Here is a 126,002-nt window from a genome sequence, read left to right as displayed (position 1 = left end):
ATATCTGCGAAGTAAACATATTAAAATCTCATAACTTGAATAAATCATTGGCGCTACAACCTCTTTAGGTTTGGTCCTCAGATTTCTGAATCTTATACATGATAATTTTTCAATCTAATCGGCAAGTAGGTGATCAGACTCCTGTGCCTGATACACGCCGTCGACTTTTTGGGTCTAAGGCAAGCCGGTTTCCTCGCGATGTTTTCCTTCACCGTTCGAGCTAATGTTAAATGCGCATTAAACATAATTAAAGCATAGGTACAGAAGATCGAACTTAACAAACAGTCTGTTATAGTATCAAAGTAGTCTCTTTTACCGATTCCTTGTTCAATTGAAGTGTAGATGAATATTGATAAAATGTATAGCAAAAGCGTCTTTTGTTTGCCAAGGGCAAACATCGCCCGACGCCACCCTATCATACAATAATCACATGAGTGCTAACCCAACACTAATGAAATGGTAGGATACTTATTAGAAGTACTTGGTATTTAAATGTAATATTGTCTTTTACAACACGTGACCAGGACTAAAGCGCTACTTATAAATAAAAAAACGTGTCTTTGTCGACATCATGTCATTGCAGGGCAGGAGGCTCACCTAATGTGATAATATAAAAAAATATAAAAAATATGTTTATTATGGAATATAAGATACAGGTATCACTTATTCCACGTCATTAAATTTTAATAGGTAGAGAAAAAGCCGGCGTAAAAAACCCTCGGCGTTAAAATAGCAAATAAAACTTATTTAAAACAAATATCGCAAATTAATTAGAAGCAGTCTGTCTAGCACTAGTCCTAGGCCCTTCTATCAACTAGATAATCGTTGACTTTATAGTAAGCCTTTTTACACAGCTTTTCCTTAATACATTTCTTAAATTTGTTAAAAGGCAGAGATGAAAGAGCCTCTGGGATTTTATTAAAGAAGAGTATCCCTTTTCCCAAAAAAGAATTACTAACTTTAGATAGTCTAGTACGGGGAAATGGCAGCCTGCGTTTTTACCGTCGCGTATAGACACATTTCCAGAGGGCTCGTAAGCGCGGCCCATTAAGAATTGGTACGCTCTTGAAGTACAGAAATCGAATTGATTCGGAAATACTTCAGTGGGCAGCTGGTTCCACATAGAATAGTGCGGCAAAATCTTAAAAAACGCTCAGTTGTGGAACAACGAACGAGGTGAATATTTATGAAAATATTGCGGTCGATTTTCTGCGAAAAAATTGTTTAGTGCTAGAACAAAATCTCGACTGATACTTACACTATTCTTAAACAAAAGAAAACCATTTTTATTATATATATGTATATGTACACACATACTTATGTAATAAAGTAGACATATTTTATGTCTGCCCCATTTGCTTACAGGACTTCATACATATAAATGTACAGTTGGTGCATTATTTTAATTTGCGGCCGGCATCTATTAAAAAATACATTTCCCGTTCGCCGCGTGCGTAGTGTTCCCGGTGGAGCGGAACGCACCCCGTGCCAGGAACCGAATCCCGAATCACCCCTATCCCCTATACATTTTAAACGTATAATGAACTTGCGTTACATACAGTTATATTTCTAAAAACCGTATTTACAATATTCCATAGTAAATCATAATATAGATGAAATGAAAAATGTCGAAATAAATGTCGTTGATCCCTTCGAAAATGGGACAGGCTTTAGTATGGGATGCTACTTGTGTGGACAAGTTCCCCGTCTCACCTCCTTCGGACAAGCAAAAAAGCTGGGGCGGCCGCAGAGCAGGCAGAAAATAATAAACGGCGCAAATATAAGAGTCTTTCCTCCAACTACGATTTTGTTCCCTTTGGAGTAGAGACTCTTGGGCCATGAGGTTCAAGTGCATAGGCGCTAATTAAAGATTTAAGTTGGCGCCTAGTAGATAGTACCGGTGACCCCAGAGCTGGTACTTTCCTGGCTCAACGAACAAGTAATTCAGTGAGGAAATGCTGCCAGCGTTAAAGGTACACTGCCACAGGGACCAAACCTTTTAAATTGGTTTTGATTTTCTTTTTAATTATTTTTATGCTAAGAAAATTGTACAAACTGTATACTTGATTGTTAATTTGAAATATGTTTAATCATAATATAGTGGTACCTCGATATACCTACGAGTGCCCAAATATAAGAGCATTTTGAGATACAGGCAACTGAGTGAACGACATTTTGATTTGTGATAAGAGCAAGATTTGAGATACGAGGAATCACTGTTAGTGTAAAGGCCGATTTAAATTATCTTAGTGTTTAGGAGAGTGCTTTAGTACAACTTGAAAGGCAAGTTCTTTAGCGTAGCGTTTACTAAAGCAAGTAGCGTTTACATGTTTCAACTGAAGTACTATCCTAAAGCACTCTCCTAAACACTAAGATAATGTAAATCGGCCTTAATGTGTAGTGCACACTACACACTACACTAACAGTTTCTCCCTCTTCAGACTAGACCACAGTCTGTGTGCTTGTTTTCCTCGTTTTAGAAGCTTTTTCGATAAATTGAGTTGGCGTTTTTTTTACATTTACAACATTGTCACATTTATTTCTGTAACAATGGGTCGAAATCATTTTAAACTTAACAACACAACTGAGGTGGTGCTTTGGGTGCTGAAACGCATTTCAATTAAGTTCCCCATAGAAAAATTGCTTTGATATACGAACAATTCGATATAAGTAGGGTTATGGAATGAATTCAACTTGTAAGTTGAATTAAAAATGTACCACTAATTACAATTGTATAAAAAGGAAATTAAAACAAATTTAAAAAGTTTGGTCCCTGTAGCAGCTCTGGAGTCATCGGTACTATTAACAGGTGCCAACTTAAATCTTTTATTAGCGCCTATGCACTGCCTATGTTTATAAAAACTGTTCAATGTCATGTGTGTGGAGGAAGGGTGTGAAGATCTCCCTTCAAGAACATCCTCGACCAGTATAACCATCACCCGAGAAGTTCCATATATGTTATGACGTCATGGTGGCGTGTGCTCACATATTGTAGGTGTCGCTACGTGTACTGCCGATGAACACGCAAACTGTCATAAGTGCGTTGCCGGTCTTTTAAGATTTTGTACGCTTGTGAGCTATTAATACAAGACTCTTCGGTCACTGTTAGGTGACCTTTGTATTGGCTTAGACCTGCATTACATACTGTACACCACGAAAACACAAAATTATTTAAAATCTATGAAACTCCGGAACGATGTTCCTATAGACATACCTACAGTATATAGATAGGGCTTACGTTCGTGTATCTGAATGGAACCAAACACAACGTTCAGGGTTGGTGACCTTAAGAGCTGAATATATAAAGCCAATCCATTAATCAACTCCAAATCGCTGGAGCTTCATTTAAGCCACGGTTTTCTATAACCTCTATCGCAGTGTTTCCCAACGTGAAGCCCACGCCCCACGGGGGGTAATTTGATTGTTAAGCTATTCGAAAATTTAATAGGAATTTGAATTTCAGTTTTTCATTGTTTTGAACATTTACTTACTGTGTTTCGTTAATAATTTCCTATTGTCTTCCTACAACCTAGCTTTTAGGTTTCTTAAGTGAACAATTTTTTTTTAAATATTAATTAGTTATGTTACATATGCATAAAATTTTTAGAAAGCCTAAGGTTAAGCATGACACAAAAATGGTTGGGAAACACTGCTCTAGAGGTTAGTGGACGACCTCTAAATGACGTCATCAATGACGTCATATTTTCAGTTTCTACCCCAATTATATATAGTGTCTAGAACTTATCGTGTTTAGAGTAATAGAAATGACTCAACAGTCTTGATCAAACCGTTTAAAATACGACTTTGGATGTTTGACAACAACAAAATCAACAACACATCAGACAATATGACAATGTTTTAAATCAATTTTCCTTTAGTTTTTATAATTTATCAATGGATTTTTTTTCTCTTGGTTGTTATTTGCTTTTTGTTCCAGTTGCAGTGTGCCGAACGTCGGGGCAGGATTTAGGGGAGGGCAACCAGGGCCTCAGCCCCGAGGCCTCCACAAAAGAACAACGCTCATGTAAACAACTTTTCTTTTGATATATTTGTTAAATAATAAAATAATTAATCAACTTGGTTTCACAATAAATTATTGATTGAAAAACGCGACTGAAAAAAATAGTTCATTTTTTTAATAATTTGGTGCAAGGGGGCCTCCACTCCTTAGTTGCCTCGAGGCCTCCAGACCTCTAAATCAGGCCCTGCTGAGTGTTGACAAAGTTATGTCAAACTTACGTTCTACGCCCTTGATTTGAGAACTGGCAGTAAAATGTATGTAATGTAAAATTAGAAGCATTAAATATATATATATATATTGACGTTCATAAGTGTACTTTTTTTTTTAGGACAATTTACACCAATTGATTAGTCCCATGCTAAGCTGGTGAAGCTTGTGTTATGGGTACTAGGCAACAGATATACATACATATTATAGATAGATAGACATATAAATACATATTTAAACATCCAAGACCTAAGTACAACACCAACTGCTCATCACATAGATGTTTGTCTCAGCCGGGGATCGAACCCGGTAGGTACCCATGGATTCGCAGTCAGGGGTACTAACCACTAGTCCAATGAGCCGTCATTAATAATCATTGCGTTACCTATATGAATAAATGATTTTGACTTGACTTGACGTGATTAAGAGTGGAGAGGGTGATATTCAGAAAATAGACAGCGTAAACTTTGACTCTCGTATGTCAAAATCCAATACATTTCTGTCGTAAGAGTGTCAGACTAAGCACTAAGTCTCGACTCTAAACTTACCCTTGGATTTAGTAAGTGTCCTTAGTAGAGATAATTTTAGTAGATATGTTTTTCCAGAGCAGCAGAGGAAACCTGGAAAGAGTTGGGTCTCACACACCCTATATCTGTGGTGCGGGGGCCGCTTAAAACTACTTTCACTCCCGATATCATTAAAGGGCGATGTGTAAGGGCTAGTGAAGCCTAAAATTGTAAGCTCTTAAAATAGTTGGTAAGTAATCATTATAGGGTGGTGCATATGTTGCACGCACCTGCCGCATGGTCAATTATATTTTATTAGCGTAGGAGGGTTAGCTCAGATGGTCATGCACTTTGCTCTTTTATTGGGGATGATAACAAAAACATGAAAAAGATCTTGCTATACGAAAAATATCGTAACATCGATGTTAACTCACGGCCGCGCGAGAAATGAAATTACGAAACAAATTATGTTTTCTATGAACGCATCTAAATTAGATTTATTAAAATTTTGAAAGCGTTTTCATTCACTGCGCACGGGATTTTCTCACTTCCTTACTACTTTTTATCAACAAAGAAATAGATTAAAAGGTTCTTTATCAAAATTACTTTTCATTCAGTTAATAAAAAATATCGGAATATGTAATAATGTTTTTCTGTTTCTTTATAAATTTCGAACCATTTCACTATATTTATTTCTTTGTCGATTATTAATGCAAATAAAAAGCAAATTTTACCTTATACTAGAGTAGGAAAAAGGGCGGGCTGGCTTGTACAAATGCTAAATATTATTGTCCCACTAAATTATAGAAGTTTCTAGAGAATATATATGTAAAAATGGCGGTTAGGTTAGGTCTAAAATAGTTTGCAAATAAAACACAGTTGAATATAAAATGTATAATTTCAGTATAAAAGTATGCATAACAAATGCAAAAGTTTAAACATTATAAACATCAGTATACCTACACATTATTATGTTAGGTTCGTCTCCTTAATATTTCTTTTTTTGTCTTTTTTTTCAGTTATTCTTTCAAATGTGTGAGGAACCAATCAGCACCGTTGATGAGATTATCCATTTCCGAATTTAAGCTGCTCAAAGAATGATTATCTTCGTACATATATACTCTGAAATATAACTTATGATGTAGCTTTAACCATTCATCATATAGTTAAGTTTGCCTAGTGGCTTGCGGCTTCGCTGTTACCGTGTAAAGGAAGACATGGGGAAACTGGCTTAAGATCTTATTGAAGGAGTCGGTGAGGCACTGAAGGCTGATCACCTACTTGCCTATTATCTTCGTTACCTATACGTTTTCCATATGTTTAGTAATTTTAAAATATGTGTTTCAAAACTTTTACCCTAAGTCGAATTGGTTCGGAAATAAAATATTTAATATAATGTTGTAACTAACATAATAATAACCATTTTTATGATTGTCTGTTTAAATAAATAATTATTTATTTATTTATTTACACTTTGTTGCTTAATGATATAAAAATTTAACAAAATTACAAGTAAAGGCAAGGCAACTGGCGGCCTTATCGCTTTCGAGCGATCTCTTCCAGGCAACCACTGTGAGAAAAGAAAAAAAAAGAAAATGTATTAAATTACATGAGGTAGGCAAAAAGTGCAAAAATACATGTATTACATATACTTGTAAAGAAAAAGAAACAAAACAGGAACAAAAAAAAAACAAACAAACTAAACTAATAAAGGATACATTAAAAAAAACAAATAAATTATCATTATAACTTAAAATTTTTTTTTCTAAAAGACCAGAAAGAGAAAGAGATTTTTACCTCGTATTAACCCCATTAGCCTTCAACCTTTTAGCATAGTCCAGTCCTTGGTAACACGGTACCCGTTTATCATTTGAACCCAGCATCAAAGCGGTGGGTGCTTTCACCTTGTGGGCGTGGACTATTGGTGAACATCTGCGCATCGCTAGAATCTCTTTGTCCAGCACTTCACCGGACTCGTGGTAATTTAAACCAGCTTCTACGTAACACCTGCAATGTCGTTATTGAGAGTTTGTTTGTCTATTTCAGTTACTGTCAGAGCAACACTGCTCTGCCTGATGGCTTAAGCGTGCGACTTTCCTCCCTGAGGTCGTAGATTCGATCCCCGGCTGTGCACCAATGGACTTTCTATGAGCACATCTAACATTCACTCGAACAGTGAAGGAAAACATTGTGAGGAAATCGGCTTGCCTGAGACCCAAAAAATCGACGGCGTGCGTCAGGCACAGGCGGCTGATCACCTACTTGCCCATTACATTGACAAATGATCATGAAACAGATACAAAAATCTGGGGCCAAGACCTAAAAGGTTGTAGTGCCACTGATTTATTTATTTATAAAACTGTCCAAGGACAATCTATGTGTCAGGCACAAAAGGCTGACCAAATAGCCAAAAGAGCAACAAGCAAATGTGTCTGCTTCATACCGCATTAAAAAATTTCTTTCAATATTTATTAGTAGACTAGAATAGGTTGAAATATATTTTTCATACTATTTTAGTTCGCAAAGAAGCGCAAATTAACATGCATTATAATAACATACTTAGTTACAAGGCCAAAAACATAAAATTATGAAAATAAGCGTGAAAATTTTATTGACGATAATGGAAATACATATAATCTTTTTTAATCTACCTCCAAAATAATTGTTAACAAGCACAAAAACACTATATTGTGAAAATAAGCATTTAACAAGGAAAAAAAAGGATATATTAAAAAAAATGAAAAGGAAAATTTTGACTACCCTCAAAATATAAAATCTAATATACATTAAATACATAAATAATAGTGCAGGATAATTAATACAACACACAAATAAAACTACGCACCGTTATAGAATGTTATTTTGTATCAAAATTTGAACCTACCCGCAGAACTTTTACAGACCCAATACTTTCACCAAATTACTAACATCCAAAACTCACCCATCTGGGTTATCCGCATAACTGACTTTCGTAGCCAAATCTATAAGTGGATTTCTCAATACCATAGCTCTAAACATATCTGGATATTGTCCAGCCAAATGCGCACACAAAAATCCCCCGTAACTACCGCCATATAGAATAAATTTCTCAAATTTTCCTTTCAAAATATTTAAGGCTAACATCGTGTCTTGTACATCATAAACCCCAACATTGCCCATGAGGGAAATGACGTTGTCATCTCCTGAACCAGTTGAGCCGCGGTAATTCAAACGAAGGGTTGCGAGTCCTATAGACAAAATCTCCTTTTATTTAAGTAGTAATAGACACTAATTTTTTACAGTTATTATCTTGGGCTGAAAATTTCTTAGGATATCCAAAATTATTTTGTGCTTTCGTCGGTAACAGCCTCTTTGGGTCGTCCACTCACCACTGCCCGCATCTTCCACGGTGGTCATTTCGCCTGGTTCAGACTAAGCAAACCACTTATCAACGGTTGATTTTCTTAGTGCAGAGTCGGAATAAGGATTATCAAGCCAAGTCTTGGCTTAAATAGGTTTTTTTATTAAAAAGGAAATTTCTTTTTATCCGTTTTTTATATAAACAAAAGTTCCTTCTCACAAACGTACGACGATTGTCAAATTTATACACGTGTCTTGAAGGTTAGGACTAACTAAAAATAATATTAATTTAAAACTAGCAGCCCCATTTTTGTGTCAACCTTTCAGCCCACGTATTATGGTAGGGGAGCCCACGATGCTAAATGGGGATTTACTCGAGCGTCGTAGAGACCTATTGGGATGCAAAGCTTAGATAAAAAGAAGAAAAAAATGTTATATGATAAATTTCTTTTCATCGGTGGGGGAAGCGGCTATAGATAGTTAAATATGTAAAAAAAAACTGTTGCATGGACATCCTCGAGCGCGTCAGATATTGATAGCATCTATGCCCTACGTATTTTTAATAATGTACGTATGTTAATCTGATCGTTTGCATGATGCGGGTGGTTGTATTTAAGGGTTGAAAATTAAAAAAAAAATTTTTTTATCGAGCGCGTCAGATTTTCTAAGGGAGTGTTAAGTGCACCAAAAAAAAGCTCTCATTCACTAATCTGACGATTTCGATGGGACGCAAACCCACAGCCATTTTCTTAATTTGCAAAAAAAAATCGCAATTTTGAAATACTCAAGCGCGTCAGATTAAGATATATGTGGTTCATCTTTATGTTCTAAACGTACTGTCTCATAATCTGACGATTATCTAGAGGGATTCGCCTGATCTGCCAAAAAAAAAAATAGAAAAACGGTTCACCTAAAGGGCCATCCCTGCAACTTCCCGCTAATTCCATTCCTGGGCGCTTAAAATTGATATTTTGAGCTCGCTGAGTTCAAAGAAATAACATTTCTATGCATTTGAGCTCTCCCAGCTCGAAAGTCTGATAGAAGTTTCATAGAACACTATTTTTGGAATTTTCAAACCGCAATAACTTTTGAATGGATCAAGCAATTTTCACGCGGTTGGCGGCATTCGACGCAGTTTTATCATCCTCATAAATAATTTTGCAATTTTAATTGATCGAACCACAAATTTCGGAGTAATCCCGAAAAAACACTTTTTCGGGTTTCTTTCGTGTACGATATCTCTCGAACGAATCAACCGCTTTTGACCAGCTTGGTGGCGATCGACGTGGTTTTTCAAGCTCAAAGGCGGATTAGTTTTTGAAGTTGATCGATAAAGAAACCACTTAAAAAAAAAATATTTCTTATTTTTTTAAGATTTTTCAAAATTTCTCAAAATCTATCGGTCCGAATCGGTTCAAATTCACAGGAAATGTAATTTTGAGGGAAATATTTAGAACGCCGTTTAGTAGATTCCGATCGGTTTAAGGAAATGTAGGCATCACGCAGCTGCACGCATTTAACTTTATCGACGAATTTTTGTTATTTCGGCTTGCGGAAATCGTCAGATTATATATTTTTCATTATTCTTGAATTATTTCCTTCAAAATAAAAAAAAAATTAGCTACGCTCGAGAATGTCGAGATGACGTTTTTTTTTTACAACTTTGTTGCCCTCCCCTTTTTTTCCGTCACTCTCAAATTGTCAGATTAGTGGAATATACACTTTTTAGGATGTAATTAACTCACCCTACCTTAATCTGACGCGCTCGGGAATTTCTGATGGTCAATTTTTTTTTACTAAACTGATCCTGTCTCCTTCACGTGCGGCTTTATATATGAGCCTCATATTTTGTGGAGGTACTTAACCGGGTACAAGGTATCCCCCTATATATTAATCTGCCGCGCTTTAGTAAATCCCGAAATCCCCTCTTGGGCTCCCCTACCATTATATTGTGAAACAAATTCTTGTTTTAACGACTAAAGAGAAATATCCATTTTACAGTTATAAGACTCGCCCCGACAAACTTGTAAATAAATATTGGGTTTTTTATAGAATAACTGGCAAAAGGGCATGCACACCTGATGTTAAGGTATCCCGCCGGGACACTCAATGCCGGGAAGCGCGCGAGTGCGTTGCCGACATTTTTATTTGGTACACTCTTTTCTTGAAATACCCCAATTTGACGATTTTGATAGAACTGTATATACCACCTCTCAACTAAGCAGAAACGTTTTAATAATATGAATTCAATTCGATTGAAACAGCAGAGTTTGGACCTACTAATTTATCATATTAGTGTGATAGAAATAATTGGTAAACTCAATATTGAGAGTAGTTAAGGATTTTTATTTTGTTTATAGCCAAACTAGTAAAGCAAAGTATATACTAAAGCGAAGCGAAAAATTATGAAGATTGATAAACAGACAAACAAATATACAAATACTAATTTAATAAAAACCAAACTTAAAAGCTATTAAAATATTTGATGTTCCATAAAGCCAAATGAGAAGACAGAAGACATTTTGTTGCAGAAAGCAAACCAAAAAGAAATCGCAAATAAAGTTACAATCACATAAACATATAGGACGAAATACGAAGGACCAAAAATTACGTTACAAGCTTTCGGACAAACGCCATAAAGGGAGAATATATCAATGTTGCAAGAGAATCAAGTTTCTCACTCACCAATCAGGTATATCCGTGACTCCTGCCATAGAGGAGCAATCAATGACAGGGTTTCTGGCAACCACAGCCTTATATACGCCCGGGTACTGTCCGCTGAGATGTGCTACCAGAAATCCACCATGCGACCCGCCATACAAACACAGTCGCTTCTCATCTATTGCGAACTGCTTCACCTGCATTATAAACCTTCCACATTGGTCCGAAATCAGTAATTACGGTAAATTATTTTGGAGGCGTAATAGGACAGAGTCACGATAGGAAGAAGTGGAAGCAGATGGAGGAGGCCTATGCTAAAAGGCAGAAATACGCGGCATAACCCTAGTAGGAAATCTTTATGTTGGAATATATATATGTATGTGTAAATACATCTTTTGTGATAGTGATATATTTTTCCGATATATAACGGGTTAGTCGCTGTCAAAATCCCACACCTACACGCTTTTACAAGTCGCTTGCCCCGGGGAACAAAGTCAACTGGTAAAAAAAACAAGAAAATCTACTATCTATCTACAAGAAACATAAAAGAAAGTAATGCTATTATTACTAAGATACTAAGTAAATTACATATACAAATATATATGTATATTATATATATCAAATGAACGCAATTTTTTTACTATTTATCGATGATTTAAATATTGTTGTTTGGTATATAGTTAATAGTTAAAAAATAGTTATCTTATTAGACTGAAGAGCAAAAGCGTTTTACGATTGTTACACTGTTTAAATATAATTACGGATGACACAGTAACCGCACATTACGACGGTAATTTTAAGGAATGTCTAGAACGTAATAATTACCACTCTTTATTTGTTTTCCTCTTTTTCAAGTAACATTGTGCACAAAATATTTTCCGTAGAATTTATAACAAAAAGCAATGTATGGCAAAAATTCTGAAAATAATTAAAGTTCAATCAAGAAAGTCAAAAATGAGAAAACATTAAAGAGTCGTAATAGTGTTTTACGACTTTGTTCCACGGGGCAAGCGAAGCGAATATTTTTAATGAGGTTTTTGGTGAATGAATGTTAAAAGTATTTTACCGCCTGATCAGTAGCATATTTGCAGTCAATAACATCGGCGGTCCCGATACGTTTTGGTAGAAAGTTGACGGAAGCGTCTCCCGCACCAATTGAACCGCGATAATTTACTTGGAGGCTCGAGAAGCCTGCGAAGCAATATGTCAAAACATCGAATTTAAAAAGTATAGTGCTTTTCATGAAAGAAGTCCCGCGGTGATTTTTGGAACTAAATTTGACAGGTCGGCAATGTTGTCATTAGTCGATGTTATCAAGTTCGTTTGTTGTGGTAGATTTTTGTGAATTTTTAACTAGCTTAGTGCATTTTGAAGATTGATTACAATGCCAAAAGTTGTAAAAAGTTCGGTTCAAGAAATTATATTAAAGGTGAAAGAGTTCTGTGAAGCGGAACATAAGAATCAAGGTGTTTTAATACCAATAAACAATATTCGGAAGAGAGTTGCCGCCATAACTGGTACTTTTTAGAGTTGCCATTTAATAATTTTTTGCTGTATTGATGGGACTTTTATGATATAAATTCGTTTTTGCGACAAAATTTAACAAATACATAACGTGATGAAACTAGGTAACTGAAATTAAAACATATATTACATATTACATTAACATTATAAACGTAAAGTTATTATTATTTTTAATTGCTCATAATTTAATTGCAGGTGTGACAGAGAAAACTGTAACAAGAATTATAAACGAAGGAGGTAACAACAGCGGCGTGTACTTCGAAAAAAAATTGTAACCCAACAATTATGCAATAAAACTCTGAATAAAAAATTGTATTGCTTTTCTTTACCCTATTTTCTCATATTTTCCCTGTAAGTAGGTAGAACACCGCTAATATAAGTAAATAAAAATATACTTTTTACATAACAGAAATATTGTTTCATCGAAGTATGCGGAAAATAATATTATTTGATAAATTACATCTGCTAAATGTAAATAAAATAGGTAATTTTTTTTAATTCATAAATGGCAACATTACGGCATGCGATTGCAGCGCCGCGTCTGGGGGACTTCTTTCATGAAAAGGACTATAGATACATATCTGATGATTCCTAACATTTATATCCTTTAATATGACGGACAATTTTTTTTAATATTTTTTGTGTAAAAATACATATTAAAATCGGACGTTTCATAAGATTTATAACTTTAACTGTCAAGACAAAAATATTTATTAAATGAATACGTAAATTAAATTTTAATAATTAAATATTTTTTGCGTAAAAACACACAATGGATATTTCTCTTTGGTATATATATTGTTTTAAATATAAAAATTGTGTGATTGAGCGAGCGAGTCTCATTTCTGACGTCGTAGGTTCAAACCACGGCTGTACACCATCACGAGGAAACCGGCCTTAGACCGAAATCCAGTGTCAGGCACAGAAGGGTGACCAGTGACCACATACTTGCCTATTAAAAAGAAATGATCATGAAACAGATACAGAAATCTGAGGCCTAAGAGGTTGCAGCGCCACTGGTTTTTTTTATTATACCTTATTATAAATGGTGTATTTTACAATTAATTCAATTTGATTCGGACATTACATTTTGTATACTATCTTTCAAACCTCTAAGTGATAAGGGGTGTATTTTTAGACATTTTTTATTTTTGATACAGCATACAAAAATACATACAGCCAATAATTTTCACCCTTCTACGATCCATCCCTATTTTTTTAATATGATAGATAATTACGTTTATTGAACTAAAAATGTTTCCTAGAAATAATATATATGACAATGTTTGCCGTGTCAGCTAGTATGTTATAAAAAAAAGTTACCTAGTAAGTGGAAAAAGGCAGTTTCCAAAGAATATGCGTTGACGAAGGCTGAATGAGGTCCACCGTGAGGCCAAACCACCAGAGGGCGCTTCTCGCTGCTGCTTACCAATATACAGTTGAAGGATTCTGTACAAACAAACATACATATCAATAATTTATATATTACTATTCAACCTACACAATGTGGACAAAGCGCCCAGATATTTAGAAACATTGTTTTTGTCAAACTTCGGTCGGGCTTCTATTGTTTTTGGTATGACCATAGACAAAACATTTATCTATGGATCCCAGATAGAAATGTAGTAATTTTTATATCAATAAATTTAAATATTTAGAATTAATAACTAAATTAGAGTTTGACAAAAACAATGGTTCTTGTCAAACTTCAGAAAAAAAAATGTTGAGTAATACTGCCGCCCATGGACACTCACATTGCCATAAAGCTCGCAAGTACGTTGCCGGCATTTCAAGGATTGGTACGCTCTTTTCTTGAAGGACCCTAAGTCTATCATTTGTCGTACACGAAGCCCAAAATTAACCTCAAGCGTATTTAAATACAAACATAACCGTAAGGCGTAAGTTCCCTTCAAAATAAAGCGTAAGAATTCCTAAAAGGCCGGCAACGCACTGGCGAGCTCTCTAGCATTAAGAGTGTCCATGGGCGGTCGTATCACTAAACATCAGGTGAGCCTCCTGCCCGTTTGCCCTTTGTTCTATAAAAAGTGCTTTTGACATACAGGACTTTTCTATTAAAAAATTAAGAATACACTTACTGACGTCATCCTCGCAATTCGGATGCTCCAAGTTCATATACTCAACTTGAGCATCGCTTAGCTCAGGAACAGGGTTTGGTGCACTCACGCGAACCCACTGTATTGACATTTCCGAGCCGCGTTCCGGAATTTTTGCGATGTACAACTAAGAGTCGAGACATAACAATTATTTTGTATTTCTTTATATTATGTATTAATTAAAATACTTATAACCATTATAAAAAAATCAGTGACGCTACAACCTATTTAGGTCAGTTCAGATTAGCTACTAGGGAAGTAGGTGATCAGCCGGATGTGCCTGACACACACCGTCAACTTGTGGGTCTAAGGCAAGTTGGTTTCCTCACGATGTTTTCCTTCACCGTTCGAGCGAATGTTAAATGCGCACATAAAAAGAAAGTCCATTGGTGCACAGTCGGGGATCGAACCTACAACCTCAGAGTCGCACGCGTCGGCCACTGGACTAACCAAGATATATATGTCACAGCCAACTAGCTTAATAAGCCGCTCAATTAACAGCCTAGCCTTTTAACTAAACAGCGGCCTGAAAGATATTCCGCCATGACTTGGATCGATGACGTTTCATTACTTGCCCGTTGACTGTTAATATCAATTTAGTTCCACTTTCTGCCATTCTCAAACTAGAAACGAAACTCTTCAGTGTCAATATGGCGTCGAAAAACCACAACTTTGATAATCCAAAAAATAAAGAAAACCAAAGAAGTATAACTTCTTACGCGCGTACATAAGTACACGCACCCTTTTTTTTATGTCAGATGTTTCACCTTTTTTATTTCTGCCGCATGGTCACTCTATAGTACGAATATCCAGCTACTCTATTAAATGTAACAAACACTACGGCTTAATATCTTTCAGGCCGCTAGTTAAACGGCGCCGTTTAGTTAATAGGCTAGGCTGTAAATTTAACGGCTTATTAAGCTGGTATAAGCATTGTTATTAAGAGTTGGGTGCGACATATACTCGAATGTTTTCAACTTAAAGCATTTAATTAAATAAATTTCCTTTTTATAGCTATTTCACATTTAAAATGTATTTGCATATATATTAAAAATGATATAATTAGTATAATCTCACCTGTCCCGGAGTTTTGACATTGGAGTAGGACGCCAAGACCTTGTCATCCACCACGCACAGTACTGACGTAGAACCAGCAGGAACCAGAGAGATATTCGTTATAATCTTGCTTTCTGGAATATTATAAGCTAAATTATTCACTGTAAAATAAGTGTTCCCCTGTTTATTTATGTAATTTTTTAACTTCTTTAGGCGCACCAGGTTAAATTTTTACGGATGAAACGCGTCACGAAGATGTGTTTTTGTCAAAGAAAAGGGAGAGAGCGATTGAGAGATTGAGAAGGGCGAATAGCCTTATACCAAATTCTATTTTTAAAATTAAAATTTCGTAAAGTACATTAAAAATGCCACGTGTTTTTATTATAGAAGAAATAAAACAAATTTATAATTTCTATTAATTTTCGAAACTTAATATTTTTATGACAAATAAATTAATGAAATTCCTAACATATCTTCCATTTTCCCTCCCTCTAAGTCTCGGAAATTTTTAGATTTGTATAAATATGAACAAGAGTTAAAAATAAGTTTGCCAAAGAAGTTTCACTTCTGACTACTTTGTACGCACACACTTTTTTTTATATAGAAGAAATACGTGGTAGATGACACAAGCTCCATCATCAGAGTGGCTCAGTACCAGATTTTACAGGTTCCAAATAATTTTCAAATCTTCAGAAAGCTAAAAACCATTTCGGTCACAGACACGAACACACACACACACGTCAAACTTTTGATTTATGTGTCGTTTCAACTTACCTAAATCCAATACGTAGCTATTAACCTCATTAATACTTGGAGTACTGAAAATCAATCGTCCCCTGCTCCAGCATTTTAGGGGTAAACTTAGGCCATACATGCCGTGAAATGTCCCGTTTTTAATATACATTTTGTCCTCTACTATATCCAATAGTATTTCCTCTTTGCTTTCATTAATCTGTTCTGCAACTATACTATCCAGCTGAAAAAGTTAAGATAATCTATTATCATTAAATATCTTATCTCTTCAGACAACCTGAGCAGGTAATAGACTATGTATGGTGGCACCACTCATTTATTTTGATAAGACCTGACAGCTTACTTAATTATAACACAGAATAATTTTTAAATAAAAACTTAAAGGCGTTCAGCCTTAGCAGAGAGAGTGTGGGTGTATATGTATTGGTATACGTGTGTTTGTATGGATATGTGTAGGTGTGAATGTATTGGTATGCGTGTGTTTGTATAGATGTGTGTGTTTGTATGTGTGTGGGTATGTATTGGGGTGTGTGTGTTTGTATGTATGTGTGTGTGAGTTTGTATGCATGTGTGTGTAGATGTGTATGTATTGGTATGTGTGAGTTTGTATGTATGTGCTCGTGGGTACGGATGTGTGTGTATTTTTGTGTGTGTGTGTAAATGCCTAACCTACTACCATTTAAACTATTTGGCATTGAAACAAACTATCATTAAACAACCATTTAATCAATAATTTATCGAATAAAAACTTTTTCCTACCATCATTTTGACACATGTCAAAATTTAATTCTCTTTTCGGTTCCCGTAAAGCTTTTACATACATCAGCGACTTGTGAACTAAATTAATTAACAAGAAGACTTTTTAATGAAAATAATTATTATAAATAGTTTATGAATCTATTGTATTGTTTAAAAAAAGAACCCAAAAGAGCTGTGCCCGTACTCTGTGACTTCCAATACCCATCCAGACTAATGATCCTAATCCTTGGATTTGATTTGCTCCAGTTCAAACAATTTGTATGACTCAAATCTTGGCGATAAAGAGAGTGGCGGAACGTTTCTCGCCAGTTCTTGCCCGCTCTACGCTTTTGACTTGCGAACTGGTAATAAATGTAAATTTAGAATCAATTTAACATCTTTTTGAAGACTTACGTCATTCTTCCTCAGCCTGACGATCTGATGGCAGGCATGATGCGGCCCCCCGAGTGTTCGCTGGAGCCACACGACGTCCCCCTCTGGAGACAGTCTGGGGGACCTGACGGCGCCTTCAGGTCTACTTAACCTACCTGGAAGTAATTTATTAACGGCTTAGAAGCAATATATAAAATTGTCTCTTTAATATAAAATATCTCATATTTATCCGATAAAAGTACTTTTATTTGTTATTAATAAATAAAAAATCGTCTTTTTCAGAAACACACTTAGTCAAAACTCAAAAGGTACTGGTCAATATTATTCACCGTAAACGAATAGAGACATAATATTTATATATATATATATATATGTCACCGTAAAATTGTAAACACCGTTAGATTGTAATCTATCTCGCGAGATTATAAACTGTCGAAAGATTGTGAACCTCAACGAACTGCTTACAATTTAACGTATTTTTATTCGGTAGGTTGTTCTTTTATATTCACAGAGAAACGCAGTTGCGCCTTATTTATTCCCAGTACTCGTATAAGCGATTGATACCATTATATATATATATATATATATATATATATTATATATATAAGACAAAATATATTCCTAAATATTTGCTGCATTCTATTTTGAACAAAATAAAGATCCCATTTGTTTGACAATTACAATCAAATTAACCCAAAAAGACGTAGGTCATATGGAAATATAAGCATTATTTCTTACGTGATAAAGATCAAAATTGTGTCACTATTAATAGACACTTATACAGAAGCTGTTTCTTAGTGAGTCTTCGGTGAAAAACCATTATTTAAAGATGATTAAATGTTTAAATTGAAAGTAGAGCGAGGAATTACGTTACTCGAGTTTAAAATAACATATCACTACACAAGGACTACAGAATGCGCAGATACAACAGAACGCGTTTCGCGCTTTTTATGTTTTTTTTTTTAATTTTTCTTCGCGGTTTTATTGACAGCCAGTAACATTTTCATTCGTAATCGATCTCTTTGGTGATTGAAAAATTGTGTTATAGTGCTTTTCATGAAAGAAGTCCCGCGGTGATTTTTGGAACTAAATTTGACAGGTCGGCAATGTTGTCATTCGTCGATGTTATCAAGTTCGTTTGTTGTGGTAGATTTTTGTGAATTTTTAACTAGCTTAGTGCATTTTAAAGATTGATTACAATGCCAAAAGTTGTAAAAAGTTCGGCTCGAGAAATGATATTAAAGGTGAAAGAGTTCTGTGAAGCGGAACATAAGAATCAAGGTGTTTTAATACCACTAAACAATGTTCGGAAGAGAGTTGCCGCCATAACAGGTACTTTTTAGAGTTGCCATTTAATAATTTTTTGCTGTATTGATGGGACTTTTATGATATAAATTCGTTTTTGCGACAAAATTGAATAAATACATAACGTGATGAAACTAGGTAACTGAAATTAAAACATATATTACATAAGCAGTATAAACTTAAAGTTACTATTATTTTTAATTGTTCATAATTTAATTGCAGGTGTGTCAGAGAAAACTGTAACAAGATTTACAAACGAAGGTATAACAGCGGCGTGTACTTCGAAAAAATTTACAACCCAACAATTATGCAATAAAACTCTGAATAAAAAATTGTATTGCTTTTCTTTACCCTATTTTCTCATCTTTTCCCTGTAAGTAGGTAGAACACCGCTAATATAAGTAAATACAAATATACTTTTTACATAACAGAAATATTGTTTCATCGAAGTATGCAGAAAATAATATTATTTGATAAATTACATCTGCTAAATGTAAATAAAATAGGTAAATTTTTTACTCATAAATGGCAACATTACGTCATGCGATTGCAGCGCCGCGTCTGGGGGACTTCTTTCATGAAAAGGACTATACTTTACTTACGTTCCAAATTCAATTCTCTTTTAATCAACGTAATAAAAAGCAATTGTAGTCTCTGTAAACAAGAAGAGAGTGGAAGGAGGATTTCAAATTAGGTCCTAGTGACATGATTGTTTAAAAAAGAGCTAAGAATTAGTTTCGAGGGTTTACTTTTTTTTTTAAATTTCCACGCGGTTTTATTGACAGCCAGTATCGTGTTCATTCCTAATTGATCTTTTTGGTGATTGAAAAATTTCAACTTCAATAAACTCAATCAACATAATAGTGGTCCCTGTTAACAGGAAGAGAATGGAGCAAGGGATTCAAATTGCGTCACTGGTTAAAAAGAGCTGTGAATGCTTCGGGAGTTTTACTTTTTTATTTGGCGTGCAGATTTTTGTCAGCCAGTAACATATTCAGTCGTGATCGATCTCTATGGTTCAACCTTCACATAGATATTGAAAATAAATTCTATTAACAATTTAATTGAAATTAAAAACTTATTTTAGTATTTGTACAGAGGCCCTATTTTTAAATAGATTAAAACATAGATTAAGTACTTACGATAGACACCATCAAGGCTCAAGTAGAATATATGGCTGAGTCTGTTCGTACAAAATATGAGTCCAAGTCGACTTGGGTCAAAGACCTGCCAGACCACACCTACGATTGCACGACCATCGGGTGTGAATTGTACCTGAAATTTTTCAGAAGTCAGGATATGGTCACCACACATAGGTGTAGTTCTCTATATTGTGTATAATATATTTTAAACACGACTTTAAGTGTCTGATGGTATATCCTTGATTATTTAGATATATATTCTAAATAGTTCGCTGGAAATCCAGAACCATTAGAACGTAAGTAATTCCCACGGACAAATCTTTGTTTTTAATTTATTTTTTATTATTTATTACTTAAGATGTCATGTGGAACATGGTGTAATGGTTGCAGCTCCTAACAAACATTTTGTAAAACAAAAAACGTGGCGATTAAAGAGTGGCGGAGAGTTTATTGCCAGTTCTTCTCTTCCGTTGTACACCCTTGATTTGAGAACTGGTAGTAAATGTAAAATTAAAAGATTTCATATACATGTATGTATATTGTATATTATTTTTTGACGTTCATAAGTGTACATTGTGTTACCTATATGAATAAATGATTTTGAATTTCATTTGATTATAAGCTTTAACTCACAAAAGCATTCAAGTTTATTAGTCTAAAGCTATAATTTATTAAATACACTAAAATAATTTATGTATTATTATTAGATCCCAATTTATGTACGTCTGTATATATATTAAAGAAGAAATACGTGGATCTTTAAATTACTGAATCGATTAGTCTTTGACAGTTTCCGAGGAATTCGTGGACGAACATACACATACGGAATTTAGCGTAGCCTTACTTGATTAACTTTTATTAGTTGGTAAAAAATACCTGTCCAGGGCACATGTCTTCCGGTATTCCATCGAGCAGAGTGAGAGATTCCGTATCGAGGTCACATTTGACCACCACTGACCGTTTCTTACCAACTAGCTGTTCACCCCAATCTGGCTTGTAAATATATTCTTCACCCTATAATTAAAAAATATTCAATTAAACGTTTTAACATTTGTTCTATAGTATTTATTTACATTTAAAGTATTAAAAAAACAATTACACTGTACAAAGGGCTGCCTTATTAATTAAGCGATCTCTTCCATTCTTAATTTTCAACAAATTTTTATCAATGCTACAGGCAGTGGCGGATTAACGCATTTGCCGCCAGTAGGCTATTCTAATTTTGCCGCCCCTTCTGACCTCTGCATCGATACCTTACACGGACAAAAAACGTTGGACGAAAATATTTGAATCAAAAGACTAAAAAATTAATTCTTTGTTTATAAAAAAATCATATCTTATGAAATATTAAGAACTGATTACAGTCATTCTATACCTGTCCAGTAAATTTTCTTAACTAATAACATATTTTATTCTAAAGCATGAAATCAATAAATACTAACATACAGCAGCATACGAATCTCAAGTAAGCAAGATGATATTTAAACGCAACAAAATGACATTTGTTGTGGTAAGTAAAGTGAAGTGGCTGTTTTAACAAAAAAAATTGGGACAAATTTGCCGCCCCCATCAAATCCGCCGCCCTAGGCTCAAGCCTACTCAGCCTGCTGGTAAATCCGCCACTGGCTACAGGTGAATATTTATATATACGTTGATTAAAAGTGAATTGAATTTGGAACGTAAACGAAGTTACTAAATTTTTCAATCACCAAAGAGATCGACTACGAATGAAATTGTTACTGGATGTCAATAAAACCGCGCTGAAATTAAAAAAAAAAAAGTAAAGACCCTCAAAACACATTCTTAATACTTTTTAGGGGGGCCTCATAGCCTAGCGGTCTTATTAAGTGGCAGCTAGGTGAGGGGTACCGGGTTCGATTCCCGGTTCGAGGGCAAGTTTTAATTTAATTTAAATTTGTTCTCGGCCTTTGGGAGGGTTGTGCGGTACCGGGCGAGTGCCTAAACCGTACATGGAGGACACGGTCGAATTTCTAAAGACAAGCACGAATTATAAAAAATCCTATACTTGACGCTGGCTAATGCACAAATTGTGCCAGAGCCATAAAAAAAAAGAAAAAAAAAAACACTTTTTTAAACACCAGTGACGTAATTTAAATCCCTCGCTCCACTCTCTTCCTATTAACAGAGACTACAATTGATTTATATTACGTTGATTAAAAGAGAATTAAATTTGGAACGGATTACGGAAATTAAGTTGCTACGCCACATGTTTCAATACTAGTCTAGTCTACAAGTTGAAAATGGTACAAAATAGAGATACTGCTCTTAAAATTATGTGCGATAGCTCATTGGATCCGGAATGACGTCTAGAAAAATGTGCCAAAAGCGTGTATTAGCACATAAAAAATTGCAAAAGTGATAAACAATTAAAGATGAAAAAAATGGCATTTCGTTTTTTGCCAATATTTAATAAACTATTAATATTTAAGAAATATCAAAAAAAGATTCTGAAAGAGGCGGAAATTTCCAATAAAAAACTTTCAGCTTCCGGAACTCTATCTCCATTATTTATAATTTTAATTTAACGCTGAAAATAGGTCTGCGTGTGACATATTTAGGATTCGCGCGTGGCGCCAAAAGCGACTACGGCACATTAATTAATTTATTTAAAATATTGAATATTTTTTTTTAAATTTGAAAAAAATATGGTGTGTTCTGAATACTATAATTAATTTATTCCTTCGGAATTTTACTTAAAATTAAATTTTCAACAAGTTAAACAATTGTTAACTAACGAAATTTTCTCGAACTACCGTCTTAATTGTAATTTTAAAAAAATGTTTAAATAATGGTCGTAAAAAAATTTCGCTTCGTAGAGCCTTTTTTACATACATACTTAACAAGATCGTGCCATAAAAGTTAATAAAATATTTATACTTTGTTTATAACATTTTTTTTACTTTAAACAACATTACTTGGATTTTTTAGTTTTTTTTTTAAGTAAAAACATTGTTATAAACGGATCTAATGAGCTATCGCACATAATTTTAAGAGCAGTATCTCTATTTTGTACCATTTTCAACTTGTCGACTAGACTATACATAATATATATTTCCCTTGATCATCGCATTATGTTTAGGCATGGATGGAACAATTTCAATCATTCTTTTATTATTTTGTATTAACTAGTATATTAATAGCTCACAGGTGTAATTCTCTTATCACCACCACCATTCGCTTCTTTATCGGCTGGTTTCCTCTTAATATAGGGTTCGGATTTCTTTGGTTTCTGCTCAGCAATGTATATCAAACTCTTTTCATCCGGAGACCAGTCCAGACTACCAAATTCAGCTGGAAATTAAAATTTATAAGTAAATGGTAAACTTGTCCACAATATGCAAGTAAATTGAAATCATTACAATCAAGATTTCAAGATCACTTAAGGTTTTATGATAGAAATTTATACTGATATTCAGATTTGCGAATATTGCATTTTATAATTTGATTCATAAGAAATTGTGAAAACAATGTATTCCTTCAAGTCCAATGAGAAAAATATACACATAGACAGAAATTCCATTGCTTTACAGGATCAAACTTAACACTTCAGGAATGAGAGTCGCACACTGAAATTACTAGGCTAACATAGCAGTATAATATAATATATATAAAATAATAAATTGCCTCTGATAGAAAATAAATAATAAATAGTATAAAAAATCCTGATTCTGAGACTAAAGCATGTTAAATCAAAATCGAATGATAATCTGTTCTCATAAACTAATATACGTACATTGATCATAATTATTTTAAATCATACACTTACCATCAGCATAAACATTCCCATGTATATCCAATGCTGTTAAATCTATGGAATGTGCAAGGCAGTTTTTAGACCACACTTCCAAGAAGCATTTATTATCTTTACCATTTTTTTCTTCCCTTATTATGGCTTTATATGTCTCTTTTGGTGATACAGCCGAGAGCAATCTAAAAAAATATATGCATAATTTTTGTGTAATGGAAATGATAAATAAGATAATTGATGTTTGGTTTTACAATGATAAATTATATATTTTAATGAAGATATTCAAGCAAATCTATGTAAAAACACCCAAATATCGAAAATGGTTATTTGGTTTATAAAAGTATTGCACAATTAAGTAATACTTCTTAACAGAATTATTCATGGAGAACATTTTAACTGCTATATAAAAGCTGTAATTTCAAACATATTTCAAAAATCTTAAATTATACGATAATTTAAACAATTCTGGCAATACATACCTAGATTTTGTTACAATCGAAATCCAGTAATTTTAAAAGTTTTAGAGAGTATCACATAGTATATAATAAACACATTGAATACAACTTATGTAATTATTAGTATTATGATAACAAATTTTATTTATTTCATTCTAATATTTTTTAAACACATAGGAAATTTATCTATAATGGTCAACCACGTCAAGTGATATGTATGTGGTACTTGGTATGTGATACTTAATTGTATATGTTTTTAATTAATAAAATATGATTTAAAACACTTGAAGCACTTCTTTATTCATAACTAATTAAAGAAGTAGCAGAGAGTTTAATGTTTATATTTCTCATCCATCCATCCACTTTATTTAGGAACTGGCAGTAATTGTAAATATAATTGTGTTTTATTCATGAGTGTAAAATTTTGTTACCATAAATTATATTTCAATTTGAAACCAATTATTTTAATTGAGTTTAAATCGAAAAGTTTTAAAAAGTTGAAAAGTTGTTTAAATTTAAGTCCTCATGAATGTCTCCATATTAAATATATATGGTATTGGTGTAATTTTACATTCAATTAAGAAACAAACATGAACGTCATAGAAAAGATGTTTAAAAACCAAAACCACTTACTCATTACTGATGTTTATGCCAAAGTCACTTTCAGCAACCACCTTCAAGTCTTCATCAAGGATATAATTAACAGCAAACTGGCTATTTTTCCCTTTGTCAATGTTTCTAACTGACCATTTTGATGACACTTTGGTACCAGAGTTATTTAGTCGTGCTCCAAGTATGGATGGGATTTTTGACAAGGTTTTATAAACCTGTACAATTCTTTCAATCTGGTGAAGTTAAAATATAAATTTCAATTTTTGTGAGACAACAAATCGCTCAAATTACATGCATTGGCAGCATAAAATACTAGATTTTGATGAATTCATTTAGTTTGTCTTCAAATAAACTGTAATTACCCTCTGCCTGAGCCTTACATAATGTAAAATAATGAGCCTTTTTAAAGGAACAAAACTTTACTTAGTACATACCTGCCCAGTCATTGCAAATGCCTCACACTGTACCGTACACTATGCATGTATCTAATTAATGGTCATTTAAGTCACGAGTCTATATAAATAGACTACTTGTATATATTTTTATTGTATATATAACAAAACCCACGAATTACTGATAACTTATCAAAGTGGAATATGGTAGAGGTTTCTGTTTACTTTTATAATATTTATTTAAGATATGAACACAGAACAGACTATCATTTACGAAGATGTAAACAAAAATAGAACAAGAAAGTAGAAACAGAGTTGATTGCAAAGTTTCAAAATTACACAAGTCTGAAGTCTGAACTCTGAAGTCAATGTTCTATGTTAAAGCATGTGCTACACGGTATGAAACGGCGGTTTGAAACGAAATAAAAGCGAGTTGCGCTTTTCGGCTACACGGTTTAAAACCAACAGTGTCCAAAATAACGTTGCGCTGATAAGACGTCTCCGTAGGGGTGACATTCTGCATAAAAAATCGATTTTTTATTAATCGATTATTTTAAATATAAAAATCGCGTAAAAAAATCGATTTTTTTTTTCACATCTCTATCCCAAAGACATGGCAATTCTCTGTATAATTCGAGCAATTCGGTAATAACTTCACGTTCATTTGCTTCTTGTGCCATTGTGCAGAACGTCGTCGTCGTCGCGTGTGTCTACGTTCGCCGCCGCAGCACGACTGCCGAACGCGTGGTTTTAAACAAGCGGCTAGACTGTTTCAAACCAACGGTTTTGGTCGCGGTTTGCAACGCAAAGCGTGCTGCCAAGGTCATATCAAGGTTAAACGAAATTTGGCATAAAACAACTATCCACACGGTTTGAAACCAAAGTTTCAAACCGCCGTTTCATACCGTGTAGCACATGCTTAATGTACCTTACGCTATATACTCATATCTTCTTATTGGTCACAGGACACAGTCAACTGTCAAAAGTTAAGCAGTCAGTCAACACTCAACGATAGAATATGCCATATGGAGGCTGGAGCCGTCAGCCGGGTGTGAAAATATGTGAATTGATGGCGGCGAAATTCTATTTTACTTGTTAACCTTCTTTTTAACTTTTTAACTCGGTACTTAATTTTTAGAAAAATATATAAATTGTTATTAAATGAGAAACAAAGATATTAATTATGGACACATCCAAGAGCAATGAAATAAACAATGGTTTGCTGAATCGACAGGATAAAAAGGTAAGTTTGTAAGTTTGTTTGTAAGTTTATTGCATGTACGGCTATATTTTATCTTAAGAACGACTACAATGTTATGTTAATCTAGATTATTATTCTCATGTAAGAGACATTTTTTGTCTTTTTGAGAAAATAAAGTTTTTAAACCTAAAAGGTAATGCGTAAGTAATAAACTAATAAGGAAAGAAAGAAATTGATTTTTATGTATTTTCAATATAACTTTCAATTTTCAGGAGCTACGTGTCCTTTTAAAAAATGAAGAAATATATAGCTGTCGAATCTGTACAAGAGGATATTTGAAAAGTGTTGACTATAAAAAGCATATATTGTTACATGTACGTATTTAGAATACAATTACGTTAACGAACTATAAGATATCTTTATATTATGGAAATAAAGACTTAGTTTTATATAACTGGTACTGATCTTTTCAGGTAACGAGTGCCTTTGTTAAATTAAGAAAGCAAAAAATATATAGATGCAAATTATGTCCAGCTGGCTTTCTTAAAAGTGATGAAAAAAATTTACACTTACTTGATCATGCTAAGGAAACTTTTATGTAAGGGGCTACTGATTTTGATATAAACTACACCTATTTCTATATGAACTTCCTACCCTTACAAACATGTTGAGGAAATTAAAAAAAATTCCCATAAACTATCAAATTCTAATTAGTTGTTAGGACATGTAGTGTTTAATTCCAGAAATAGAATAAAATTAGACAAGTGGCAAGTTTTATAAAGTCAGATTTCTAATCTGGTATAACACATACAATTCATAAAATAGAGTATATTTTTTATTCATTTTCTGGCGTTTGCCACTTAATAAATATGTATACTTAAATACCCTCAATAATAAATATTAAATGACTTCAGCTTGACATAGATTTATGGGATACCATATATATATCTAATTATTCTTTGGGAATAAATTTCATATTAAACGCTAAATGTATGTTTGTTACCACTTGAGCCATCACCTTCATTTACCACTTTGAATTGTTGGGCTAGTCAGTAGTGTACTCATCAACTGATCTAACAAGTAATATTTTTTATATTATTAATTTCAGGAAAAACCGTAAAGAAAAGGAAATTGCAGATAAACATTACTATAACAAAAATATAGTTAGAAAACATGAATGTCCGGATTGTTCTAGAAAATTTACCTCTATTAATGTACTGGAAGAACATTCAAAGCTGCATCAGCCATTTCCATATGTATGCTTCTGTGGAATTGCATATCTCAGAGAAGTTGATTTTAAGGGCCACCAAAAGCTTATCCATGGTAATAACAATAACCAGTTAATAACAAAAACTGTTAAGGAAGAACCAGCCAAAAAGATGCCAAAAGTAAAAACAAAATCAATAAAACATATTGCTAAGAAAATCAAGATAAAAATTAAACATGATACAAATGAAAATGTGGAGTGTTCAGTTTGCTGTAAAATTGTTAAAAAACATTATCTACCTCGTCATATGGATATACATTTAGATAATAAGGCATTTAAATGTAATATTTGCAATAAAAGTTTTAAGCAAAACTGCGGCTTGTACAACCACATGTCCGTACATAAACCGAGACATCAACTTCCCTGCCAGTATTGTGGTAAAGTGTTTAAATACAAATGCAATTTGATTAACCATTTAAACACGCACACTGGTGTAAAACCTCATGTGTGTAAGTTTTGTAATAAACCATTTGCTGATCGATCTGCTTTAGTGAGACATGAACGAATTCACAAAAAAGAATATAAATATTTTTGTGATAAATGTGACAAAAAATTTACAGATATAAGTGGTCTGATTGGGCATAGAGTACAACATAGTGGAAAACAATATGTTTGTGAGATATGTAATAAGTCATTTCACACCAAATATAATTTAATGAAACATTTAACAATTCATATTGATGTAAAGAAATTTGAATGTGACTATTGTAATAGTAAGTTTACATTAAAAGCATATCTTTTTATACATATAAAAACGTGTAAGGCGAGAAAAGCACAATCAAAGGATTAATTGTTTTGAGCATACTTAGGAAACCAACACTGCTGTGTGATTTGTCATGTTGCAAAATCTGACCAGCTATTTGAACAGAAAATTGTATCTGTAAGGGTGCGTCCACATGTGAGCCGTATGCGAGCTGCGCGCTTGCAGTCACTGCAGTGGTTTGGTGCTCCTCTTTAGCGCAACTCATGCAAGGCTCGTATAAGCCGTGCGCGCACTCAATTCTCGCGCTTATAGTTACGTTTACTGGCGTGAGCGGAATAAAGATGCGAGCCGCCCGCGGGCTGATCGCGTACGGCGCGTACTGCGCGCGAGCGGCGCACGAACAAACATAGTAACACAACAACAAGAATAGTAACAAATGGATAAATAAGTCAGACTTTGCTTACAAATATTTTCACCAAGATTTATGGTTTCTTCATTCCTTTGTTTAAAAATGTATTGACTGATTAAAATATTTTAATTATATAGTATTTTATTTTTAACTCACTGTTCACGTTAAGTTATTAAACGATCTTCAACTCTGACGTCGTGCATTCTTGTTTCGGTTCTCGTTGGTCCAGTGCAGGAAAACCAAAAAAAATATCTACGGCTGTGAATTTAAATGAAATTATATTTCGCATATTTTGTCTAGCTGTTTATTATTACATAAATGATTACATTACCTAGGGTTTTTTGAAATTATACTTCTTTAGGCGCGTTATGAAAAATTGATGAGAGTGAAATTTTACGATGCGCGCGCACCGTGACACAAAATTAACAGAATGAAGTTGTCCACGAAAGATGCTACGACATTGGACATAATTTAAAAACAACATTCGAATAATAATAGAATTTATGTTACACTTAATGTAAGAGAATAATAATAAATATTTATTTATTTATTTTTCAAATGTTAATTGAACTTTTTTGACTAAAATTACTCCTTTTCCAGTCTAGTTATTTAATTGTAATTAATTATTTGCATGCAATCAAAAACTATTTTTAATAATGCCAAAGAAGTATAACTTCTTACGCGCGTACATAAGTACACGCACCTTTTTTTGAGATTACCCACAATGTACCTACACAAAATCATTTTCATCAATAATTCTCGCAATGCAAGTAAAAATATCGTGTTATTTTTTAAAAATACCTGTTGCAATGCAACCTGCATTCATATAAGTATGTATCCATCCGATGATCATGTTACACCTTCCCTCGCTGGGTCCCACTGCGCGCCGTAAGGTTATATTTTGTACGGCACGCACTCTGGCGGTTGCACTTCTTCGTTCCGATACCGGCAAACTTCTTGAGCGTTAAAAAAAGGCAGCGGGGGAAAGTTTGCGCATCGTACACATACGAGCAAAAAAAGTGTCTAACTATTTTATGTAACTATAGAATACTTTTTACGTAGATAACTTTTAAAAATAGTTAGTTAAAATTTTTGTAGATTGTTAGTGTATATTAGATGTTATTGTGACTTAAATATAATTTTTAATACCTTCTAAAATATGATAACAAGAAATGAAAACCGGTCAAGTGGGATTCAAGCCATACCAGGAAAAAAATGAAAGAATATATTTATTAATAATACATAGCAGCCTACTGCCTATATATTATGTCCCACAGTGTACTAAGGAGGCAAAAGAACGTGGACGCAGCGCGTCACGTCAACTGATTTACGGTTTACCAATCTCGCGATCGACACGTCACTCTACCAGTGATACCTAAAAATCGCTTCTGCGCAGACAAGGACATTTGTTCAAGATGTTTGCCGGTATCTGTATAGCCGGTGCCGCGTACCGGTGCCGGTTAGGGCGCACATACAGTTTATGTAGCGCGATCTTGGTCATACTCAAAAATGTAATGTCCTTTTTGAATGTATGTTTCTATCGGCGGCTATATTTTAAATAGCACATTTAAAAAACCCACAGCGCCATCTACTAAGACCAGTAGTAAAAAGTTTTACTAGAGATAATTTATCGACCAAAAAGTGTCGAAACCTGGCAGTTTCCAATTCTCAAGCGTAACATATGATATTTAAAAAAATACATAAATTTAGATATGTCTTTAGAATAATAAACGGTAAAGTGAAAGTCATAGTAACAAATACCTATTGGTTGTATATTATATGAGATGATAAATATTTTTAGTAATAACCAGAAATTCCACAGGAAATCAATTGAGGCGTCCGTTACTTGCGTCGCGTCACCGCGCCGGTCAATACGGCGCGCGCGGGCCGTGCGCCCCGCGCGTCATCCCCTCATTTCCACCCATCAGTCAGATTATCTACCCCGTCTAGAACACCCTTGCTAAAAGATATATTAAAATACTGCACATTAAATTACCTAAAAAGCGTTGATATATCTAAAAACGCGGCAAAACTTCTATTTTGCAAATTATTTTCCGTTGTGAATAATTACGTTTGAAAATGAATGAAATTGATTTAATTAAAGAGGTAGAGAAACGTCCGATTTTGTACGACAAATCAGTGAGTGGTTTTAATAAAACAAAGTTGAGGGATGACGCCTGGAAGGAGGTTCAGGAAGCGTTGAACGTGTCAGGTAAATTGGTATTAATCAGCGCAATGATGTTAGGCGCAATGCGATAAGTACGGAATTCGAATCGTGGAACATTGTTTTGGATAAGGAAATATAATATATGTATATACTTCAGGACAGTATAGTTTGTACCATACTGTTGTTGAAATATAACGTAATATATGTTAATGAAATTAACTGTTTGTGTGTAAAATTAAGTGTGTTTATAAGTTTAGTTATAGGATACAATAATTAATATCGTTCAGTAGTATCCATCCTAAGCTGTACATAAAAATATATAAAACAAAAATAATCAAAAGTTTCTATGGGTCCTAACTTCTGGCAGCATATCCTCACTCTATTGTGATACATACTTATATACGTTGAGTGAGGAAAGCGTGAGCACTGGGGTCGCCGGTAAAAAACTAAAATGTTTAGTTTTTCTTTTAGTCTTTTAAAAATAGTTATTATCGGTAGGTACAATACAACACTATTTTATAAATTACTAATACAGATATATATCTGTATTAGTAATTTCTTTATATACCTACGAACCCTGACAAATTAGAAGGCTTCTGTTTTATACAACTTCACCAACTATGTAAGTAAGATTAATTAATCGAATCTACCAAGGCCAATTCCATTAGCAAATGTTAGGAACATTCACAACGTTTCTTTCTTATATTATGGATAAAAATAAGAATCGTTATTGGCAAGGAATCAATGAAAATCAGTGCTATAACTTTTATTATTTTGCAATCCGTATGACAAAGTGACAAAGTGCCTTATAGAATGTAAACGCAATCGGCAAAGAAAACACCCGCCATTTTTCATGCTCAGAATCAGAGACAATTAAGCGCGAAATAAGGATTTGACATGACAGATGGGGTAGATATTTCGTACCACAGATTGAGGTTAAATTCAAAATTAAACCGTTATATCTATATATATAAAAGAAAGTCGTGTTTGTTACAACACTTATAACTCGAGAACGGCTGGACCGATTGCCATGGTTTTTGATTTGTTGGATTTGTTTCCGTCCCGAATAGCAGAATAAGATATCGGATAAGTTATCGAATAACAATAAATAAATTAATTAATTTTACGAATGCAAAAACCATATGGTGCCATCTGTTGATCAAACTACGCATCATTTTACGTCGAATTCGTGTCAGTTCAAGAAATTCCGATCTTGAGGTGAATGAGGAGATACATAACCATGCTTTGATCCTGATCAAAAGATGTTGGATATCAGAAAGTGCTTAACATGCAGTATCGCCATATTGACGCTAGAGAGAAGATGCCTAATGTGTAAAACTGCCATTCTTTTTTCGCAATGGCAAGCAATAAAACATTTCTGTATTTGCAAAAAAGTTGTATTAATGTAATACTTAACATTAATGAAATCCTAAAATAAGTTAAATTAAAGTAACAACGATATTATAAGGTTGTAGGGCGGAACGAAGTTAGCCAGGTCAGCTAGTAATAATATAAAAATGAAACCCGTTTTCCGTTGTCACGACATCACATGAAAACGGCTCGACCGATTTGTCTGATTTTTTTTTGTTGTGTTTGTAATTGTCAGGAGAAGGTTCTTATAAAAGAAAAATAGAAAAAAATTGCGCGGAAAATTAGAAAATTCAAGAATACTTAACCACCATACAATTCGAACTTTTTGGTGTAACCTTATGGCGTTTGACATAACACAACATTGACAGAATGCGTGCTGCAAATATCGTCAGAGGATGTAAGAAAAATGAATATCGTTCAAAATAAATGCTTCGATCGGATATTATATTATATTGATAATATAATAATATGCGAGCCAGAAAAACAAACAAAGAATGTTGTATAACATAAAGCATTAGAATAATAAACACTTTGTTTCTGAAATATTTTTTAATTCATTATACCAATTTCAAATCAATATTCATAGTTAAGACAGGACAACGTCTGTCGGGTCCGCTAGTATAATAATAATGATATAAAATAATAGATATTATGATAAATATATATAAATAATAGATTATATACTCATTAAATTGAAAACAGAGTTGCAGGGAGTTTCTAACCCTTGGAAATTTAAAGTTATTTCATAAAATTTGTTGTATTTAGATTTTTAGTTGTATGTCCTTAACAGAAGCCGAATGTAAAAAGCGATGGCGTTCATTGCGGGATTCCTTCATAAAACTGCAGCGGACTCACGGTGGCCGCACGCGTTGGCCATACCACAATGCCATGAGGTTCCTATTACCGCATGTAGAACCGAAATCGGAATCTTCGTAAGTTCTTCCTATATTTATTATTAAGTTTTAAAGAAGGCAAATTATTTGAAAGAAAGTTGATTCAAAAGAATGAATAAAATTAGCATTTCTTTTTCGGAATGATTCCAAAAATTACTTAACCGATTTGTATTATATTTCCGTATTCGACTTACGGTCCTTCAAGAAAAGAGCGTACCAACTCTTAAAAGCCGCGAACTCGCGTGCCCTCTGTCATTAAGAGTGTCCATGGCGGTATCACTTAATATCACATGAGCCTACTGCCCGTTTGTCCCATGTTCTATTAAAAATGTCCTTGTTTGATTATATGGAATTAGTAAATGATTATTGAACATCTGTTATTTTGCCGTTATACCTACTTCGATTAAACCAGCTTTATGTATAAATTTCACAAATTGATTCACCGTTATTTACAGAACAAAACGAGAAACCTCTGACTCGGAACCAGAAGAAGAAGTCCGTCACCGTCCAGGTCAATCTCTTCCTGATCTCTTTTTAGAACCGCGACTAGAGGATGAAGACGACTTTCAGCCGAAGAAACCTCGACTGAACTCCTCTGATGATGAGCTTCAGAGAACAGACCCGGATGAGCTATTCCTATTAAGTTGCGCGTCGACCCTCAAAAGACTTAATGCCAAGCAAAATGCTGTAGCTAGACTTAAAATACAACAGGTATTTTTATGTTATTTTTATATTGACTGTAAGATTCCGAATCGTGACTGTGACTTCCGCGTGTAATGCAATTCGAAAAGTCAAGAGGGACGTTTCCCTACGCCATGACAGACAATGCAACTTGTCGATAAAACAGAACAAGCGCCAACTAGCGGCCCAGACTGTTTTACCGACGTTTGAATATCTGTTATATTCAGGGTGTCGGTTTTTTGTGACGGTGTGCGCGCGCATCGTAAAACTCTCATTTTCCCCTAACGCGCCAAAAGAAGTAGGTATAACTTCATAAATAAAAATATGTTTATTTAACAACGCAAATGTGTCAAAAATACCTGTGTCAGGATTCGCAGTTCTTCCATACCAGACTTAATAGTTAATACGTTCGGCTTTGACAATTAAAAATAAATAAACTTAGACCCAGGTTTGCATACGCGGCGCTTCCTTTAGTATGGGTCTATTCTACGTGATTAATATGGTACTCATTAAGTTAACCACATATTAATATTTGATCTAATTGTATTGCATATACATTATACATACTACGCACCGTTCTAATTGGCCTCGAGTTTGTACTATAGATGCGCGACCGTTGAGCCGCGGTGATTGCGCTTGTCACTTAAGCCGGCGGAGGGAGACGCGCGGGTGAAATCATAATCTTTGCTAGTACTACACGCTTAAAGTGTCGGTTTTTTGATATCACTCTTAGTACCTAGTGGTTTATATATCTTGAATATGCATAAAAATCTTAGCCATTTTTATTTATCTATATTTTTACAAATTAATTGTATAATTTTTACTTGCCACAAAAATTATACAATTAATGCATTTAATATTATTAAGATGTGGTGTAAATATGGCAATATTTCAAATTCAAATAGTTAATTGATATGGCAACGTCTAATGAGAAATGCCATCCTATGCCCCAATAATCTCAAATCGTGTTAACGATCTACTAATAGACATTACTAACCTTTACTTTATTTTATGTTTATTTAAACAAAACCTAAATATAACAATCAAAAATAGAGTATTAACAATTTTCTTATCCTACATAGTAACAATAAATTTAAAAAGTTTGATCCCTTTAACGCTGGCAGCATTATTGCGATACTTATTCGTTGATCGAGGAAAGCACCAGCTCTAGGGTCACTGGTACTATCTACCTGCCAACTTAAATCTTTAATAAGCGCCTGTGCACTTGAACCCCACGGCTCAAGAGTCTCTACTCCAAAGGGAACAAAATCGAAGTTAGAAAGAAGACATTTGAGCCGTTTATTATTATTTAATTGGTATTGTGCTAGTAAAGTAGAAACATGACTCCATATTGCAATCGCCAAGGAAGCATTTAAAATACTAAACACACAGATTATATAAACAAATTTTGCCCCTTGACTTCTTTCAAGATTTAATTTTCAATTGTTTTTTATAGACATACAAATATCCATAGAAAGCACTGTTTTGCTTCTCTTGTCTTTGTCTTCATAGATAGTATTCTTCCAACTTTATGTCCTAAAACCCCTAGATGGTTAGTCTCCACCGCGTTCGGTCTTGAGCCTCGCCAGCCAGCCTTGTAATTATATAAAAACTTTTTGTTTTTAAAAATAAATAATTTTTTTAACTCTTTCGTTTATAAGAAATTTAAAATCTGTGGTGTAGCTCTTCGGGCACCAGGGTGAATTTAGTGGGTTTTGATACCTATACTTTTAGTTTGTAACATTAAGTATAGAACCAAGCAACCCAAAACCACCTATATTGTATAAAACTGTTTTTTTTTTTTCACCGACAGGTACTATATGAAGCTGAATTCGGCACTCAAATGGAGCTTCCATACGTTACTCCGGCCAGCGATTGTGATTATGAAAACGTCGACGGTTCAGTTGAATAAAATTTACACCATTTTAACCTTAAATTACTTTAAGATATCATTTTTGTCGGATCGAATTCGATTCCGTTAATCTAGTCTCGTGTTCTGTGATGTTTCACTACGATTGATGTAAAATGATGGATTTTAATAATAGGTTTACAAAATATGTTTGTTTTAACCACTCTCCAATTTATGTAAAGCATATCGAGTATGGCCTTTGCGGTTTACTGTAAGTTAAGAAAATAAAATAATACAAAAGAAGTCCATTTGTGTGTCTGGGCCTCAGATTTCTGTTTCATGATCATTTATAAATCTATGGTGACCTTCCTGGGCTCGATACACGCCGTCGACTTTTAGATCTAAGGCATGCCTATTTCCTCACGATGTTTTCCTTCACCGTTCGAGCGACTAAATGCGCACATAGACCGAAAGTCCATTGGTGCCGGTGATCGAACCTACGACCTCAAGGAGGCCACCAAGCCAACACTGCTCTCAATTCAATAAAATTAACATAATTTTGGTATTTTTTGCGTAAATTGGTTTGCACCAACGTTTCTTTTTATATCGCATAAAATGTTCTTCCATTCAGAGCCAAATTTTAGCGCGAACACATCTGTCAAGCCGATGACAGATCTGTTTTCGTCGATCTGCATCTGTATCTAGCTATTATCTGTAGATAGGTCTAATCAAAGACAATTTACTTTAATTGTCTGTTATAATAAATGATAAACTGAGTTTTCTAAAAATAAGAAACGAGTTGTTAAAACGCAAACATTTTGCATACGGTATTTGAGTGACTGTAATTAATTATTCGATTATAACCATACAACCTGTTTTCAATAATTTAATATGTATAAAAAATTAAGTGTTCCTTTGAACTTTGAAACTAAAATTAAGCGTGAACGACAAACTGTTTATTTTAGCATTAAATATACAATTGTATTTTAATTATTATAATAATAATACCAAGTCATCGCCCTTAAATTAATTAAATCGACATTTATAATTTATATTGTTTTATTTAGTAGGTACTTACCTGCAGTTCTGAGAAATAATAATTAAATCTAATTAAATTGACGTACTTTTTATCCATAAATAGGTTTTCATTTGCCTACATTACCAATTCGACATAGGGCCCTTCAAGAAAAGAGCGTACCAATTCTTAATAGGCCGGTAACGCACTCCCGAGCCATCACTTAACATCAGGTGAACCCCTTGCTCCCTGTTCTAAAAAAAAACATGTCAAAATGGATTAAAGACAAATTTTTTAATCATACATGTATAATTATACTCTATGGATTAATTTTCTTCTGTCACTTGTACAATTTTGTATGAATATATAAATTATTATTTTTAGGCAATGAGACCAACGGCGGTAGTAAACTACGCATTGAGGACACGCGAAGCTGATCCATTTTATGATAGTCTCAATGGCTTCAGGCGTAAGATGCTGCAGCCATTGTTCCGTCACCAATAACAATTGCAAAAAATAAATATATTACATTTTTCATTATAATTTGGATTTCTAAATCACCGTCGCGTTCGGTCTTAAGCCTCGTATTTCACCTCGCTGCAAGTCCCTCCGGCTCTCTTTGCGTCATCTGCAACTCGTACGCCAGGTTTGCTTGAGACAGCCACGCGTCTGCTTTCCTTGCGGGTTCCAATACAAGCACCTGCTGGGAGATATAATTGGAATCTCTTCGGAGTGTATTGCCTAACCATTTCCACTTTCGTCGCTTGATCTTCTGACTAAGGGGGTTTCTCGGCAGCGGTCCCAAATTTGCTCCAGAATACGGCGAAGACAGCGGTTGAGGAAGACTTGTAACCGGTGCTAGATTAATCTATTTTGTATGTCGTGTGTTCTCTGTCTGTGTGTGTTTCGTTAGAGGGCCTTTAAAAATAAATATTAAATACATGTCGATAATTCCATTACTTCCTAGGTTTGACGCCAGATGTTGAACACGGCAGTGTTGTTGAAGACCCAGTTTAAAATTTGCATAAAAAATTCCTTATTATACAACATTTGACCCATCCATCAAACGATTTCTCTAAAATCCAAACATTTGCATACAAAAGTTGTTGCAAAAGGCCAAATAACTGCCCTTTCGAAGTTCAACGTTTAACTTTCTCTACACGTACCCTATTTGACCTTAACAATAGGTAAAAATTTGATAGAAATCGTAATTAATGGGAACGTATTTTTGTCTGGGTTTTCGAACATTTTTAAACACCAACCTAAACTTTTACCCGTCAAAGGAACACAGGATGTTGCGTACATTGTATAGTTGGATACACATTTACCATAAATATAAATATGTCCTTAAAACTAATAATTTTCTATAGTACCGGTGACCAGGTATCGCAATATACCGAGGAAATGCTGCCAGCATTAAAAGGTACATTGCCACAGGGACCAAACATTTAAAATTTGTTTTTTATAAAAAATAAAATTGTGAAACTTAGCTTTTACCTTTGCAAGCATTTGCAAAGTGATACAATAACAAGGTTTAAATATGCAATTTAATAAAAACAAAAGAGGTCAATTGCCTTAATTGATATCGAGTATCAATTAATTAGCAATTAATAAATAGCTATTCTATCGTAAATTCTGAGTTGCATTTATTAGCTCTGCGATTTCGTTCGTAAGGTGAAATGTAATAAAACATATCCGTGATGTAATATTTTATTATTATTAATTAAATGCACTCTTTGAGCAAATAAAATAATAATTATTATGTATTCAGAAGTATAAAATAGTGGATAGCGGACATCTTTGTAAATTATTAGAGGATGTTTTCTGAAAGTCTCAATAAAATACTTTTATTTAATATTAAATGTATCAAGGAATCAAAGCATTTTTATTAAATAAATAAATAATAAGAAATCGTTTATGAATGAAAGTGGTAGATTTAGATAAATTAATTATAAAAATTCGCACAATCAGCCATATAAAAGCAAATGTCATATTAATTTTCATGATATCATATAATCAGTTGAGTAATTTATTAAGTACTTAAGTATTATACTTAATGGTCTAAAAATTCGCCTACGCTATAAAGGCTCCTCACATTTAAAAATTTAATCACCATCCCCTTGAAAGAATTACATGTGGAAAGTGATTAAATAGTTTGATAGCCATGGCGAATACATCGTGGTGCAACATGCAGGCACCCACAGCCGTGTTGGATCCCTCGCTATACAAGCAAGATTCTTAAAAGGTTAAGAACAATATTGGATGTTTTTTTACAGTCATAACTGCTTCAAGGATATATAAACTTGGTACTGTCAAACAGCTTACAATAGGTCCAACGCTCATAATAGCCCTAATACATTTTTTCTGCGTAATAAAAACTTTATTTAAATCTACCGAAATTCCCTATAAAACGATGCCATAGCGCAGAACTGAGGTAACATAGCCGTGATAAGCAATAATAATTGCTGCGTGGTTTGAAGCGACTTTGCGAGTTCGGCTCAAAGAAAACACAAATTTAAATGCAATTATATATTATGTCTAGTAAACAGATAGTACCTACTATACCAAAGCGTTCTCATATTACTGAATTTACTCGACGAAATTCAGTAATATGAAAAACAAACCTATTCTATTATTTTCATATGAATAATTTATTTATTTATTTATAAGTTATCTAATAATAATTTGTTTAAGTAAGTTTGCCGTCAACTTCAAGCGTTAATTGCGCATATAGAGAGAAATTCGTGCAAATCCAAACGCACGACCTAGGTTCGAGTGCCTCTTAGACCAAAACTGCTGTATATTTTTGAATATGACTAAAGGGGCATCGTGATCTAATTGTGACACAATTGTAATGTTTTTTGGCACGATAAGGAGATTTTGGCTGATTTACGTCGTGTATTTTTCGTTAAAAAACAAAGGACGAGCATCATCGTATCAAATAGACCACCTACGCAATATAGATAGACCAAAGAGGAAGTGGATACATCCGTACAGTGTGGGTGGAGGTTGACAAGAGATAGGATGAAGTAAGATATCGTAATCGATGAAGTAAATCGCGTTAGTCGCGTTCTTTATAACGGAATGCCGAATTGATGTTGCATCTTCCTCCATTCCCCCTGTCTTCCATTCATTTCCTATATATGTTATAGGTGTGTAATTAGGTAGAAATAAAGGCTTTGAGTATAAGTCACTTTTATATGTTATTAACCAATGTTCGAACCCCGATAAGCTCTCTCTTGGTCTCTAGCTTGTGTCACCAATTTTTTTATACTTTCGAAAATAAACTAAATTTATAATCAATTTCTGTAGGAATCAAACAAGTTTTATTAAAACATTATATATTATTTTAAAACACATTTTAGATATCTACATGCAACGTTACAGTAAATATCACATTGATCTTATTAACAATATTTGAATCGACCTCAACTTATACAATAGGTATTAACAATTTATAATTACTGGCAAATACCCATATAAAACTATGTACTTATAAAACTTGACGTACATAAGGTAATGTTGTACCCCGCCGATCGTGCAAGGTAATATCTCTGCCGTATCTCTGAAGTAACTCTAGAACAACTCCATTTGTCCATCCAAAGCCATCCTGGACTTCATACTCGCCCCCTCCACCTTGGTGTCCAGGTTGCACAGCACTATACTTCTCAAACATTTTTTTCCATGTACTATAGCCTAAATAATTCGAACGCATCCATATAACAGCCTGTTCATGGGCAAGTTTCTGCGCTTCCTCATTGCCGCTGGCTTCGAGACCACCTATCAAAATGCTCTGTAAAGGAGGCCATGCATTTGGATAATCCCACTGCTCTCCCGAGTGTAAGATCGATGCTGGTACTCCGCCGGGGAAATCCAAAGCCCCCGACGCAAGCAAGTACCTAACTAGTCGCCCAGCGTACCGTGGTGCATCGTATTCCTCTACAGCACCAGCCCAAAGTGGAGCAGTGCAACTTGGGTAAAAGTGTCGCCTGGGTGCCTTAGCCTGGGCGTCATAATCATACCAGACACCGTCTGCATCATCCCACATAACATTCTCTATCGCATTTCTCCAGTATTTAGCTAGGCTCCACCATTTCTTAGCTTCTCTTCTATCCTTTAGTTTATTCCGGAAGTCACCCACTAGTTCGAGTGCTCCAGCAAAAATAGCGTTTAAATCTACCGGGAGAATTCGAGAAGCGTGCACATCAGTTAATTTGCCGATGACATCTTGACCGGCAGTCACAAACCACCGCGTTGAGAAGTCCCACCCACTTTCGGCAGCACTTTTCATTTCGGCATAAAATTCTTCTTTTTTAATCGCATCTTCTAGAGTTTGGGCAGTGGTGTAATCTTCAAAGTATGATTCCGGGCGTGGTCCTTTACCAGATCGATCGGCAAAATAGCGGAGCAGTACGTAATGCTTGCCTTTTACTTCTACTGTCACTTTCTTTTTATCTAACCAATACTGAAGTTCTTTTTCGACAGTCGGCAGGTGTTTTTCTAACCAAGCTAAATCATCGGTATACGTGTAATAAATAGCTACCATTGCAGCTAACATCGGAGGCTGACTTCTTCCTAAATAATAAACTCGACTTCCATTTGGTATATATCCGAACTTTTCTACTAAATACAATAAATTTTCTATCATACCCTTAGCAGTCTGTGTCATATTGCAAATGAGAAGTCCGCGTACAATCCAGAATGAATCCCAATAATAAAGCTCTTTAAAACGACCACCGGGAACAATAAACCCATTAGGAACATAAAGGAAGCTGTATTGACTGGAATGCGTGTTGACATCAGGGTTCACTTTTCGACCTAGCTTGTCCCAAAATCCTATAACATTCTTTGCGAATTCCCGAAGCTTCGGATCAGTAATCTGTTTTAATACAGGTGGATCCGGGTCGAAGTCAGGCGGCCGCCACTGTTCGAGTTCATTTCCTTCTAAGAAATGTTGTTCCAAGAAACCGGCTAATTGATCCCGCGATGGATTGTTGGCACTTTTTTGCATCAACTTTGCAAAATCTGCAAGCGTTTCATTCTCAGTGTGAACGAGCTTAAGATCAACGAAAGTTTTCGAATCGGGAAATATCCTTGCTAGTTGCACTCTGTGTAGTAGTTCACCAGTGCAATAGATTGAGGAATTGCAGGAAGGAACAACTGTCAACGCCTGAGCACACGCCCCCAAAATCCCTAGAACCGGGTAAAGCGGCGCATAGCGACGCAAATTCTGTAGCATTATCAGTCTGGCTTATTCAGGGCGAGTACGGAAATCGCTGATAAACATACCCTGAGCGCGAGCGTGTAGTATGAGCCAGTGCAGCGGACCGTGTGTGTATATGTCCGGCCCGCGACTGACGCTAGCTTCTGTAATGCCATCGTGTGTTCCTCAATGCGTTCCGGGGCGACGTCCCATCTCAGCTGATTTAACTTTCACTGCCGACGACCGAGGCAAGGCAACGAAAAGTAGATCACTGTGAGAAAACTTGCGTCACGATAAAACGCGTGCCTCCACTGCGTGTCTCTGATACACTGACACAATAAGCAATGACATTATGAACATGTCATGAACGAGAAGTAAACAAGCCAATAAACTCGTGAATAAACAATTACGTTGAACACATGCGTCAATACGTCATTGTAAATCAGCTGATGTCCTTTCCATTGAATCAGATAGTTACCTGTGCATATTTAACGTAGAAAATATAATGCAGTTTCAAACAAAATCGTCTAAAACAAAATGATTTTATTAATTTCCTTCAAATCAATTTCATAAATACTTGACCTTGGCATAGTTATGCCGTTGATAACATGCAGAGAATAGACGCAATACGCTAAGATTGTAAAATATTATTACATACTAGCGGCCCGTCCCGGCTTCGCACGGCCACGCAAACAATTTTTGTAGATATTGATATGTTCTTTAATGTTGTGGATTTTTTTTGTTCTATTATCAATAGTTTTCGCAGCGCATGCAACGGAATATATTTTATAGGCATTTTTATTGAGGTACACCTAGACTAACATTATTGTAGTGTTAGTCCTTACTATCCCTATCCATATTTTTTTCTTGCAATTAAAATAGCCCATCATTATCAGTGATAATGTAGCATTCAAATAGTGAAAGAATTTTTAAAATCGGTCCAGTAGTTTTTGAGCCACTTCGTTACAAACATACTTACATACAAATCTTTCCTCTTTATATTAGTATAGATTATAAATATATTTGTTTCCATGCTATTGGAATACGGAAATCACGCTTTTTTGTTTAAACCACCTCTGGTCTCTTTACGATGTTCTACTAAGGTTTTCCTGCACCCAGCAAGACTTTATTATGCACATAGAAAGAAAAGTGCATGGATGCAAAGCCGGAATGCAAAACCACGAACACTTTAATAATAGCATTCCGGAACTGCCCACTTATTAAGTCATTTAATCGGCATTACAAATGATATGCTTATTAGTAATTCTACCAAAAGTCTTGTGTCGACTTTTTATTATAATATAATAATATTGTTTTCGTTTTATAATTCCCACCTAGCGTACACATATGTGGAAGCAGCGGCTCATGTCGGTTTCGGTTTAAGAATAACTTTATTTCTCATAAGAATTGCGTACAAAATTCACTTACTGAGAAACACATATTTAAAACTAAGATTAAAAATTAGAAATTAGAGCGCACAGATGTAGGTACATATATAAAATAACAAAACAGAACAGCACCAAAAATGTGGGTAGACATAATAAACTTGATCAGTCAACCAAGCATGTTTCAAAAGAACATACAAATTTATTAAAGGACGGCAACGTACTCGCGAGCCTACTGTCGATGTGAGTGTCCATGGCCATCACATAACTTTGTAGCCCTTGTTATATAACCTAAAATAAAATATGTTTATTATGGAATATAAGATACTAGACATCCCTACTCATCGGCAAAGAAGACAGAGGGTGTAGGCCGAGAGAAAAAGCCGGCGTAAAAAACTCAAGCTATAAATATATTTACGTTGCATTTTTTTATAGCTTAGGGGGACAGACAGATGGAGACATTAGAAGCATTTAATGTATATTTCTTTTTTTGACGTTCATAAGTTTTGTTACCTACATGAATCAATGATTTTTGACTTTTGACTTTGACTTGACAACCAATTCGACTTAGGGTCCTTCAAGAAAAGAGCGTACCAATTCTTGAAAGGCCGGCAAGGCATTTGCGAGCCTTCTGGCAATGTGAGTGTCCATGGGCGGCGGTATCACTTAACATCAGGTGAGCCTCCTGCCCGTTTGCCTCCTATTACATAGAAAAAAGACAAACGAGCCTACGGGACGCCCAAAAAGGGCAGTCATCGCAACCCATGGACACCCATTTGAGTGCGTTGCCGGCCTTTAAATTTTTCATTTAGATACAGGTCGTTCAAAATATCACATTAGAAACGAATTAGGAAAACACCAAATCATTTGTTTAGTCGTTTAGTTAAGAAAAGAAAATGTTGTTTTTCTATTTAGTTAAGCGACAATGTTTAGTCATACATTTAACACTCAGAAGAAAGTCAGTCTTGTCATATTACCACTAGGCACTAGCAATCTGTCTCCGTCTCACCGTTAGATATTTTTTAATACCTTAGATAATCCTATTTTTCTTAGAAATAAAGTTAGCTAGGTAATAGGAATTTTTGAAATCAACCCAGAAGCTTTTGTGTTTATTCGTTACAAACACAAATATTTCCACGATATACAGTTTAATATAGATGGCAAACGTATTTTTAATAAGGCGCTATTAAATAACATTGAAATATGTCAAAGGACTATGGAGTGTGCTATTCTTCAGCTGACAAAACAAAGTATGAAACAGTGTAATTCGAAATCTTACAAAAATAAGTGACGTCGTTACACACGCAAAAATGTTAGTGGAAATGGGCCGGTCACAATGGCCATACTTATGATGACAGATGGGTCAAAAAAACCCTTACTTGGAATGGCACAGTGGGAATAAAGAGGCTAGACTAGAAACGTGGGCAGAGGATATAAAAGAGATAGCGGGGATAGATTGGAAAATAGTATCGAAGGAGTCATCGCGGAGTGAAGGCATAAAATTAATATAATCCTTATTATATATAGTACTTAAATTATTATTTATTTGATATAAGAAACTATTGCTAATGTGTTGTTTTGAGTATACTAGATCGTTACAAATAGTGGCCGAGATATTCTTGTTATTTCATCTCGTCTACGCTCATGATTTAAGAAATTCCCGTTACTGTATTTTTTTTATAAATTGTCTTTGCACAAAGACATCATTTAGCATTGCGTTCCAGCCTAAAGCCAGAATTACATTACGTAATTAGTAGCATGAAATTAATTTCGTGACATTAGTTTTGCCAACAGTTTCACGTGTAATTTAATATTTTCGTAATGCATGTGTGAGCGAGTTTCGTGCCCTGCGCGATTTTTGGTGGAAATTAATTTCATGCAACTAATTTCATAATGTAATTCCGGCTTTAGTAATTTAACACTTACCTTATTTATTAAAAATAATATTTAACATAAGAAAGTGTCCATTAAAACTTACAGTCTCTATTAAGGGAACACAAGGTTCTCGTGAACTATTATTTTCACTTACCATTGTTTAGCACTTAAGACTAACGTGCACTTACACTAACTCGAATATATATATAAATAAAGAATTAATTTTGAACAAAATAAAACTCATAATAAAGACACAGCCTTTAATCCTTAAATTTCCTTAACATTAAGCCACAAAGTTCTACTATTAACGGTCCGTATTCTTTACGCCCGATTAATAAATTTTAGTTAGATATAGGAAACGTTCAAAAATATTCTTCACTTATAAAAATTTATCATCCCCTAAGCCAGTGTTTCCCAACGTGGGGCCCACGCCCCACAAGGGGGCAATTTGATTATCAAGGGTTATGCGAAAATTTATTGAAATTATTAGGATTTTAAATTTCAGGTTTTTGTCATGTTTTGAAAATTTACTTACTGTGTTTCGTTAACAATTTCCTAGTGATTTCTTCCTAAAACCTTTTATTTAAATTTGAAGTAAACAATTCAACTTTTTAATAATAAAAATTGTGTTTGGGGCATATGAATCTTAGAAAGGCATGGTACAAAAAAGGTTGGAACACACTGCTCTAACCAGAACTCAACCAAAATAGCCCGAAAATACTACTTAAATACTGAGCAAAAATAATGAAGAAATTTATTTTAAACACGGGCCGTTCTAAGGATAGACAATTTAACTAACAGATATATTATACGAAAGAAAATTGCTTAAAAAATCTATTTTAAACGATTTTAACCAACATAAGGAGAAAAATTTCGCATCTTTTGTGTTCGCAAATTACATTTTCATCAAGCGCCGGGTTTTTTAATATAAGGCATAGTTATTCGTCGTCATACGTTTAAAAAGTTTGTAGAGGTACCTATAAAATAATAATATATTTTCTTTGTTCTATTATATGGTCTAAATAAAAAAGCATACTTATTATTCTTCGTCATCTGTTTAAAATCTTCACTTATACTAAAAATGGTTATTTATTACATTTTAACTTAAAAATATTATAAATGTTATGTCATATAATTAGTGTTATTTTTATTACGTCAACATTTTTAAATAAATTAAAACATATTTAATGGCACAAGATTGTAAAGTATTTTAACAAAAAAATATATATTTATAAACAACTACGTAAATTAATATTCAAGTCAAAATTGCAGTTACTTTTTATACCTATTATAAAAATTATTTGTTCATCTATTTTTACCTAATCCGGTATTGCTATGTCAAAGAAACAAAAATACTAAAACGGTAACTCCGCCTATTGATTTCTCGTAAAACTAAATATACTCGTAAAAAGCTGGTACTAGGTTTATTTACAATTTAAATGCCACCATAATTACTTCCTCACTACCTGAACTATCTGACTTAGAAGAGTCCTCACTCGAAGCATCCAAAACACCAACTGCACGAGACCCTAATAGATCACTCGCATCTTTTCTCATGTCATACAAAGACATTCTTTGTCCATACTTCGCCAAAAATTCCAAAATTACACCGTTGGACCACCCAAAGCCAGTTTGTACTGTATATTCCCCACCTCCGCCAATTCTTCCCGGGACTTCCACGTCATACTTCTCAAACATCTGCTTGTTGTCTGAGAATCCTTTGTAACATGACCGTACCCAAGATTGAGCCACGCGAAACGCCAAGTCTTTCGCCTCTGGCAACTCCAATGCTTCAATAGCATTCACGGCCAGACTTATAAGTGGTGGCCAAGCGTTGGGGAAGTCCCATTGTTCCCCACTCTTCACCAATGATGTGGGAATACCGCCAGGATAATCCAGGCCGTGTGATTCTTTCAAGTACTTTAAGATACGTGGTGCATTCTTTACAACAAACTTCTTGTCAGTAATACCCATCCACAAAGGAGCGATGTTGATAGGGTAGAAATACTTCCGGAATTTCTTATTAACCAAGTCCCAATCATGCCAGCAGCCGTCCTCTTGGTCCCATAATACTTTTTCAATATTGTTAGTCCATTGTCTGGCGAGACGCGACCAATACCACGATCTACTATAGTTGTGTAGCAAGGATTGGAAATATGCCATATTTTTAAGCGCTTTTGCAAATATAGAATTTAGATCCACAGGAATAAGCTCTGTAGCGTGGATATCTGTCAAGTTGCCTTTGTCAGTTCCATTTTTGATGAACCAACGGGTCGAGAAGTCCCATCCACTCTCTGCTGCGCTCTTTATATCAATATAGAATTGAGTTTTTCGTTGGTCGTTGTCGAAAATTTGCGCGCTTGTGTAGTCCTCTTGGTATGACTCTGGTCGCGGTCCTTCGCTTGCAGCATAGTATCGAAGTAACGTGTACGCTTTATCACCAATATCAAATGTGTAGACTTGGGTGTCAAGCCAGTAGTGAAGTTCGGCTTCTAAAGATTTGATATTCTTTTCAAGAAACTCAGTATCGTTAGTCGCTTGAACATACAGAGAGACCATTGATGTCAAAAGCGGGGGCTGACTTCTTTGCTCATAGTAGCATCTACTACCGTTAGGTATATGACCGAGTTTGTTTACTAATTCAATTAGATTCTCGAGGACTCCTTTAACAGTTTCCTTCATTCCGCTGACGAGGAGTCCTTCAATGATCCAGTAAGTGTCCCAGTAGTAGAGCTCCGTAAACCGTCCACCGGGAATAACAAATCCGTGGGTGACGGGTATAAAACTGTATTGATCTGGGTTTTCTATGACCGTTTGCTTAACTTTCCTTCCAAGGGTTGGCCAAATGTCGTGAATATCTTTTGCGAATTGGCGCAATTCTCCATCACGGATGGAGGACAAAAATTGTGGGTTCGAGTTAAAGTCTGGAGGGGTCCATAATTCCAGTTCGCTACTTTCGTCAAAGTACTTATCGACGAATTGCCTTATTTGCTTTTCAGTGGGATTTTCATTAGTCTGATCGAGAAGTTCTTGGAAGGCGGAAAGAGTGGTATCTTCATCATAAAGCAGATGGCGGTCAACGAAGGTTTTGGAATCGGGAAAAATTCGACTCATTTGGACATGATGAAGAAGCTTGCTGTTGCAGAAAACACGTTTATTACAGGATGGAGGTAGGTCTTCGGCTGTAGCTAAGGTGGCTGCCAGGAGCAATGTAGTTATCAACATCTGAAAAATTACAAAAAAAAATTTTATTGGTTGGTGAACTCATGATCAAAAAAGGACAGAAACAAGTTTTTAAAATCAGAGGAAAAAGACGCCAAAACCTTTATGTTATTAATAAGTGTACGAACAGCTTTTTAAATGTCAGATAGGATTAGGAGGTATCCAAAATAACTTGCTTTAGACAATCTTTACCCTTATTGCCCAAATTTTAGTGCCCATAATTTATGTGAAGTATGTATACTGGCATACAAGAAGTTGCCTTGGTAACAAACTAGTTATAAGAAAAAAAATGAAATTGATTAAAAAAATGTCTAACTGAAAAGTATTGTATTTCTTTAATCATAATAAAGCCTCAAATCTTGATATATCTCTTTTATCGACTAATTAAAACTATACATTTTAACCAAAATAAATTAAGAGTTTTCGTAAAATAATTCTTTATATTAAATTCGTGATGATATTTATGGTTTAAGTTATAAATTCGATATAATATTATCTATATATATATCGATATATATATATATATAAGTGTAGTAAAGTAGATAAATTGTTGTGAATAAACAACAAAATACTTGAGAAACGGTCACCACATCTTATAATAACTGGAACTAATCAGCTTTTCAATGCTCCTATCAAAATCTTTGCTCATTTGTATAACAATTGAACGTAATTCGTCATGGTGTAATTAACTCTGACGTCAGCAGCACATCCTACAATGTAGATTACATATAATATTTATTTATTTATACTTTAACACCTCATTCAAAAACATACACATAACAAAAATAAAAAAAAGCAGGTTACAAAAGTTATAAGGCAACGGGCGGCCTTATCGTTAACAAGCGATTTCTTCCAGGCAACCCTAAAGTGGAACAATGAAAAAGAAACACCTACAGAGGGTAGAGTACAGATGGCGCCACATGGTGTTTGCATTCGTAAAATTAATATATTTATTTATTAGTATTCGATAACTTATCCGATATTTTATTACTTATTCTGCTATTCGGAGCCGAGAAGAATCCACCAAAAAGAGATAACTAACATTGATCCAGCCGATCTTGAGTTATAACTTTTATAAGTGGTGTAACTAACACGACTTTGTTTTATATATTTATAGAAGATAATATAGTGGCCAGAGCTAATACGTTTGAAGCGACATGAAATTAACATCTCACAGAGCTTATCATTTCGAATTGTTAATAAATCGTATAACAATGAATCAGAACACTGTAAAAAGTTGTCTTTAAAGCTTAATCGACGGAATAATTTTGCCATTAAATAAATTGGATCCTACAGAAAGACTTATTATGTTTCGAAGATAAATACTCATAATTAGTTAAAGTGCTAAAAATATCTGTATTTATGGAAATCTTTATATTAATTCATTCAAATTCTTAATAAAATAAAGTCCGGGTTCCACTACACAATAGCGGAAACGTTACAGGTAAACACTTATATAAAATACTAATGTCTTTGCCACTAAATAGTATTTCTGAGGAAGGTTTTGAACGTTCGTGTTGAATTATTTTCATAACAGTCAAGTGACTGATTAGCCTCTTAGGCACATGCCATCAACTTTTTCATCAACGGTCTAATGCACGGTTTCCTTTCGATGTGTTCCTTCCTCGCGAGTGTTAAATGCACACTTAGAATGATTGGTGCATAGGTGTGTGTCGAACGTGACTCTGGATTAAAACTTAATACCTGCAGCTGTGTTACATCATCGGATGTCGAGGCAGAATACGAAATTCCACCCGTATCGCCTCGACGTCCGTTGTTCCACAACTGAGCAGTTTTTGCCGCGCACCACTACTATGTGGAACCAGCTACTCATTAAAGTATTTCCAAACCAATTCGACTTAGGGACCTTCAAGAAAAGAGCGTACTAATTTTTAAACGGCAGCGCACTCGCGAGCCTTCTGGCATTGAGAGTGTCCATGGGCGCCGGTATCAACATGGTGGATGGTGCAAACGCACCATCAGGGGAGCCTCCTGCCCGTTTGCACCATGTTCTATAAAAAAAGGCACACGCTCCAGCCGGCTTTTGGGGAAGGTATAGATGTATAAACATAGTTTAATGTGAATTCAATGAAATACAACTAATATGTTGCCTAAACACAAAAAATTAAAACTTATTGATGCAAAGATATTCTTAACTAACATTTATTCATTTTATCAAGCCATTTTCCTGAAGGAGTAGGCAAAGACCACGGATCTCCATTTGTTACAGTCACATACTCGCTTCATCCAGTTTCGTGACACATCATCATCGATTATGTGTACTTTTGACTTGTCCCTACTCTAGTACCTCCTGGATTTCGTCCAGGTACCTAGGCCTACCCAACCCGATCTACGGTTGCCTTGTTTATCTTACTTGTTAAATTATATTACATATAAACCTGTATTACAACACCTTGACCTGTACAAAAACATTGCAAAAAGTTTAGATGGCTTCAAACAACTAATTGATCATTCAAACTTGAAAACCTTGTCTTGATTTTTTTATCACTTTAACATTTAATTTGCGAGTTACTAAAGATATTTTTTATCATCATTTGAAGTTCTAAAACAATATCTGTGTTTGTTGTTGTTGTATAGTTATATGAGTTGACTTATGTAGATAAATTACAATGGTAGCTAATCGAATAGAATCGGGGAGCATTTTCCATAATTTGATGGAGAACTTACTTGACTTGCTTACAATGAGGCGAAAGAGAAGGAGGCTAATCTGATGTTTATGTGACATATTGTCCGAGAGCTGGCAAGTGCGTTGCCAGCCTTTTAAGGACTTTGCCTGAAGGACCTTAAGTCGAATTGGTTCGAAAATACTTCGATGGGCAGCTGGTTCCACATAGTGGTGGGGCTAAACCAGCTTTCTTTAACTTTAAAAAATCTTTTATCTATCATAGGAGCGTAATATATAGTAATAAAGACCCATCATGATAACATCCCCACTCGCTGAACCGATCGAGAAAAGGCCCTTACAGGTCTCACCAGGCTGTCTCGAAGACAGTGGAGAGTAAAGTTCTGCGGCGCCACTAATACGACCTTCAGAAATGAAGAGCGCGACTGAAGAAGATGACATCATAATCAACAAATAAAAAGGGCACATATTATTCCCTGTCATGGAAATTCATAGGTTAACGGACCTTTTTACTGTCCGTCAAGTTTACTGACAAAACTTTTACCATACGTTAGACGTTAGACAAAACAAAACACTGCGAAATATGAGCGGAGCGCTGTGGTTAACACGAAATACTGAAGTCCACAAATATTTGGGAATTGCCACTGTCGAGAAAGACATTAAAAGATCAACCGTGCGATACAAAATGAGACTTCAGCAACACGTGAACCCCCTAGCTTCGGGCCTCTTGGAAATGACGGACAGTGTCTATCGGCTAAAAAGGGCGAAACTTGCCGCAATCTGACAGTTTAAAAATTACGGAGGGAGTAAAAATTATTGGATTTGCGTTCCCTAATTGCCAACCTTTCCCCTAAAAATCTGATAAAAGCCAAGAGGCTGATTGCAGATAGATGAAGAGTTAAAAAAAAAAAAAAAACGTTAGACGTTAGTGTATATAATTACTTTTTTTTCATTTTGTAAATACTCTTTAATTATAAATTAATTAGTTTTTCCTAATTTATTTCTTATCTGTTTTAATTTCATGTGTGAGTTTCTTATTGGATATGCAATAGTTGCTTTAGCGTCACCTGTTAGGACAAGATATGAAACGTCGTTTCTTGTTCAAACAGCAAAGAAGTAGAACTCCTTGCCCTAAAAAAAATGAATGTAAATAAAAAAAAAAATAACCTATAAAGACCAAACCGCAAATTTTCACAAAATTTCCCAAATTGCATTAAATAAAGTCATTTAAATGTCTTAGTAATTAATGAAAACAAGATTCAATGAGATTTTTGCTGTAAAATATTAATTATCCTCCTTTAATTAAAAAATATGTCTAATTGCTTTATTAAGTAAAGTACCTATCTCACTTCGTGACAGCGTTATTATAATTTATCAGAAAAAGATGCATATTTAATAAGAATTGCAGTGTTGGTAGAGTGGCTTCAGCGTGCGACTCATCCCTGAGGTCATACTTTCGAGTTTCGAGCCCCGGCTGTACACCAATAGACTTTTCAATATGCGCATCTAGCACTTTCATACGGTAAAGGAAAAAATTTGGACACCCACAAATCAACGAAATGTGTCAGACAGAAGGCTAATCACCTACCTGGCTATGAAATAAAAATCATCAAACCGATGCAATCTGAAGCCATCACCCACAACTGAGCGTTTTTATGGCAACTTTTGGCGCCCACCACCACTATATGGAACCAGCTGCCCACTGAGGTATTTCCGAACCCATTCGGGTTAGAGTCCTTCAAGAAAAGAGCGTACCATTTCTTAACAGGCCGGCAACGCACTTGCGGCTCGCAATGTGACTGTCCATGGGCGGCGGTATCACTTAACATCAGATGAGCCTCTTGCACATTTGCTTCCTGTTACATAAAAAAAGAAGAAGGGTTGCATCGCCACTTATTATTATAAGAAGTAAAAGGCACTTCCCAGTAAAACCTCCATTACAAAGTGATAGATTATAAAACAATAGGTGCTTATAGCATGAGGATAAATTTCATTGCTATACCTTGAGAGGAGTTATGGTTTTGTGACGAATCGATATTGGTACGTGCTCTTAGTATTAATATTGTTTAAGGTCTCGTATATTTATCACAGCTGATAGAAAACAGAGCATATGAGGCTTGCATCTGAGAAACAAGATTAAATGTGAAGCCACACAAAACAAAAAATATAGACGCAGGTAAAATGGTGTGCCATGGAATGGCGTTGGGAGGGTGCCCCTCCCAACGCCATTCCACAGCAAGAATGTGCGACAACCGATTGAGCGAGAGAGTGCTGCACTAATGCCAGCGCCGGCGTTGGGCGGACGACATCACTGGGACACTTGGACCTGACATCGACCCACGACAGACACGAGTGGAACTGGATGGAGGAGGCCTATGTCCAACGGTGGACAACCCAAAACCTGATAATACAAGCATATGATGGCTTCGTAAATGTTACATTGTATTTTTCTTACTGTCAAAAGCAAATTTTTTAGGATCCATACAATTTAACTTCAATGTTCATAATTAAGTTTTGGAAATAAAGGCTATTGTTATCTCATTCTGGGCCTTAAGTCACCAGGAACCGAATCTAGGACGTCCATGTTATACAGGATAACAGGCACTTTAACACATCATAAAACAGGTTAAAAATGGGATGTATTCCTGCTACAAGGTTCCAGACTACAAGGCCTAAATCTAAATCAGTTTTTCTAACGTATGGCCCACGCCCCTCAGAGGGCAATTTGATTGTTAAGGGCAATTCGAAAATTTACTAAAATTTCAGTTTTTGATTATGTTTTATAAATTTACTTACTGTGTTTCGGTAACAATTTCCTAGTTATTTCTTCCTCAAACCTACATTTAAGTTACTTAAGTGAACAATTAAATTTTTAATATCTAAAATTCTTGGGATGGGACAAAAAATTATGGGAATATTGATCTAAATTATAAAAAAGCGATACTCCAGTAAAATAAAATGAAGTAGGCTAGTCCTAAGAAGGTTTTGGACATTTATGGAACCTAAAAGCATCCAGGTTTAACGCATTCCAAATTCGTAAACCGACGCTAAATTAATACATAGTTGTTTTTACCTCAAAACCATTGTTTTATCAATTTCTTATGACGTAAGGCCATTTTTGTATTACGTAAGGTTTAGGAAAAAATATGGGAAAATTATTTATCTAATCACAGTTACATAAAGCAAAATAAAACTTATAAATAATAAGAAACAAATAGATTCAAGATTATTATAAAATTTAAATTATTCACTTAGGATAATAATTAGAAACTCCCCGTTGAAGATGTACTGAATTTTGACGGTAGGTCTTAATAATAATAATTTATTTGTACGAATATTGTACAAATGTTATGGTGGTACAATCTAAAGGTAGAATAGAAGATACAATTACATTGAGTCATATAATTATAGTCATCTTATATTATTTTATCACTACATCATCAAATAAAATTCATTATTACGTTATCAAATTAATATTAATTATAATAGTTCACGCAAATAATCATTAATACTTGTTTCTGAATCTCTAATAATAATAATAATTTATTTAAGCAGATAATGAGTCCATATGGTTATTATTGTGTTACTTTACAATATTTTCCTAAATAATATACTAGTAGCTAAGATTTAAAGTATATTCAATCGTAAAATTAATTATAAAATTACCGTCTCGCACACATCAACGCAACAAAACCACACACACACAGTTACCGTGTTATTTTTTTATATATCAAGAGGCACATTTGATATTAAGTGATACCGCCGCCCATGGACACTGTAAATGCCAGAGGGCTCGTAAATGTTGGTCGTCGACGAATCGCCCTTCACTGCATACGGTCAAGTGGAAGGAGCTGGTACTGGGTAGTACAGAGTACTGTATAAGTATTGAAATATAGTCAAAACTGTTTACACGTTCAAAACATACCGGTGATATTTACCAAAATCAAAGGTCCCGGCTAAATTCTATTAGGTACTTAATAACAACGTCATCGGCTGTAACCACTATCGGTTTTTACTTTTTACGCCCAAATATGATTTTGACTTTGACTGTATAGTTGCGATATATACAAACATATTAAACAAATTTTCACGTTTTACGGTATTTTATACAAAAATTGGATATTATTGCAGTGTTATCATTACCAAGCAGATAGACCGATCAAGTAAAAGACTCATCGTCCTGAAAACTTTACACTGTCATAAGAGAGGCGCTGGACAGACACCGGTGGAAAAAGATTGTCCGCTCATGATGCTTCCTTGCTGACCACGACGCTCAGACATTATTACTGCGCTTAAAATAACGAGTTATATATATAAATATGATTTGAATGTCCAGGCGTCAAAAACTATCGCAATAACGAAAGGTATTCAAATCGCTAACGCGACATCCTAAAAGTGATTGTTGAAGAACAATTATTACAATATACGTATAAACTTTTACATAAATCACCTCGCACAGCCCTTCAATAAAAATAATTATTCATAGCGTATCGTGAATTTGAGGAAAATTCACTGGCCTTCTGAGTCACCAAGTTTCGAGGGTCATACTTGCTAATCATAGAATAATACGATACCCCGCGGTATGGTCGAAAGACTATAGCCTGCTCCATAGGCGAAAAGAAAAAAAAACAACAATAGTTTCTTAAACACACGAATACAAAATAAACAAAAGTTTTTAGATAATTTTGAGAAGATATTTTGTTATCGTTATAATTATGACTTATTATTGTTTGATTCACATATAATCAAATCGATGTATACAAAATATTGTAAAAGAGTACCTAAGTACATATGCAGTTTCTGCCGATTCTTCTCCATTTGGAAAGGGCATGGAGTCATTTTTTTTTACTTGTAATTTTGCCTATTGAAATAAATGATTTGACTTTGATGTTTGCCTCTATTGTCTATAATCGACGACGCACAGAAATCCTGTCTATATAAAAATTGTATACTGTACACTTGTTTACAAAAAATCGTCTTGATTGAATCATTTATTGACACAGATTGTCTCATTTACTTTAGTTTCGTGATATTTTTTTTAATTTTTCAAGGTGATCAGCCTGCTATGCCTGACAGGCCGCCAAATTCCCGTGTCTAAAAAAGCGTCCCGTTTTCCTCACGATATTTTCCTTCACCGTTCGAGCGAGTGTTAATTTCGCACCTAGAAAGTCCATTGCGAAACAACCGAGGAACCTACGACCACAGGGATGAAAGTCTTACGCTGAAACCACTAGGCCAACACTGCTCTCTATTGTAATTTGTACATACTTCATAAATTTTCTATTTTAAAATGAAATATGATACTGGTACAGTGTTCGTTATAACTTTACAAATTCCTTAGTTAAAACAATTGTAGCATGAAATATCTGTGTAAACATTAATTGTGCTTACGTATTACACGGTTAATTTATCACGCAATTAATTAAAATACTTTACGCAGCAACATTATTTTAAAAAGAGGATTTATTGATAGATTCACACCGTTTTTTACTCTGTGTTACAAAGGGCACAGAATAAAAAAACGTAAGACTAATACTGCACGACTATCTGCTTTTAATGTACTAGTAAAATGACATTTAGGGTCTGTTTCACAAAGTACGGATAAGTTCTACATAAGTTCCAAATTAGCTATTAATTACTTATTGGTAGGATAAACACAATTGTTGCGTTTCACGACTGTCAGATAGCGCTATTCGTCACATAAAGTCCATCATAAGTTATGAGTCCGATGAATGTCAAATAGCACAATTTATCTTCCAAATAATTTTTGTGTTGCATAGCTATTTGGTACTTTATCCATACATTGTGAAACAGACCCTTAGACTGTAATATCCGCTAACAAAAGCTGTTGTCATAGTATCGATTACAATTATGATAAAGCGAGTAACTGTCCAAGTCCAAAGATCCTTTAATTTTTTAAGATATGTGCTAATTTAATATTTTATGTTATTTAATATATGCTTCTTTTTTATGTTCCAGGAGCAGGCATTGATTGCTTTGCTGGAAGAACACCGACCGAATTTGTAGTATCTGCAAATAGTGGCATCAAATTTTTTTGACACCAAAGAGCATATTATATTGTTAATAACTTTTATCATTCATATGGCTAAAACAACGTTGGCCGTGTCAAGTTTGTAAAAAACTACTTTTAATTATTTTTGAACTTGAAATGATTGATTGATTTTCTCCATACAGTCCTAAAGAGCATACCAATTCTTAAAAGGCCGGCAACGCACTTGCGAGCCTGGCAATGTGAGTGTCCATGGGCGGCGTTATCTCGTAACATCAGTTGAGCCTCCTGCCCGTTTGCCTCCTATTACATAAAAAAACCTCTAACTATATTTTTCACGAGAAATTCGGTTCGAGAATTTTAATTGCGTTGAATGAAAAACTCCTTAATATTAAATGTCTTTACCTACTATAATATCAGTGATATCATTTGATAAGATATGATAACGATCTTAAAATAAACATGTTTGCTTCCGTCGTGAGACTCGGAGAATTATTTCCTCATCAAGACAGCATTGCTTATTTAAAATCTCATCGTTGTTATGTTATAATAAGTAATAGTACGTACCTATATAATTATTACCCCCGATGCGAAACAGAGTTTGTCTATGGTCCTATACGAAAGAGCCGATATCGTTGGGTCTTTTTTATAAGGCTAAGGTTTTTGTTATATTCAAGGGAAAACAGAACACCATGCTTTTTTGGTGGTTATGCCATTAAATTGTAGCTTATGTGAAACGTTGGTACTTTCAACGCAGCGCCATGTGTTAGTATTGTGACTGTCAAATAATAAACAAATAATTTGCGATAAAATAATATTGCAGGTATAAATTGAGATGTAAGCTATCCTATCTTTTAAGTTAGATCAAACTGCACGGTGTGGAAATTTGATTGAAATCGGTTAAGTAGTTTAGAAGTCCATAGCAGACAAACAACGTGACGCGTAATTTATATACGTCTATTAAGATTGACGTGACCGAGATGGTTTTTAGCTAAGTTTTATGAAGATCAGGGGAAGATGTAGAACAGGGCGCCCTAATAAAAGGTGAATAGAAGATATAGAAGCGTTAGCAGGAGAATGAAGAAGAATAGAGAAATTTGGAAAAAACTAGAGGAGACGTAACCCGTGAAGGGGTTCCGATCAATAATACAGAAGGAAGCTAGGATATCAAGTAAGAACAAAAAATGTATATAAGAAATTTATACTGTATATTCAACATTAGTAAAGATTGGAAATAAACGGGCTCTGTTATTGTTATACTATTAAGACCCTATCTCAGCACGAATTGCTGTGTCAGTGTCTCGGGGTGGACTGCAGTGCGCAGTGGAGGGCTGGAGCACTGAGGCGCGCCGGTCCCTAATAACATTTAGTAATGTAAAACATTAAATTAATGTAATTTTATCATTTTTTTTTCTTCAATGGTTTAAGTCTTTTGTGCTCGCACTTCACCCACACGACGCCCGCTAATGACGATGTCTATATCGATGGAGAAATATTCAGAATTTAGAACGTTTTATTAATAAAATAAAGTATATGTATATGGGTTTTAGTTAATATAAGTGTTGCATGATAAATATACAAGTATCGATTATTGTCGGATCGGATATAGTGGAGAAGCGTAATCCGGCCTTCCGATATTTTTCTCATGACTCATTCCGGTATCCGACGCCGGACCGGAGCAGTGGAGAAACGGCCTGACGATATCTTTCCGACATATTCATATCGTGTCAAAAAGTACTTGAGATAAGGATAAATTGTAATAATCGCAAAATAAAAAAAAAGTAACTGTTTATAAACAATTTGTAATTTACATAACGTTTCGATTGATTAGAGACTCGTTTTTTATCAAATTCTAAAATAACAAACAACAAATAACAAAGTTTTCAGTAACATTTTATGTAATTGAATAAATTAGTTTATTATTATTATAAAAGAAGACCAATGAAGAGGTGCTGAGTATGGTCAGAGAAAAACGAAATCTGCTGAGTACGATAGAAAACCGGAGGGAAGATGATTGGACACGTGGTGCGACACAACAACTTCTTTAAGACCATCTTAGAGGGGAATATAGAAGGCAGGAGAGGACGAGGAAGTCCGGGAATAACTTACATAGACCAGATCAAGGAGGCCAAGACACTGACGCAGAACCGCACTGAGTGGCGATTAATCCACAGACAAGAGCCCGGCTCTTAAATTTGAAGAAGATTATTATATGGTGATTATAAGGCTATTTGGTAGTGTTTCAATACAGAAAATAAAATTTATAGCCAAGTGTTATTACACATTACTTATTATATATTTAAACAGGTGTAATCAGTCGATATTATATGTGAACTGTGAGCTGCGCTGGTATCTTTAGTTCTAACTTGGAGGTTGTGCGTTCTAACACCAACGTTATTCTTTCTTTCATATGCTAACTTTTCCGTCTTAGACAAACTAAGAAGCGCAGAAAGCTGACTTATTGACCAATAAATTATGAATTAAGTATTTCGACTAATAAAAGAGCGTGCAAATTTTTTAAAGGCCGACAACGCAGTTGCGAGCCTTTTGGCAATGTGGGTGTCCATGGGCAGTATCACTCAACCTCAGGTGAGCCTCCTGCTCGTCTGCCTGCTATTACAAAAAAAGAAACATCTACATCTAACAAAAAGTGCTAATTACCTTGGAACTTTAATTATGACGATTTTTTCCGTCCGGGATTTAAAATGTGAATTACTTTTTAAACGGCTTATGAAACAATAACAGTACTTGATAACAATCGTTAAAATAACATCTATTTGTCCTAGTATTGTCTTTTATTGACATAACTTTTACACATTTAAAGAAAACACTTTTTTACCGGATTGAAGTTATGTATTATTATAAATTTATAATTATTCTACCGTGACCACGCACGCTGTAAAGCACGCGAAACGTCGAAAAATATAAAATTATGTAAAATAATTATAAATTTATAATAATACATAACTTCAATCCGGTAAAAAAGTGTTTTCATTAAATCTATTTGTCCTGTATTAACAATTAAGTGTTTGGCTAGTAGTTTCAATGTGCGACTCTCATTCCTGGGATCGATCCCTGACCTGATCAAGGAAAAACATCGTGAGGAAACCAGCATACCTTAGACCAGTATTTCCAAACGTGGGGTCTACGACCCACAGTGGGGCAATTTGATTCTTAATTTATTGCTATTCAAAAAATTAATAAAATAATTTGGTATTAGAATTTAAGTTTTTCATTATATGCTTTATATCTATCGATAACAATTTCCTAATAATTTTTTCCTAAAAAGGAAAAAATATGATATCATTTATGTTTCCTTAATTTAACGATACATTTTTTTTTAAATTAAAACTTATGTATATTGAATTGGCATAAGAATTTTAGTAAGGCTAAGGTGGGGCACAAAAAAGGTTGGGATACACTGCCTTAGATAAAAAAAGTCGCTGTCTGTGTCAGGCACAGAAGCTTGATCAACTACTTGCCTATTAGAAATGATCACGGAACAGATACAGAAACTGAGGCCAAGACCTCTTGAAAATATAATTTTTAACTAAATTATATAAAGTTAACCATGTATCCCCCCCCCCCCTCCCCATCTCCCTCGGGGTTTGAATAGGTAAAAAATAATCATTCGCCATTATAAGTTTCAAAAAGTACTGTAAAGATGTATTATTGTTGGTGTTTCTATTAACTTTGGCACTACGTTGTAAAATTCACTAAATGAAATAAGGTCAAAATTTGACCTCAACCTCAAATATTATTAGCAAGCAAACATTTATTTATTTTATCACTTCAACTAAGCTATTATATTTTCAATTTTCTATTAAAAATTTTATTCGTCACGATATAACTTAATAATCAATTTTATATAAAACTGTTTTATTTATTCATCGTGATATATTTTCAATCAATAATATTATTTTTCATAAAGTTTCTCCAACTTTGATTTTGTTCCCGTTGGAGTAGAGAATCTTGGGCCGTAGGGTTCAAGTGCACAGGCGCTAATTAAAATTTTAAGTTGGCGCTTGGAAGATAGTACCGGTGACCCCAGAGCTGGTGCTTTCGTCGTCCAACGAATAAGTATCGCAATACAGCGAGGAAATACTGCCAGCGTTAAAGGTACACTGCCACAGGAACCAAACTTTATAAAATTGTTTTATTAATTTTTAATTATTTCGATTATTATGATATTTTAGGTTAAGAAAATTGTAAATAATTTATATTTTATTGTTATGTTTAGGTTTTAATAAACGATAATTATTTACTTTAATCAAAAAACTATTTGTTCATATAATATCTAGTATATGTGAGGGTATTCAAAGTGGAAAAGACCAAACTTTTTTTTTAAATTTACTATTTAATATTTATCAACTTTTAATTATTATTATTACTATATTGGTGAAGAATATTGTAAATACTGTATATTTGTGTGTTTAAAATAAATATTTACGTAAGTTTTTCATAATAATAATTAATTGCCTTAACATGTAATGATGATGCCATGGCTAAGGTTGCCTGGAATAGATGGCTTGATACCGATAAAGCCAACTGTCAACTACATGGCCTATTATTTAAATTTCCTACTCATTTTGTATTATTATGAAACCAAGTGTTAAGCGGAGAAGATACTGCCCAAAACAGACCTGGCAACGAAGTGTTACAAAGGCGAAAGAAGCTGGAATAACCTAAAGAAATAAAAAGATATGAGCTGCTGATTATAATTTAAAAAAATCATAGTAAAAACAAAAACGCGCTGGTCTGCAGTATAGCCTAGTGGCTTCAACATGCGACTCTCTGTTCCTGGTCCTGGTCGTAGGTTCAATATCCGGCTATATATATACGTAGAGACAGAGTGCACCAATGGACTCTGTCTCTACGTATATAACACTCGCTAGTATGGTGAAGGAAACCCTCAGCCCCAAAAAGCCAACGATGTCAGTCACAGAAGGTTGATCACCTACTTGCCTATTAGAATTCATTACGGTACAGATACAGAAATCTGAGGGCTACACCTAAAAGGTTGTAACGCCATTAGTATATAAACATAAAAAAAGTACCTACATATCAAATTGGCTACACGATTTTAGTAAATTTTTTATTTTTGTTATAACAATAAAAATCGATTAGGAGTCGATTCATTAGCATTCACTTATGTGTTGACGGTTTTTTATGAGGTAAACAGGTAGATTAATCTTTTTTCGAATTAGAATAACAAGTGTAATTCGATTCGATTTGAATTCGATCGAATATATTTAGTCAAAAATGTATGTACATTTCTTTGCACATAAGACAACAATATATATATAATTATATATCAAATGAAAGCTATTTCTTTCCTATTCGACGATATAAACTTTTTTGTTATTTATTTAGTGTACATAGTTAAAAAAAATAACTAAATGTACATTGCAGTTATTTATCTAATTAGACAGAAGTGCAAAAGTGTTTTACAATTGTTTAAGCATAATTACGGACGACACAGTAACCGCACATTACGACGGTAATTTTGACGAATGTCTAGATCGTAATAATTTATTACTACTCTTTTCACTGAAATATTATGACCTTGGTGAAACAGAGATATCTATTATTCTTAAATTGTTTTTAAACTGTCGCATTAACTTTCATGATTATTTGGTAGAATTACAATCTAAACTAAAACTATCTTTATGGTTGTTGCGATCTATTTCAGAAGAGTTAAATTAGGTAAACGAGTATAACTAACATTTTGTACAATATAATTTCCGTAGAATAAAGACATCCTCGTGTTTTTTTTTTATAGTAATTTGCGAAAATTCTGAAAAAATTACAGTTATAGTACATCACCCAGGTGCATTACGACCTCGATCGACGGGGCAAGAATGTGAAAAAAACGCTAACAAATCTAGAGGCTGTTTGTAAAGGCCAGAACTCTTCGTTACGTTACGTTTTGGTAGTCCGACAAATTCTATACCAAACTCCGGTAAGTACACAAAAAATCGTTTTTTTCTCGCTTTCCTCGAGTTTCCTTATGATAACATAACATAACCATTATAATTGTTTAAAATAAATATGCGGAAGATATTTTTCGACCTTCCGGGCTGGGCAGGAGACCTCATGTTAAAATAAAAAATAAAAAAATAAAATAAAATAAATGGACACTCAATGCCAGAGGGCTCGCAAGTGGGGGCTTTAAATAATTGCATCGCACTTTTCTTGAAGGACCCTAAGTAAAGTTCTAATAAAATAAGATATTAATTTCCATTAGTTTTTTTTAATGTTACAGGAGGCAGACGGGCAGGAGGCTCACCTGATGCTAAGTGATACCGCCGCCCATGGACACTTGTACTGCCAGAAGGCTCGCAAGCGTGCTGCCGGCCTTTTATGAATAGGTACGCTGGTAGGTAGGTTTTCTTGAAGGACCCTAACTCGAATTGGTTCGGAAATACTTCAGTGGGCAGCTGGTTCCACATAAAATTCAAAATTCAAAATTCAAAAATCATTAATTCACGTAGGTAACACAATGTACACTTGTGAATCGTCATTAAAGAAATACATATTAATGCTTCTTCATAGTTGTGGTGCGCGGCAGAAATGCCTTAAGAATCGCTTAGTTGTGGAACGACGTTTTTTTATTAAATAATGAAGAGATCGCAAAATTCGCGTAAAACACTGACACTGCGGAAGCTGTTTCATGTATTTTTTTATTAAGTCACATTATGTAAATTATACAGTATATGTTATAAGCTATCTTTTCTAAATAAAATAATAAAAATGTAATTCAAAATACACTTTAAAGTCTTTATAACGAATGGCGAAAAACTTTCTATAAGGTAAAAATTAGTTAAATTTATTTGGATTAACCCAATACCCATTCATTAATTCTTCCTTCCCTATAACCACACCTCTCTATCTCTAATATATAAAATTCTCGTTTCACGGTGTTTGTAGTTAAACTCCTCGGAAACGGCTTGACCGATTCTCAAGAAATTTTGTGTGCATATTGGGTATGTCTGAGAATCGGACAACATCTATTTTTCATCCCCCTAAGTGTAAAGGGTAGTAGTCAACCCCAAATATTTTTTTTTTTTAATTTTTAGATTATTTTTTATGATACAGCATTAAAAAATACATACAACCCCTCCCCTAATTTTCACCCCTCTACGATCAACCTCTGTTTTTTATTATAAATTATATACATGGCAAAACGACGTTTGCCAGGTCAGCTAGTAACGTATAAAAATGCTCGGTCTCTTGAAATTCGTTATAAAGAGTTACTGTATTACACTACCAATTTTGGATTTTACTAGTAATTTTTTGCTTAACAATAAGCTCAATCAATACAAGGCAAAGGTTGTCTTAGAAACTAGATATATCAAATTTGAGATTGCAAAAGTTTCGCGAACCGGTTACGGGTATATTGGGCAAAAGAAACTGTTCTCAATATATCAGGTTTTAATTTTATATAAAACGGTAAGCCTTTTCAATTTTAAATTTAGTTTTAAGTAGAAGTTGATAAAAAAAACTAAAAGCATATCGCGCAATGAGGGTACATAAAATATTTTGAAACCGTCAAATATATAAAAACATTTTTTTTTATTTTTAATATTTCTCATTTAAAATATAAACTATAATTATATTTATTAAAATAACTATTTAAGCGGCTGTTAGTTTAATGTTACCTTCACAGTTCGAAAAGCGTAAAACAAATAATTAAAAAAAAAACACTACCTTGTAATACGACGAGTTTAGCACAAACACTTGTCGCACATTATTTTACGAACGCGACAGTGAGCGGTCGGAAGGAAACTGAATTAGCCGATACAATTTATCTAAGAACAAACGCAGGTTCGGGCCTTATCATAGAGGTGCGCGCGCGCATACCTATTGGAAATTGTGGGTCACATTTTTCTAGATCTGTGGAATAGATTGCCAATTATAGAACGTTATATATTTAGGGTCTGTTTCACAATGTATGGATAAAGTACCAAATAGCTATGCAACACATATACTAGGAAGATAAATTGTGCTATTTGACACTTCATCAGACTCATGACTTATGATGGACTTTATGTGACGAATAGCGCTATCTGACAGTCGTGAAACGCAACAATAGTGTTTATCCTATCAATAAGTAATAAATAGCTAATTTGGAACTTATGTAGAACTTATCCGTACATTGTGAAACAGACCCTAAGTAATTAACATGTAAAGGATCTTTAGGGATATTTATAGTTTTAAGATTATATAAATGGAGAAAGTTGGTATCACCTTCTTTGCTTGTTGATATTGATTTCGAATGGGTTTAAATACTTTTGAAGTGAAACTTTTTTAGGCGCATGAGAGCGATTGAGACCGATTGAGAGAGAGTGAGAAAGGCGAATTGCCTTACAGAAATTCTATTTTTAAAATTAAAATTTCGTAAAGAATATTTAGGAAATATTAGTATTTTATATATTATGCAAAATAATTTATTCTCAAATGACAAATCATAAATTAAAATGCCACGTGTTTTTATTATAGAAGAAATAAATTAAAAAAAACTATAATTTGTATTAATTATCGACACTTTTAATATTTTAATGACAATTAAATTCATTAAATTACTAACATATCTTCCTTTCTCTCTGAAATCTAAAGTTTTAGATTTGTATAAATAAGACTTAAAACTTAGTTTACTAAAGAAGTTTCATTTCTGACTTGTGTACTTTTTACACTTTTTTTTTTACTATAGACAACTATATGAACGATTTTATTACGTATCTTAAGGTAGACGGTTAACGAAGACTACGCCGTGCTTTATCACTTACGATTAAACTTTGGAATCGTTAAGGCTGATATAATTATTAATAATATTATTTATTAAGAGTCGTAGCTATCCAAAAAAGTTCAAGCGCACATTAAATTACCGAATATGAATTATTCAATTATTGTGGAAATAAAATGTTCTAACACTAAGTCAACGCCGAACATTAATTGATGACCCTTTAGCCGCTGGTGTTAAAACGTCGTGAAGGGCGAGGACCAGTCGGCGAAGCGTTGGACGGCCTCCCACCAGTTGGACAGATGACCTGGTGAGAGTGTAGGGTGTGTTTTGGATGCAAAGCGCGGCGGCCGTACTGGCGATTAAGGGGAGGGGCTTATGTTCAGCTGTAGACATCAACGGGCTAAATGTATTTATGAAATACTAGCTGGCCTGGCGAACATCGTACCGCCTAACAGTCGATTCTTTATTTTTTTTAAATACTTATTCTGCTATTCGGGACACCGGTCTAGCTAAGAAAAAAAAAAGAAAGTTGATAAGACAACAAATACCTACATTGTCAAAAAATAAAAATTTACCTTCCCGGAACCCCTCCACTAACACTAGAACTTTATGATATGGTATTAAAGTTTTACGAATATTATGTATATAGAAAAGTGTTGTTTTCAGACTTTTTCACTCAATTCTTTTAATTTTTCTCTCCGTAAGAACCATCCTCGTACTTCAAAAAATATTATAAAAAAAGAATTGGCCAAATCGGTCAAGCCGTTTTCATGTTATGTCGTGACAACGGAAAACGGGTTTCATTTTTATATATATAGATGTAGGGGGGGTCAATACAAGCTTAAACCCAAGTTTGTGGGGTTGTCGACCTTGTCCCCCGACCGCCATCTTGAAAAAAGGGGTATAAAAATACGTTTTTGGCTATATAATTCTTCTATCTAATATCTATCTTATATTTGTGAATACATATTTTGTAGCAAATCGCTATGCCTAAAACTACGAGTATGTGACTTTTTATTATATAAAGAAAAATTCAAAACGTATAAGTAAAAAGTGAAAAATTTCCTTTTTTGCTTTACAATTTTCGTTGATATTATTGTTATTTTTATTTTTTTTTATTAAAACTTCGTTGCATGTACAGATATACAGTAAAATTACAAAAATTTAAGAAAAAGCAGGGAAACTGGCGGCCTTATCGCTTTCGAGCGATCTCTTCCAGGTAACCACTATTATTATTACTCCTTTTTTTATTACAAAATCTATTTGTCAATTTGAGGGCAATTCATGAAGGAGATGCGGATGAAATTTTCAGTTAATACGAGTCGTACGGTTATGATTCGAGCCAGGAGGGATCAATCCAAACAACTTCAGATCACTCTCCATAGTACAATTTGTAGAATACGCATAGAGAAACAATGTCAAAGAGAAAATCAGTAATAAGTATATTGGAGATTGACAATTTGACAAGCTCTTCGCTGACTTTCTTCAAAAGGAAGCTTGTATTTCGGAGCACCGTCATAGATGTGATATTCTGATTAATAAATTCACCTAAGCAATGCTACTTTGTTAGCGATTTCAGCGTATATACTAAACAACGACTATGTTATTATTTACCATACGAGTACCTAGAGTCCATCGGTGCACAGCTGGGATTGAACCAGTCATGAATTAAAGAGGCATGCTCAAGCCACTAGGCCAACACTGCTTCATCACATCTTGATATCAGTGGCGTAGCTAGGCAACCAAGGGCCCTGGGGCAAATTGAAATATGGGGCCCCCTGTTGTGTAAACTGATTAGGTTTTATCAAATAAAAATATACAAATACTTTAAAAATGCTAAGCTACTGGATAAGCAACCTGTCATATTTATTTTGAAAATGGGAGAAACTTCCAAAATTTCAGTTCGATCGAGATTTCTGGTAAGGATTTGAGGGCCCCCTGAGCTTGAGGGCCCCGGGGCACTGCCCCGCCTAGCCCCTAGGTAGCTACGCCACTGCTTGATATTATCAGAAATGGTTACAATTTCAGGCTTACGAGCATAAAAAAACAATGTTAGATTATTTTATCGTGTTTATATGTAAGTCAATGGCAGGCAATAATTGAAAGCAATTAGGTAAACCTCAAGGATACTGAGTAAGATAAGGGTACTTAGTAAATGTAGAATAATTATTTTCCTTTGTTTGACTTTTAAAAGAGGTTCTTTTCATGTATTATCACGTATTCTTTTCAAATGTTTCAGCCATTGTTTTACAAACGATGTCATTACAAAGAAATAAACAGAACCCACCAATCAAACTAATTGAAGCTTATAGTACGTTTGTGTTTTTTTATATTATATATAGGTAAGTGACCAAGTACACTTATGAACGTCAACAGAAAAGATGATATAATAGATAATAGATATAATTGATTCTAAATTTACATTTACTACCAGTTCGAAAGTCAAGGGCGTAGAGCGGGCAGGAAGAACTGACAAGAAACTTGAGCAAATGAATTCCAAGGATTAGGATTATTTAATGAATCGACAAATGTATATAAAGGTTTATTGATTAATTTACACTCTCCATAGTACACTTCATATAATACACATAACGACGCAACGTCTGCGTAAAGAGAGAGAATCAAATCCATCAGCAATACGTTGGAGATTGACAAGTCGACAAGCCTTTCGGTGAATTTGGTCAGAAGGAAAAAGCTGGTATTTGGGACCAGCAGCCAAGAGGTGTGAGCAGTTTTCTATATGTCATATCTATCTACCCGCTCACCGTCTACAATCTAAAAATACGACTAAAGGACTGACTTATGAACACACCTTACGCAGTGTTAGAGATGCTTTTGAGACCTAATATGTAGTTACACACTTTTTTCATTCACTCACTGACTCACTCACTCACTTACACATTTGCACCCACACACTTACCCATTCAGTAACATACACCCACACACTCACTCATGCACTCAGGCGTGTTGAAAACAGTTGGAAAAACAAAAATGAATAAAACAAAAGATGTAATTAAATTTTATATAAATACTAGCGACCCGCCCCGGCTTCGCACGGGTGCAATGCTGATACTAAATACACTACAGAAAAACTGTGCGGCCGGCCGGTACCGCCGCAAACGCTACGTCCCGCAATTTTTAAATCTGTAATATCTTCGAAAATATTCACTTAAATCATACGGTGTAAAGGGCCATATAGATCTATATTAAATGAACAATGTATTCAAGGTATTTAATTGGTTAAGGATTAATGCTGTATTGGTTAAAATCGCTTCGAAAATTAGCCATTATTTGTCGTAAAAAGTAAATGACAAAAAAAAGTTATTGTGGGTTATCCATAAGAGATAGACATATACCATCACGGACTTTTCTGTAGACCTTTTCAATGTGTACAATACTTAGTACATTATTTTGATAAAACTCGTAGGGTTCAGCCTGCGTTTGCAATGTAAGCGGAAAAAATGTAATTATTTACGACATCACATTAGAAACCTCAAAAATAACAGTACTTCTCCACTATTTAATGGATGTTATTATACATATAAACCTTCCTCTTGAATCACTCTATCTATTAAAAAAAACCGCATCAAAATCCGTTGTGCAGTTTCAAAGATTTAAGCATACAAAGGGAAATAGGGACAGAGAAAGCGACTTTGTTTTATACTATGTAGTGATATTTTAAGGAATTTATAGTTAAGTTTGTTATGGAAGAGCTGGGAACCCTGACGCTGAAAGGTATTTTTAACTTAAAAGCCTTCCCAAATCTTACACATTGTAATACATATTATGTACTTATAATGAATTAACACATTTTTATTTTATATGAGGTCGTAGGTCCTGTAAAACAGCATACGTTGTATCTCATTGAAATACTGCTTAGCCCTACCCAAAACATTAGCCCTTAGCTTTTCGGAACATTATCTTCCAGACGACTGCGAAAAGCAAACAAAGCCGCGAGTAATCTCAATAAGGCTTATTCAAATTGTGTTAATTAGATCTCGGTCGACGATTAAAGGTGAACGGGTTATGCAAATGTTTGCAAAAAAGTCGAAAGACAAAACACGTTTCCAAAAATATCAACTTATCTCTGGTTTTACACACAATGGTAGTTTCGTATTAGGTTCATAATGAGCACTGTTGGCCTAGTGGCTTCAGCGCCCGACTCTCATCCATGAGATCGTGAGAGATATAATTTATTTATTTATTTGTTCAGATAAAATAATCCATCATTATGTTAGTATAAACTTACATACTAGTGTCAGTATATTATTATTAAAAATCTCATGAAAAAGTCTGTGCATACACTTTTCGGTTCATATCGATTGATAGGCGAAGACAGGTCATCTGCCACAGTCTTCAAGGTGCTGTTCCGACAGCCCCGTACCCGGTTCAACAGAGATCCTGGTTTAATTCTAATAATAGCCCAGAAATCTTTTGTACGGGCTTGGGCGAAGATCTCCAATGCACTACAGAAACGAGGCAGTCCCAAGAGCATCCTAAAGCATTATAGTATTGAACACGCATGGCAGTTAGCGACCCTACAGTATAAAGTTTTGACAAAACGCCTTGAAAAGGGTGATTTTCACTTGATTACTACAACGAGCTAATCTACGAGACAACATATACGAGAGTTCTGTATATCTGATACGTGATCATTTGTTTTATTTATTTATTAACACTTCGTTGCATACAATTGACATAATTAAATGAAAAGGAGGGCAACTGGCGGCCTTATCGCTTTCGAGTAAGCTCTTCCAGGCAACCACTGTGACAAACAATTAAATTAGATAAGGTCAGCAAAAATACATAAAACATATAGTTATTTAAACAATAAATCTGGAACAAAAAAAACCAAAGCACACATCATGATAATTTAAGATCACTCTCAAATCATCATAGTATAAAAGTTAGGGATACGATGTGGGCAAGTAACGTTTGTTCAGAAGAGATTTAAAGTAAGAGAAGGAGCTACGCGAATAGGGCCGGGAAGTGAATTCCATAGTCTCACTGAAGAGACCTTAAAGGATTCCGCCAAGAAGAGTTATGAGATAGGATTCCAAGGATCGCGTAAAGAGCGTAAGCTATAGCTATGGGCTTCCAAAAATTTTCTATTGGGCAAGCAGATACTCAGCCTTCTATGCCTGACAGGCCGTAATTTTTTAGGTTTAACGCATGAAGGTTGTCTAACGATCTTTTCCTTCACCGTACGAACGAGAACTGGTCCATAGTTCAGCCGCTCGAAACTATGACCTTAGGGGCATAGTCGCTGAAGCTATAACTCATAATGCAATAAAATGTGAATAAATAAAAATAATATTATATAAAATTTGACTTAAGTAGGTACTTGAAATAGTTATACTACTACAAAAGATAACATTTGAGATAAAAACGGAAATAGCGATTGATAGTAAAGTGTAGGTTTGTTTATATACTATCAGAGTTGAGATTAGACGCTATGTATGAACACCAATTTTTTGGCATATGGGAGCCTCATAGTCATGTCTCGTTTCTAAATCTTTCCCCAATGGCTTATTATTATGGGGTCATGCTGCTGATGTCGAAACTATTTTCATCCTGCAGAAGAGGGCTATTCGTGCAATCTATAATTTAAAATGTAAGGAATCTTTGAGAGATAAATTCAAGGAAATGAATATACTTACCTTTCCCTCGCAATATATTTATGAAAATATTATGTATGTATATAAAAATAGTGATAAGTTTACTAGAATAGAACATACACAATGTTACTCGGAAGAAACGCAGGCTGCAATTTCCCCGTACTAGACTATCTAAAGTTAGTCATTCTTTTTTGGGAAAAGGGATACTCTTCTTTAATAAAATCCCAGAGGCTCTTATATTTCTGCCTTTTAATAAATTTAAGAAATGTATTAAAGAAAAGCTGTGTCAAAAGGCTTACTATAAAGTTAACGATTATCTAGTTGATAAAAGGGCCTAGGACTATTGCTAGACAGGCTACTTCTAATTTGCGATATTTGTTTTAAAATAAGTGTTGTTTGATGATTTGCTATTTTAAAAGAGTACCGAGAGTTTTTAACGCCCGCTTTTTCTCTCGGCCTACACCCTCTCTTCATTGCCGATGAGTAGGGATGCCTACAGATTAAAATTTAATGACGTGGTATAAGTGATACCTGTATCTTATGTTCCATAATAAACATATTTTATTTTCATTTTTTATTTATTCAAGTCTAGCATCTAAATATAAATTTTTGACGCGAGAGAATTAGCGCTTGGTTTCTGAATAAGTGCCCTTTAATTACTATTAAAATTAAAAAAACATTATCATATTTCGGAGTCTACTATGCAATTAATAATATCCAAGCTCTATGGTAAATTATTATAATAACACATAGTTACTGTCATAATTGAAGGCTACAGTGTTATTTACAACTCATCAAACTATACATAGGGGCACATCGCGTACATAATCGACATTGATATCAATTGAACTCAAATCTAGGACGATATTGTACTGATAATATACTTTACATGTTGACACGAATTGAAAAAAAAAATCGTGTCAGATAATCTAGTTATTGAAGAATTACCCTCAATTAATACAGATGAAACCGCGGGGCAGGGCGAGTCAACTACAAATTATACACGATATTGTTTTTAGTTAAAACCAGTGGCGCTACAGACGCCTAAAATGCCTCAGATTTGATAATATTTAACGTATCTAATTCGTGATCATTTGTTTTTTTCTATAAAAAAATAAAATATGCTTATTATGGAACATAAGATACAGGTATCACTTATTCCACGTCATTAAATTTGAATCTGTAGGCATTCCTACTCATCGGCAAAGAGAGGGTGTAGGCCAAGAGAAAAAACCGGCGTAAAAAACTCTCGGTAGGTACTCTTTTAAAATAGCAAAACATGAAACAACACTTATTTCTAAAAAAATATCTAGCACTAGTCCCAGGCCCTTTCATCAACGAGATAATCGTTAACTTTATAGTAAGCCTTTTTACACAGCTTTTCTTTTATACATTTCTTAAATTTATTAAAAGAGCCTGTGGTATTTTATTAAAGAAGATTATTAGGTCGTAAATGCATAACATCGTTCGACGAGAGCCAACACCGAGCTGCTTGTAGTGTGGTGCAAATACTGGAGGAGTGTACGCGGTGGTCTCAGCCGCGTAATATAGGACGTTAAAAACATACACCTATTGTATACACCTAAAGTCAACTCCAATTAAAAAAAAGCTTAAGCTTAATGGTTAGGGCGGCGGGTAAGTTTATCAATTGAACTGTTGATATTGACCTGTTCGCCTCTATTGTGACTGCAAAAAGAGCTCTAACATCGGAGTTCCGGCAACCATCTTGAACAAATATCCTTGCCTGCGCAGAAGCGATTATTAGGTACCTATCACTGGGAGGGGGCCCGGCGGGAGAGTGACGTGTCTATCGCGTGATTGGTAAATCAGTTGACGTTTGTGTCCCGCGATGCGCAAACTTTCCCCCACTCTCTTGATTAATGCTCAAGAAGTTTGCCGCTATCTGTACCATAAGTTTTTATAATTATTGTATAAGATACACTACCCTAAGTGTTTCTTAACTAATTTTAGTTTATTGCTTTCTTTGATAGATATAGATTGTTGGATTAAAATGATTCTATTGTTACCAATCCATTAAATTATTATGTACTTAATTTTATGTAAAGATTTGTGTAATGGCGTAAAATTAACCTTATATAAGTTAGTTAGAAGCTACACCATCTTTACAGTGCTGAGCCAAAACGATAATGTCGAAAATACACAATATCGCTACTGTGAACAACTCTGCGGGCATATAAAAATGTCTAAATCGCCATGCTTATTCAAACTAAGAAAACTTGAGTGATTAAAATACACAGCTGTGGGTCGTAGTATCTAATACAGGCTTTTAACTTTATGAACAATGGCATTACTTTATTATAGCTCTACACTCCCACAACCAATACCTACATTAATTAGCAAGTTGAAAAGTTGTGTTTAAAAGCCTAATCTCAGGAAGTAAACGTTCAAATATAAAAAATATTTTTGTTAGATTTTTTTTTATATAATACAAACGAGGGACGCCCAAAAAGGGCATCGCAGCCCATAGATACCCATTTTTAGTGGGTGAGTTGCCGGCCCTTGAGGGAGAAGTACACTCGAATTTTGAATAGTTGGAGTCGTACCTCTCGATTATCATTATTATTATTAGATTATCGAGTATTTCGTGTATTTTAGCAGCATTGAGCCCTCTTTAAAATGTTATATTTCAGTCACTTGAAATGAAAACATAATAATGTTCCTTCTCTATTTTGAAAGTGTTTATAATTAATAATTATTTTGTTCCCTTTGGAGTAGAGACTCTTGGGCTGTGGGGTTCAAGTGCACAAGCGCTTAATAAAGATTTAAGTTGGCGCCTGGTAGATAGTACCTACCGGTGACCCCAGAGCTGGTGCTTTCCTGGCTCAACGAATAAGTATCGCAATACAGTGAGGAAATGCTGCCAGCGTTACAGGTACACTGCCACTGGGACCAAACTTTTTAAATTTGTTTATATTTTCTTTTTTATAATTTTTGATTATTTTTATTATTACTTTGTACGTTAAGAAAATTATAAATACTGTATACTTGATTGTAAATACATGTATTATATTATATTACATATAATAAATTATTATTTTTTTATAAAATTTGTGTTTACTGTCGTGTAATGTACACTTATACTGTAGAAAAAGTATTATAAATGATGTGGTGTACTTTAATAAATAAATTAGCAGTTTGTATGTATCACATTATACGTAGATAAGAAGATATAATAGGAAGATATATATTTAGACAGGTTCTCACCTAATATGGACGTCCAAAGCAAATGTTAAGCAACATAATTTTTCAAAGTTGGTGGCTGGTTGTCATAACCAAGTTTCCTTAAATCCTTTGACAGCATTGAAATTTTCAATGTAACACTTCCATATGACTCTGTCCGCAATACTGTAATTAAACTAAATATTATTCTCATTCTTAATTATGTAATAAATTTTTGCTACTTAAGTTATAATTGAATAAATAATAAAAAAAAAATATAAGGTACAATATGCAACATACAATGTGCATGCTACATTAATGCATTTGTTCTAATAATCATTCTTCAAAGTGTGATTAATCCTATGTGATAATCAAAGTAAACAATTATAATTTGCAAATTTAACCCAGAATCTGATCACTTACTAACTAGTTCTTTACTAACAGTCAAATTGTACTTTAGAAAGAATCTCACAATAGTTATCTTTTCCATTTGCTAGCATTTTTGGGTCAGCCAATTCAGGATGTCTCCCTGTCAGCCATGATAACCATTCTCCCAAAACTGTTGCTGACCGAGGTTGTATTAAGGATGACTTTAACTCATGGGATCCAGTTATTGGTGGTAGTAAAAAGACAGCATATCCTCGGAGAGTGTCGCCCATGAAGAAACTCTTAGCTCTTACTGTCACAATTAATTGGGGCCCTGAAACATAGTTTTCATTAATACATGTAGATATTTTAAAACCTATGGGTAATCATTAAAATGATTTGCTTAAAATACAACTTTTTTCCAAACAGGAACAATACTTACAACCATATACATTGGTACTGCCAAATACAATATCTAATGGCAAATTAAATATTACTTTTTCAGGATCACTTCCAGATGTGGCAAGTTGACTGGTTCCAGAACACAGTCCAGATATAGGGTCCCAATCTGGACCCCACACGATATCATATTGTATATAAAGTTGATTATCAAAAACACCTGCAGGAAATTTAATATGCTCTATTTGACCATTGAAAGAAACTAGAAACTTGGTAACTTCAGAATTCATCATAACGAATTCTTTCGTAATTATATTTTTAATTGAGTAAATATATAGGATTTCATTAACCGCAATTTCTACTTATATCTTTTATTTAATACTGAAAAAGGCTCAGAACATTTTAAAATTAATAAGGCGTATATAGGACTTTCATGTAACCCGCCGTTATTTTAATTTGCTTAAGTATGTCAAACGTATCCATGGAAACGATTTTTTTCTTTATAGAAACGGTAGATTCTTGTCCTTTTGGCTCAGAAACCAATATAGATTAACAATGTTTTGCTTTTTTTTAAATAAAGACAAATTATCGCCATTGCAAAAAATAATTTGAAAATTTTATTAATATAAACACACTAACGAGCAATAAATATAGAAATAGTAATAAAATTTACTAATATTGTCTTAAAATCTTCTTTTATTTCTTCGCCTTAATAAAACTAGACATCCTATAATGAATGTTTCATAGAAATCAAAGAGATTTCATATAGAGAAACACCATTTCCGTTATCCTGTTTTACCGACATATACGATTTGAAACAACTTTGCAATTTTCAGGAGATGGCGCTAAACTAGCTTTTAAAAACCAAATCGGCCACCATTGTTGCGATTGAATCTTGTGCTAAGGTTTGTGAAGTTTTCAGTTTTCCTGTAATATTTAATCGTTTTTGAGATTGCACGTGAAGTGGTATGATAGTGAATAAAATGAAATTCAATAACAAATCCTTAAAGTAACCTCTAGGGCATATTTTAAAACACTAAACGCGTTCAAAATGTCACGCGAAGTGAGCATCACATCCGTGAGTACCATACTTCGCTCGAACTCGATGTGATATATATGAAAATAACGTGACGAAAACAATAAATTAGTGTAGTAATTATAATGCAACGATTATAACTGATGTTGGTGCATTTTGTGACAAGCGTGTGTCGATGAAAACATTTCAGAATTTTCTGTACACGTCGTAAGGAATCGCAGTTACGCGAGTGAGGTCTTGTAACTCGCCGGTATCATTATGGTGGACTGAAGGAGTGTGGTGTACAATAGGAGTTGAATACGTCGTTACAGTGCCTCCAGGGCTTTGCGCAGGATGTCCGGTGGCTCGCAACATAACCCAAATGGGAGGCAGTCGCAACTAGGGTCCAGTTGGAGTCCTTTACAGGTGGTCATTGTATAATATTGTTTTTTACTGTAACCTATTGTTCTAAAGTTAATTGATTACATCTATGTCAAAGGATAGGAGGATAAGGATACATGTAGTTGAAAATTGTTTGTTGTTCTTTAATATTATGCATCAATGCAATATATGTGCAATAGGTAGGTACAATAATCAGCTGTTTGTAATATTCATGTTGACACTTTTGCTCTACTTATTATTTTTAATGTTGCCATTATTTGCACAAGTATAAAGCTATAAATGAGATAATAGTGATTTACATAAATTATATTTTGGTTAATTTAACAACCACTAAAAACAATTTTTATTATTATTCTGATTGCTTCATGAATAAACACTAAATGAAATAAGCAGTTATTGTGTAGTTAATAATTATGATAAAAATAAATTAATTATGATTCACAGATAGTATTTTTCTAAAAATATTTAAGCTAGTTAAGGGATTTCATTATTAAACTAAAAAAATAAGCTAGATTAAATCCTTATTTATATAAAAATAAGCTCAAGTGTTATTGGAAATTATTATCATTTTATTATTTCTTATAAGACATTCATTTTATTGCTGAAACCTGTACCTTAAATTCAGGGCCTTAGACAAAAATTAATTTAAGTCATCTAGTACTTACGGTAAGCCTATTCTATAAACTAAGGTGGCTTAACTTTAACGGCTTAATTAAGAGACTAGGTAAGATTTATAGTGGAAACTAGGCACTAAGTGTGTCAAAAACATTGGATTTGATATATATGAACCATACATCAAATCCTATAAACCTTAAACTCTTTGGAACTTTTGCTTACTTTTGGATTATTATAAGACATTATTTTTTATCAGTTACAGGTGGCGAACCTGTTAGCGCGCGCGCCTCAAGCGCACATGGCTTCAGAAAGGGGTGTCACATGGCACACGCCCACTCCGCCTCCACATCTCTATCATGTACCAGCGCCATCGCCCCCTGATCCTCTTCAAGTGAGTGCCATTTGTATATTAATATTGTAGCCAATTGCTCTAAATGTGTAATGCTCACTGATGTTAAATCAATCTGCCTTCATGTCCCAAAAACACCATAATTTCTATGTTATTGTGTATTATAGGCCTCTCACTAATAGTTTTAAACAATTGATTTCCTTTTGGAAACGTCCGCCCACTGACATAAAATAATGTGAATTAGAACAACAATCCGTGTTTATTTTACTGACCAAAAAATTTACAGGCCACAACCTGGCTTTGTATGTTGACTATATAAAAACTCATTAATCTTTAACAATTCAACGATTATTTGTATGATTTCAGTAGTTATAGTGCAGTGAAAGATTATTCATATAAATATTATTTTTATTTTGTCAACCGTGATAAAACATTTTTATGGACGAAAAGTAGTTATATTTTCGCCAAATAATTTATATGGTCATGTGACACGAGAAAAAATAGTGATATCTGTCAGTTAAGAAATAAATAAATGAAGTAGATGATACAATTGCAGGCAATGAAAGCGGGCGGCAACGCGGTATTTCGCCACACGGCGACGCCGCCCGACCTCTACCGACATACTCCTACGCCGCCGGACAAACATCTCATGAGGTAAACCCGTAATGTATTTAGTAATGGATAAATGTAGCCATTTAAAAATCGCAACATAAGCAAAAAATATATGGGGCAAACGGGCAGGAGAACTCTTTTCTTGAAGAATCCCTGTAACATGTTACAACTGTAAAAACCTCAGAGCGATAAAAGTTAATAACTTAATTTAAAGTTTAAACAACTTCTCATTAACAAATACATTTTTTAGAAGAAAACTTAACTATACGAAACGCACGTCGCCATCTGACAGTTTATTTTGTGTTTTCTATGGTCAGAATGTGTATATTTATTGCATTTATAAAATATTTGTATTTAATTGTATTTATTTTACATTTATAAAATATTCCTATTTTTTTTACGGTAAATATTAGCAGCAAATAGTTTAAATAAGGTTTTATTATTTCAAGATTGAGTAATGGCAAAGATGTTGTAAAATTCATATATTCGTCTTTGATTGCTAGTACCTATGTAGTTAAATTCATACCCCCACCCACAACTATTATGTCCATCAGGTAGACTTAGACGGTGGTTTTAGGTATTGATAAATAAAGATATCTTAAATAGAGTTTTGTTCGTGTTGTAACCACGTATAACAATAAATACGTTATTTACGTACAATCGAGTCTTTGTACTAGAAATTTTTCCATTTTTCTAAGCTTTTAATGTGTGAGCAATGGCTTAGTAGCTACAGCGATACATCATCATAACATCGTCAGGAAAGCAGCATCTTTAAACCCAAAAAGTCGATAGCGTGAGTTAGGTACCGAAAGCTACACCTACTTGCCTATTAGTAAAAATAATCACGAAACACATACAGAAGTCTGAGATACAGACAAAGATTGCAGAGCCACTGGTTTTGCTCGAGATTGTGTGTTGCCCACACCAAGGCCTCTTCATAACGATGTGTTTACAAGTAGAGAAGAAATAGTAATTTTAAGAAAATAAATAAATTTATTACTAATACAAAAAAGACAATTAAACGGATATAAAATTGCCTACGTTTTTGCAAGTAGTTTTAAGTAAATACTTTAAAATGACGTCGCAATTTTCGTGTGTACTTAGCTGTTTGGGATATTTATAATCTATTTCAGTAATCTTTATAGTTCTTAATACAATAATTACTACAACTGATTACGGCGTGCTTTGAAGGAACAATTATTGCAAATTTAATGCAAAAATTAAATTTCCTATTATGATATTCAATTATACTTACATCTGTGACAAAGAAACAAGACTTAGTGCTATATGTAACTCCCGTTCGTCAAAAATGTATTGGATTTTAACATGGGAGTTAATCCCAGAGGCTCTTTTTCTCTGCCTTTTAATAAATTTAAGAAATGTATTAAAGGAAAGCTGTGTGAAAAGGCTTACTATAAAGTTAACGATTATCTAGTTGATAAAAGGGCCTGGGACTAGTGCTAGACAGGCTACTTCTAATTAATTTGCGATATTTGTTTTAAAATAAGTGTTGTTTTATGATTTGCTATTTTAAAAGAGTACCGAGAGTTTTTTACGCCGGCTGTCTCTCTCGGCCTACACCCTCTGTCTTCTTTGCCGATGAGTAGGGATGTCTACCGACACAAATTTAATAGAGTGGAAAAGGTGATTCTATATATTATATTCCATAATAAACATATTTTATTTTATTATTACTGACATATCAAAAGTACCTAGGAAATATTAAAATTGGTAATTTCCTCCTTTTCTAATTCTTCCTTTTTAATCAGAATAAATAGGATTTATCCTCACTTTACTAGTATTAATTTTAATGAATAATGGGGTAAGGTTTTATTTTTTATAATAATATAGCGTGAAGAAAAATTATGAGCTCCTCTTATAATTACAGACACACTCCATCACCCGGTGATGTGAAGGCTGGATCCGGGATGCCTCCAGCTGACTTGTATCCACATTTGGGTCCAGGGCGAGGTAAATATTCCATATCAAAAGGTTGGTTCGGCTTTAACACATTTATGATTTCTTTCATACTCATATTTCAAACAACAAAAAGTCAAAAATCATTTATTCATATAGGTAACACAATGTACACTTATGAATGTCGAAAAAAATACATTAAATGCTTCTAATTTTACATTTACTGCCAGTTCTCAAATCAAGGGCGTAGAACGGAAGAGAAGAACTGGCAGTAAACTCTCTGCCACTCTTTTTAATCGCCAAGTTTTTGTTTTACACAATGTTTGTAAGGAGCTGCAACCATTACACCATGTTCCACATAACATTTTAAGTGATAATAATAAAATAAATTAAAAACAAAGATTTGTCCTCTATAAGCAGGAGGCATGGTGAAATAGGAGCACGCACTTACATTGTACATATACTGTTTATAGATATACCATACCAATGTTTAACAATTATATAACATAATTAAACATATATGTTTTTATTTTTATATACGTATTTATTCTTAAAGAGTAATATACAGTTTCAGAAAAACTTGTCCGGGCAGAAGAATTCTTAGCATACGCCCGTGGAGGCGTGGACTTGACGGTGGGGTCTCGTGGGGCCAACGGGTCGCCCCATGCCCCAGCTCTATCTGTGAGAGATGCCCCGACGATAAACAGCCTCATAGCCCGCGCAGCGCCACGTCCGTCTCACGCGAGGGTTGATGCTCTCCTGGAGAGATTGTCTGCCCCTGCCCCTTCGTCGCCTCATTCTGTGATTGTGCATTCTAGGGCGGCCCCTACGCCTTCGCCCCCGTCTTCTAATGAGGTATATGTTACGATTAAAAAATAAATCAGTGGCGCTACAACCTCTTTAGGTCTAGGCCTCAGATTTCTGAATCTATTTCATGATCGTTTTTCTATCCAATAGGCACGTGGTGATCAGCCTCCAGTGCCTGACACACGCCGTTGACTTTTTGGGTCTAAGACATGTCGGTTTCCTCACGATGTTTTCCTTCACCGATATGTGTAATATGTAACGATTACTCCCTAATGTATTTCACATGGGATTATTTTTTCTCTTTGATTCCCCTAAACAGGCCATAAGTAATTCTCATAGTAATTACAAACTTTAACACTATATTTCAAATTTTTCAGGATTCAGCCGACTCCTGTGGAGCTCCTCCAGGTTCAAAGCGGAAAAGGAAACCAGAACGCACGATACGAGTACCCATTCCACCTCCGCCGTCTGATATGCCTCGTCCTTTGACCATACAAAATGGAGACACTCACAACGGGCCCGAGAAACCAGTAAAACAAAATGAACCAGAAAAACAGGATAAACAAGACAGACCGGACAAACCACCCACCCCCGAAATGCCAGAACCACACGCCAGAAGAAAAACCCGCTCCGACTCTTCAGAAACAATAGACGATATCGCAGCCCTGATAGCCAACACGGAGCGAAGAGATATCCCCACGGAACCCTTCCCGGAACCGGAAACGCCCATCACGATTGACAAACTCAAAAGTGTCCTAGCTAGTCCCGAACCGGAGAAATCGCCAGTCAAAACACCCCCTAAGTCCCCACCTAAATCCCCGCCGAAGTCGCCAAAAGAACAAAAAGAAAAATCGACACCGAAAGAAGAAATAGAACCGCCTCCGACGGCCGCTGCACCTAGACGCAGGAGCGCCAGAACAAACTCGGAATCTACGAACGTTCCAGTGGAATCACCCTCGGAGGCGAAACCGGCCGAACCCGAAGCCAGCGCAACGAAGATGGCGGAACCCACATCGGCGTTCGTGGAAGTCGAGAATCAAATGGAGAAAATGTTTGGTGATATTGAGGAACCAGCTGAATCTAAAGCTGAGGAGAAGGCTACTGCTAAACCGAAGAAAAGACGGAAATCTGCACCAACGAAAGGAGAGAAAAAGGCCTCTAAGCGGTCTAGCAGGCGGTCGACGGGGGATGAAGGGCCAAGAAGGAAGGTGGCGAGGAAAAAGGGGATAAGTAAGAAAGAGGCTTTGAAGGATGCGTATGACTCGGGAAGTAATGCCAGTTCCAGTCGGTCAAGGGGGCCTTACATTCAGGTTAGCTAATAATCAATTAATCTGTAACAAAGCTGTAAACAAATTTATGGCCATTATAGATATTGATATGTTCTTTAATATTGTGGAACATTTTTTTGTTCTATCGTAATTAGTTTTCTCAGCGCATGCGATGAAAGATATTTTATAGACATTTTTTTACACCATAGTTAACATTATTGTAGTTTTAATAGAGATCCTTATTGTAATTAAAATAACCTATATTAATCAGTGTAGCATTCAAATGGTGAAAGAATTTTTACTTACCAATATACCTTTTGAGCCAATTTGTTACAAACATAATATATAATATATTATAGCCTCTTATCGGACATGACAGTATTTTTTATTTATTGTTCGAGATTGTTCTTTTGTTCCACTTTTGCGTGTCCGTTTGCCATGTGCCAAAGGCAAGCCAAGCTTCTCCATTCTGGCCTTTCTATGGCCACTCTACCCCATGTTGTTCCCGCGACTTGTATAATGTCGTCGTTCCACCTTTTTTGTGGTCTACCTCTCTTTCTCTTTCCATCTCTTGGGTACCATTGTGTGATTATTTTACTCCATTTGTCCTTTCCCCTGATTATGTGGCCTGCCCATTTCCACTTTTGTGGAAATTCTTTTTTTGGGGGCCTATCAATAAAAATCGTCATGTTGTGCTCAGTTGAATTTTAATAAACTTCAAGATTTTCAGTGTACTCAATTACACGTTGTATATGTCCCACTAATGGCCATAGGCCTCCTCTCTTAGGCGAGAGGGAATGGTCTGTAGTCCCCGCGCTAGCCCAATGCGTATTGGAGACATCACATCCATAGAACATAATATCTCTTGGTCAGGGGCCCTCTTGGGTCGGGGCATTTTGCCAGCTCTGCCACCCTATTGTTACGCCACTGTTTAGTTATAATACAAGTGAAGTTATATCATATAAAAATCGATAAAATTGAAATTTCAGATCGTAGGGCCACGTGACTCCCCAGTTTCAGTAGCGGTGGTCAACGCAACGGCGACGGAAGACGACAGACGTACGGCGGACGAATGGCGGAACGGGCTCAAAGCTCGCGGACTTCACGCGAGTACTTTGGGACTGAGATACGACGCCAGTACACCTGATGCCTCGTGGCTTTGTGCCTTTTGTGAGAGAGGGCCCCACCACGCTGGCCTGGGAGACCTATTCGGACCCTATACGGTTGACACCACCTGTGATGAATTTAGGTACGATTTTTTAAGTGAAACGTCACGAAGATGTGCAACGTTTTTGTCTAAGAAGAGTGAGATCGAGAACAAATACACGCTATTGGTTGATGTATTCGTTTAGTAGTTACATATTAGAACTTTAGATAGCAATTCTGTCCCATAACGTCTTGTGCAGTAAACGCAGACTTTTTATTTATTTATATTATCATTAGCACATAATATACAGTGTGTAAACAGTGTGAATATAGAAATACAAATACATGAAGTGATCATATACTGGTACATGATCATCTATTGGGGCTTTTTAATAATTAATTTAAAAATAAGGGTCACTTCTCACATGTGTACTTGAACGCACGCACTTTTTTTTATAATTTGGAGGTTCAAAATATTTATTTTGTAATCTGCATTTCAGATCGCTAGACGAATTATCACAAACCCGATTCCCTAGCGTGGAAGCGGGGGCAGAAGTTTGGTTCCACGAAGCGTGTGCCGTATGGGCCCCGGGGCTCGTCGCAATCGGCGCCCGAATTTGGGGCCTCGCGCAAGCCGTTTGGGGCTCTCGGGCCTCAAAGTGCGCACATTGTTCCACGTCCGGAGCGCCGATTGCCTGCGCGACCAGAACTTGCCGTGCTAGGGCTCACCTGCCCTGTGCTCGCACAAACAAGTGGCAGTTGGACGATGAGAACTTCAAGGCTGTATGTCCTCGACACGCTTAGCACACTGCCCAATAGTGATAGTGTTACACCAGTGATTATGAAAGTGTTTGTGAAGTGATTGAGATCAATTTTGGTGACCGTTTAAAGTGTAGATTGGTTAGTCATGCACTCGTTAGTGTTTTGGCCAGAACGTACCCACAAGTCTTTCAGTTTGTATTGAAGCCCGAGTGTGAATTTGACTGGTAAGAAAACAGAATAGATATGCCTGTCCTGACCTGGATTACGGAACATCAGTATTGACCTTTTAAAATGAAAGTTTTAGGCTGATGGAGTTTATCAATAACAAATTTTTTAAGCCAACTAAATGTATTGAAGATCTTAAAGAACTAATTTTTATGTATTGTGGTCTGTAACGCATTCATTTCACCAACAAATGGTCTCTCAGTACCTGTGTGACAGTCATGCCTCAGTTACCGTAATAATCCCACTTATATAGTATAGCAACTCGGTTCTTGTTTCAAGGGACCAAAATTAACTTCCGAACACCTAATCCCTTTATTCTAGCATTGGTTTCTATGAAATATTCTTGAACCTTAATTAGTAGCTTGTGCGATTTAGTATTTTAGCACAAATTATTTGTAACGGATGATAGATCACATGGAGTGGATGCGGTTGTAAATTCAATTAGTTCATTGAATTGTTACAATTTTGTATAAAATTTACAGTATTTTATTGAGCTGTCAATACTCAATCGCTTTTAATGGTTTCAAATTCTTTGAATACTTTTGTATCTGAAATTGGAATCTCTCATAAAATATAAATCATGTTTCATTCGAGTAATTTTGCCAAATAATTCTTACCGAGATGGAGAATAAAATTGATATAACCAGAGGTGTTCTGATGCCAAATGCTTAAATGCATTTTCTATATTTTTGTGATATGAATTTGTCGTAACAATTATAGATCTTGGTTTTTTTAAGTATATTGTATTATGGTGACGAAAACTTAATACCGTTTATATAGAAGTAAGAGTCAAATTTGGAAGTATCACTGGCGGTATAACATACCAAGTACATAATATATTTAGTATAGATAATTGTAGATATATACTTTGTTATAAAGTTTTAGAAGTAATTTATGAATTGCAGCATCACTGTACATAAGTCATGGGATTGTATATATAGTGTAATGTATATATATCAGTTGTAGCATCAGAACACCATTTATTAGTTGTAGGTAAACTGTACTATATATTGTACAGTTAAAGCCTCATAGGATTAAAATTCTATACAGGTGGACGGAGATTGACTTAAAAAGGCAAAAATAAAGTAAAATTTTAATACAATAAACTAAAGTTAAAACCTCACTGAAATTTTTTTTTTAATTCTTAACTTGTGAATATTGTTTACAATTTTAGTAGAATACAAAAATGTGCTTAGTATGTCAATACTTCCACCAATGCCAGTTGTTTGTCTGTGGCAGTATTGCCATTCTTGAAAAAGTTGCCAGTTTTTTACTTACAAATAAAATGGTACTAGGATACAGACACCTGTATAGTTTTTAGACTGTACTTTATATTGTATAGGCATAAGCGCCAATGTTACATATGGAATAAAACTATTTACTCTATCGAAACTGTGTTTAGTTAATAGTTACCTATTAGTTTCACAAACAAAGCATTATATTTGGTGATATAACATGACTACATGCAATGATGCTAGATTTTATTTTATTCTCAAACATCACAAGAAATACAATTTTTATTAGTTAGAGAGCACAGTCTAAAATTTAATTTCAAAAATGGCAATAACTATTAAATTTTTCTGTAAATTTTAGCAAAACTTCAGTGAAACTCCCGCTTTTTTATCTTTATTATTTTTTTAGTATTGGAGAGAAAACCAAAATTGCAAAAAAGCAATTTTCTCGGAGCCACGATATAGTAGAATTATATGATTAAAGGACATAATAATACGTCTTGTGTAGGAATTTTAAATTTTTTATAGTTAACATACTAAAATTTTGCTATCATCTGATGGTAGGGCTGGGAATGTTGACAGCCACCTTAAGTCAGTCACATAGAAAATTATTTGTTTTAAAACTAATACAGTTTCAGACAGAAATAGTTTTATTTCAGTATATAAAGAAAATCTGAAAACAGTATTTACTAGAACTATCCATAAATTTAGTGAAAATCAAGCTAGGGAAACGTCGCGGGCGATTTTATTGTTAATTAAAATTAAACCAACCAATTTAAGTTTAAATTGGTTGGTTTAATAGGTTTACAATAAATGTGATGGTGTATTTTATCTGTTTCTATGTTTCCTTTATAAGTCGGAAACAATATTTATTTCGAAAAAGACTAGAATATAATGTCTAAAATGAAAAAAACAACTACAATGAATTGAACAAAATAACATGTATGGGTAAGATTCTGAGTCAAGGCTAAACTAGACTTACATAAGTCAAATCCATATTTTGACACACGGAGCTGATACTTACCCTAAGTTGACTTTGAGCTTTACCCATAAACATTCTAAATGCCTTATATATGTTCTGTCACTGTCATTTAAAACACATAAATGAAACAAATATTTTACTTATCAAGGATTTATACCATATAAGATTTAGCACTGTTATCTTTAAGAATACATATATTCACTAATCCAGAAAAATATTAAATTAAAATTGCCTTAGTATACGCTATCGCGTTTATTGTAAGCTTACGTCTAGAAAAAAATATGTAAAGATATATAATTGTATCTAACAATAAAAGACAGTGTTGCCATCAGCTACCAAACTAGTCGCCAAGTTTTTAATTTCTTTAAAGGGTCATTGATGGAACTAATGTATGATTTATCTCAAGTCATTAAAAGCCCGAAGAAATATTTATTGCAACAGTATTACAAGTTCATTTTGGCATGTGATAGGAATCGAAACTCATGTGATAATAGGTAACTTTTTTTTAATACCGAAGGTTCATTATTCTTTGCGCAATGCTTATAACTCTTTAAATTGCCAAAATGTTCTTGTAAGACTACTAAATGTATACTTTTTCATCAATATTATAAAGACAGTTTTTAGTCTATGGCTGAAAATTTTAACAGTGTTGCCCGTTAAGAAATCGAGACTTCACAGAGTAAACAACGCAGCAATAACGCAAATGCAGGGTAGTGCGCATGAATATACATATTTTTATTAAAACATGTTAGACCTCACGTGTCACTAAGAAACTATCTTTTCAGTTTTAATTTTTTTAGAAAGTTGATTTAAAAAAAATTATCAACATTGAAATTTAAACAGCATTTTTGCACTTTTGAAAAAATATCATTTTTTTTCTTTACCGCTCAAGGCGGATCTATCTATCACTATTAAACCTTAAAAGATAACAAAATGTTTTAAGCATTTGTATATTATGCTTTGAGTAGCTTCGATAAAATTTTAACTAAATGAATTTTAGCGGGAATGTGGTGTAAATTAATCATACTTTCCAGTGAATTAGAATAGATGTAGAGAATATTAAGGTACAAATTTATAGTAGGAATGATCAGGCCAGTTTAGTGTTTTAAAAAGTTTATTCAGACATGATGGCGCGTAGATGCGAACAATATCGGATACTCCAAAGCCTTTATAAGTAAATGGTGTAATTTTTTAAACAATTACGGCAAATCTACTTTAAGTATGTAATTGTTATAAATTATATTTATCATGACATAAGCAAATTGAAATACAACATGTTTAAAATGATTTTAGTATTTTTATTTAGAATCGCGTTTAAATAGAAAACAATTGTTTTTACAAGTTTATTGTTACATTGGCTAGCTCGTTTAATCACCTTTATAAATATATAAAATCTATTTTAACAAGCGAGGTTTTACTTATACATTCTTTCATAATAAAACATATAATCATAGTACTTTGGTATTGTCAATATTAATTTCCCCGATACGCAGATTACAATCGTAAAAAGAACACGTGGCTACCATAGACAATTCTTTGTTTTCGAATTTCCAATCCGCACCGTAGGCTATACTCTCGTGTTCTAAATATTCATAGAGAATTTCAATTGTGTCTTCTGCTCGAAGAAGCCTAAAACCTCCATACATGCAAGCGGCTAAAATGACGCTTTTGCGATTTGGATGCCATTTAAGGCGCCAAACACCGCCGCCAACATTTGTTTCAGTTAGACAGCGTTTCATCTGCCTAGCGTCCCAAAGACGTACTTTTTCGTCGTAGCTAAAAAATAATATATTTATGTATATCTTAGGCCTGCTAAAAATACTAATTTTCAGATAATATTGTGTGAAGCTTCCTCCACTTCCTGATATCTGCTTCTAAAATCTCTGAAGGGAGGATAAGCGGAGAACTAAGATTTTTCGCACATATACTTTATGCAAGTACATAGTAGAGAGTGGCTTTGTGCACCAATAGAGTTTCTTTCTACGTGCACATTTAACATTCGCTCGAACGGTGAAGGAAACCCGTTTTGCCTTGGACCCAAATAAAACAGGCGACGGCGACGGTGTCAGGCACAGGAGGCTGATCACCTACTTGACTATTAGATCTGACTAGGTGATCACGAAACGTTTTACTATACTTGGGTACAGAAAAACGCTACGGCGCGTTACATGGGGGGGGGCGTCAATAATCTCCAAAAATTGCGTGATAATACTTGAACGCTCCCTTCGGCAATACCCTCTCCAACCGGGATTCAAACTCGTGATACGCGGCCATGCTGAACGCTTAACCAATTAGTACGAGTAAGTTACCTCCCCGTTAGTAATTGGTGTTCAACATCGACGTGGCTCCGAATAGCTGTAACTCCAGCTTCGTGGCTTCGGTTTGTCATTACTACGTCTGGAGATTTACGGTCGAAACATTTCAACACGCAGTCATCGCCACCTGAATTTAAAAAAATACATAAATTAATTTGTCAAAAACAAAGTTTTATAAACAAAATATATCTTCTGTGCGTTAGTCTTCAATTAAACTCCTAAATGACTGGACCTAATTCGATCGAAATTTTTGAAATTATATTTCTTTTGGCGCGTTAGGGAAAATTGATAAGAGTAAATTTTTTACGATGCGCGCGCACACCGTTACAAAATATCAATACCCTGAAGGTAGTTATAGTCAATATTTTATTTTGTGATATTTAAATAAACTTTATTTAACTAGATAGTGCGTTATAATATAACTTTCAATGTATTAAATACCTTTTTTCTATTGTTAGTGTCATCTTTTTTACAAACGTAGAATACAATTTTTATTTTGTTACGCCAAAGAAGTATAACTTCTAATGCGTGTACATAAGTACACACACATTTTTTTTAATGTGTCGTAGATTCGAGCTCCTGGATTCGCCAATCCACAGAACTGTGCCGTTGGTCGCAAAACGCGGATTGCAGACAGTCCAAAATGGGACTGCCAGCAGTTAACCCGCTTATGACAAAGCGACTTCTAAGCCTCAAAAGAATTAATCTTAAAATAATGGTAAGGACAATTACGTCACTGTCTCCTTAATAAACATCTTGTCCTTGGCGCGACAGCCATTTCCTTGTGCAGAGGCTATTTCAGCGCAGAGAAATCAGTCACCCACGTAATCCTGGAGCGTGACTGTAGCTTCCCTACGAGCAGAAATCCACGGAGCAGTGAGGTAGCTCCGTGAAGCCTGCGAAGGGCCCAGGAAACTTTTGAGCTTCTGGAAGGAGCTAGGCTGACTTAATTAGTCCACAGTTTAAGAAACTATTATGTAGGTACATTTTCTTGTTTAATGAAAATAAATAAATTTTAATGAATAGTGAAATGACAGCCTAATAAAAAAAACTAAGGATTTACAGTTTTAGTTTCCTTACCTGTATAAAACACATCCGAATTCCAATAATTAAATGCAGCAATCCAAGCTTCATATCCATGAGCTTGCCACTCACCAACTTTTTCTAAAGTATCATCCACCTTCCACAATGTTACATTTCCCGCCGAGTCGCTAACAATAACACTTGTATTTCCATTATATTTATTCGTCGACCAATCAAGTGAGAGCGCTAGAACATTTTCACCAATCACAGCTTCGAGCCAACGTTCCAATTTTAAATTGACCAATCGGTACAGATGTAAACTACCCTCAGATGTCACAGCACCAAGAACTGGATGACCATCAATGCAATTATAGCTCCATTTTTGGTCTAAAATTCCTGCTGTATCTATACTTTGTATAGGACATATCTCATCCATATCATCGCTGACTTTGAATAAATAAATTCTTCCCAGTCTTTTCTGCTTTTTAGTAGACCCATCTAAAAATTTAATCGAATCAAGCAAGCAATCGCTATTTGTAAGCAAAATAACGGGTGTCTTAAAAAGTTCGGTACGTATGATGCCGGCAGTGGATTTTATTACTGGCTAGGACAATAACGCGACAAAAGAACGCACGTACATAGCTCCGTAGTTTTAACTAACTTTGGCAATTTAAAAAGTACTTTTTATTATTAAATTACCGTTAATAAGATGGTTTGTGATTTCGACGCTTTAAGAGGTTTGTGGTTCAATCCAGGGACGTTAGGTACATGGAGCTTACAATGTACGTACAAAATGTAAAATTAGAAGCATTTAATACGTATTTATTTTTTGACGTACATTGTGTTACCTAAATAAATAAATGATTTGAATTACAACAACTATGTCCCAAGATGAAGGTCCTATCTCCGTACTGGTTTAAGAAATGTACGCGACGTATCCGGCCAAAAGAAAAATATTTTAACACAAAAACAGAAGAACCAATAACAAAAATTAAATCTCACCTTCATCGGTTTTATCGAGTTGGTAAGTCCCACACACAAGTATGTCCGTGTAGGGCTCCACAGGACACCACTCTACGGAATCGGCGCTGTAACTTGTGCACCACTTGTGTAGAGTTTTCCAAGATGACATTGTGGCCTAAAATATTTTATCCTAGATTAATTTATTGTTTCAGAGGTTTGACCCTTTAATCAAACTTACAACTCCAGTCGACAACCATATAAAGTCTATTACCATCGAATTAGGCATTAGTGAAACAGACATACACAAGAGTCTAACACGTAATGTAAGGGCTCATGCACACGAGACACGGCTCGCGGTTGCGCGGTGAGCCGCCGCCAGCGCCGGCGTCATGGTGTTCCATACAAGACTGACGACCGGGCTTAGACCCTCTCTACGTCTCTCTCTTATCTCTACTAGTCTGGTAGGCATGAGCCGTAAGGGTACAACTTCGGTAGATGATGTAAAAATTATTGTAGTAATAGAATCTATTGCAAGTTCATAGAGAATTTTTTTTGGCGCCCAAATAAATTGTAATCTATTATAAAGTTTTTTTTTTGATAGGAAACAGAGTACAATTACTTAATATACAGAATGTGCATACTCTATAGAATAGCAAACAAAGTAAACCATTTAATAAATAACAATACTAATATATTAGGTAGAATACAACCAAATTAATGAGGATGAAACCACAGACAATCGCTAGTCTACTACAAAATGTGAGAAAAGTCAAAGAACAATTTCTTAAAAATACAATTAACTATAACATATTGTAAGAACAGGATCTGAAATAAAACTACATAATTAATTTATTTATTTATAATAAAAATAAGTCCGTACATGAATAAATACAGTATACACTAATTCTTATATTTGAAACATATCAATATATCTATATCGTCTTTTCAGACCTAATTAAATTGCTAATATTTGTACTATTTTATGGTTCATCTCTTACTAATTACATTTTATAGAGAACTATTAAATTACAATGAAATTATTTCCAACATTCAAATTGAGAAAATTAAATAGTAGCATCAGAGCGTAAAAAGAGTTGATCCATTTATTTCAAGATCTTTTATTTAAATGATCATGTTATGGTAGGGGAGCCCACGATGCTAAATGGGGATTTACTCGAGCGTCGTAGAGACCTATTGGGATGCAAAGCTTAGATAAAAAGAAGAAAAAAATGTTATATGATAAATTCCTTTTCATCGGTGGGGGAAGCGGCTATAGATAGTTAAATATGTAAAAAAAAACTGTTGCATGGACATCCTCGAGCGCGTCAGATATTGATAGCATCTATGCCCTACGTATTTTTAATAATGTACGTATGTTAATCTGATCGTTTGCATGATGCGGGTGGTTGTATTTAAGGGTTGAAAATTAAAAAAAAAAAAAAATTATCGAGCGCGTCAGATTTTCTAAGGGAGTGTTAAGTGCACCAAAAAAAAGCTCTCATTCACTAATCTGACGATTTCGATGGGACTCAAACCCACAGCCATTTTCTTAATTTGCAAAAAAAAATCGCAATTTTGAAATACTCAAGCGCGTCAGATTAAGATATATGTGGTTCATCTTTATGTTCTAAACGTATTGTCTCATAATCTGACGATTATCTAGAGGGATTCGCCTGATCTGACAAAAAAAAAATAGAAAAACGGTTCACCTAAAGGGCCATCCCTGCAACTTCCCGCTAATTCCATTCCTGGGCGCTTAAAATTAATATTTTGAGCTCGCTGAGTTCAAAGAAATAACATTTCTATGCATTTGAGCTCTCCAAGCTCGAAAGTCTGATAGAAGTTTCATAGAACACTATTTTTGGAATTTTCAAACCGCAATAACTTTTGAATGGATCAAGCAATTTTCACGCGGTTGGCGGCATTCGACGCAGTTTTATCATCCTCATAAGTCATTTTGCAATTTTAATTGATCGAACCACAAATTTCGGAGTAATCCCGAAAAAACACTTTTTCGGGTTTCTTTCGTGTACGATATCTCTCGAACGAATCAACCGCTTTTGACCAGCTTGGTGGCGATCGACGTGGTTTTTCAAGCTCAAAGGCGGATTAGTTTTTGAAGTTGATCGATAAAGAAACCACTTTAAAAAAAATATTTCTTATTTTTTTAAGATTTTTCAAAATTTCTCAAAATCTGTCGGTCCGAAGCGGTTCAAATTCACAGGAAATGTAATTTTGAGGGAAATATTTAGAACGCCGTTTAGTAGATTCCGATCGGTTTAAGGAAATGTAGGCATCACGCAGCTGCACGCATTTAACTTTATCGACGAATTTTTGTTATTTCGGCTTGCGGAAATCGTCAGATTATATATTTTTCATTATTCTTGAATTATTTCCTTCAAAATAAAAAAAAAATTAGCTACGCTCGAGAATGTCGAGATGACGTTTTTTTTTTACAACTTTGTTGCCCTCCCCTTTTTTTCCGTCACTCTCAAATTGTCAGATTAGTGGAATATACACTTTTTAGGATGTAATTAACTCACCCTACCTTAATCTGACGCGCTCGGGAATTTCTGATGGTCAATTTTTTTTTACTAATCTGATCCTGTCTCCTTCACGCGCGGCCTTATATATGGGCCTCATATTTTGTGGAGGTACTTAACCGGGTACAAGGTATCCCCCTATATATTAATCTGCCGCGCTTTAGTAAATCCCGAAATCCCCTCTTGGGCTCCCCTACCATTATAACCACTTTTATTCTTTAAAAGCATGGTTCCGTATTTAATACACAATTGTTCTTAATTCAAATAAGTAAAAATCAAACATATTGACAGCATCTTTTAACAGATAAATTTAACAACAATTAAACTCTTTATTATTAATTTAATCAATTTATAATAGAGTATTAAACTCATTGTCATAGGATAACCTGTTTTTACATGACTACAACTATTAAGCTGTAACTTTAGTTCTTTGTAAATTCTCAATTTGAATATGGGGTCCTGTTTTATGTGTAACATTGGCATAGTTAAAAGAATATATGAAAAAATACAATATAAAAATATCAAAGTGGACTACACAAATCATTACTTTTAGGTAAGTACTTAATTAATGGTAACTTAAACATAATTACTGCATATATCTTCTTATCACTACTTATATCTATCAAGTATACTTCAACGGCAGTTGGACCTTTATTGTGTGAAAGATAATCTGTGGTATTTTACGACTAGTGCTACATTAAATAATCATGAACTTGCATGTCTGTGTTAAAAGAAATCTTAAATCATCAACACTTCTAAAAAAATCCAAGAATAATGGACATCAGGAAATCATTATTATTTTAAAAATACTATCGATTTACGTATCAACATTTTATCCAACAGAAAAGTAAGTTAGTTGTAGCTAAATGCTTTTCGATACCTGAATACAAACTAAATTATGTACAACTTAGCTCTATTTTAAAATAAAAATTATCAAATGAATGAGCACAATTCTTACAAACTAATTCTAAGCTGAGGTTTGAAAACTTGTTATGACATACATAACAATACTAACAGCCACTAAATATCATTGTACTGTAATTTTCGAGAATATTAAATTCTTAATTAATATCAACCACTAAAACATATTTATATTTTTGTCTGAGGTAGATTTTCACAATAAATGTTTCAATCACAGCCCTATGGACATATAACACATGACATATGTGACTGACCTAACAGATTCACAAAATTACACCATTGATTTTTTTACCATTGATAAAATACTCTCATACGGTTATAACTTTTCATGGCATTCAGATATAAGCCCTTTACTTATAAAAACTAAATTTTTAATTACACTATTTTGATTAAAGTATTATTTCATCTCTTTCTATAAAATTCTGTTCACTGAGGTGAAAAGAGAACAATTTGTACATTAGTTAAAATGGTGCAAATAAGGTCATTGATTTTTTACAAATAAGAGATAACAACTTCAGTGATTATTCATAGAAATCTCATCCATGTAAGCCCAATATCTTTCTCAACTGCCAAATCTTATCTAATTTACAATAAGTAAATATTTTTAGAATTTTTAAAGTATACCATATCATTTCCATTTTAAAACATTTTGTCTGTCTGTCCATTGAAAATATGCCATAAATTTAATTTAGCTTTACAAAAATGGAATATAGCACATTGTTGGTGGACATATTTAGATGCCAACTCCTCCCGATTGTGTCACTGTAATAATCACCAACTTTGTAATTATAAAAGGAGTTATAATTGTTAAAGAGTTGACATAAAATAAATTTGCCTGAGAATTTGTTTTTAGCACACAGTTTTTTTTGGGGTTAAATATAATGATCACCATAAAATGCTTTGATACCCTTAGTTCTTTTACCAAAAATATATACTTAACACCAGATAAATAACGTCTAAAATTACAATAGTACTAGCTATTTTAGTCACGACTGCACTTCAAATTGTATTCGAACACCAAATGTAGTAAATGATCACCAAATCTTAGCGAGCAAATTAATGCGCTATTTCTGCCTAAATAAACCACTATGATTGACATAAAATGTAGGCTTATTACCAAATGAAGCATTATGATGCCATATTTAAGAGCTTATTACACTACGCGATATTCAGACAGTCTTACTAAGATTTAGCATAATGTAATAAGAGTTAGCAAGTTAGCCTGTCTAATTAGACTGACCGAATGGGTTCGGCGGTGCTTACTTGCTTACTTGCTGAATATCGCGTAGTTTAATAAGACTTAGCACGCTTAACCGTTCAGTCAGCGCGTGGCAGCCGCAGAGCAAAGACATTCGTACATGTTTGTTTTCTATGGCCGCGTGCACCATGGCATGTTCGCAAGAAAAAAAAGTACTTTTCAATATTATCAATTTGTACCGAGACATGCCATATTTATGGCTGAATTATTGATCGATTTATTAATAATTGATTTATTGATGACCTTAGGTCTTGATAGGAGTTGCCCGTTGCCAGGAATCTTAAAGTAACTACCAATCTTTGTTTTGTCAAACTGACACTTTGTCTAAGAACCGTATCTTCTTTTTGAATGTCTCCTACTCTAAGGTAGTTTCTTAAGTCACATGGTTCCAAAACACTCAGTATTTGCATATTTGATAATTTTTCTCGCAAAAGTAAATACTCTTTCACCCATATTTTTCTTTTATTTTTGAAGTTATACTTCTTTAGGCGCGTTATGAAAAATTGATGAGAATGAAATTTTACGATGCGCGCGCACCGTGACACAAAATTAATAGAATGAAGTTGCCCACGGAAGATGCTACGGCATTGGACATAATTTAAAAACAACATTCGAATAATAATAGAATTTATGTTAGACTTAATGTAAGAAAATAATAATAAATATTTATTTATTAAATTTTTCAAATGTAAACTGAACTTTATTGACTATAATGACTCCTTTTCCAGTCTTTGATTACTTAATTGTAATTAATTATTTGTATGCAATAAAAAACTATTTTTAATAATGCCAAAGAAGTATAACTTCTTACGCGTGTACATAAGTACACGCACCCTTTTTTGTATTTAAATTAATAGACGCGGCAAGAGCTATGGCGATTTTCTGGTGCTTTGAAAGTTTTCCCATCGCGAGACAACCGTCACCGACTACGTACGCTTTGCAAATGAGTAAAATGAGTTAGCTTGCGATATTCAGTCCAGTGTAATAGCGAGCTTGACTAGTTAGATTTTAAGACAGTCTTACTAAGACTGTCTGAATATCGCGTAGTGTAATAAGCTCTTAAGTTATGTCTGCGGCTTACGATCCTCTCCCACCACACCGCAAGCGCCGCGCACGCCCGGACACGATCGCCAATTTAGTCGCGTGCGAGCACTTGCTTTTATTGGGTGTGTTTTGGTATCTATCTTCTTTGCAATGGCGAATGAAAACTTAGCGGGACCGAGTTCGTGTGCTCCGCTGTTGAGTACTTCATCGGAATCAGATGAAGACGAATATAAAATCACAGAGCATACGAAAAAACGTCGAAGGCAAAATAAAGTTTGGGTTTTTGAAAGAAAATTTATAACTGTGCGGAGCGCTGAGGAATTTATCAAAAATGAGAAGACCTGGTCAATACAAAAAATTCATACGACTGAAGAAGGAGTAAAACGTTACTATCGTTGTAACAAAGTGAAGCTTCGGGCTGAAATTCAGTGTTCTGCCGCGATTTATCTTTTATTTGACGCATCGTGTGATGATATATTATTATTTCGTACTGAAACATGTCACGACCATGAAAATTCTGACTGTCAGTCGACTAGGGGAATAAATGAGGCAACGAAAAAGGAAATAGAAAAACTATTCGAACTGCGTTTGAAACCTAAATCTATTATGAAGAACTTAAGTAAAATTAATGGACTAGTTCTGCCGACTAAGTTACAGTTAAACAATTATCTTAAAATCATACGTAAGAAAAAATACGGGCCATCGGTAATAAGCTTGGGACAGCTTGAATTATGGTTAAAAGAAAACTCTGAAATACCTGATGACGGTCACGAAGTTTTTGTTTTGGCGTATGAAATTTCTGAAGATGATTTAGATCAGAACTTCCGGTTCATGTTAACGACGAAATATTTAATTGGTCTATCACGCCAATGTTCTGTTCTTCACGCGGATGCCACATATAAGCTCATTTGGCAAGGGTTTCCAGTACTTGTGATTGGAACTACAGACAGAGATAAACATTTTCACCCATTTGGATTAGCTGTGACAACAGCTGAACGAACGGAAGACTTCATATTTTTATTTTCCGCATTAAAAAAAGCAGTTTTCTCAATATTTTCATACACTTTAAGTTGTAAAGTTTTGGTCTGTGATGCAGCGAAGGCTATACAAACTGCCTTTGCGTGCACATTTGGAACAGATACAGTCATAAGAATGTGCTGGGCGCATGCGAAAAAGAAGATGCAAACAAGAGTAGAGCAAAGTGTGCAAAAGAAATCCCAAAAAGAGATCTTACAAGATATTGATGCTTTACAGTGTGCCTCAACTCAGGAAATATTTGATCGAGCCAGCGAAAAATTTTTGGACAAGTGGAAAGCCGAAAAAGATTTTGTTACATACTTTGAAAATGAATGGCTAATACTAAATCGTTTCTGGTATTTGGGCGCATCTCTGGGGACTCCTGCTACAAACAATGCTCTGGAATCTTTCAATAAAACAATAAAAGATGGTGGCACGCTTCGTGAGCGTCATCCTTTGGCGCGGTTCTTAGTAATTGCTTCTGATATAGTCAAGGACTGGTCTAATGAATACGTGATTAATAATACTGAGAGACGGTTCGCTCAACTGCCGACAGTATCTTTAAAGATGTGGACAGAAAGTTACCAATGGGCAAAACTGTCGAAGCAGGTGCCATTAAAGAATAGTACTGAGCTAGTTTGCTCATACAGAATTCCAGCTGGGTCGGATTTAGATTGCAAAAATTATGAAAAGCCATGGGAGACCTTTGACGAATACAAAGAGCAACATTTTAGAGAGTGGGAAGTTATAATGCCCCGAGAAAAGGAAAATTGGTTACACGGCACATGCAATTGCCCAAAGTTTCTCAAAGATTACATTTGCAAGCATCTCGTTGGATTGGCGATTCGGCTTAAGCACGTCCAGCCACCTTCAGAGGCCAGAGCTATTCCGATTGGCATGAAGCGCAAAAGAGGACGACCAGCCAAAGCTAAGAAAGCATTAATTGTGCAGTGAATTAATACAGAAGACTGATTCTTCTTAAGATTTTTTAAATGCTTATTATTAGTTTAGTTTTAAGATCTTTGAACTGTTTATTATTAGTTTTAAGAGGACTATCTTTTTAATGATTGTTTCAATAATTAAAAAAGGGATTATTGAAATTGTAAGAGTTTTATTTTTTATTTTAGGTATAGCATTTGGTTGTAAACGAAACGCTCAAGATAATTTTTTTTTGTAGTGGTTAATCAATTTGGAGACAAAAAGGTTAGGAGTAAATTTACTTTACTGTGTTTGGCAAAATATTTTTTTTGCCGAGGGTAATTTACTTTAATCGGATAACGAGATTTTATTTTTTTGCATTTCATTTTAAATTAAAATATGGTTAATAATTTGGTTTTCATTAACTATTTTTGGGCTAACAATGAGTTTTTTGGAGCCAGTTTGCTTAAATAGGATAGCAAGATGTAAAAACTTTGGTTATAATTTTACATTAAAATGCTGTTTTAATTTTGGCGATCATTTACTACTTTTGGGTTAACAATGATTTATTTGGAGTCATTTTGCTTAAATAGGATAGCGAGATGTTAAAACTTAGGTTGTAATTTTACATTAAAATGCGGGTTTAATTTTGGTAATCATTTACTATTTTTGTCTGTTATATGTTACTATACCTGGTGGTAAGTTAAACATAAGCCGTTTTTTTTAGATCACCAACAATGCACATTTATGTGTTTACTCATAATATTCATATAAACTTATACTTTAATTTCTAAGTACCCTGAACATTAAGTTAAATTTAAGCTAACATTTATCTTAAAATCATATTGAACCCATAATGTTTTTGCTATACTTGAAACAATATTATTGTTCCACACTTTTAAACCCAAAAACCTGACATTATCCAACTAATTGAGGTATGTAAAATTGACTGCGGTAAGTCAAATAATTACTACTGTCTTGCTGATCGCTCTGTCTCAATGAGGCATTCTCTGACCAGAATTCTAGCATGTACAATACCTCTTTTTAACCGTTCTGCCGAGCTACGACTACCAGAGTAGCTTGGTCTTACTTCTTTTCCCATTTCTTCAATCACGGCCAATAATTGAGCATACTTTGACATACCGTTGTCCTTATCTTTACCATTTGAAGATGGTGACGACGCAGGAACAGTGGATATAGTCGCGTGGCTACTACCCCCGTGACTTAAATCCTTATGGCTGCTTTTTCCATTCATAGGTATAGCTGTTACAGTGACATCGCTTAGTTTAGACTCAACTGCTTGGATGTCCATAGCTTCCATCCTGGAAATCATGTACAGCGATGATAAATAAGACGCCGACTAAACAAATGTAATATGATCTTAACTTACCAACCAAATAAATATCACAACACTTGAGCTGACGTTACACGCGCGATAAACAAAATATCTTTGACGAAAACGTATTATAGTTAATAAATCATTAATTTAGGACATACCCGAATAGTTGTTTTCTTGGTCCGACGATTTGGATATCTTTCTTTGATTGTTTTCTTAATTGAATGACAACAATGTAAACAGGTTTGAAGTTTACACTTCGCAGATCCACTTTTGGAAAATGGACAGTAAAAATTTAAGGTTGTTGCTTGATAAATATATAAATTTAATAAAATGTTTTTTTTATTAAATTGGTATTCAATTGATAAAAATCATTGACAGAAAAATAATGACAAATGACAACTTTTCTTGTATACCATGACCATGGATACAAGTCTTTCAGTCGGATTTTTTTACCAAGTGTAGCAGTGTATAGCTTCTATATGATATAATTTTTTACATTAATTAAAGAAATATTGTATCGCAAAGTAATCAACATTAGGAAATGGAAAGTGGAAATATATGTATTTAATGCGATCAAATATACATATTTCGTGTCAAATCAGAAAATATTTAACAATTGACAATCGTATTTTGAATCCATCACATCAATCACCATGACTATTAACTTCAATTATTATTTTTTTTCTATGGACTATTTTCTGTTAATTTTTTGTCTTATTCCTTTTGTCTGCATAGCATTAAGCATTCTTAAAAGTTCAATCCTAATTTTAAAAGCTCACATATAGCTAAACCCGATGTAGATGTATAAAATTTTATATTTTATTAAACAAAAATGTACTGGTTGTTCCAATTGATTGGGCAGCCGTTCCGATTGAACAAATGTAGGCAATGCAAGTAAATAAAGAAGCCTGCATTAAGTGATATCTCCGGCGACAGCGCCCACTATATCATTATGTGATTAGTTCAATTTGTGAAATAAGAAGCTGAAGAAGATGTCTGGAGAGGGCGAGCGGGCATCGCGTCCTAATTCTTTGCTACTTGAAGCCCCGGCACCTGAAAGGGAACCTCTGCATTTTAATGTAAACCTAGTTGGAGCTCCTCCTGAAGTAGAACAACTCGTAAATAACATAAAACAAGTTGCAGAGGATTTTCTGTATCATTGGAAAACATTTCCTATCGGTAAGAATCATAAGAGTTAGTACAAATTAATGTTTTTTTTAAATTAGACCTGTATGTTAGATAATATTTAATTTAAGCTTCCAAGTACATGAATGATTTTTAACAAATTTCTTGAAAACTAAAACTTATCAAGATGATCCCCAATTAATTTGATTATAATTCTAACTTAGAGAAGAGTTCAAGTTTTATAAATATCAGTTTGATTTCTTTTCAAGTAACTGTTGCTAGAAGTCAGTTAATACTTGTATGCTTAGATACTTATTATATTGTGATAATAATATAGCATTTTATTTAGATTGAATTATTATTATTATATATTATTATTATTACTATAGAGCAGTATTTTTACTTTTAGTTTTACCCCAATCTCGATTCACCGGGGCAGGAAATCATCCTTCAGACATTATAGTTGCACCACCATGTGATGAGATAGATGCAGCGGCTCTGGATGCTGGGGTTGAGCCGCATCCCCTATCACCAAAGCAGCTACATTCAATTAGAGAGAGAGGGTATGTAATTAAAGTGATATAAGTGCAAATAAGAAACAGATCGAAACGGACAAATAAATTAATAATGCTAAGACTAATAAATGTAAAAAAATATTCTTTCAATCACTCATAATTTGGTATATTTATTCAACTTTATCAAATCTGGTTTAGCAACTAAACTTTTATTCTTGACTATTCAACTTGTCTTGAATATGTTGTTGTATATAGAAAACAAAATATTAAATTTGATTTTCTATACTCAATTCATTAATAGTAATATTTTAGTTGTCAGGTGTAAGATATGTGACAATTTGTTTAATATACCTCAAACAATAGAACAACAGGTAACAAAAAGTGCGCTGTGTCCCATTCAACAAATGTATTATGTAAATGTGTAACAAAGAAGTCTTGTTTAAAATTCTATTCATACAAAGCTTTTGTGTGTTGCCATTAGATTTAATTTCAGTCTTATTTAAATGCATAACAATTTTCTATATTTATTTTTCTTAAGTATTTTAAAAAATATTTTTTTATTATAATGTGTTTTTACTATTAAAATATAATAGTATTTTATAGTTGCACTAAAAATATATATCAAATAAAACATTTAAGACTTATTTCTTTTTTGCAATATAATATTAACATTATATCATCCGACAAGGCAGACATTTCTAAATCTTTTTCTTAAATAAGTTTCCTTCATATGTATATGTCGCAGCCAATTAGCTTATAAGGCGTTCAATGAACAGCCTAGCCTTTTAACTAAACAGCGCCGTTTATTAGTGAGTAGGTACTTTGTAGGACTGTGTGGTATAGAAACCAGGATTTTATCCCATGTAAATAATCCACGATAGCAGTATACTAAGTTACTAAAACAATGCAGTAACAATTTAAATCATTTACATGAGGACGACGCTTTTTGATTACCATTCCCCTCATCATTAATTTCAATTAACCGTAGTGACTCAGAAAAATTTCAATGTGAATTTACACAACAGAAACTTTTTTTTTTTTTTTTACGGAGTCTGTCTTAAACATCGCACCACCACTACGAGTATGTGCAACCAGCTGCTCATTGAAGTATTTCCGAAACAATTCGACTTAGGGTCCTTCAAGAAAAGAGCGTACAAATTCTTAAAAGGCCGGCAACGCACTGGTGACCCTTCTGGCAATGTGAGTGTCCATGGGCGGCAGAAGGTATCACTTAACATCAGGTGAGCCGCCTGCCCGTTTGCATCCTGTAGCATAAAAAAAAATTCAAAAATTGAATCAATAAGAATTGTCAATGAAAGCAATTTGCCAATTGTCCATGTATGGTTTTAACATGCATTGAAAAACTAGGATTAAATCTACAGATGGTATGTTATTTCTAAATGATCAATGAATGAAAATCATTCCCAATCATTCATCATTTAAAATTTATTACAAGACGACATTGCACAGAAGTGTAGCTATCGGAAATTATTTTGATAGAGATCGATCTGTTACGCGGAAATTGATTGGGATCTTTTAAAAAAAAGATTATAAGGATTTCAATAAATATATATATACAGGGTGGCCAAAAAGTCGTGGATCAAACGCAAATAGGGGATAGATGAGGTCATTAGCGGCAAAAAATTGTTCTACGGGAGGTCTCTAAGGTCAACCCCTGCAGAGTTATGATTTATTTTGGTTTTTATATGAAAATTGACTTTTTTTACTAATTCTTATTAAAATTCGCAAAAAATCTACATCCTGTATCTTTTTCATAATATCCACTAGATTGGTACTGATGAGTTCTTGCGTTAGACATACTATTTATAGTTGTTTATTGAGTGTATTGAAGATAATATTAAGTTATACGATATAAATTTTTTTCAAATCAAAACTTTTTGTTTATTTCGGACCCCACTGTGAAAAAAAATTACTCTACTGAAAAGTGACCCTGTATTACAAGTTTTGGCGCATGTAATATGTATTCTGAAAAGGTATTACACATGGCCATGAGTCGCTCTAATATCTTTCTAGGAAGAATTACAAACAACGATTGTGAAATAATAATTGTATTAAAACAATTATTTCTCAATTGTTGTTTGTAGGAAACAAAATATTTTACAATAAAATATGCTCAAAATTCCTGACTCTGACCATAATACTTAATCTGCACCGTCTAATCAAATTCCTACGTAACCTTCCAGCCATCTGTCCAATTTTTTGAATCTAGTCCGATTCACACAGTACTGGTCACAGGTAGGTAAATAATCTATCATAAGTCCGAATCGTTGTTGTTTTTTCGTCCTAGAAAGATATTAGAGCGACTCATGGCCATGTGTAATACCTTTTCAGAATCCATATTACATGCGCCAAAACTTGTAATACAGGGTCACTTTTCGGTAGAGTAATTTTTTTTCACAGTGGGGTCCGAAATAAACAAAAAGTTTTGATTTGAAAAAAATTTATATCGTATAACTTAATATTATCTTCAATACACTCAATAAACAACTATAAATAGTATGTCTAACGCAAGAACTCATCAGTACCAATCTAGTGGATATTATGAAAAAGATACAGGATGTAGATTTTTTGCGAATTTTAATAAGAATTAGTAAAAAAAGTCAATTTTCATATAAAAACCAAAATAAATCATACTTCTGCAGGGGTTGACCTTAGAGACCTCCCGTAGAACAATTTTTTGCCGCTGATGACCTCACCTATCCCCTATTTGCGTTTGATCCACGACTTTTTGGCCACCCTGTATATTGACTTAGAATCTAATATACAAAGAAAGTAGAACAAAATATGAGCACGTCTGCTCGGATAAGAGTTAGGAGATCGACTGGCTTGATGGGAATGTAAGGTTGATGCATGGGAAGAAATGATGACGAGGATATAGCACAGGGTATGTCAGCAATATAGGATGCAGATCGAGTCGGAGAGTTCAAGCGATGATACGGAGACTCACCTCCATCAAAAGCCGGCAACCCACTGTTAAGTATGTCGTTTGCCTCCTAAAAAATCAACGGTCATAAAACAATCATAACGCTTTGATACGTTGTTTAAACGTTTCACGTAGTACGTTCATGTCGTTCAAATTCGTATAATTAGTTACCTTTAACGATATATGATTTATACCTACAGCTGTGTTTCATCATCGGACGTCGAGAATACGAAATTAAACCCGTATAACCACGTCCGTCGTTCCACAACTGAGCGTTTCTTAAGGCAGTTTTTGCCGCGCAGTACTGTGGAACCAGCTGCCCACTGAAGTATTTCCAAACCAATTCCACTTAGGGTCCTTCAAGAGAAGAGCGTAATAATTCTTAAAAGGCCTACGCACTCGCGAGCCCTCTTGCGAGTGTCTATGGATGTCGGTATCAGTTAACATCAGGTGAGCCTCCCCTGTTTGTCCCCTGTTCTATAAAAAAAAATGCGTGCGTACAAAGTACACATGTCAGAAGTGAAACTTTTTTGGTAAACTAATTTTGATGTGTTGTTCATACTTATACAAATCTAAAACTTTAGATTTCCGAGACTTAGAGGGAGGGAAAAGGAAGATATGTTAGGAATTCAATGAATTTAATTGTCATTAAAATATTAAGTGTCGAAAATTAATGCTATTTATACTTTAATTTTTTAATTTTTTTCTTCGATAATAAAAACACGTGGCATTTGAAATTCGTCATTTGAGATTTCAAAAATGATTTTGCATAAAATATAATATACTAACATTTCATAAATTCTCTTTACGATATTTTAATTATAAATATAATCTCTATAAGGTAATTCACCCTTCTCACTCTCTCCCTTTTCTTCGACAAAAACGCTGCACATCTTCGTGACGTTCCGTAAAAATTTTACCCTCATGCGCCTAAAGAAGTTTCACTACAAAAGATTTGAAACTCTTCAACTTCCAATCAGTCCTGTATTTTTGTACCCAATTTTGATAGTTTTTTAGAATCTAAACCGCTGATATCGCTAAGATTAATATCAAAAATATTATCTTAAAGATGGTTTTGCTGTCACGATTGGTACTAATTACCAGATTTAATAAAGCATGCAGAAATACAAAGCTACTAATAAGATCTGTTGTGAACATTCTAAACTAATTGAACAAAGTTATTACTTTTCTTAATACTTGTTTATTTACAAACCCGAGATCATTTAGAAAAATCATATTTTTTGCTTAGAAAAATTCATTCATTATCATGTTAGTACATAAGTTTTTGTTCTTAAGCTGGCACAAGGAAAAATTTATGCCGAAGAAGTTAAATACTAAGCAATTGGATACAATACGCCAAAGGGGGTATGTTATATGTATATGTAGTATACCTTTCTGTTTGTCTATGGGCAGGAATTGTATGGTTATAGCTTGTTCATACGAATTTCTTACGTGCCTAATGCCTTAAAATTAAATATAAATCTACAACATTTTTATTTCTGGGTATCTGTGGTATCTGTTTCACGATCATTTGTCAATCTAATAGGCAAGTAGGTGATCAGCCTACGGTGCCTGACACACGCCGTCGACTTTTTGGGTCGAAGGCATGCCGGTTTTGTCACGATGATTTCCTTCACCGTTCAATGTTAAATGCGCATATAGAAAGAATGTCCATTGGTGCACAGCCGGGGATCGAACCTACAACTTCAGTGATAGAGTCGCACGCTGAAGCCAATAGACCAACAAGGTGTATTTTACATTTCACATATTGTATAAATAAAATCGCTATTAAAAGTACATAATAAAAAACAAACCGACTCCAAATGTCAACTGGAAATCAAAAAAGTAACATTTATTTATTAAATATCTTTATCATGTTTCCTCTAGTGTGGTGGAAAACAATATCCCCTAAACGATTGCACCGATTTTGATGAAACTTACCCTGTTCCCTAAATTGAAATAAGTATACATTGAGAGTTGCATTATATTTATATAAATAAAATGAACGCAATCAAAACGGCATGAATTAGTTTTCGTGAAATTTGTGGACAAACATACAAAACTAAAGGTTAACGGATCTAGTAGAAGCATTAACGAAAGTTATTTTGAAGTTCTATTAAAATACAATTCCTGCCTAAATACCCCTCTCACATTGCATGTTACCATGACCACCATTGACCATACAGAATTCATTTATAATTTACAATACATATTTAATCTGTCTCCTGTGTGATTTAGATTTAAATATGCTTATTTACCTGTGTATAATTCCAATGCAAAAACTTCCCTTTTGTAGCTTGGCCATTTTTCTTATAAACTACGCCCGGTTGCAATACTACGACTAGTAGTTTTAATAGACACGTCTATAAGTAAATTACCATCGGTAGTAAATTTTACTATTATTGGTACAAAAGTTTTTTTTTATGTGGTAAAACCAATAAGTACTTGTATAATATATACAATTGCGTGTTTTAGTAAATATTGTTTGGCCTCGACAATATATCGATTTTCGCATGTATTTTCATCTACCGTGTCTAGCTAGATTGTGTTTGTTGTCCGTAAGTATCTAATCCGCAAAATGTAAGAAATTAAAAAAAAAAACATTGGCGCTACAACCTTTCTATATCTGGGCTTCTGATTTCTAAATCTGTTTCATGATCATTTGTCAATCTAATAGACAAGTAGGTGATCAGCCTCCTGTGTCTGACACACGCCGTCGACTTTTTGGGTCTAAGGCAAGCCGGTTTCCTTACTATCTTTTCCATCACCGTTCGAGCGAATGTTAAATGCGCACATAGAAAGTCCAGCCTAGGATCAAACCTACGATCTCATGAGAGTCGCACACTGAAGCCAGTAACTCATGAAGTTATTGAACCTGTATAGGACAAATAATAAAGTCTAGAAGAGGAATATAACGTTTTTAATTTATTCGATCCAAAGTTCTAGGATATATGAGCAAATTCATTTTTATAGCTTCCACAACTGGGGCCGTCCAAGTATTACGTAAGCCGATTTACTGCAATTTATCCCCCCTCCCCTCTCTTGTCAGCAAAAGTAAGAAAAGCTCTCAAAAATAATAATACATAAGCGTATTAATTTTTGTAGGAATCCTCAAAAATGCATTTCGTATTCAAGCATAGACAATGTGTGGGTAATATGTATAAAAAATATAATTACTGTTGACGTAATGCCAGATAAGAAAGAGACCCCCCTCCCCCCTATAGTACTTACGTAAAACTTGAACGACCACACTGCTGGAACAGCTGTTATTGCGCCGAATCGTGCTACCTACTAGCTCCCCCCTTTTAAATATGTATATTTTTGGTCAACTAAAAGAAAAGAAAAATAACTTATATAAATTTTCAGTGAGTTCGAAGTCCCGTCCCGACATTTCCCGGGTCAGACCCACGTATGGCGCGTAGCTGGATGGTTGCAACGTGGCAGAATTCGGGCGAGGGAAGAGCTCTATCGCCATATTGCGAGGGCTGTGGCGCTGATCGTTGTGGTAGCTAGAGATAGGCTTATAAGGGATGAAGCTATCTCGGTCGTAGCTGGCGCGAAAGCCCTCCTTGATGGGCTACACAGGTATTCATTTATTTAGAAATATGTTAAATTTATTTTCGTTTTTATGAACCCTGTCGGTCAGGGCATCGTATGTTAGTACGTCACCTGTGCTGCCACAGCCTGAGAACTGAGTGTGCTCTGGTGAACTCTCCCTGGAGACTGTATTTCTAGAAATGAATAATGTAAAAGGAGAAACGAACTTGCTGAGTTTCTTGTAAAGTAATGAACGGATGGCGTAAATTTGACTTGCATAAGTGTACAAATTGTACCTAATAAATAATAAACTTTTGAAATTGAATTTGATATTGATATTTTGGCCAATACTTGCGGCAGTGTAATTGTGGTAATAGACTCTTATTTTGGCCCGTTAACTTAAGTGACAGTCTCGTCTTAAGCATTGTACGTATTACATATTTAGGTTTCCATCTTTTCATCTACAATTATTAGAATAAAAAGTGCGTCATGTCAGAAGTGAAACTTCTTTGGCTCTTTTTATTAATATTTCATAAATTCTCTTTACAACATTTTAATTTTAAAAATAGAATTTTAATAAGGTAATTATCCCTTATCACTCTCTCTCGTTCTCGTTCGTGACGCTTATATTATTATTATTGCGTTTCATCCTTAAAAAAAAATTACCCTCATGCGCCTAAAGAAGTTTCTCTTCAAAAAAATATGTACAAGAATTTTAAAGGGAGATCTTGAGAGCCTATAGTACTATATATTGAATGAAAGAAGTCGCAATAATATCTTCATATAAGTTTAAAAAAACCAGTGGCACTTCGCGCTGTTAGGTGTGGGCTTTTGATGTCGAAGCCATCCTTCTAGCCAGCCTTCGGTCTAACTTTTTGGGACTACAGCCGATTTCCTCACGATGTTTCCCTTGACCGTACGAGCGAGTGTAATGTAAAACACTTAACTAATAATTAATTACTATTACAGGCTTTTAGATTTAGCTTTTGGTATGCCTTCTCTGGAAGCCAGAGATCTAGACAAGAAAATACGAGAGGAGCGTTCGAGATATTTAGTCGCTGAACTTATATGCAAGGTATTCTAACTTTAAAAACCTTTTCCTATAACTAACTTATGTAACCTACTTACTTTTTGTTTTTTTTCTATATGTATAAGTATGTGTATTATGGCAATGAAGTGTAAATAAATAACTTTAATCGGCAGCTCATGTCTAAGCCTCGATGTCAGCATCCGGAGCGGATATGTTTCTACCGGTTTCTTTCCAGAACCTCTCTTAACCTATTACTATATACTTGTACTTTAAACCCCATGTAATTTAAACATACAGTACCAGATAAATTTCCTTTGATATTTCTTGTTTTCACTAAACAGATACAATGTTTTAATATAGCCAGAGAACCGCGAAGATGTAGCGGCTTTAGCAGCGTGGGTGACGCGTGCGATGCGTCGTGCGGCGTCCGAAAAGAGCGACGCGCGGGACGTACAACGCGCCGCTCCACGCGTCCCCCACATTTATACTACGCCGCAGCGGACACAAGTAATTTATATATATATAAATATCTAATATATAAAATTCTCGTGTCACGAATGTTCGTTCCCATACCCTTCCGAAACGGCTCGACCGATTCTTATGAATGTAATTAATACAAACTTTGGTTCACAATTCACATTTGTATATACTTTTTTTTTACTTTCATTATAAATTGAAATCTTTCTTTGAAATAGATTTTTACCATAACATTATATCATGCTCCTCATCACATCTCAAAGCAATAATGAAAAAATAATGGTCACACACTTAAATTACTACAAGTACTTGTGAAATAAAATAGTTTATGCAAATTTTTGACATTTCTTTTTTATCTCTATAATACTTTTTTTTCTTTTAGGTGGATTTAAGACTGTACAGACGAGAACTGCTACGCAAAGCCGCTGGGTCTCTACAGGCGATATTAGAGCGGGAGTCGAGAGGCTGGTTCCTACACTTTCGCGAAAAGAGAGCAGCTCATCTTGCGAGCCAGAAGGTGCCTATTAAGGATATTGAAGAGGTATGTAGTCAGTATAAGTAGTATTATTATTATTTTCTTATGCCAAGTTCACATTTCGAGGATCGTCATGCTCGCTTAAATGTCATTGCTTGTGGCGGCGTCCATGCGTCGGGGGCCGATGGCTGGCCATGCGTCATGCTCGTGAACGGGTGCTACTTGTGGTCGTACTTGAACTCGTGTTTGCGGTGATGTTGGTTATTTTGACTGTGTTTACGTGTTTTTCTCACGACAATGTAAGTGCGTGCTCTTATTTCACCATGCCTCCTGCTGATAGAGGACAAGACTTTGTTTTTTTTTTTTAATTTATGTTATTATTATTAATTACTTGATATGTCATGTGGAACATGGTGGTGTAATGGTTGAAGCTCCTTACAAACGTTGTGTAAAAAAAAATGGCAATTAAAAAGAGTGGCGGAGAGTTTATTGCCAGTTCTACGCCCTTGATTTGAGAACTGGCAGTAAATGTAAAATTAGATGCATTAATATGTATTTCTATACTGACGAGTCAAAAGTGTACATTATGTTACCTATATGATTAAATTATTTTTTACTTTACTTTATTTATGTATGAAGGAAGGTGATGCTCATTCTGTACCTAAGATCCTCGACCGGACTGACTGGCCTAAAGGTCCAAGTGGCTTCTTTGCTCGTGTTTATCCGCTCAGAGCAGAGCCTAACTGGCGATGTAATTGTTGGGGGCCTGCTGATGCAGGACGGCACTGGGGCGGGCGTATTTTATTTATATTATTTTTAGCTTCACCTAAAAACGACTCAAAATACGGCTAAAAGTATTTTTGAAGTGAAACTTCTTTATCGACGTATGGGAGAAATTTTGTAGCAAATCGTCACGTTTTTCGGTTACGCGCCATGTTGCTTTTTGAAGTCAAACTTCTTTCAGGACGCAGAATCAAGTTGTCAAACTGTGTTGTGCAGTATGAACTAAAATTATTATTTTTTATTCGACACTTAATATTTTAATGACAATTAATTAAATTCCTAACATATCTTCTTTTTACCGTCTCTTTAAGTATTGGAAATCTAAACTTTTAGATTTTTATAAATATGAACAACACTTAAAGATTAGTTTGCCACAGAAGTTTCACTTCTGACTTTGTACACACAAACGCTTTTTTTTAGGAAGTATCAACGGCCGCGATGCGCGAGTACGTATCGCGCGTGTGCGCAGGCGTGATGTCGTGTACGCAACTGGCGTCTCTGGGCCCGAACGTTCCCGAACTGCTCGCCGAACAGTTGCGAGCAGCCGCCGCCATCAATAGGTTAGGTTAGCCTTGTATTAAATGAACGCTTAGACAGAGAGATATATATTTATTTATAAAAGCTGGCCATCGCTTGGTACACTGATAAACCACTCGTTATGGTGATGCCCTTGACTTGCGAACTGGTAGTAAATGTAAATTCTGAATCGATTTAACATCTTTTCTGTTGACGTCCATAAGTGTACTTGTTTACCTATATGAATTTGAAAGAATTTGAAAAGATAAAAAAAAAATTAAAACTAATGAAAAATAAAAAAGGATATTAATTAATAATTATTATTCCTCCACTCTCATTGTCTTTTATTATTTTTTCACCTATTTTGCTCACATACATAGTCACAATAGTCAGTAACGACGTATGGCTAAGTTTTTTTTTTTAATTTTTTTTTTACCCTTAATTACATTTTTCAGGGCTCAAGAAGGAGTTCGCCGTAAACTAGAAGCCGGTCTAGCAACAGCCGAGGCTAGGTAAGTAATACCTGAGACACGTGAATAGTTCGGATGGCTTATCTAAGGGTTCACAAATCTAAATGACACTTATGTATTGGACATTATCGGAAATGAGAATGTTAAATTACAATTTATGAGTAGCTAAAATGTAAAGGGCTCATATTGGCTTTAAGTGTGCGATGATTGTTTACATTTTGTTTACGCTTTTATTTTTTAACCAATATATATGTAACTTTTAACTACCTTTTAACTAACTTTTAAAATCTCGCGTGCATTATAATTTTATTATTTATTTATTGCAAGAAAATGGTACAAAAATGTGTACGATGATACAATCGTAAGCATATTCTGACACATACAATGGCGCGCAAATTTGTCTTAAGAAATTTTACATTTGACATTATTAGTCAAACTCAATTCTTATATTATTTGTAGCGTACATATCATATCATACTGTTAGCGGACTAACGCCATCTTGTAGCAGAAACCTATATAAAGCGTGGCAACACCGGCGTTGACTCACTTTTATTTCGAGACTTCGTGCGGAACGGACTTGTTACTAACCTAACCTTAGTAGATTTTAAAAGTCTAAAGTACCTACACGTTCTAATCTTTTGTGTTTACTAATAATATTTTATTATTATTTATATCAACTACAGTGTCTCACGCAAATAATCATTTATTTTTCAAAATAGTATCGTGGTCCACGACTTTTTGACCATCCTGTATATAGAGATTTATTAATTTATTAGACTTCGTGCTTCCCACCCAATACTGTCGCGGGCGGACGCCTGGCGTAAAGAGAGATTGGCCCTAGCTGCGCAGAGGTTAAAGGACGAATTGAGATGGACCGGTATGGAGGATGCGGCAGCAGCGATGCAAGCCCATAAATTACATCAGCATAGATACTTTTTGCTTCGCGATCTGACGTTTATGAGGGATCGGGAGCCTCTGCTTTTAAAGGTGAGATTGTATTTTGTTTATTTACCAATTAAAATATATTTTTGAAGTCAAACTTCTTTAGGCGCATAATGGTAATTTTTTTACGGATGAAACGCAATAATAATAATAATACTAGCGTCACGAAGATGTGCAGCGTTTTTGTTGAAGAAAAGGGAGAGCGATTGAGACCGATTGAGAGAGAGTGAGAAAGGGCGAACGTAGCATGAAGCAAATAGCAATGGAGCGAGAGTAGGAAGCAAGCAAGTAAGAAAGATCAAGAGGTGGGAGAGACCGATAGTGAGCGAAAAATTGAGAGAGCGAGTAAGAGAGATCGAGAAAAAATACACGCTAGTGGTTGATGTATTCGTTTAGTAGTTACATATTAGAACTTTTTATTAGAGCGTGTGACACTCATCTCGGAGGTCTTAGGTTCGATCCCCGGCAGTGCATCAATGGACTTTCTTTATATATGCGCATTTAACATTCGCTCGAACGGTGAAAGAAAGCATCGGGAGACAACCGGCCTTAGACCAAAAAGTCGACGGCGTGTGTCAGGCACAGGAGGCTGATCACGTACTTGCGTATTAGATTGACAAATAATCAAAAAGGCCCAGATCTAAGAAACGTTGTAGCGTTACTAATTTATTTTTCATTTATTCATTATGGCATTGTACAGTAGGCTGTTACCTAACAACGATAGATTTTAAACTACCCTCAACTTTAACAGGAACTCCGGGCAGCGAAAACTCCTACCCGCGAATTTTCTTGGGCTACCCGTATCTGGTTGCCTCGCAATTGGGCTGTGATACGTCACTTCCGAGGTCGATCAGAAAGGATACCGACGGTTATCAGTAGCCGCGCTACTAATATTGTAACGCCACGGTCTGATCCGTCCCAACCAGTGTTCCTCGCTGATAGAGAAAAGGTCCGGTGTACGAGCACGAGGTGGCCGGGGTGGAGGCTGCTCAATTTCGCCCACAGGTTAGATTTTAATTTTGATTTGTGTTGTTGAATAGTGAGGGTAGTCACCGATAAGAAAAAATATCACAAAAAACTTAAGTTTATTATAACAGCTAATACTTTGAGCTCACATAATATGCAGTTGTATAATCTATACTCTGATTTTTAATTCCGTAGAATTCTGACATTTCATAAATGTACTAAAAAAAGTAAAAAACTAATAAAAGTTCTCCACCGAAAAAGGGACAAATTTGACCCAATTTAGGACAATAAAATTATATTAGGGCAAAAAATCTAATTAACTTTAATGACTTTATTTTATTCTTTAGTTGGCATCACTGCCTACAAAATCCAGGTTTAGTAAACCTGTTTAAAAAAATTTTATGTTTGTTTATAATATTACTATTGTATTATCACTCACCGTAAAACCATTTTTAATTTTGAGCATAGCACTGATAAAAATGGATACATTCACTTACAAATTAATGTTTGTATAGAGTCAGATGTTGACTCGTATTGAAGCCAAAATGGTTTGTAATCTCTGCCATGTCAAAAAATGATAGCTGTCAGAATTCTATGGAATTAAAAATCAGAGTGTAATGCCTACAATATATCGTATAAATTTCTTCTTCTAACATTTATCTTTAAAAAATGTATGTACAATGTCCTTTAAAGCAATGTGGCGCCCCCATTAATTACATAATACCAAAAGGAAATATATAGTTTGAGTTATATATAACAGAACTTGGTGCTGGACCTGGAACATAATGTTCCTCTTTGGTGTAATGGTTCCTTGGTGTTCGCCGCTCTCTCTACGCACATTGCTCTGTGTCAAACCGTTCGTACCTGACTTGGAATTATCACAGGTATTAATTTAATTTTTCACTTTGAATTCTTGTTTTTACTTTTTAGCTTATTGCGTCACATAGTACACACATTTGCCCCACGGTTCTAGGGGAATTCAAAATATAGATGTTTCGGCGCCAAAGCACAATAACAGACAAAAACTATGTAAAAAAAAATCGATAAAATTTTGAATGCGTTCAGTTTTCTATTTCTAATCGAGTGCAAACAAGTGTTTATTAGTTGTACGTGCACGTGCACGAACTATGTCTCTTTTGTATACGTATAAAAACGTACATCCGTATGCTGAAATCCAATACATTTTCTATCTAAATGTTACCCTAAAAGTCATGCGACCAAGGAAAGTTTCATTTTCCGATGTACAAAAAAGCTTGTTTCATAAATTATATTGTGAATTTTTGACGTGACAACGTCTAATAAATCGAAATATAGCACGCACGAAAAAGCATGACTCATTGACCCGTTACGTCCATTGTACGCAAGCGCCGAATCTATCTCTCTTCCACTCGAAGACTTAAGTATGCAATCATTTATAAATGTTTTGTTATGTTTTTGTCACGTTAAACCATCGTCCGTAAACCGCCTTCACAACCATTTTTTCCTCTACAATTGACAGGTTCAAATTTTACTATTTCAATATTTAATCTTCATGTTCTTTTAGGTGAACGGAACATTGTTCCCGAAACGCAGCAGCGAGACTCAGACGATGTGGTCTCGTCTGCTGCAGCTGTGGCGACATGTCTCCAAAGAACGGACCAGATTCGAGACGGAGCCTGATACAGGTAGGATTTTTTATTACTATGAAAGTATTATATTGTTTTTAATTATATTTTAATACGCCTTTTCCATTTCCACGTTGATTATTTAAATTTTTTATTAAGGACGAATTTTTTCATATGTTATAATAGGCTCCAGAAGATAAACCACTCCTTATATGGAAATTGTATTAGTTTATACAACAAACTCCCAAACAAAATTAGAGAATTATCAATTAATAAATTCTAAGCTAAATTAAAGTCGTTAAACGTAAATTAATCAATAAAATTTTTCCCAGTTCAAACAATTTGTATGACTCAAAACTTAGTGATTAAAAAGAGTTTCTTGCCAATTCTTTTTGCCCGCTCTACGCCCTTGACTTGCGAACTGGTAGTAATTGTAAATTTAGAATTAAGTGTACTTGATTAAGAATAAGGTTTTATTAAATAATAACAAAACTAATTGAATCAAATTAAATAATTATGATTCGTAATAGTAATAGAAGGAATCTCAATTATTAACCAAAGCAACAATTAAAATCCACGGTCAATTGACTCTATTAGAACATTTCCTGATAATCCGAGCATTCCCCGACATATATCTTTGGGAGCGTTCAAATATTACGTCACGCAATTTTGTGGAAATTATTGACCCCTCCCCCATGTAACGCGCCGTAACGTTTTTCTGTACCCGTGTATAGTAAAACGTTTCGTGACCACCTAGCGACTCTTTATACCTAAAAGTTACCATTATGTAAAGTACTGAAAAGTCGAAAATAATATTAACAATAACGCGTAATTCAATCCCCGCCCCGCATCGTAACGTTTTACAAAAGGTCCTCCCCCCCTCTCTCCCAAAATTCGTTACGTAATACTTGTTCGTATAATTTGATTTATTTTTTCCAGGTCTTTTAGGCAAGGGTCTATCCAGACAAGCGAACCGTGTATGGAACTATGGTATTGTGGGGGGAGTGGGCTCGCTCGCCTTACTCCTTCTGTTTCCGATCGCGGCGTTGCTGACAAGTCTGATAGCGCTGGCAATCGCAACGACTGTACCATTTTGGATGCCTTTTGCCGCGTTGACTGTTCACGCGGCGAATGCCTTGATATATGAGGTCGACTCGCCTGATCCGCATGGACTTAATAGGTTAGTACATTAATAAGATGCAGTAAATTAATAACGTAAATTTTGTTTGGTGTAACACAAAACCCATACAGTAATTCAGTCTTTATAACGCAAAAGACATTCTCTATTACGAAGAAATATTTTCATATTTAGACATCAACAACATACTTAAGTGTAATTGTTTTAATAATCAGCTTACAAAACTAACCTTTTGAGGTACCGAAATTTCACGTATCTCATATTCTGTAACAATTCGAGTTTTATCGAATCTTTTTAGTAGTTAATATAAATATCCAAAGCAATTCATCTTATCTTTAAAAAAAAACAGCGGACTTATTCTAAAAATGCCGGCAACGCACTCGCGAGCCCTTTGGCTTTCAAAGTCCATATTACTTAACATCAGTTGAGCCACTTTTCCCCATGTTCTATAAAAATAAAAAAAATATTCATTTTTACTTTGTCATATAAATCTCTTCAAGTCTTAAGTTCATTTTAATTTTGATTGACCTATTAAGCATTTATTATGTTATAAATATAATGTCCTTTAAATGTAACATCCGATAAATGTAACGTCCGCTAAATGTAACATCCGATAAATGTTATGTCCGATAAATGTAACATCCGATAAATGTAACGTCCTATAAATGTAACGTCCGATAAATGTAACGTCCGATAAATGTAACGTCCGATAAATGTAACTTCCGCTAAATGTAACATCCGATAAATGTAACATCCGATAAATGTAACGTCCGCTAAATGTAAAATCCGATAAATGTAACATCCGATAAATGTAACGTCCTATAAATGTAAGGTCCGATAAATGTAACATCCGATAAATGTAACGTCCTATAAATGTAACGTCCGATAAATGTAACATCCGATAAATGTAACGTCCGCTAAATGTAACATCCGATAAATGTAACATCCGATAAATGTAACATTCGATAAATGTAACGTCCTATAAATGTAACGTCCGATAAATGTAACGTCCGATAAATGTAACGTCCGATAAATGTAACGTCCGATAAATGTAACGTCCGATAAATGTTACGTCCGATAAATGTTACGTCCGATAAATGTTACGTCCGATAAATGTTACGTCCGATAAATGTTACGTCCGATAAATGTTACGTATAAGTAAATGTAAAATTTTCAGGTGGTTTGTGCTCCTGGAAGTGGTATTATGGCGTATTGCGATATTGGGATTATTGCAGCCGGTTCTCGCTGTGATGGTCGCCGTACTGTTGTGCCCCATTGCTGCGTTTATACTGCTCATTGGTGAGTTTGTGTAACTGTAACTCAATTACACTTAATCAATATTGCTATTTGCTATAGTTTTACAACTTACTAAACAATCCCCAATATATAGCTTACTTCCGAATTTTTGTTCGTTTTATTTTGTTGAATCTTTTAAATTATTAGATGTATAAGGAATTGAAAATTGTTCAATAGATATGCGTTGCTGAAAACAGATTTTATCGTAGCAGAAATTAATTAAACGCGATTATTCTAAGTTTTCATGTGTCAACTTCAACTTCCACAGATACATACAGACTACACATATAGAAATACGATTTGGTTTTTGTCTAATGAATTTTTGGCATAGGTTCTTATAAAGACTACAATATTTTATTAAAATTTGCATAGCAATGAGTGTAAATTGTAGAGTTAATTAAAATCAGAGACTCGATACACAATTTTAAAATTAAATGTAGATACAATTAGCCACAGACCCTAAAAGTTACTATAATATCAATGAATCAGACGCTGAAATATATTTCCACTTTTAGGGGCGTAATTTAGATCGTCAATCAAACTTAAATCTAATTTCACGAGCTGTCATTTATTCTGTATGAAATTTGACATCTTTGACAGCGCTCAAGACGAGATTATGACTTGAGATACAAATAAGAATATGAACCTTGGTTTCTAACCGACTTTAAAAAATATGTGGTTTTTACGTTAAAGTTTGTTTGGGTTTGTTTTAATAATTTGTTGTATGTAATAGGTGGGGTGGGATGGTGGAGTATCCGCGGTGTATGGGAGCGAGCTTCCTGGCGTTGGGTCATCGTGAGAGGGGCGCGTGTGCCTGCTCACGACTCTGCCTTTTGTACGCGCGTCGCTGGACCTGGATTCCATGCGCCTGCGTCTTATCAGATCACGTAAGATGCACTTCATATATTCACGCATGATATTTATAGGCTGCTTTATATCTACCCTTTGATGCTATGCCAGATGCTTTTGAGACCTAGTATGTAGTTACACACTTTTTTCATTCACTCACTCACACATTTGCACCCACACACTCATTCATGCATTGCGTGTTGATAACAGTTGAAAAGTAAATAAAATAAAAGATGTACTTAAATTATATATAAGGAATATTTTAAGGAATTTTTACTTAAGTTTGTTATGGAAGAGCTGGGAACCCTGACACAGGTATTTTTTACTTAAAAGGGTTCCCAAATCTTACACATTGTAATGCATATGTACTTAAAATGAATAAACAGATTTTTATATTCATTTATTTATATATTTTCTTTTCTAAGTAAGTTCAATAGATAGAATTTATTAAAATCCTTCGCAAATAAAGCATTATTCTAATTCTATAAGTTCACAATAAAAAAAGTATAAAAATCTAAAAAGTATAGAGTCTTATATAGCCTGAAACCTTTCTCTATTGTATATATCTAAGACACAAAAAATCAATTGGATCGAGTGTAATGAAGATTAAGCTAGTATGTCTATAATTTTTTTTTTATATATGAGTGGATTTTTTCAGCGCCGCACAAGCCCTAGCGGCGGTTTGCGCACGCGCAGAATGCGAACAACTAAACGCGTGGGGTTCGCAATTGGAAGCCGCGGTCGAACGACCGTTGAGGGACTACCGTCATTTCGTGGACGCCTGTTTTGGACCATTTTCCGTTCAAATTGCTAAGGTAATTCTTAAACAATAATAATGTAATTATCATCAAGTTATAAAAGAGTAATTAAAATAGAATAAAAAAAGAATTCTTTATTATTTTTGTGTCTGATTTATTTTTTTCAGACAGGAGCTTATAAGCAGTTAGAGAAGGAATGTAGCGAGCTGGTGGCTTCTGGTCGTGAGAAGTTGGCAGCTCGACGCCGGGATCTAGCTCTTGGACTAAGTGACGCTGCGAGGGCGAGGGTCAGGATGCCTGCGCAGGAGTTGAGGGTTCGTACTAATATATATTTTTTGAAGTGAATCTTTGTTAAAGGGCATGAGGGTAAATTTTTTACGGATGAAACGCAATAATAATAATAGTAGCGTCCCCGTTAGCGTTCACGAGATGGCCGACAGCGAGGACGTGTTGATATCTTTCATTCTTCTTAATAATCATCATGTTTCATCGAAATCAAGAACAAGAAGAAAATTGTTACTGGACATATTGATAAACAGAGGCGTATGTGGTGGTTTGTCATTTATTGCAATATTAAAAAAACATTATAATGCTCTGGATGAGCTGGGTTCCACAACACTGGTTCTTTTTTTATTGGTCTCTTTTTTTTCTATAAAATGCAGAGTTTTATCTTTGTCCCACTCCATGTTTTAAGAAATAAATGAAATAATTGCGAGAAGAACGACGTATAATCACTTGCGACGTGCGACGCGTACTGACTGAACCGCGTAACAGTCAAAGGATTCGCCGAAATACCGACAGCCGGGTGGAGCACTCTAAGCGAGCAACGAGCGGCTCGGTGCTCGCTGTGTAACGTGTTACATTACACCTCGTAACGTTGATCAGTACCCGCCTTAAGGTTTGGTTCTCTGCACATACGAAGTTATCATTCTACAGCGACTGCGCTCAAGATGATATTGTGACTTGATACGAAATAATATACAGAGAGTTTCTGAAATGCGTACAAATTCTTCATATTTATAACTACTATTTATAACTTAAATGTTAATTTTTAGAAAGCGATACACGCGTCAGCCCTAGAGTTGGCCCGAATGTTCGGCCACGCGGCTCGCGGTGAAGAGTGGTGGACCGCGAGGGGACTGGAGCCAGGCGATTGGCACGCCTTGGCCGCTAATACGCTCGTCGAGGTATTTTTGGCTTCCTATTGGTATTTTGGTGTTAAGTTAACTCTGAACGAACGTTTGAGTATATAATCTAATATATAACATTTTTGTGTCACAATGTTCATTCCCATACTCCTCCGAAACGGCCCGACCGATTCTTATGAAATTTTTATGCATATTCAGTAAGTCTGAGAATCGGATACTATCTTTCAACCCCCTAAGTGATATGGGGTGTCCACCAGCAAAAAAAAATCTCTTTTAGAATTCTTGTTTTGTTTTTATTTTTTTATGATACATCATACAAAAATACATACAACCCCTAATTTTCACCCCTCTACGATCAACCCTTATTTTTATTATAGTCGATAATTATTTTCATTGAACTAAAAATTGTTTCCTAGAAATAATATACATGGCAAAACAACGTTTGCCGGGTCAGCTAGTATACTATAATATTTGTAAGTGAATTAATAAATTTCTCATTTAAATCAGGTGTTCGATGCGGAAATCCTAATGGCTCTAGAAGAGGGTGAGGCGCGCCTGTCCCTAGACGCAGGTCCGGGCGTGAACACGTGGGCAGGGCGCTGTGCCAGGGACCACGCCCCGCCTGACGTTCTCGCTGAGAGAGATGATTGGGGTATTGCACCTGGTGAGCTCAATTCTTAAATTATAAAGCCAATCATTCAAATGCCTCTCACCAAGAACACTCTTAAAGATATATAAATTTTCCTTCCTTATTTCATAAAGGATATTAGTATGCTTGAAAGGGTTCAAAGAAAAGCCACGAAAATGATAAGGTCCTTCAGGAAGAAATCTTATAATGAGCGTCTGAAAGCACTTGACCTTACTGATTTAGGAAGTAGGAGATTACGAGGAAATCTCATTGAAACCTATTAAATCCTCACTGGCCACTATAATGTTCCAGGAATTGAGAAGCTCTTTATTTTAAGTGAAAATACGCATTTGAGGGGTAGTTCTTTAAACCTCAAGACCACTCAACACAACACAAATTCCCTAAAGAAATTTCTCCCAAACCGTGTAGTGGCCGGCTGGAATAGGCTTCCAGAGAGTGTGATCAGTGCACCATCTGTAAACACCTTTAATAGACTGGATAAGTTTCTCCAAATCCCATAATACACGCGCATCAGCTAATTAAAAGCTGCCAGTGTGTTAAGTAAATAATAAAATTAAAATAAATTATGTAAGATATTTTTATGAATATTATACTTAATGGCGGATCTATACGTCAAAGATTCAAAGTCCGTAAATAATTACCCAAAATTTTTTGTAAATATAATTTTAAAACAAGTACAAAATGGGGTGGTATAATTGCTTATCTTAACAGAATAGGGTTCCCACCGGCCCTTTCTGGACCTCTGCGCTTAGCCTTAAATTACCCTTTATGAAGTTTAATGCTTTTAGTGGGAAAGTAAATCGAAAGCCGTAACGTTACTCGTTCAATTGTGATTGGTCAATATGTGATGTTTGAGAACATAAATAAAAATAAAATTTCCAATATTCTAAAGAATGAAAGAATCGTTTCAGCGTTGAATCTAATTTTTTTTGAAGTGAAACTTCTTTAGGCGCATGAGGGTAAAATATTTACGGAACGTCACGAAGATGTGCAGCATTTTTGTCTTAAAAAAGGGAGAGAGCGATTGAGACCGATTGAGAGAGAGTGAGAAGGGTGAATTATCTTATAGAAATTGAATTTTAAAAAATTAAAATTTCGTAAAGAGAATTTATGAAATATTTCTATTTTATATTTTATAAAAATAATTTATTGAAATCTCAAAAGACGAATTGTAAATTAAAATGGCACGTGTTTTTATTATAAGAAATAAATTTATAATTTGTATGAATTTTCGTCATTTAATATTTTAATGACAATTAAGTTCATTAAATTCCTCGTTTCCGTCCACTAAGTCTCGGAAATCTAAAGCTTTAGAATTGTATTTAAAATATGAACAAGACTTAAAAATTACTTTGCCAAAAAAGTTTCACTTCTGAGATGTGTACTTTGTACGCACGCACTTTTTTTTTACTTTCTCTTCAAGGTTATTAGAATAGAGTTTTAAATGAAGCAAGAATTTGTTAAATCATATTTATCTCCTAGTATTATATCATATTATTTAATATTTATAATACTTTAGGTATGTGGGGAGAATGGGGCGGGTCAGCTCTTCCGCGAGTGCCGGCGCCATCTTTGGAAGCGAGTGCGTTTAGCCCCCGCGCCCCTCACTTGCCTCCAGTGCCACACCCTGCCACTGTAGCCCTAGTACTACATAATAGGTATTTTAATGTGAATATTAATAGCTAAAATAATAATTAAACTAATTCCCAAGAAACAATTAAAGTACCAACTTTCAAATAGACTAAGAAAAATTGCATTTGGGACTTATTACATTATAATTGTAAAATAATGAATATTAAACCGTAATTGTTATTATTGAAACAAAACAGTTAGGTATAACAAATCTTTAGACGGTTGAGTTAAAGATCGCTGCGATTTTTACTTTTGGTGTACTGCAAGGCTCTATACTAGGACGCTTTTATTCATTATTTATGTGAATGACCTTTGTTTGGAAAGCTTCACGGCATTAGTAACTGATGAAACTTCGTGAAGTTTTTTAATGAAATGAGAAATTTTAGCGTAAATAATAATTGATAAAATGACACAAGAAATCTTTACAATTTCTTATATACTTTATTGCAGAGAGTCTGATAACCCAGTACCATTAGAGACAGAGCTGTGTGTGGAAATACTTCGCGGGCTAGAAGACGCACCCGACTGCGACGATAAAAGAGGTATTTCTTTTATAAGTCCAATCGTTTAGTTTTGAAATATAATTTAAGTATATTTAGAACTGTATTTATAGAAAAATACAATTTTTTTTGTATTAAATATTTTTCTAATATATATAAACGTATTTTAGTGTTTTAATGAAGTGTGAATTTTTTTTTTATTATTTAATGACTCCCAACTGGCTGGCAATCTCTATATGTGTGTTAAAGTATTTCCATTTTTTTTTATTGATATTAAATAAATATTTTGCTTAGCAATTCTATTTTTAAATTCTCTTTAATAACCAAGAATTTAAATTAGATTTTTTTTAATACACTTATAAACATTACTTGACTGTTTAGGAAACAAAAAGAAATTTAAATATTAATTTCTTATAGAGGGTGTAGAAAGATACCGCGGTGGTGGGAGCGAGGCTAGCAGCGAGAGCAGTGGCTCCATCTCGCCTGACGAGGAACGGCTTCCGGACACGCCTGACTCTGCGCTTTGCAGGTATTGGGACAAAGAGATTTTGTACTTATTTAACCGACTTTGAAAATTTTGTGTGATTTTGAATCATATTGGTTCATATTGGTGCCCTGGTTGAGCCATCAATGCTATCGATGCAATGCTAGAGATCGGGCATAGAAGGCCGATTATTTGCCTAAGGGGTTGAAACGCACATTCTATCCACTATGCTAACACATTTTCTAAAATCTTCTAGAATATCTCCAAGCGCAGAGCGCGCGGCGTGTCGTTGGACATTGACGGGTCGAGGTGTTCGCCTGAGGGCGGACCTGGCCAGTCCCGAAGACGTCACGTTGGACACCGATCGACACGGCACGTCTGTCTGACACATGTGACTTATCCGATTGAAGGTAATTAGCGAAATATGACTATCGTAAGTCGAAATCGTTAAATACAGAGTGCAGCGTATGACTATACGCTGCACTCTGTATGTAAGAGTCTCGAGACTGTCAACTGAAATTAAATTGAAATTGTTAATTGTCAATCTCAAAGCCTTAAAAAATCAAATTATTGTCGAGAAAAAACTACACATTAAAGGATAACTTCAATTTTTTTGGCTCAAATAACCCCTTCGTTCCATCTTATATACGTTCGTTCGTTCGTTCTTATATACGTTCGTTGGTTCGTTCTTATATACTTTCGTTCTTACATACGTTCGTTCTTATGTACGTTCGTTCGTTCGTTCTTATATACTTTCGTTCTTACATACGTTCGTTCGTTCTTACATACGTTCGTTCGTTCTTATATACGTTCGTTCGTACCATCTTACATACGTTCGTTCGTTCGTTCTTATAAACGTTCGTTTGTTCCATCTTACATACGTTCGTTTGTTCGTTCTTATATAAGTTCGTCGTTGCTCTAGTAGCCGCTCCTGTGCCTTTCGCATAGATCCAATTTTCATTATTTCTTTACTCTCACCATACCATTGTCGAATGCTCCGCCTGTAGCCGTTCAAACAAATTTAATACACTTATATTTTTATTACATCTGTGTTGTCTGAAGTGCTTTTATGTGTGATATTACTATAAGTAAAACACGATGCATAGTAACGACTAATTATTTATTGACAAGAACAAAATGACTGACATTGACAGTTTAGTTAATTAATTTTCCACAGATGTCTCTATATAAGGGTTCGAGTGTAAGGGTATGACCCTTTTTAGTTTTCGTTTGGATCTATGGCGAACTAAGGTTTAAGTATGAACTTTTAATGAAAACGCGATTTTGATTGATGAAATTTGAAAATTGTGTAAATAATTTAGAAGCTTAAAATGGCTCAATGTTAAAGAATCTCGATATAACGTAATAAATTCTAAAATTAGTATCGGCTTAAGCATTTATAGGTTAAGATTTCAGAACGCTTAAAGCAGGAATTGATAGTGTTCGATATTTGAATTTCTGACATTGTAATTTTCGAAGTTATACTTCTTTTGGCGCGTTAGGGAAAAATTATGAGAGTAAATTCATACGATGCGCGCGCACACCGTCACAAAATCCGACACCCTGAAGCTATAGCTATAGTCAACATTTTAGTTTTTTCTATTGTTAGTGTCGTTTTTCTACAAACGTAGAATAAGGCGAAAGATAAAATTTTGAAAAGATTTTTATTTTGTTACGCCAAAGAAGTATAACTTCTAACGCGTGTACATAAGTACACACACATTTTTTTACACGAGTTATATATCGATTAAGTCATTATTTTTTTGTATAATTCTGACGCAAAATCTAGTTTAATGTTATTTAATTTTGAATTATCTGAAGTTATTTTTTACAATATCAGAAATTCAATTGCAAATATACCTCACAAGTGCACTTGAACAATACAACGATGTGCACGCTTACGATTAGATTATATTGGACCGTATTTCAATAATTATATTATTCGACTCCTAATTTTTTTTTTTTATTAATATGGGTTAATTATAATATAACAATGTAAAAAATCAAGGTTACAAAAGACTAATATCCTTATTGTCTATGGTCCCTCGCTAGAATTCGTTATAAGCATAATCCTAATTATAAGGTTGTGTTGAGTTGAGTGCGAATAATTTGATATTTTATTTAGCTAAGTTAATATATGACGCAGCAATTTTTATTTATTATGTTTCTGCACAAAGAGAAGACGATTTTGCATATAATAACAATCAAATCCAGTTTTAGTTGTCAAGTATTGTAGGTTTTGGCCTAAACAGAAATTGACAAGAAATTTAAAATCAAGTTTTTGAGCATTTATTCATTGT

At 34.6% G+C, this 126,002-nt stretch overlaps 9 protein-coding genes across 17 annotated transcripts; 4 read left to right on the top strand and 5 right to left on the bottom strand.

The window, feature by feature from the left end:
* Positions 1-5,613: 5,613 nt before the first annotated feature.
* LOC125057747 (acylamino-acid-releasing enzyme-like) lies at positions 5,614-25,287 on the bottom strand. 3 transcript variants are annotated; one of them, XM_047661619.1, is made up of 15 exons: positions 25,030-25,285; positions 24,617-24,828; positions 23,547-23,710; positions 22,926-23,071; positions 20,636-20,773; positions 19,760-19,892; positions 17,334-17,467; positions 16,203-16,404; positions 15,450-15,562; positions 14,355-14,499; positions 13,582-13,707; positions 11,801-11,925; positions 10,759-10,931; positions 6,532-6,741; positions 5,614-5,856 (listed from the first exon to the last, which is right to left on the bottom strand). In XM_047661619.1, exons 1-15 carry the CDS (start codon positions 25,039-25,041, stop codon positions 5,754-5,756), a joined length of 2,136 nt encoding a protein of 711 aa, XP_047517575.1. In that variant the 5' UTR covers positions 25,042-25,285; the 3' UTR covers positions 5,614-5,753. The 3 variants fall into 3 exon arrangements, with proteins under 3 accessions (XP_047517575.1, XP_047517576.1, XP_047517577.1); XM_047661620.1 differs by lacking the exons at positions 10,759-10,931; positions 11,801-11,925 and adding an exon at positions 7,676-7,961 and having other exon boundaries at positions 25,030-25,287; XM_047661621.1 differs by lacking the exons at positions 5,614-5,856; positions 6,532-6,741 and adding an exon at positions 7,790-7,961 and having other exon boundaries at positions 25,030-25,286.
* Positions 25,288-26,003: 716 nt separating this feature from the next.
* Positions 26,004-28,699, top strand: LOC125057752 (zinc finger protein 569-like). Its single transcript, XM_047661627.1, has 4 exons — positions 26,004-26,230; positions 26,461-26,562; positions 26,662-26,786; positions 27,297-28,699. Exons 1-4 carry the CDS (start codon positions 26,171-26,173, stop codon positions 28,243-28,245), a joined length of 1,236 nt encoding a protein of 411 aa, XP_047517583.1. The 5' UTR covers positions 26,004-26,170; the 3' UTR covers positions 28,246-28,699.
* A 1,727-nt stretch (positions 28,700-30,426) lies between these two features.
* On the top strand, positions 30,427-36,577 carry LOC125057756 (transcription factor Adf-1-like). Its single transcript, XM_047661631.1, has 4 exons — positions 30,427-30,779; positions 32,896-33,037; positions 33,454-33,709; positions 35,493-36,577. The coding sequence occupies exons 1-4, from the start codon at positions 30,647-30,649 to the stop codon at positions 35,589-35,591; spliced, it is 630 nt and encodes a 209-aa protein (XP_047517587.1). The 5' UTR covers positions 30,427-30,646; the 3' UTR covers positions 35,592-36,577.
* A 3,290-nt stretch (positions 36,578-39,867) lies between these two features.
* On the bottom strand, positions 39,868-42,094 carry LOC125057751 (trehalase-like). Its single transcript, XM_047661626.1, has one exon. It carries the CDS (start codon positions 41,780-41,782, stop codon positions 40,037-40,039), a length of 1,746 nt encoding a protein of 581 aa, XP_047517582.1. The 5' UTR covers positions 41,783-42,094; the 3' UTR covers positions 39,868-40,036.
* Positions 42,095-45,252: 3,158 nt separating this feature from the next.
* On the bottom strand, positions 45,253-64,724 carry LOC125057749 (trehalase-like). The gene is made up of 2 exons (XM_047661622.1): positions 64,593-64,724; positions 45,253-48,231 (listed from the first exon to the last, which is right to left on the bottom strand). Exon 2 carries the CDS (start codon positions 48,229-48,231, stop codon positions 46,435-46,437), a length of 1,797 nt encoding a protein of 598 aa, XP_047517578.1. The 5' UTR covers positions 64,593-64,724; the 3' UTR covers positions 45,253-46,434.
* Positions 64,725-74,477: 9,753 nt separating this feature from the next.
* LOC125057897 (B9 domain-containing protein 1) lies at positions 74,478-75,701 on the bottom strand. The gene is made up of 3 exons (XM_047661836.1): positions 75,235-75,701; positions 74,899-75,126; positions 74,478-74,612 (listed from the first exon to the last, which is right to left on the bottom strand). The coding sequence occupies exons 1-3, from the start codon at positions 75,482-75,484 to the stop codon at positions 74,497-74,499; spliced, it is 594 nt and encodes a 197-aa protein (XP_047517792.1). The 5' UTR covers positions 75,485-75,701; the 3' UTR covers positions 74,478-74,496.
* Positions 75,702-76,009: 308 nt separating this feature from the next.
* Positions 76,010-87,810, top strand: LOC125058129 (uncharacterized protein CG5098-like). 4 transcript variants are annotated; one of them, XM_047662174.1, is made up of 9 exons: positions 76,010-76,096; positions 76,418-76,632; positions 77,480-77,614; positions 78,114-78,226; positions 80,073-80,155; positions 80,670-80,956; positions 81,286-82,218; positions 83,166-83,425; positions 83,823-87,810. In XM_047662174.1, the coding sequence occupies exons 2-9, from the start codon at positions 76,561-76,563 to the stop codon at positions 84,124-84,126; spliced, it is 2,187 nt and encodes a 728-aa protein (XP_047518130.1). In that variant the 5' UTR covers positions 76,010-76,096; positions 76,418-76,560; the 3' UTR covers positions 84,127-87,810. The 4 variants fall into 4 exon arrangements, with proteins under 4 accessions (XP_047518130.1, XP_047518131.1, XP_047518132.1 ...); XM_047662175.1 differs by having other exon boundaries at positions 76,042-76,632; positions 77,486-77,614; XM_047662176.1 differs by having other exon boundaries at positions 76,042-76,632; positions 78,129-78,226.
* LOC125058130 (cyclin-dependent kinase 2-associated protein 1-like) lies at positions 87,620-100,256 on the bottom strand. 3 transcript variants are annotated; one of them, XM_047662177.1, is made up of 5 exons: positions 100,023-100,256; positions 90,864-90,999; positions 89,919-90,359; positions 88,833-88,965; positions 87,620-88,299 (listed from the first exon to the last, which is right to left on the bottom strand). In XM_047662177.1, exons 2-5 carry the CDS (start codon positions 90,991-90,993, stop codon positions 87,972-87,974), a joined length of 1,032 nt encoding a protein of 343 aa, XP_047518133.1. In that variant the 5' UTR covers positions 90,994-90,999; positions 100,023-100,256; the 3' UTR covers positions 87,620-87,971. The 3 variants fall into 3 exon arrangements, with proteins under 3 accessions (XP_047518133.1, XP_047518134.1, XP_047518135.1); XM_047662178.1 differs by lacking the exons at positions 87,620-88,299; positions 88,833-88,965 and adding an exon at positions 89,571-89,734; XM_047662179.1 differs by lacking the exons at positions 87,620-88,299; positions 88,833-88,965; positions 89,919-90,359; positions 90,864-90,999 and adding an exon at positions 99,251-99,847 and having other exon boundaries at positions 100,023-100,252.
* Positions 100,257-100,523: 267 nt separating this feature from the next.
* Positions 100,524-124,159, top strand: LOC125057998. 2 transcript variants are annotated; one of them, XM_047661989.1, is made up of 24 exons: positions 100,524-101,043; positions 101,399-101,552; positions 105,745-105,813; positions 107,815-108,033; positions 108,955-109,060; positions 109,376-109,522; positions 109,875-110,033; positions 111,171-111,310; positions 111,722-111,778; positions 112,513-112,723; positions 113,430-113,683; positions 114,405-114,528; positions 115,188-115,308; positions 116,188-116,428; positions 117,564-117,685; positions 118,416-118,569; positions 119,190-119,346; positions 119,457-119,603; positions 120,345-120,476; positions 120,945-121,101; positions 122,606-122,744; positions 123,169-123,260; positions 123,636-123,747; positions 123,959-124,159. In XM_047661989.1, the coding sequence occupies exons 1-24, from the start codon at positions 100,857-100,859 to the stop codon at positions 124,086-124,088; spliced, it is 3,531 nt and encodes a 1,176-aa protein (XP_047517945.1). In that variant the 5' UTR covers positions 100,524-100,856; the 3' UTR covers positions 124,089-124,159. The 2 variants fall into 2 exon arrangements, with proteins under 2 accessions (XP_047517945.1, XP_047517946.1); XM_047661990.1 differs by lacking the exon at positions 105,745-105,813 and having other exon boundaries at positions 100,527-101,043.
* Positions 124,160-126,002: the final 1,843 nt, after the last annotated feature.

This window comes from Pieris napi, chromosome 17 (genome assembly GCF_905475465.1).
Source record: "Pieris napi chromosome 17, ilPieNapi1.2, whole genome shotgun sequence".
NCBI lineage: Eukaryota > Metazoa > Arthropoda > Insecta > Lepidoptera > Pieridae > Pieris > Pieris napi.
The sequence above is the reverse complement of the archived record's forward strand: the minus strand, read 5'-3'. Positions and strand labels throughout refer to the sequence as shown.

Excerpts from the sequence above, each read along its gene's own strand:
- LOC125057897 (XM_047661836.1), bottom strand. The coding sequence starts at position 75,484 with ATGATGAATTCTGAAGTTACCAAGTTTCTAGTTTCTTTCAATGGTCAA. Across the intron at positions 75,127-75,234 it reads CAGTACCAATGTATATGGTT|GGCCCCAATTAATTGTGACA; the intron begins GTAAGTATTGTT and ends ACTATGTTTCAG. Across the intron at positions 74,613-74,898 it reads AAATGGAAAAGATAACTATT|TATTGCGGACAGAGTCATAT; the intron begins GTGAGATTCTTT and ends GTTTAATTACAG.
- LOC125058130 (XM_047662177.1), bottom strand. The coding sequence starts at position 90,993 with ATGTCATCTTGGAAAACTCTACACAAGTGGTGCACAAGTTACAGCGCC. Across the intron at positions 90,360-90,863 it reads ACTCGATAAAACCGATGAAG|ATGGGTCTACTAAAAAGCAG; the intron begins GTGAGATTTAAT and ends TTAAATTTTTAG. Across the intron at positions 88,300-88,832 it reads CACCAATTACTAACGGGGAG|CTACGACGAAAAAGTACGTC; the intron begins GTAACTTACTCG and ends ATTATTTTTTAG.
- LOC125057998 (XM_047661989.1), top strand. The coding sequence starts at position 100,857 with ATGTCTGGAGAGGGCGAGCGGGCATCGCGTCCTAATTCTTTGCTACTT. Across the intron at positions 109,523-109,874 it reads CTACGCCGCAGCGGACACAA|GTGGATTTAAGACTGTACAG; the intron begins GTAATTTATATA and ends TTTTTCTTTTAG. Across the intron at positions 123,748-123,958 it reads CCTGACTCTGCGCTTTGCAG|AATATCTCCAAGCGCAGAGC; the intron begins GTATTGGGACAA and ends AAAATCTTCTAG.
- LOC125057756 (XM_047661631.1), top strand. The coding sequence starts at position 30,647 with ATGAATGAAATTGATTTAATTAAAGAGGTAGAGAAACGTCCGATTTTG. Across the intron at positions 30,780-32,895 it reads GGAAGCGTTGAACGTGTCAG|AAGCCGAATGTAAAAAGCGA; the intron begins GTAAATTGGTAT and ends TGTCCTTAACAG. Across the intron at positions 33,038-33,453 it reads GAACCGAAATCGGAATCTTC|AACAAAACGAGAAACCTCTG; the intron begins GTAAGTTCTTCC and ends CGTTATTTACAG.
- LOC125057747 (XM_047661619.1), bottom strand. Across the intron at positions 16,405-17,333 it reads TCAGGCTGAGGAAGAATGAC|CTGGATAGTATAGTTGCAGA; the intron begins GTAAGTCTTCAA and ends TAACTTTTTCAG. Across the intron at positions 10,932-11,800 it reads AATATGCTACTGATCAGGCG|GTGAAGCAGTTCGCAATAGA; the intron begins GTAAAATACTTT and ends TTTATAATGCAG.
- LOC125057751 (XM_047661626.1), bottom strand. The coding sequence starts at position 41,782 with ATGCTACAGAATTTGCGTCGCTATGCGCCGCTTTACCCGGTTCTAGGG.
- LOC125057752 (XM_047661627.1), top strand. The coding sequence starts at position 26,171 with ATGGACACATCCAAGAGCAATGAAATAAACAATGGTTTGCTGAATCGA. Across the intron at positions 26,563-26,661 it reads AAAAGCATATATTGTTACAT|GTAACGAGTGCCTTTGTTAA; the intron begins GTACGTATTTAG and ends TGATCTTTTCAG. Across the intron at positions 26,787-27,296 it reads CATGCTAAGGAAACTTTTAT|GAAAAACCGTAAAGAAAAGG; the intron begins GTAAGGGGCTAC and ends TATTAATTTCAG.
- LOC125057749 (XM_047661622.1), bottom strand. The coding sequence starts at position 48,231 with ATGTTGATAACTACATTGCTCCTGGCAGCCACCTTAGCTACAGCCGAA.
- LOC125058129 (XM_047662174.1), top strand. The coding sequence starts at position 76,561 with ATGTCCGGTGGCTCGCAACATAACCCAAATGGGAGGCAGTCGCAACTA. Across the intron at positions 77,615-78,113 it reads CGCCCCCTGATCCTCTTCAA|ATGATACAATTGCAGGCAAT; the intron begins GTGAGTGCCATT and ends TAAATGAAGTAG. Across the intron at positions 82,219-83,165 it reads CAAGGGGGCCTTACATTCAG|ATCGTAGGGCCACGTGACTC; the intron begins GTTAGCTAATAA and ends TTGAAATTTCAG.